General features: G+C 37.9%; 5 protein-coding genes across 6 annotated transcripts; 2 read left to right on the top strand and 3 right to left on the bottom strand.

Moving 5' to 3' along the window:
• Window positions 1–12,121: 12,121 nt before the first annotated feature.
• LOC100246511 (UPF0664 stress-induced protein C29B12.11c) lies at window positions 12,122–31,181 on the top strand. The gene is made up of 5 exons (XM_003631321.4): window positions 12,122–12,515; window positions 15,076–15,187; window positions 30,305–30,376; window positions 30,463–30,674; window positions 30,754–31,181. Exons 1-5 carry the CDS (start codon window positions 12,406–12,408, stop codon window positions 30,854–30,856), a joined length of 609 nt encoding a protein of 202 aa, XP_003631369.1. The 5' UTR covers window positions 12,122–12,405; the 3' UTR covers window positions 30,857–31,181.
• A 926-nt stretch (window positions 31,182–32,107) lies between these two features.
• Window positions 32,108–51,067, bottom strand: LOC100254602 (probable glycosyltransferase At5g03795). The gene is made up of 2 exons (XM_002268840.5): window positions 49,786–51,067; window positions 32,108–32,868 (listed from the first exon to the last, which is right to left on the bottom strand). Exons 1-2 carry the CDS (start codon window positions 50,646–50,648, stop codon window positions 32,382–32,384), a joined length of 1,350 nt encoding a protein of 449 aa, XP_002268876.2. The 5' UTR covers window positions 50,649–51,067; the 3' UTR covers window positions 32,108–32,381.
• An 82-nt stretch (window positions 51,068–51,149) lies between these two features.
• Window positions 51,150–60,353, top strand: LOC100255874 (uncharacterized). The gene is made up of 10 exons (XM_010659488.3): window positions 51,150–51,658; window positions 53,636–53,705; window positions 54,081–54,205; window positions 54,687–54,795; window positions 54,864–54,927; window positions 55,021–55,076; window positions 56,274–56,381; window positions 57,876–58,025; window positions 59,495–59,665; window positions 59,774–60,353. Exons 1-10 carry the CDS (start codon window positions 51,417–51,419, stop codon window positions 60,005–60,007), a joined length of 1,329 nt encoding a protein of 442 aa, XP_010657790.1. The 5' UTR covers window positions 51,150–51,416; the 3' UTR covers window positions 60,008–60,353.
• Window positions 60,354–60,886: 533 nt separating this feature from the next.
• Window positions 60,887–72,719, bottom strand: LOC100260946 (DNA repair RAD52-like protein 2, chloroplastic). Its single transcript, XM_002269021.5, has 4 exons — window positions 72,039–72,719; window positions 71,866–71,903; window positions 70,156–70,247; window positions 60,887–61,264 (listed from the first exon to the last, which is right to left on the bottom strand). The coding sequence occupies exons 1-4, from the start codon at window positions 72,401–72,403 to the stop codon at window positions 61,130–61,132; spliced, it is 630 nt and encodes a 209-aa protein (XP_002269057.2). The 5' UTR covers window positions 72,404–72,719; the 3' UTR covers window positions 60,887–61,129.
• An 886-nt stretch (window positions 72,720–73,605) lies between these two features.
• On the bottom strand, window positions 73,606–92,868 carry LOC100266149 (hsp70 nucleotide exchange factor FES1). 2 transcript variants are annotated; one of them, XM_002268974.5, is made up of 8 exons: window positions 92,333–92,868; window positions 80,791–80,882; window positions 77,962–78,112; window positions 75,033–75,160; window positions 74,697–74,855; window positions 74,431–74,616; window positions 74,041–74,247; window positions 73,606–73,965 (listed from the first exon to the last, which is right to left on the bottom strand). In XM_002268974.5, the coding sequence occupies exons 1-8, from the start codon at window positions 92,574–92,576 to the stop codon at window positions 73,945–73,947; spliced, it is 1,188 nt and encodes a 395-aa protein (XP_002269010.2). In that variant the 5' UTR covers window positions 92,577–92,868; the 3' UTR covers window positions 73,606–73,944. The 2 variants fall into 2 exon arrangements, with proteins under 2 accessions (XP_002269010.2, XP_010657763.1); XM_010659461.3 differs by having other exon boundaries at window positions 73,606–73,974; window positions 92,333–92,856.
• Between the last annotated feature and the right edge of the window lie 17,323 nt (window positions 92,869–110,191).

Here is a 110,191-nt window from a genome sequence, read left to right as displayed (position 1 = left end):
ACCCTAAACCCTAAACCCTAAACCCTAAACCCTAAACCCTAAACCCTAAACCCTAAACCCTAAACCCTAAACCCTAAACCCTAAACCCTAAACCCTAAACCCTAAACCCTAAACCCTAAACCCTAAACCCTAAACCCTAAACCCTAAACCCTAAACCCTAAACCCTAAACCCTAAACCCTAAACCCTAAACCCTAAACCCTAAACCCTAAACCCTAAACCCTAAACCCTAAACCCTAAACCCTAAACCCTAAACCCTAAACCCTAAACCCTAAACCCTAAACCCTAAACCCTAAACCCTAAACCCTAAACCCTAAACCCTAAACCCTAAACCCTAAACCCTAAACCCTAAACCCTAAACCCTAAACCCTAAACCCTAAACCCTAAACCCTAAACCCTAAACCCTAAACCCTAAACCCTAAACCCTAAACCCTAAACCCTAAACCCTAAACCCTAAACCCTAAACCCTAAACCCTAAACCCTAAACCCTAAACCCTAAACCCTAAACCCTAAACCCTAAACCCTAAACCCTAAACCCTAAACCCTAAACCCTAAACCCTAAACCCTAAACCCTAAACCCTAAACCCTAAACCCTAAACCCTAAACCCTAAACCCTAAACCCTAAACCCTAAACCCTAAACCCTAAACCCTAAACCCTAAACCCTAAACCCTAAACCCTAAACCCTAAACCCTAAACCCTAAACCCTAAACCCTAAACCCTAAACCCTAAACCCTAAACCCTAAACCCTAAACCCTAAACCCTAAACCCTAAACCCTAAACCCTAAACCCTAAACCCTAAACCCTAAACCCTAAACCCTAAACCCTAAACCCTAAACCCTAAACCCTAAACCCTAAACCCTAAACCCTAAACCCTAAACCCTAAACCCTAAACCCTAAACCCTAAACCCTAAACCCTAAACCCTAAACCCTAAACCCTAAACCCTAAACCCTAAACCCTAAACCCTAAACCCTAAACCCTAAACCCTAAACCCTAAACCCTAAACCCTAAACCCTAAACCCTAAACCCTAAACCCTAAACCCTAAACCCTAAACCCTAAACCCTAAACCCTAAACCCTAAAACCCTAAACCCTAAACCCTAAACCCCTAAACCCTTAACCCTTAACCCTAAACCCTAAACCCTAAACCCCAAACCCCAAACCCCAAACCCTAAAACCCCAAACCCTTAAACCCTAAACCCTTAAACCCTAAACCCTAAACCCTAAACCCCAAACCCCAAACCCCAAACCCCAAACCCCAAACCCCAAACCCTAAACCCCAAACCCTAAACCCCAAACCCTAAACCCCAAACCCTAAACCCCAAACCCTAAACCCTAAACCCTAAACCCCAAACCCTAAACCCCAAACCCCAAACCCCAAACCCTACACCCTACACCCTACACCCTACACCCTACACCCTAGACCCTAGACCCTAGACCCTAGACCCCAGACCCTAGACCCTAGACCCCAGACCCCAGACTCCAGACCCCAGACCCCAGACCCCAGACTCCAGACCCCAGACCCCAGACCCCAAACCCTAAACCCCAAACCCCAAACCCCAAACCCTAAACCCCAAACCCCAAACCCCAAACCCCAAACCCTAAACTCTAAACCCTAAAACCCAAAACCCTAAACCCTAACCCCTAAACCCTAAACCCTAAAACCCAAAACCCCTAAACCCTAAACCCTAAACCCAAAACCCTAAACCCCAAAACCCAAAACCCAAAACCATAAACTCTAAACCGTAAACCCAAAACCCTAAGCCCGAAAACCCTAAACCCTAAACCCTAAACCCTAAACCTGAAACCCGAAACCCGAAACCCTAAACCCTAAACCCTAAACCCGAAACCCGAGACCCGAAACCCGAAACCCGAAGCCCTAAACCCTAAACCCGAACCCGAACCCGAACCCGACCCCGAACCCCGAACCCCGAACCCCGATCCCCGAACCCCGAACCCCAAACCCCAAACCCCAAACGCCAAACCCCAAACCCTAAACCCTAAACCCTAAACCTTAAACCCCAAACCCGAAACCCTAAACCCCAAACCCCAAACCCCAAACCCTAAACCCTGAACCCTTCTTATATGTTTTCTACATATACTTTACTTTCATGAGCAAGTTTTTTTTATAGTACTGCTTTAGGTTGGATACATTCCAAGGGCAAAGCAGGGGTACGTCGATTAGTGTTTGGAGATGATATGTCCCTAAGTCCCCAGCCTTAGTCACAACCTTGGGTACTTCCCTATTAGCCTGAAGCTTTTCGGCTCCTACTTCAGCCGTGTTCTCAAAGACTCTTTTGAGGACTAGTGATAGGAAAATACGTGGTCGGGTCTTTTTGTCGTAATGAGCAGTGGCCCTCTAGCGATAGGAAATCATCTGGATAGTCGCATTCCCTCATACCTCATCTGTCCAATCCAACGACCTTTTGAGTTCTTCATTGTCGTATCTTTGACCTTGCACGACCATTTTGGCAATGGGAATGTCTATCTCAGTTGGAATAACAACTTTCATCCTATAGGCAATGGTAAAAGGGGTAGCTCTTGTTGGCCGTCTAGATATTGTTTGGTACGCCCATAGAACTCCGAGTAGTTCCTCTATTCATTTTTTTTTTTTTGGCTCCTTCCAATCTTTTCTTTAGTGTAGTCAATAGGTCTTGTTTGTTGACTCCACTTGCTCGTTTTTATGAGGATAGCGGGGCATTGAATATAGGTTCTTAATGTTTAACTCCGAGCAGAATGTTTTGAAAGTGATACTGTCAAATTATGGTTCATTGTCTGCTACAATCGGTTGTGGGACTCTGAATTGGCATATGATGTTTTTCCAAACGAATTTGGAAACGTCCTTATCCTTGATGTTAGCATAAGCTTTTGCCTCTACCCATTTGCTGAAATAGTCAGTTGCTACAAGAAAAAACTTCTTTTATACTGCTACAATGGGTAAGGGGTCGACTATGTTCATCCCCCATTGTGCAAACGACCAAGGACTTGTGACCGGATTGAGAACTTCAGAAGGCACACAGGGGATGGGAGTGTACCTCTAACACCGGTCACATCTCTTAACATAATTTTCAGCATTTTGCTTCATGGTGGGCCAATAGTACCCTTGCGTGTGAGCACGATGTACTAAGGTTCGTCCGCCTGGATGATTGTCGCACAAGCATTTATAGAGTTCGGTTATGATGTACTTAACTTTCGAATCACTCAAGCATCTTAGGTATGGTCCTCCAAATGATCGTTTGTAAAGACTATCATCAATTATGGTGAAGCGGGTGGCCTGTATGCAGACTTTGTGCGCATGTTTCTCGTCCTCTATTTGGTCTCTTGTCTAGAGGTGTTTCACAATGTCATACATCCAGTCGAGGTCCGCCTTAGTAGCACTACATACTGGCTCTAACGTGATTGAGGATTAGGCTTGGAGGTAAACGAGAAGCATTACTTTCTCTCTTATAGGGAGAGTGGCATCTATTCTGCCTATGCGTCAACTTTCAAATTCTTTGTCTAGGGCACCCATACAACCGTCCATTCATTTAGCTTTTTCAAGCGGTCTTCTGCCATTGTGAGATAGCAAGTCATGCGTTCATCATTTACTTCATTTTCTTTCTGAATTTTCCCAATGATTAATTGAGAGTCACTGCATATTTCTAACTTGGTTGCAGCCAAAGTAAGGGCAAGGTCTAGCCCAGCCAAGATAGTTTTATACTCTACTTCATTGTTAGAGGCAGAAAAAATGAGTTGGATAGCCTGCTTTATCAGTTATCCGTTTAGTGATTGTAGGATCAGACCTACTCTGAAATTGGAAACTCTGGACGCTCCGTCCACATGAAGTGTCTCACATTCCTCCCAAGGGACTCAACTGGATGTGATGGTTTTTTGGGAAGTTCGACTATGAAGTCAACCATGACTTGTCCTTTCAATGCTAATCTTGGCTAGTATTTGATTTCGTACTCACTCAACTCGATGACCCATTTCAACATTCATCCAAATAGATCTGATTTGTGCAGGGGACTTCAAAGCAATTGATTTGTGAGTACAGTCACTTGGCGAGCCTAAAAGTACAGGCAAAGTTTTTGGGTGGTGTTTTTCAGGTCTAAGGTCGTCTGCTCCATTTTGGAGTACCGAGTCTCTGCGTTTACCATTGCTTTGCTTACGTAGTAGACGGGTCTTTGCTCTTTGTCCCGTATGTGCCGAAATAGAACAACACTGACCTCACAATCAGACACTGATAGATACATGTAGAGTTGTTCACCAAACTAGGGGTTGCTTAAAATGGGTGGCTCAATGAGGTAGCACTTGACTTTCTCAAACGCCTGCTTGCACTCATCCGTCCAACCAAACATGTTTGCCTCCCTGAGCATGAGGAAGAAAGACTTCAACTTATCTGTGAAATGAGCTATGAAACGCCCCAAAGCAGCTAGGCAACCCATGAGGCGTTGTAACCCTTTTTTTATACTCGGGGCAGGTATTTTAAGGACGACTCTTATTTGATCCGAATTAACTTCGATTCCTCTTTGGGTTACCATAAATTCTAGAAACTTTCTCGTGCTAACACCAAAAGTGCACTTAGCCGAATTAAGCTTCATGTTGTACGTCTGCATCAGGCGGAATGTTTCTTTTAGGCGTTGGGCGTGTTTGCCTTTGGTTCTGATTTTCACGACAATGTCGTCAATGTAGACTTCCACGGTTCGGCCGATCAACGGCTTGAATATCTTTGTCATTAATCTTTGAAGTAGCATTAGCATTCTTGAGCCCAAACGACATGACTTTGTAGCTATACAGACCATGTGGCATCATGAAAGCTGTCTTTTTTTCATCCGGTTGGAACATGGGGATCTGGTGGTATCCAGATAAAGCGACTATGAAGAAGAACATTCCATGCCCGACGGTGGCATCGACTATTTGATCTATCTGGGATAAGGGAAAACTATCATTCGGGCAGGCATCATTCAAGTTGGTGTAATCAACACAAACTTGTCATTTACCACCCTTCTTTGGAACTACCACCACATTTTTCAACCAATCTGAATGCTCGACTTCCCTAATAAACCTGGCTACCAACAACTTGTCAATCTCAACCTAGATGATCATCTGCCTATTTGGATGGAAGCATCGAACCTTCTAGTAGACATGACGCAAGGAAGGTATGACGTTGAGCCGATGAGAGGCCATAGATGGATGGATCCCTGGTATGTCAGAATGAGTCCAAGCGAAAACATCTTTGTTCTATTGAAGCACGCTTTCAAGCAGTTCCAATTCATCCAACACGGGAAAGGAGCTAACATAGGTAACTTGGTATGTGTCATGTGAGAGACACAATGGTTGGAGTGGATCGGCTGCAAGTGGATCCTTCTCTGTCAGGTTCAGTAATTGCTATTACTCATTTGCATTTGATGGTTCGGACGTGCCTCGTCGTCGGCTGGGTGTTCGAAACCCAACGCCACTTGATAGCATTGGGACGCGACTAACTAATTGCCAAGAAGGTCAATTTGTCCTTTTTCAGTGAGGTAGCTCACCATCTTATGGTACGTAAAGGGAATGACTTTCATTCTATGAAGACATGCACATCTCATGATGGCGTTGAAAGAGGATAAATCCTCTATCACTGAGAATTGCATGTTAAGGGTGACTGGGCCAGCCCAAACAGGTAATACAACATCGCCTTGAGAAGTCGTCGTGGCTCCATTAAACTCGGATAGTAACCGTCCTGGGTTTTCTGGGGCAAATGGTGGGAAGCCCATTTGCTTGTAGGCCAACATTCGTAAGAGATCAGTTGAGCTGCCCGAGTGGATTAGAATCATTTTTCACATCGAACCCACTTATTCTTTGGGTTAAGATCAAGGCATCTTCATGTGGCTGCAATACCCACTTAGCATTTATCGGAGGAAAGGTAACTGTATCCTCGACAGGGCGCATACTTCCTTTTGGCAAGTTGTGTTGAACGGAACTAATTTATTCTCCTACGGAGGCCGTAGGGAGTAATTTTTGCCTTTTTTGTTTGGAGTTATATTTCTCGTCAATGGGGCCTCCGTGAATGTAGTTGATGACTGCTCTGGGAGCTATTAAAGTTGTGGAGGCTTGGACGATTAGATCTCGAGTTGTCCCCCATTGCTTGCCAGTTGTGTGGACATATTGTTTCAAGTGCTCGACCCTGATTAGTCTTTCCACTAAGTAGTGGAGACTTCTGCACTGTTCGGTGTTATGGCCATGATCTTTATGATAGACGCACCTTTTGCTCTGATCCCGTTTAGCCGGATCCATCTTGATCAACTCTGACCACCTGAAATCAAATAAATCACGAATCATTGGGAGGAGTTTCTCGTATGAGATACTGAGAGGGGTTAGACTAGCTTGATTCAGTTGTTGTTGGTCGTCCCGCCCCTTCTTAGCTTGCCTCAATTGGTTTGAGGGCTTAGAGCTTCATGCATGGTCGTTCTTGGTTGAACGATTGGTGAATAGGACCTGCAAAATAGCCATGCGGACGTCGTCTTCGAGCATAGAGTACTTGTTTTCTCATCTGAATAGGCCATCCACCATTGCTAACGGCTTTTTCACGAGAGACTCAAAGAACGGTGTGCCTAGATAGATGCTTCGCTTGAAGATCTGTAGGATGGCATCCATGTTGTAGGACTCCACTTGGAGCACTGCTTGCCCGAACCGTTTTATGAAGTCTTTGAGGGGCTCGTTTTCCTGCATCTTGATGTTCTGCATGGTGCTTATGTTCTGCTTGTAGTGAGCTGAACATAGGCAGTGTCCCACAAAAGCTTCCGATAGATCCTGAAAATTGTTCACAGAATTCTTTAGGAGGCAATGGAACCACGAGAAAGCCTGGCCATGTAGGCTTGTTGGAAAGAATTTGCATAACAGTGCATCATTCCTTATGTCAAGGGTCATGAGTTGCCTATAGTGCATGATGTGATCGAACGGATCGCTTGTTCCATTGTATGTCGTGAAATTTGGTACTATGAACCCCCTTGAAGGCTCATAGTTAATAATGTGAGGACCGAACGGTGTGGAGAGCATGTCATCCAATCTTCGGGTGGAGCCTGATCAACTGGGTCCTAGCTTGCCTCTATTTTGGCGGATGAGAAAGCCACTCCAACATGATTGCTACGGTGGAAGGACCCAAATGGGCCTCTAGGGATTCTGCTATGCATGGTTTTCCCCCTACGCTAAGTGTCTGAGGTCCCAGTCAGGCTCGCATCGCATCAGATAGTCGTGACCTCTTGTCGCGTCTTCTCTTTGCTGATACCCGGGTAGAGTTGGAGTTTTAGTCCAACTACACCTGGCAGGTTGGTGAAAGCTCCTCCTCAGACTTCGTTGTGTGACTACCAGAAGGGAACTCTGCATTCCCAGGGAAAGACGCCTCATCAGTATGCCTTGAGATTGTTCACTGGCTTCGAGGTTGTCAACTTTAAGAGGGGCCCGTTGATGACATTTGGCCACGCAACTCTTCATTCTCTTCCTTGAGCCACCTTATTTGGCGGATCAGTGACTGCATCTGTCAGTCATTCTCACGTTGGCATCTTTCCCTACTCTCTCACCAATCAATGTAGCCCTTGCTACCCATAGCTGATGATCGACTTATAGAGGGTGTTGACATCCTTAGTCGTTCCCACAGACGACACCAATGTTGATTTTGAGCCAACTTAAGTCAAGTCTGTCCAGTTTTATGGAAGTCAAACAACTTTCCTCCCTTCTTTGTGCCTCTTAGAGGGTCCACCTACCAATAATGAAACTAGTGTACTCATTTCCTGCACAAAAGGATGTCTAGATGGGTGGTTTGAGCACGCCCCTCCGAAGCTTAAGTTAGCCAAGAATAACTCAAGCTGCTTAGTGGGAGAGAGTGATAAGGCGTATGTGTGCGTACCTCGTTTTTGCTTTTTGGAAGATTTATATAGTGTTGATGAGAATGCCATTGTAGTACTGACTAGGCACTTTGACTTTCTTCGAAAATGATGATTGTCATCCAGGCGATTGGGCAATCATCACAGTCTTGGGTGGCTAGTAGGTGTCATAAGCTAACATGCCATGAGCTTGGACTGTGTAGTTGTCTATCCTCTCAGATTGTTGATGGATTGGAGATATGTGCAGCAATTAATTGACATGGACTTGAAGGCTAGAAGAGGTCCCATTGATCATTTACATGTTAGGCGTGAATGATCACGCATGCCAATGGGTCTTGAAGACTTGACTAGACAGTCCTACCTGTTTGGGGGGTCCAGCCCCCTTTGTCGTTTAGCCCTATAGGGGAAAAAGGTCTTCTTATGCCTGGTGCCAGACATAATTGGTCATGATCTAGATGGAATGATCTAGATGGGTTGCATACCTATGCTAGCCGGTCAAGGTGTCAGAGTTGGAAAAGGGACACGTGAAGGAGAACCCCCCACAAATTTGAAGGACCACGGATTTCTCATTGATCATGTGTTTTGTTTGCAAATGAACTAGGACTAGTTTAAATTGTTCTTGATTAGCACATTGGGGAAATCTAAGGCCTGGTAAAACAATTTTTTTTTTCATATTTTCTATAAACAAGGATGTGTTGGGAATTGTCTTTTAAAACCACGTTGTAAAGAATCAAAAAAAAAAAATAACAAAAACTCATTTATATAAATAAATTGCATTTTCTTTTGAAATACTTTTTCTATTTTGATTTTTTTTAAATATTGTAAAAATTATATTTTTAATTCTAGTATTATTAAAAATAAAAAATACTTTTGTAATTACAAAGTATAAATAAATTAAAAAATTAGTAGTTTTTAGTAAAATATGAATGCTAATGTTATAAAATATGTAAATAAGCCAAGTTTTTCATTAAATACACATATTTAGTATATAATTAGGACAAAGTATTTTGGACTAGTTTTGATACAATCTTCTATTAAATGGGGCCAATTCTTTGAATTTCAAACTATTCTTAAAAATTAGATTGATTAGAGAATTTAAAACATTAAGTCTCGCTTGACTTGGTTTCACTTAATTTAGAATCCACTTGCTAAGTGATAAATTATGAAAGAGTATAGTTGTGTGAAAAATGAGAAATAATAGAGTCATGACTTAGATCTATTAATGTTTTTGGTATTGATTAGAGTTTATTTTGGAGTTTCAAATTATTTTAGCAAACTCATTAATACATCTAATTGATTGTCTATAAAAATAAAAATAAAATCTAATTGATTATGTTTCACTTGATTTCAAGTCCATTTGTCTAGTAACAAAATTCATAAAAGCTTAGTTATATGCAAATGAGAAACAATAGGGTTTTAGTATGTGAATATTAGGTTGTAATTTTATTTTATTTTTATTTTTTTTAGCTCCAAATTATGTTTTAAATTTTATAGTAATTCAAAACATTAAGTCTTATTTGATTTGGAGTCTATTTGTCTAGTTAGAAAATTTGAAAAGGTATGGTTCTACACAAAAGAGAAACAATAGAATTATTTTAAACCAATTTTTTTTTCCTTAGATTTCTAAATTAATTAGGCAGGTATTTGAATTTTAAATTATTTAAAAAAATTACTAGACTCATTAATGAATCCAACACAAAGTCCTACTTGATTTGGAGCTTATTTGCTAAATGAAAAAAAAAAATTAAATATAGATGTGCATAAAGAAGAAACTACAAAAGTCATTCAAGATGAGTTTTGGTTCATAACTTTTAAATATTAATTAGATTGGTTTTGAGTTATATGAGTGTTTTCTATTAATTAAATAGATTTTTTTTAAAAAAAATCGATGAAAACTTCTACTTGTTTTCTTTGTAGACTTTTTTTTTTTTTTTTTTTTACTTCACTTTGTTCTCCTACTTGTTTTCTGCAGACTATTTTTTATTTCACTTTGTTTTTCAAAGTTGTTTTTAAATCACACCATCAAACAAAGCCTTATTATACTTATTGTTTCTGCTTTCTTTGTCATTTTTTTCCCCTTTGTTTTTGGTGTCCAATGAATCAGCACTACATGCTACTCCTACTGATGCAAATGATGTGGACAAAAGTCTGGTTGCAACGCTGTTTGTGAACTATGCATTCATATTACATGTAAGTTTGATTGTTATATTCATGAATATTTGAACATATTAGTGTCTAATTTTTCGAGAGATTTACTTAAAGATGTACCAAATTTACTTAATGATGTACCTAGGGTTCCAAAGTCCATTCCAAGATGGAGAACGACTTTCAATGACTTCCCTAAGGTCCTTAAAGGATCAAACGGACCACAAGAAGGGATATAGAGGTCTTGGTAGCCCAATGATTGAATATACCAAATTTTCTTAAAGATGGGCCTAGGTTTCAAAAATCCATTTTGGAGTGAAGAATAACCTCTAGTAACTTCCCAAGGATCTCTAAAGGATAAATGGACCTTGGGAAGAGAGATAGGGGTCTCGGTAGCCTAAGGATTGGAGCACCAAATTTTCTTAAGGATGTACCAAATTTTCTTTAAAATATACCAAATTTAGTTAAAGATGTACTTAGGGTTCCAAAGTTCATTTCAAGATGGGAAAGGACTTTCAATGACACTTCCCTAGGGTCCTTAAAGGATCAAATGGACCATGAGAAGGGATATAGGGGTCCCGATAGCCTAATGATCAGATATACCAAATTTTCTTAAAAATGTGCCTAAATTTCAAAAATTCGTTTTAGGGTGAGAAATAACCTTCAATCACTTCCTAAGGATCCCTAAAGAAACAAATGGACTTTGAGAACAAAGATAAGGGTCTCGGTAGCCCAATGATTGGATGTACCAAATTTTCTTAAGGATGTGTCAAATTTATTTAAAGATATATCTAGGATTCCAAAGTCCATTCCGAGGTGGGGAACAACTTGTAATCACTTCCTAAGAGTCCCCAAAAGCTTAAATGGACCATGGGAAGAGATATAGGGGTCCCAGTAGCTTAAGAATCGGATATACCAAAATTTCTTAAGGTTATACCTAAGATTCCAAACTCCGTTCTGAGATGGAAAATGACCTTCAATCCCTTACCAATATGGATCATGAAAAGGGAGATAAAGGTTTTGATTCCCTTAAGATTGGATATATCTATTTTTGTTAAGGATGTACCTAGGGTTTTAACATTCATTTCGGGATGGGGAAGGATTTCCAATCACTTATCGAGGGTCCCCAAAGGAATGTATAGACCATGATAAGAGAGATATGAGTCCACATTCCCTTAGGAATGAATGCACCTATTTTTCTTACATATATACCTTTTTTTTATTTATGAAATTAATATAAAAGGTTAACTATAATTTTTTTATGAAATATATATATATATATATATAAAAGCATCATCATTTACTGTGATTTTGATATGATAAATTTAAAATAAAAATAAAAAATAAAAATAATAAAATAGTATTACAAATGTATTTTTATTTTTACGTTTAATAGGATTTAAAAAATAAATAAATCTTTTATTTAGCATTAATATAAAAAATGTTATATCATAAACATCTAAATAATAAAATATAATTTTTAAATTTAAACCTTGATTTATCAAATGTATTACTCTAATTAATATTTAAAATCAATAAGTATATTATTTGTGGGATAATATTTTCATTTTGTCTATTATATATTTATGTTTTTATTTAATTTTTTATATTAACTATTTATTATATATTATCATTTTAAAGTTAATATATCCAAAAAATAATTAAAATCAATAAATATAGGGAGATTAGAGAGTGAAAAAAAAATAAAATTAAAGAAGTTTTATGAGATAATACATTAACATATTTAAAAGAAATGTTAAAAATACAGGATATGGTGGAAAAAGAGAAAAATAAAATAAAAGAAAAATGTAAAATGTTGAAACGTGGCAAGAGGTGAGATGAGTTAGGAGTTTATGTGAGAAAAATTTAAAAAAAAAAATGTGATCGGTATACTTTGACAGTAGCATTTAATGTGATAATTGTAGTTACCCTCAACAACTTTGAGAACAATTTTAGAACAAATTCATAAATATTATTTGAGTGCATGAAGTAATAATTTTTTTTTTTTCATTTTACATTAAAACTGAAGAAGTAAAAGTAAAATTCTAAAAATTATATATATATATTTTTAATCGGTGGGTATGGGTGCATGATTATCCCTATTATTTATTCATATTTTCGCCGAAGTTTGGTCGTACGGAATTCGTATTGCTCCAACATACACGTGTACATGGAAAGTTGATAGAGCATTCCTCTCGGTGGTGGTGTCACCAAATCAGCATAGTTTATCGGGGAGGCATCCAGAGAGTCTAGAAGAATGTGGAAAGCGGGGTGAAGTTACTATTGGGGACACGTCTATAACCGGGCTTGCTTCTTTTTGAATGTACTAATTACAATAATAAGTAATAACCATCCTAGCGATCCGCGAAGACATAGAAACCCTATTACTTGGAACTTGGAAGGCAAAAGGGTACGCAGATCACATGGCTCTCAACCCTCAGCTTTTTCCTAATGGGATGCCCGTTCCTTTTATGAATGAAATTTCCGTCCTTGCCAGAGATGGCGTCGAATTTGAGGTAGATAAGATTCCCGGGTAAGCCCCCTCCTTTTTGTTGTCGTTCTAGGTTTTTATTTAATTTCCGATTTTCATCTGTACTTGTCTCTAGTCTATCAGACAAGAAAATTCTGATTTTGTGGCCCATTAAGAAGATAATTCATGTTTGGAATGCATGCGATGCTTTCCGTTTATATTAAATATGAATTCATGTTCTGCTATTTCATTCCCTATTCTCTTATTTCGACTCACTCCTGCCCTTTTAAGGCATTGCAAATTTAGTAGGTGTTATTAAATTTTTTATAATTTGGAACGAATTTAACGCTGCCATGATCCCTTGGTATTTTCTGGGATAATGAAATCAAATTGTACTTGAATTTCTTACTAGCATGACTTCTCCAATGGATTTTCTTGGTTCTTGGGTAGGAAGACTATCTTATTGTTTGGGTGTCGACTGCTTGACCCAGGCCAAGACTTCAGATTGCAAAAAACTCTTCTAATTTTCTAAGATCTTTGGTTTGGTTATGTTTTTTGGAGAATCAAGTGAAGCAAATATCTTGCTCCTCTCTCTTGTCGCCGGATTGACTTGGTTATTGGGTTTAAAAAATAAACTGTTGGAACATATGAACATGATTATTCAGTAAACTGGGAACCTTTTGATGTGTCACCTCAAAATTCATGACTGTTTTTGGATCTATACTTTGTGTACTAGGCAGAGGTCAATGTTCTGCAACACAATGGTGCAGGAACCCAAGTGGGAGTGAATGCATCAGTGGTGGGGGGTGGAAGATTGGGGTGCACAAGCTTGATTGCTATAAATAGGGTTGGAAGATTGCTGGGATTTAGAGGTAGGCAGGGGCAGGAGTTGGTGGTGGTGGTGTTTTTTTTTTTTTAGGCTTCCTTGTTGGTTTGCCAATGTTGGGGAGTAAAGAGTATTGCTTATGTGGAAGTAGCAAAGGGTGGTCAATTTTTCATTAAGCCTATGTCAAGGCTTTAAGCTATAGATGTATCTCTACTTTGCCAGCTGCTTCTGTACTAGAATTCATGGGTTTCCTTTTTTTTTTTTTCAGGGTATTTAGGTTCTATCATAAAGTATTGAATAGCTAGAGTGCCAGGTTTATTAAGAAAAGCTACCTTATGCTTAGCTTGGTCAACTTGGAGAGAGCATAATGGCAGGATCCTGGATGGGATGGAGATTTTCGAGCTGAAGTTGAAGGGATCTGGTCTCAAATCTTTATTTGTTTGGTTGGCAGACTCCTTAAGAGAGCCGATATGGCTTTCTTGGATTCATCAACAATCTATGAAGGCTGCCATTTTTCTTGAGTTGAAGAATGAGAGAAGGAGGAAATAATTGTTATTTATCATACTAAAGTCATTGTGGAATTTCTTATGCAAGCCTATCAAAAATAAAAAATAAAAAATCAACAATCTATGAAGGCTTTGATTCCTTCAACCTTCAAGTTTTTGTTGTTTCATGTTTTGATATGTTCTTTGGTTTTTTTCCTTCTTTCTTCTCTCCTAAACAATGCTGCTGGTTTTATTTTTTTATTTTGTTTTGGGCATAGCCGTAATGATGAGGTAAGGGAATAGAGGGTCTCCTTATCTTAAACCTCTAGAGCTCTAAAAAAATCTCCAGGGGTGGGTTCCCATTCACCAAAACAAAGAAAAGCATCATATTGTCTGATAAAAAAAAAAAAAGTAAAGAAAAGCATCGTATTGATGCACCGATTGATCCATTCTACTAGACCTACCCATTTAGAGCCAAAACCTTTTTTTTCCAAGATTGCTAGTAAAAAACATTAATTAATGTGATTGTATCCTTTCTTAATGTCCAACTTACAAATGACTCTAGAATTATCTTTTAGCCTTGAGTCAATGGCTTCACTAGTTATGAGAACTATATCTAAAATTTGCGCCCTTCGCACAAAAACATGTTGGAAATTTGAGACCACTTTGCCTATCACCTTTTTTAGTTTGTTGGCTAGAACCTTTTCTAGGAGCTTGTATAACCCTCCAACGGAACTAATAGGTCTAAAGTCTTTTATATCTTTTCTCACCTTTTTTTGGAAGTTAGGCAATGAAAGTGGCATTTAAACTTCGCTTGAAGGTCCCATGATCATAGAACTCCCTGAAAAACCCCATCAACTCCCCCTTCTTGAAATCCCAACAAAATTTCTAAAAAGGTAGGGAAAAGTCGTACAAACCCAAAGCTTGGTCCCCACCAAGACTAGATAAAGCTAAAAAGACCTCCTCCTTGGAGAAAGGAAGCTCCAATATCCCTAAATCAGCGTTGCTCAAGGAGGCAAAAGTCATGCCATTTATACTCAATTTCTACTACCTCAACTTAGTCAAAATCCTATGGAAGGTATCTACCACTTACTCCTTAATGGCAGCTTCCTTAGATAACATTACTCCATTCACTGTTGTTTTGTCTAAGAAGTTTCTTCCGCGAGCATTGGCCATTTTGTTAAAAAAAAAAAAAACTTAGTGTTATCAAGAGTCTCAATCAACTCAAGTGATATGTGCATGATGAGATGACTTTTATGATTCATTTTCTTTGTATCATTCTAACTTTTTCTTGCATATATTTTGGTTTCAGAGCTCATGGTGGAAACTTTAAAGCGAAGGGAACAATCTACTTGTCAAATATACGAATGGTCTTTGTTGCAAATAAGCCTGTTGGAAACATTACTGCTTTTGATATGCCATTGGTAGGAACAAGTTACCCTTGTTAGTTGTTTCTTACCTATCTACATTTCATTGCCTTGTTCTTTGAACCTTTGCAAGTTACTTTCTCCTTAATTACTTTTGTTAGCTTGTTGCATATTTTGGGGTGGTTTTTGTTGCCTCTTACCATATGCATTTTTCCTTTTAGTTGCTTATTTTCTCTTACTTGCACTCTGTAGTCAGCTTGATCAATGTGACTTAAGTAAGTTGGTTAGCACTAAACATCCTTGGCCAAATGCCTTCAATACCACTTATTGTACCAGAATTTCTCTTTTTTTTGGTATGGTGGGTTTACTGAATTTTGAGTATGAATGATAATAAGTAAAGTAAAATATTATAATATCAACAAACTCTTACTCTCCTCTCCAATTTGTGATTCAAATCTTCTAGAGTATCAGTAGGTTTGCTTCCTTGTATACCTATTTCCTTAATTGGATCAAGGGAAGGAATTAAACGGCAAATCCATAAATCTAATTTGGGGTGAGGGGCAGCAAAGAGTAATGAATTTATTCCCCTAGGAGGGGGAGGATAGAAGTAAGGTTGAAGATATTTGGCCTTGTGAAAAGCTCATTTTACCTTTCTAAAGGAGGCCAAGGCTACATCCTAACTAAGGCTACAACTTGGATGGGTTGGAAAGGTTAGAAGGTTAACACAATAATCTTGCATATCAATATGTCGTACCTGTGCCAAAGCCGACCCAAGGGTGGGTTAGGCATTCCCCATGGTCAATTCAGGTTCCCAAAGGTTCTTATAGGTTATTAAACAAAACAATAATTCTAAAGCTTAAATATAAACCATATTATGAAATAAGAGATTAAAAGAAATATTTTAAAGTTATAAAATAAATCATTAGTTATTAATTTAACATAAATGATTATTCACCTACTCAAACTTCAACTATCAAAAATACTTTAACAATTAAAAAATTTATGAGATCATTAATTATTAATCTAATATAATTATAAATTAAGAAATGTTAAAGAGTTCTTTCTTATCATTTTTATATTTTTTATATTTTAATAAGTAGTAATAAAACAATATGTAATATAATTATAAATAAATAAATGAATAATATGTAGTGTTCGGGTTTTAGTGGGTTGCTAGACTTTCAACTCATGCCAACCCTAATATTTTCAGGTTGGTATTTTTCTAACCCAAACTTGACACTAACCCTTTTAAGCCTTGTCCTCTCCTACCTAAGCATCGGGTTAGGCACGGGTTAGGTGACTTCTTCTCTCCCAATTTTTAAGGATCATGTTCCCTCTTTAAGCCTAAGTCAACTCCACTTCTAGGGAGGATGGAAGGTAAGGTAGTAGAAAAAGGATGTGGGTTTTCTTGTTGGATTAGTTTTGGAGAATTGTTCAAGTTTCTATTGGAAGGGGTTGAGGATTGGATTTAGGATTGTTGTTGAAGGGAGGAAGGTAAGTTGTTCAGAAGGATTGCAAAGAAGGCAAAAGGTGATAAAAGATGGAGTTGGATAGTAATGAAGTTGAGTGTCTTGTTGTGCTCAATTTTCATGAATGAGCAAAGGAGTTATTTTCTTATAATACTAGAAGGTAAAAAAATCTTGAAGGGATAGTCAATTTTAGCTAAAATTTTAAGTAGACTAGTTCATCCTTGAAAACTTTGCTTGATGGTGGAGGGATAACGAAAGGTAAGACACCTTCCAGATTTGAAAATGGTTAAAGGTGGAAGGCTTCAAAGATCTTATCAAGAACTGGTGGGAGGGGTACAATGTTCAAGGGTCCTTTAGTCACATTTTGGCAGTTAAGCCTAAAGCCTTGAAACAAGATCTTAAAGTCTGAAATGAGGTTTTTGGTAATGTGTCCACTGAAAAACTTAAGGCCTTGGCATAGTTAGGGCTGTGGGATGCAAAGGAAAAGGAAAGGGCCCTTATTATTGAGGAGAATGAGGTTAGAAGAGAGGTGGTGGACGAGTTCAAGAAATGGGTAGGGATGGAGGAAATCTCTTAGAGACGAAAGTCAAGAGAGTTGTGGCTAAAAAAATGGGACAATAACACTAGATTTTTTCATAAAACGGCTAATGCTCGAAAAAAAAGGAATTTTATGGGCAAGTTAAGGGTAAATGATGAGTTGCTAGTAGAGGAAAACATCAAAGGAGGTGTGACAAACGCTTTTCAAAGGGTTCTAGCAGAGGCGGGGGAGTAGAGGCCAAGTATATATGGGTTAGTTTTTTATTCCTTACAACTAGTTGATTTAGAAGCTTTGGAGATCCCCTACTCTAAATAGAAGGTCCTTGCAACTTTATCCAACTTAAGTGAAGATAAGGCCTTGGGCCCAAATGGTTTTTCCTTGGCGTTTTGGCAATGCTGTTAGGATTTTGTGAAACATGAGGTCATGGGTGTTTTTAGAGAATTGTATGGCTTGGGATCTTTTGAGAGGAGTTTAAATGCTTAGGGGCCGGGGGAAGGGGGGGAGGGGAGGGGAAGCAGAAGGCTTATAGGACTTTAGACGTATTAGCTTGGTAGGAGGGTTATACAAGTTTATGGCTTTGACCATGTAAATTGAGTTTTGTCCTTGCAGTTTTGGAGAAAATGGGGTTTGGCTTCAAGTGGATAGGATAGATCAGATGGTGTATATTTACAACTCGCTTCTCTGTTTTGGTAAATGGTTCCTCTTCAAGTTTTTTTTGAAGCTTCAGAGATTTGAGATAAGGAGATCCTTTGTCTCCTTATTTGTTCATTTTGGCAATGGAGACTCTCTCTTACTTGCTCTCTAGGGCTAAGGAATGTGGTTTTACTAAGGAATGTGGTTTTATTAATGGTTTTCTAGTTGGAAGGAGGCATGATGCGGGAGTGGAGGTTTCCCATTTGGTTTTTGTAGATGATGTCCTCATCCTTTGTGATGCAAGTTAGGAAAATCTAGAGCATTTGAGTTAGATTTTCATGCGAATCAAGGCATGTTCAAGACTAAAGATTAATTTGGAGAAAAGTGAGTTGATTTCAGTTGGGGATGTCCCGAATTTGGAGGAGCTTGCTGAGGTTCTAGGTTGCAAAGTAGGTGTTCTTCCAACCACCTACCTATGTCTTCCTTTGGGCACTCCTTATAAGTCCTTTAGGGTTTGGGAAGGGGTGGAAGAGAGGTTTCAGAAAAGGTTTGCTTTGTGAAAGAGGCAACATCTCTCAAAAGACGAAAGACAAACTCTGATTAAGAGCACCTAATCTAGCTTATCGATTTACTACATGTCTCTTTTTGTTATCCCTAAGAGAGTGGCGACTAGATCAGACAATATTTAAAGGGATTTTTTTGGGGGAGGGGGAGCTTTGGTTAACAAGCCCCATTTGTTGAGTTGATCGGTTGTTTGATTGGAAAAAGTGAAAGGGGGATTGGGTTTTAAAAACCTTTTGTCTTTTAATAAGGCTTTTTTGGGAAAGTAGTCTTGGAGATTTGCGATTGAAAGAGATCTTCTTTGGAAATAGATAATTGTCAACAAATTTGAGCAAGAGGATGGGGATTGGTGCACAAAAGGTGTGAGAGAAAGGTATGATGTGGGGGTATGGAAGGTAATTAGAAATGGTTGGGAGGCTTTCAAAGTTAAAACACGCTTCAAGGTTGGTTCTAGGAACAAGGTGAAGTTCTGGAAGGATAGATGGTGTAGGGATTTGCCTTTAAGGGATGCTTTCTTGGATTTTTTTTCTATAGCTTCCTCTAAAGATGCTTGGGTGGTTGATGTTTGGGATGGTGGTAGTTGGAACCCTAGGTTTATTAGACGGTTGAATAATTGGGAGTTGGAGGAAATAGATTTCTTCTTTGGGAGGTTGCATGATCACTCTCTTTCTTTGGATTTTGATGATATATAGGTGTGGGGGGGAACAAAGAATGATGAATTTTCAGTTAAGTCCTTCTATTACTCCTTAGCTAGTAAAAAAAGTGGAACTTTTTCCTCATGGTATAGTTTGGAACTCTTGGGCTTCTATTAGAGCTAGCTTCTTTGCTTGGGAAGCAACTTGGGCCAAAATTTTGACTTAGGATTAACTTAGAAAGAGGGGTTGGAAGATGACTAATAGATGCTACATGTGCAAAGAAGAAGAAACAAGTGATCATATTCTACTTCATTGTTCGAAAGCTCGTATTTTGTGGCTGTTAATTTTTCTTATCTGATGTAAAATGGGTGATGCACTCTTCAGTGAAAGGGTTACGCTTAAGTTAGGGAGGCTCTTGTGTTGGAAAAAAAAGGAAAAAGGTTTAGAAAGTTGCTCCTTTATGTCTTTTTTGGTCCATTTAGATGGAGAGAAATAGGAGAGCCTTTGACAATTGTGAAAGTTTGGAACAAACATTTAAAAGCTCCTTTTTGTATCCTTTTTTGGATTAGGTTAGATTATATATTTGGAATGGTTCTATGTCAATGTTAGATTTTGTGGATTGGTTAGGTTCTTCGTAGGGTGCGGTTGTTGATTTTTGTGCATTCGTGCCTTTTTGCTTCTTAGTTGCTTTATATATGTTGTGTATACTTTTTATTTTTCAATATAATTGCTTTTACTTATAAAAAAGAAAAAGAAAAAGAAACATGAGTGAGAACAATAAGATTGCCTCTTCATTTCTTGGATAAGGGCTTGTTTAAAACCTTGGGGGATTTGTGTGAGGCTTTCATGACTATGGATGAAAACATAATACTATGCCGTAACATGCAATGAGCATACATTTTGGTGAAAACAAATGGTAGGATAGTGTTAGGCCCACTTTAGATAATATTGGGCAATTCATGCTTTGCAATCTAGTTGTGGTGGGAGACCCCACCATGAGTGATCCAGGTTACTCCAAGAGATGTTAGAAGGGGGTTGAGGATTAGGGAGAGTGAAGAGAGGTCCACACATGTTAATGGGACTGTGGGGCAAATAGGAAGGTAAGAGAAAATGGAAGAAGTTATAGCATGTCCACTTATGACAAAAAAAAAAGGTGCTAATAATGGACAAGTACTATAAAGGAGACCTTTCAAAAAGGCAATAGGGATGAAAGGTTGTTCAAGGGAGAATGAGCCAAGGAGAACTTTGTGAAGCAAAACTCATGAGCCTATGAGACATCAATCTCTTACACAGGAGGAGGCCCAAAGTGGAAGGGGAATGGTGGAATGTATGGAAGTGGGTCTTAATAAGAGTCACATTAATCTTCCTTTACTCCAAGTTATTGTGGGTTGTGCCAAGAATGGGCCTTTGACCATAATTATGGAGGATGGTGGGGGTGGAGAGCCACTTAAGGTGTCATGAGTAGACAACCCAAGGTGGTGTTAGTGATAAGATTCCCTTAATAGGGAAAGGGCCCAAGATAGTAGGTTGGGCTAGCAAGAACAATGGAAGGAGGGAGCTCATGGAATCAAGGAAGGAGGGTACCAAGATAAAAAGGGTGGAACCTAACCCAATGGTAAGGCCTATCTCTCCACTAAAAGTAAAAAAAAAAAGTGAATTGAAGGGAAGAGTTAGGGCTTAGAGTTTGCTTGAGAGGGCGAATTTTGGTTAGGAGGCACTTTCAATAGGAATGAATGGATTTCTAGGTTTTCTTTATTTTTCTACATTTTGTAAATGAGATAGGGTAATCTATACTTCATCTTCTCCTAATGGGGTTGGTTAGCCTTTGTTGGGGTTGATTAAGGTGTTGTAACTTGGTGGTGTTGAATGAGGGATCTAAGAGGGGGATTGACATGATAGGGAGGTAGGGTCATTAATAATAGTATTGCAAGATGGAAACATGGTGGAGTTTTTAGAAAATGCTTGAGACGCCAAAGGGATATGAAGATAAAGGAACCCTAGGGAAGAGAAAGCTATAGAAAGGGGGATGTCTGATGGTTTACTGACAAAGGAGGATTCTTGTTTAATCGGCCAGAAAAGGAGGGATCTAGGAGGGTTTTAGATGGAGATCCTGCAATTGATAGAAGGATGGAAGCCAGAAAAGGAAATTGAAGAAATTTGAGAGAGAAAAAAAATGCTTTTGTTTTTATTTTCCTCTTTACATTCAAACTAATTGTTGCATCGATATTTATACATGAATGGTTGAGGTCATTTGCCTTAGAAAAAAAAAATTAATCCTTGATCTTAAGGAAAAGTCTCATAAAATCAAGAAATAAAATTAGAATAGGAAACAACTGTATGCGGTACAGTTGTACTCCTTAATAAAATGACGATCTATTGCCACATACTTTGTTTGATAATGATGATTGGGTTCTTAGTGATACTTATGGCAGCTTTATTGTCACAAAACATCTTCATAAGATCTTATACTGGAATTTTCAGCTTGTTTAAGAGTCCCTTTAACCACATTCCTTGACAAATTCCATGTGTCATAACTCTAAATTTTGTTTCTGCATTGCTCCAAGCTACAATAGATCATTTCTTGCTTCTCCAAGTAGCTAGATTCCCTCATACATAGGTGCAACATCCTGATATTGATTTTCGATCAATTATGAAGCCAACCCAGTTTGCATTTGAAAAAATTTCAATGTTTTTCTTTTGTATTCTTTTGAAATAGTCCATTTCCTGGAGTCATTTTGAGATATCTTAGAATACGATATACAACTTTTATATGTTTCTTAGTTGGATTGTTCATGAATTAACTAACCACACTAATTGAAAAAGCAATAATTGGTCTTGTGTGAGAGAGATAGATGAGTTTTCCCACAAGTCTTTGATATCTCCTTTTATCCATTGGAGCATTTCCTTTAATTGTTCCTAGTTTAGTAGTGTAATCCATAAGTGTGTCTGTAGGTTTACAACCAAGCATCCTAGTCTCCTTTAGCAAGTCTGAGACATATTACTTACGTTAGGAGACTGTAATACCCATTTTTTATCTAACAATTTTCATCCCAAGAAAATATTTAAGATTCCTTAGGTCTTTAATTTCGAACTTATGGGCAAGAAAACTCTTGAACTTGCCTATTTTTCATCATGATCTCTAGTCAGGATTATGTCATCCACATAAACAATGGTAATGACAATTCTTCTGTTAGTAGTGTGTTTTACAAATAGAGTGTGGTCAGACTAACACTACGAGTAACCAAACCTCTTTATAGCCTTAGTGAAATAGTCAAGCCAAGCTCAAGGAGATTACATGAGACCATATAGAGATTTTTTTAGTTTGCAGACTTTGTTAATGTTTGTCTTAGTCCCAAGATCTGAAGGAATTTTCATGTACACTTCTTCTAAGTCACCATTGAGGAAAGCATTCTTGATGTCTAGTTGATGAAGAAACCAATCTGAGTTAACAATGAACAATAACAAAACACGAATTGTGTTCAATTTGGCAACTGGAGCAAAGGTGTTTTGGTAGTCCATTTTTTAGGACTACATAAATCCCTTAGCAACTAGTCGAGCTTTGTACCCGTCAACACTCCCATTTGCTTTGTACTTGATTGTGAAGATCCACTTACTCCCGATCGGATTCTTTCCTTTTGGAAGTTCAACAAGTTCCTATGTCCCATTCTTCAAGAGCTTGAATCTCTTCCTCAATGACTATATTCCATTCAGGTATTTGTAGGGCTTCTTGGATATTCTTGAGAATCCGAATATCCATAAGACTGGTAACAAAAGCTTGATAACCTAATGACAAACTCTTATAGGAGATAAAGTTATAAATTGGATTATTTGTGCAAGATTTCACTCATTTCCTTTTGGCAATTGGCAAATTGAGCTCATCATCTATTGACTCATTAAGATTAGAATCAATGTTACGTGTGTGTCTCTCTTTTGGGACTGAATTTGGTTCAGTTTCATGTAGTAGCCCGAGATGTGTTCGCTGCTTTATATCTTCTTGAGACTTTTTCTTTTTCCTTGAGTAGACAATGAACTCACTGTTATTAACAATCTGAGATTGGTTTTGCCGAAGAGGAGTACTTGGCATGGCTTCCTCTATCATTTTGAGGATGTGACAGCTTCCAATCTGCTAGTTTCCCATGGATTTTCCAGCACATGTTCTTGGTGTGACCTGGTTTTCGGTAGTGATCACACTAAGGTCCCCCTTTTCTTGGTTGATTGTTGTTAGAAGGATTGGGAGGACCCCGAGCCACTAGGGCTGAACCCTCAGTGACAGGTTGGTTGGTTTGTAACCCCCATACCATTGCAGTTTTATTAAGTTAAAAATTCCTGCTAAATAAAACTAAGGAGGAAACATGTTTACATAGGGCCTTCCTTGATAATATTAATGTTTTTTTTTATAGATAATCACAAATATATTAAAGGGCAAAGACCACAAAGTATATAGGGAGTATACAAAACAGCCTAAAACAAGAACACAAAAAACAAGCACCCTTACCCACCCTTAAGTGGCTGCTATCCACTCCAAAAAGCCTAAGAGCGAAGAGGACCCCTCTCCAATATACAAAAGAATTTTTGAGTTTTTGTATATCTAACACACCTCCCCTAAAAGCTAATCTATTCCTCTCCTTCCATACCGTCCAAAAAATACACAACGGGATGAAATTCCAAATCTTTTTCCTTTTTTTCCCCACAAAAGAGCCCCTCCAGCTGAATAACGCCTCTTTAACTAACTCTGGGAACACCCACTGAACTCCAACAAGGGCAAGGACGGTCTCCCATAGGGCCCTTACCACTATACAATGTAAAAGAATGTGATTTACATTTTTCTCTTCACAACCGTACAAAAAACAGCGGTTAGGGAGCTGTCATCCCCATTTTTAAAGCCTATCCAAGGTGAGAATCTTCCCTCACGCGGCTTCCCAAGCAAAAAAGGCTGCTTTGGTTGGGACCTTGTCCACCCAAACGCATTTAGTCGGAAAGGTGCATGCATTGGTAACAGCCAGCACATTGTAGGCAACCTTAACCCCATATTTGCCATGACCCCCACCTTTCCATAGCACAGCGTCCTTCTTTGAAGATATGCTGAAGTCCCTGAGCATATTAAGCAATCCTCTAATCAAGTCCAACTCCCAATCATTAAAATCTCTATGAAATCTAAGATTCCAACCTCCTTGACCAATGCTTGGGTCCCACATCTCATTAACCGTTGCATTCCTGTGAACTGCCAACTCAAAAAGCTGGGGGAAATTTTGGGACAGCGTCGCGTTGCCACACCACTGGTCAGTCCAAAATTTAACTCTAGTCCCCTTCCCCACCTTAAACTTTATGTTATCCCAGCACCACTTTGCTTCCTTCATAATCTCCTTCCAAACCCCCACTCTATAAGTTCCACAGGCTTCTTTAGTTCTCCACCCAAATTTTTCCTAACCATATTTCACCCTAATCACCATCTTCCAGAGATTATCCTTTTCAACGGAAAATCTCCATAACCATTTACCCAACAACGCTTTGTTCAAGGGATCAATCTTCTGAATGCCAAGGCCACCCTTCTCCTTTTGAGTGCACACTACCTCCCAATTAATTAAGTGGACTTTCCTCTCCAAGCTTTCCCCTCCCCAAAGAAAGTCTCTTTGTAATTTTTCGAGTTTATTTGCAACACTCTTAGGCATTCGAAAGAGGGATATATTGTAAATAGGCAAGCTAGCCAGAGTGCTCTTGATTAAGGTGATACACCCACCCTTCGATATATATTGTCTTTTCCACTGGGCTAATCTTCTCCTCATTCTCTCTTCCACCCCATCCCATATAGAGATAGCTTTGTGGTGGGCTCCAAGAGGCAGCCCCAAGTAAACAGTGGGCAGCAACCCCACTTTGCACCCAAGCTCCACAGCCATTTCCTCAATTTCTTCCACCTCACCAATCGAAATTAAGACGTTTTTATCTAGATTAATTCTGAGACCGGAAGACGCCTCAAACCAAGCCAAAATCCAGCTTAGAGCGGATAGTTGCTCTTTCCTAGCTTCACAAAATATGATTGTATCATCAGCAAAAAGAAGATGTGAAACTATCATCTCCTCTTCCCCTCTCCCCCGAATTCTGCAGCCTGACAAGAAGCCCCCATCAACCGCCCTTCTTATCGGATTGCTTAGCACTTCCATGCCCAACACAAAGAGATACGGAGAGAGAGGATCTCCTTGCCTTAGCCCCTTAGAATTCGAGAAGAAGCTAGCTGGCACCCCATTGATCATGACTGAAAATTTGGCGGTTGAGATGCACCACCAAATCCACTCCATCCACCGCGACCCAAAGCCCATTTTAAACAGAACTTTCATGAGAAAATTCCAATTAATGTTGTCCTAGGCTTTTTCAATGTCCAATTTGTAGATCAACCCTTTCTCATTCCTTTTGTGCCAGAAATCAATCACCTCATTGGCAATAAGTGACGCATCCAAAATCTGTTTGCCCCTCACAAAGGCATTTTGATCCCCAAAAACCACCTTGTCTAACACCTTCTTCAACCTATTCGCCAACACCTTAACCAAAAGCTTGTACAAACTCCCTAACAAACTGATTGGCCGGAAATCTCCCAGGTCTTCAGCCCCTCCTTTCTTAGGGATAAGGACTAAGAAAGTGGAATTGAGGCTTTTGGCAAAAGATCTCTAGTCATAGAATTCTCTAAACAGGTCCATAATCCCCTTCTTCACCAGTTCCCAGCTTGATTTCCAAAAAGCAACTGTGAAGCCATTTGGGCCTCGAGCTTTATCACCATTCATATCCATTAGGGTAGCATAAATTTCCTCTTCAGTAAACGGCATCTCCAAGACTTCAGCTTCACGGGAATTGAGGCGATTAAGGTGCAGCCCCTCAATATCCGCTCTCCAGCCTGGCTCTTCTAATAGCAAATGCTGAAAAGCATTCACTATCCCCTCCCTCACCTCCTGGTCCTCAGTCATCCATACTCCATTAATTTTAATTCTATCCAGAGAATTATTCCTTCGGTGAGCATTTGTCATCCTATGGAAAAAGCCAGTGTTCCTATCCTCTTCTTTAAGCCACAACTCCCTTGACAATTGTCTCCAGTGGGTCTCTTCCATTAAGACCCATTTTTTAAAGGAGTCCTTGGCTTCTTTTTTCAGCTCAGTTTCTCCTTCAGACAAGCTCCTCTCACTTTCCACCCCGTCCCAAAACTCCACTTGTTGAAGAGCTGAGTTCTTATTGGCTTCCAGCCTACCAAACACCTCCCTGTTCCACACTTTGATTTTTTGCTTCAGCTCCTTCATTTTAGTGACTAGCCTGACACTGACCCTCCCTCTCACCTCAACCCCTTGCCACCAACCCCGAAGAAGGTCCGTAAAACCATCAGCTTTAAGCCACATATTTTCAAACCTAAATAGGGAAGGACCCCTCCTTAACCCACCCCCCATCAACAATATAGGAAAATGATATGAGGTAGGTCTGGGCAGCCTACTTTGCACAACCTCATTGAAATGATCAAGCCAATTCTGGGTCACCAGGAACCTATCCAATCTGGCCCAAGCCTGATTATTCCTCCCCCCACTCCATGTAAGCACACCCCCTTGCAATGGAAGGTCAATGAGCTCTAACTCATCCACAACCTGAGCAAACCTTCTCATTGCACTCGTTAGCCTTCCTTGATTACTTCTTTCCCTCTGGGAAAGGATGACATTGAAGTCACCCCCTAGACACCAAGGATCATCCCAAATGCCTCTAATTGCTCCTATCTCCTCCCACATCCACTCCCTTTCAATAAACATCCAAACTAGCCCATCTTCCACGTTCCTTAACCTACAAGAGATTGAGAAATTTCCCACTTCCATTTCAATCACTTCCAAGGTCCTCTTATCCCAGCAGATCAATAAACCTCCCGCAGAACCATGGGCGTCCAGGGTACCCCAATCAAAAAAATCTACCAATGCCCAAGCTTCTCACCAGCCCCTTTGTCATTGCCTGAATTTTGGTCTCCTGGAGACAGAACAAATCCACCCTTTGACTCCTGATCATGACCTTAATCACCTTTTTTTTTTAACTGTCGTTAGCTCTCCGAACATTCCAACTCAAGAGTCTTAGCTTCATTTAACCACCATGATCTAACACCCTCTTACTTGCATTCCACACTTCTGTTTCTTCCCCCCATCGTAGTTTAATTGAGCATTCTAGTCTTTTTAATTCCCTTTTGAACTTAGATTTTTCTAGAAGGTTTTTGTTGTGGACTCTTTCCCTTCTCTTTCGGATATTAACCAAAAAATCCAAAATTTCTTTCTCTAGACCTTCTGTCGAAAACCCCAAAAACTTACTGAATTTGGCCAAATCACTCTCCTCCCAACTATCCTCCTCCCATCCCTTTCCTTCTCGTGGCAAAGATTGAACTAAACACAACTCCTTTCCACAGTTGTCCTTGCAGCCATTAATAACCTCTGTCAATTCCCAACGGCTTACATTCTCCTCTTCTAAGGGTCCCGGGGTGAGAAGCATGCATAAAGGGATTTCCCTCTGGTGAGTCACCCTGTCATCCCTAGAAAGGTCGCAATACTCCCCCAATGGAGTCCGACCGAAAAAGAAAGAAGGAGAAGGTGAGACCCAGACACCAACAAACCACTAGGGTTAGGAGCACACCCGTACCTTGACGCTTCCTCAATTAGGGAGTTGTCGGTCCTTGACCTTTCCACGGAATAGAGCTCCTCCTCAATTTGCTTCCACCGGCCATCTTTTTCCCAGAAAGGAAAGCTTTCAGCGTCTGGATCCCTTAGATGACTTGGGCCAGCCCACACTAGTGGCAGGGCCACCCCAGAGCAGCCCACCAAAGATTGGGGGTGGGCCTCGGCAGTCGTCCATCCTAACTGGCCCATGCGACCCAATGGTCTCCAAGGCCTTTAGCCTCCTAGAGCCCTCTAAAGACGAAGGCCCAATAGGATACGACCCAGCCTTAGGAAATGAGACTGGATCAAGCCCAAATCGGAGCTTCGAAAAGCCCCAATAAGGCCAAACTTAATGGGCTCCCCTTGCAGGCCTTCCTGGTCCCCCACTAACAACCCAACAAGGCCTCGAAACCGAGCCCAAAGGAGCCCCGGCCCACCTGTCTGCCCCCTCGTCCCATCAGCAGACTGCAGGTGGGTCTCGATCCTTGCGTCGTCCACCTCTTCCAGCACGCGCTTGCCCGCACGTGCAGAGACGTCACCCTCAACCTCTCCTTCTACTCCGTTGTTCTTTCCCCTCCTCGCTACCGGCAACACTCTCATTATCGGCCTTACCTCCCACCACAGGGTTAACGAATAACACACCCCTTCAACCCTAATTTCTACCATGCTAGGGATCTCCTTGCCAGTTAGCTTCACCAGGATCCTTGCCTATTGCAACTCCTCCAGCCTGTCCGTCTGAGAATCAATCGCTAAAAATCCCCCACACTACTCCCCCACCTTTCTAAGGGTGTCCCGATCCCATAAAGAGATGGGTAACCCCACGATTCTCACGCATGCCTCATTCTTCTTCTCTCCTTCCAACATACACCCCGTCCTAGGGCTCCATTTCTCCAGTCGCAGAAATGTCTTCCCTACCAAAATTCCTCCCAGATTTAGAGCTTTTTCGGCTTCAACTACCATCTCAAACTCCAACAGCACCTTTCCCCTTTCCAACTTAACCAAACCTAAGTTGCCCTTCAACCCCCAAGATCGTGCCATTTGGTTCCCCCAACTTCTCAAGTCATCCCCCTTCATTGACTTTGGATCCCACGAGCCAACAAGGCAATGATCCAACCTCTTTAGGTTTCGGTTGAGGTCCTTGTGGCTTACTTCCACCCTAGCCACTGACCTGCCATTGTGATTTTGCAACTTAACCACTTCCGCAAAACTTTTCCCCAAACTGGGCACCAACGGCATCGCCTTGTCCTTCTGACTCTCCTTCCTCTCTGTAGCAACACCCAAAGCCCTAAGCGTCTCCACCATAGCAACCCAGCCCCCTTTCCCTCCTCTTCCTTTTGGGATAAAGATGTTGAACCTTTTCTTCTCCAGATCCTCAACACCCAGACGGATGAAGCATCCCCCCTTATTTTCATCACGCAACAGTGAGTAGATCCTCCCTCTTTCCCTCCAATTTCTTACCCATTTGCCTGTTCGTGTGTCCTTAATGCACAGAGCCAAACCTTCCACAAAAAGCCCTAGACTATCGAGACCCATCTTAATCCACGAAGACACCCCTCTTTTCCTTTCCACAATAATGACTTGCATTTTGCCCTTCTTCTCTTCTGCCTCGATCTCAAAGGTCTTCGACTCCACCTCGAAGCTGCTCTTCCACTGGCTGTTCCGAGGCTCCAAGCAGCCAATATTTTCTGCACCATCGCTCGCACACAGAACCACTCGCTCTCACTCTCTCTCTCTCTCTCCAGCCCTCTCTCTCTCGCTCTCCTCCATCTTTTCAGTTCTTGCCTTGTGTTCAATTTTTTTTTTTTTTTCTCCTTGATAATATTAATGTTAAGAAAAATGAAGGCTGCAATTACATTCACTCAAGATTGTTAGGCCCCATTAGCCTGGATTTGGCTAAGGATTTATTTTCCTGTCCTGCTCTTTAAAAGGTCATGTTCTCCATTCCTTTAGTAATTATAAATTACAGGTAGCAGAAAGTAGTTTGCTTTCATTAGGACAATAGTGGTTGGTGGTGCAACCAGAGGCCAGAAGCATTGAGCCATCTGAGCCGTAGTTTCATTGAGTTCAAAACTTGCTACATTTAATTTATATGGGGATATGGAAGAGAGTAGCTTGCTTTCATTTGAACAATAGTGGTTGGTGGTGCAACCAATCATTGGCCAGGAGCATTAGTCGATCCAGTCTGATTCAGTTCTATTAAGGTCAAAATTCCTGCTAAATTTAATTTTTAGGAAAACATGATGACTTTACGGGCCTCAGTCATAACAGGGTTGTTCAATCTGCGAAGTATTTTGTTGTAAGTCAAAATCCTCTTTTCACCATGCATAAACTGAACTAACAATTAGGATAAGCACAAAAAATGAAAGCTTCTACAAATACGGATACACCCAAGACATCGAAACTCATTGCCCATGGGTAAAGAAAAACTGTTTCAACATCAAAAATGACAAAAACTAAATGGAATTCCTACTGCTGGCTTTGACAGCAGTTTGAAGTATTTGTTTTTCTGCTTGTAGTCTTCTTTATGTCTCTTTCAATGATTTGCAGCTATGGAGATCATTTTGCCTGTTGCACCATCTGGTGATTGGTTCAGAAGGCTATAGATCTGAACAATAGTTCTCTGCAGGGTTTTATGCATAATTTGATGTTTACATAGTTACTTTAATTGCTTCCTTTTGCAGCTTTATGTCCATGGTGAAAAATTTAACCAACCAATATTCTTTTGCAACAATGTCTCTGGTCTTGTGGAGCCTGTAAGTATACAAGAAGAGGTTTCCAATTGTTTGCAGTACCCATTTTTCTTGGGACTTCCTGATATTCTCAATATCAATAATTACAGGTAGTCCCAGAAAACCAGCATAGGGCGCTTTACTCAACTCACTCTTTCAAGATTTTGTTCAAGGAAGGGGGATGTGGAACTTTTGTCCCACTATTTTTTAACTTGATCACTTCAGTGAGAAGGTACAATGAACTAGCTGGTTCTGGGCCAGAGCTTCAAGTTGATCCTTTACAGGCGGCACAGACTCCAGTTGATGAGATGATGAGACATGCGTAAGTCAGTTGTGGTTGAGTTGATTTCACAAATTAATTACTAAACAAATATTGATAATTGTTGGTGCTCCTCTTTCAGGTATGTTGATCCCAATGATCCTACAAGAATCTTTTTGCAGCAACCAACACCAGAATCTCAGCTGAGGCGACGTACTTATCACCCAGTTGAGGATTCCATATAATTTCTCTTGCATAAAGGATAAAATTGTTTGGTTTTTAAGAAACCACATTTAATGCTATATTTGGGTTGTGTAATAAATTTTTAAGTATGATTCCCGCCTATAAGTGTACTTTTTACTACATCTTTAAACACTTACACAAGTCTACAAAATATGTATACTCAATTGGAAGAATTGTTGCAATCATCGCCCACGATCAGAACTGGCCGACAAAGGGGTTTTGGGGCCTGTTTTATCATGGGCATGAGTGGAATATGTCATGCCACCCTGATGACTTCAAACTCCGTCTTTTCTATGATTTATGACACCTTTCTCTTATACTTGGTTACACCTGATGGCAGCTGAAGTTATCTGGCCAATTTGCTAAGAACTCAAACTCTTGACTAGCCAACAGCATTTGATCTAGCCATGGTTGCACGGACCACAATCTTGCACATGTTTCCTTCTGCTACCCATTCTAATTGGTATTGAGGAGTCCAGAAGCTCACCTCATTTTCCTGTTGAGGAATGTTTTGAGCAAGACGAGATGAAACCACGGGTGATCTTGTATATGGATTCAGCTTTAGATTCTTCCTGTGACGATGCTATGCTTGGTATTTGTTTGTTTGTTTTCTTTTTAATTTAATTCCAAATAGAGCTTAATTTAATTGAAGATTAAATAATTTTAAATAGTATTAAGTATTAAATTGTTTGTTTTTTTAATATTTTATTTTTTGTTTGTTTTTAACAAGCTAAAAATTCATATCTTAATGTATTAAAGAAGATAAATTTTAGATTAATCCTTATTTGACCACAAAATAATTTAACATATTTCTTAAAATTTTTAAATAATCTAAATTATTTTAAAAATTATTGAAGTTGAAGTTGTAGATGAAGAGCAGAAAATGTTGGTGAAATGACAAAGGAGAAAAGTGATTAGGACAGGAGATTCGTTATGATAACAAGGTGAAGTGACAAGGGTTAGGTTTTTTGGTGGGTTTAAAAGTGTTATTTTTCCGAAAGTAAATAATTTGATATTTTATATTTAATAAAAATTATTTAAGAAATAAGTTAGATAAAAGATTTAAAACAAACATCTAAAATCTATAAACAAATTGCTTTTAGCAATAAATTAGAAAAAACAAAAACCCCTTAAGTGTGTTATGGTTTAACACGACCAATGGCTTGTCTTTGTACTACGATAATATAAGCCCATGGTTTGGGTAGAACAATTATCAGCTTATTGTATGCCATAACATTGTATAGGTAGACCAATTATCAGCTCATGAAGTGGAGCATTTCTAGTACGAAAACAGTAGGTCTTAACCCCCACTCTTGCAAATCTACCATGCTCGGTAGTAGCTTTCAAGTACCACATATTTCAGAATACAACCAAGAGAATGTGGCAAACTCAGCTGCATCCTTGTACTTATGTAAACATCATCCATCCTTCAGTTTGGACAGCAGGTTTAACCAAGGGAAATCACACTTGCATGGAGCAGCAGGTCCACAAAGTATCCATTAAACTAATCAAAACCTAAGCATTGAATTAATAAGATAGTCTATGTACACCTCTCCTAAGCCACAATTGGTAGGCAGTCATATGGAAGGAATCATAACCTCTTGGTGTTGTATGCCATGCGAAGTGCCTCCTTACTAAACACAGGTTCTGGTACATGCTTAGGTACTTCTGTTTTGATATTGATAACAATATTTTTTTCAAGGTGGCAATGCTTTTATGGCTGATGATTACTGAGAACTTGCTCCAGTCCAAAACATTTGAGAAAGGAAGATCGTAATAGTTGGAAACTATAACAGGAATGCACCCATAATGTATAGCATCACAGACTCTAGCCGTGTTCACTTCATAACCCTTCACATGGAGACAGTACTTGCTCTTCCTTAACCCTTCCTCATAAGGGAAAGGTGGACTTCCAGAGAATAAATCGATATCAGTATCATTTCCCCATACAGCCATTAGCTCCTGGCGGATGTGAGAGTTTTGCACACGGCCAGCAAAAAAAACAAGTTTATGCCTGCAATTTAATGGAGAGGCAGAAAGTTGGCTATCTTGGCAGGAAATGATAAGGCAGCAGTGCATGCTTTCTGTTTCTGGAGACGATTCAAAATCGTGTATGTTTCCAAAAACATGTTTAATAACAAGTCCTAAAATTTGGTTATTTTTAGAATGGTTAAAATATTGTTTCTGCATTTTTAAGAAAATGCAGGCACCTTAATAACTGAAAAACTCCAAAATGAACATGTTCTTTATTTCTAGTTTGAGTAATCAAACAATCCTGGAAGATCGTTATCTATAGTACCAAACAGGCCTAGTAACATGGTTAGAAAAACTATACCAACAACAACACCAAATTTGTACACATAGAGAAAGCTTGTATAGGAAGATATTGCAGTACAGTTGAAACCCATGTGACTGTGCACTAGTTACTCTCAATCAAATACTGATCATTAAGTTGATTGTTAAAGCTCTTCTTTTCTCTCTCCTTTTGTGTGTGTGTGTGTGTGTGAATTTAGTAAGTTCATTTTTTGACAGTGTTGGGCAATAAAGAAAATGTGAAACTATTGGACGATAAAGAAAATGTGAAACTATGTTAAACCACCACTTTCAAATTCTATTTATATCTCTAGCAAGCTAGATGACTCTTATCATGTAATGACTCCCACCCAACCATGTAGATATTGTCCGCTTTGGGTTCAAAGAAGCTCTCACAGCTTTAAAACATGTCTACATGGTTAAAAGGAGTCCATTCTTATAAAATACTAGAAACTTTTTCCCCTATCTGATGTGGAATATCACAATCACCCTCTCATACAGACACAACATCCTCATTGTGTCCCACAGGATTATGGGACCAAACAACCCCCCACATCAGGGTCGATGATCGGCTCTGATGCCATTTGTAAAGACCCACACCCAACCGTATAGATATTATCCAATAAAGTCATAGCATAAAATACTTCCATTCCATTGTGCCCTAATATGTAAGAACATTATTTGAACTTCACAAAAACACAATATCACAAACTAATATCTAAAACAGTCAAATATTCCAAACAGAATTTCCTGTTGCAGTTTCTAATCCAAATGGTCACATCAGTAACTGAAAGAGCATAGAAATAAATAATTTTAGTTACACATACTAGATACTAATTCAATGAAGCAGTGGCTCGCATCATAAAATTTCATTACAATTTGAATTACACATTATCAATATGAACTTATTGAAAAGTTCATTTCAAATTGGAGGTCCTCCATCCAGGAAATTCAATTCAAATCATTGATTTCAAGAGTTGTAATTCAAATATTAACATGGCTCAATGACAGGGGAATCACTTTGAAATCATGTGAAATTTCAAAATATTATTCCAGCCCCATTTCTATCTATGCCCAACATGAGACTAGCTGAACATGTACCATATTGTTAGGGTTTAAAAAACAAAAAAAAAAAAAAAAATCATCAATATTGCATAAAATCTGCAAAGAGTTGCAGAGGCAAACAAAAGAAAATTGTGTCCATTGGCAACAGCTACATAGTGCTAAACCTACTATTCTCAAACAAATTCAAACATAGACCAAACTACTCAAGGCTGAAATTGGAAAACCAGAGAATTGAATAAATTCAAAACTACATTAGTAAATTCATGAATGTTTTCCTCATTGCCCTCTGTTTGGCACCTTAAAAATGGTGGAAATTTAAAGAAAACAAAAGTTTATGTCTAATGTCACTGTTGCTCTTCTTTTCAATTTATGAAAACACCAACTCCTGCAAGCAAATTGTCGTACTATTAAGCAACTACAACCGGAGTTATTCGACTTTTAGGGCTCTAGCCACATGAAAATTTTCAATATACAGGATTTAGTTTATTTCATTGTTCCTACACAATTGGGTGCTAGTCATTACAAATAGTATTTGTTGAGAGAGAGAGAGAGAGAGAGGAGAAAAACCTTATTCTCATTCATTGTAATCTCTACTTACAATTGAGAGATATATATATACAAGGCTAGGAGTCCTAACTACCATACATGTGACCTATATTAACAAGGAAAGATAGTATACTATACATACATTATATTCAACACTCCCCCTCAAGCTGGAGCATATACGTCATATGCACCAAACTTGTTACAAATATATTTAATCCTAGGACCTCTGAGAGATTTAGTGAAGATGTCTGCTAGTTGATCATTTGAATTGACAAAACTTGTAGCAACACATCCTGATGCGATCTTCTCTCTAATGAAATGACAGTCAACTTCAATATGCTTGGTCCTTTCATGAAAGACTAGATTGGATGCAATATGTAATGCGGCCTGGTTATCACAGATGAGTTTCATCTGTTTATCCTTTCCAAATCTCAATTCCTGAAGAAGATGTCTCAACCATATGAGTTCACATGTTGCCAAAGCCATAGCTCGATACTCGGCTTCAGCGCTAAATCTGGCCACTACATCTTGTTTCTTACTCTTCCAAGATATTAGATTACCTCCAATAAAAACACAGTACCCTGAAGTGGAACGTCTATCTGTGGGTGAGCCAGCCCAATCTGCATCTGTGTAACCAACAACTTGAGTATGACCTCTGTTCTCATACAATACACCTTGGCCTGGTGTACTTTTGATATATCGAAGGATACGGATTATGGCATCCCAATGGCTATCACATGGTGACTGTAGGAATTGACTAACAACACTCACAGGAAAAGAAATGTTTGGACGAGTAATGGTGAGATAGTTCAATTTACCTACGAGCCGTCGATATCTCCCGGGGTCTCCTAAAGGCTCCCCCTGTCCTGGTACAAGTTTGACATTCGGATCCATAGGTGTGTCTACCGGTTTACAGTCTAACATACCGGTTTCTTCCAGGATGTCTAAAGCATACTTCCTTTGGGAAAAGACCACACCAGAACTGGATTGAGCTATCTCAATTCCCAAGAAATACTTGAGTTTCCCCAAGTCTTTGGTCTGAAAGTGGGTAAAAAGATGTTGCTTTAGTTTCTGAATACCATCCTGATCACTGCCTGTAATGACGATGTCGTCCACATAAACAACCAGATAAATACACTGCCCCAAGGAGTTATGATGATAAAAAACTAAATGGTCTGCTGTACTGCGAAGCATGCCAAACTCTTGAACAACAGAACTAAAACGGTTAAACCATGCTCGAGGAGATTGTTTCAAGCCATATAGAGAACGGCGTAACCTGCACACTAAACCAGACTCCCCTTGAGCAACAAAACCAGGAGGTTGCTCCATATAAACTTCCTCGGCAAGATCACCATGAAGGAAGACATTTTTAATATCCAACTGATAAAGAAGCCAAGAACACATAGCAGCCATGGAGAGAAGCAAGCGGACAGAAGCAATCTTGGCAACAGGGGAGAATGTGTCACCATAATCAGAACCATAAACTTGAGTATAACCTTTAGCAACTAAACGGGCCTTAAGGCGATCAACCTGACCATCAGGACCAACCTTAACTGCATAGACCCAACGACAACCAACTGTAGATTTACCAGAGGGTAAAACAACAAGATCCCAAGTGCCATTAGAGTGCAGAGCAGCCATTTCATCCACCATTGCCTGTCGCCAGCCTGGATGGGAAAGAGCTTCATGGGTGCTCTTTGGAAGAGAAACAGAGGATATAGCAGAAACAAAAGCAGAATAGGGTGAAGATAATCGATGATAACTCAAAAAATTGTAAATAGGATGAGGATTATGAGTAGAGCGAGTACCTTTCCGAACAGCAATAGGTAAGTCATTAGGAGAAGGCAGAGTCGGGGCAGGTGAAGCCGAAGGGATAGGAAGTGAGTCAGCAGGTGCCTCAGGAAAAGGGAGAGGAGCAACGACACGAGGGCGACGATGATAAACCTGAAGTGGTCGAGGGGGCATAGCATCAGGTGGGGAGACAATGGGAATGGGCAAGACTTCAGAAACAGGAAGAGACTCAGAAGTGGTGGAAAAGAATGGTGAGTCCTCAAAGAAGGTGACATCAGCGGAGATAAAGTACCGATGAGTCTCAAGGGAATAACAACGATAACCCTTCTGAAGTCTGGAATATCCCAAGAAGAGGCACTTCATGGCTTTGGCGGAAAGCTTGTCCTGTCCAGGAGTGAGAATATGAACAAAGCAAGTACAACCAAAGACACGAGGAGGAAGGAAATAAAGTGGTTGGTCAGGGAAAAGAAGGGAGTGAGGAATCTGATCGTGTAAGACAGAGGAGGGCATACGATTAATCAAATAACAAGCGGTAAGAACAGCGTCCCCCCAAAAGCGAAAAGGAACATGACTATGGAGGAGGAGAGTACGAGCTGTCTCAACAAGATGTCGATTCTTGCGTTCAGCTACCCCATTTTGTTGAGGAGTATGAGCACAAGAAGACTGATGAAGAATCCCATGATGAGACATAAACGAAGTAAATTGGGCTGAAAAATATTCCCTGGCATTGTCACTGTGTAACACACGAATAGAAATATTGAACTGGGTTTGGATTTCAGTATAAAATTTCTGGAAAATAGAGAATAACTCAGCTCGATTTTTCATTAAAAATAACCAAGTACATCGAGAATAGTCATCAATGAAAGTGACAAAATACTGAAATCCTAAAGTAGACGCAGTCCGACAAGGACCCCAAACATCAGTGTGGACAAGCTCAAAAGAAGACTTTGCCCGATTATTCAAACGCTTTGGGAACGAGACACGAGTATGTTTCCCAAGCTGACATGACTCACACGGAAGCGACGACAAAGTTGAAAAACGAGGAACCATCTTCTGGAACTTGGAGAGACTAGGGTGGCCCAGACGATTGTGAATGAGGAGAGGAGCATCAGTGGAAATGCAAACTGCAGGAGATGAATCTGAGGTGAGGTGATAGAGGCCTTGAGACTCACGTCCTATGCCAATCGTCTTCCCCGTACTCCGGTCTTGCAAGGTCACAAATTTATCAGAAAAGGTAATAGAGCAATTAAGAGTACGAGTGATTTTGTTGATGGAAATAAGATTAAAAGGACATTCAGGAGTATAAAGGACAGAAGTGAGAGGTAGAGAAGGCAGAGGAAGGGCCAAACCAATACCTTTAGCCACAGTTTGAGAACCATTAGCTAAGGTAACAGTAGGTAAATCAGAGGTAGTAGTAATAGAGGAGAAAAGATCCTTATTACCAGATAGGTGATCAGATGCTCCAGAATCTAGAATCCAGGGTCCAAGAGAAGATGTGTGGGTAAGGCAGGCAAAGGCATTACCAGGCTGGGCAACAGAGGCAATAGAAGCCTGAGATGTCTGAGATGCGGAGGAGCTCGGAGGCTGAGGCAGCGGAGAATCAGAGGACTGGGCCATATGGGCAGTGCGAGGAGGTCTTCCATGTAACTGATAGCAACGATCGCGAGTGTGGCCAAGTTTATTGCAATAGGTGCAATGAGGACGTTGGCCTCTACCTTGGGTACCACTGCGTCCTCCTCGAGAGGTAGTTTGAGAAACTAACACAAAAGAATCTGAAGCGCTATCAGATGGCAAAGTCTGAGTGGACGAGATACGGAGGAGGCGAGCAAACACATCATCCAAGGACGGAACTGATGAACTACCAAGAATCTGATCACGAATAGGCTCAAGATCCGGACGGAGGCCAATAAGAGTAGGGACCATGAAGAACTTGTCAAGCTGTGTTTGTTGAGCCCCAACATCAGGAGTAAGAGGCATCACAGTCAAGAACTGCTCCTTAAGAGAGGCAATCTGACCAATATAAGTAGATAGATCCAAGTCCTGTTGGCTGAGATGGACAATAGCAGAACATTGTTAGGAGCCTAGGAGTGGGTAGGTTCCTTGATTGGGGAGCTGTAGACTCAAGGGGTGCAGCCGGAGGTATAGTGGTGATTTGGGACAACAGGATATTGGAGTTGGTGGACATGCAAAAAGGATTGTTTTCCATTTCTTGCACTTTTAAGAGCTGCGAGGATGGTTTTATATGGACGTTTACAGGGGTCTATGGGCCAACTGTAAGGAGGAAGAGGGAGAGCTTTTGGGAAGAGCTGGGGGCCATTAAGGGGCTTTGGAATGGGCCGTGGTGCGTTGTAGGGGACTTTAATGCCATTCTGAGACCGGAAGAAAGCAGCAGAGGAGGGAGTTTGAACTCAATTATGAGAAGGTTCGCAGAAGTAATAGAAGAGTTGGAGTTAAAAGATCTGCCCATGGTGGGGAGCCCTTTTACTTGGACCGGAGGAACGGATAACCAGTCTTTTTCAAGGTTGGATCGTTTTTTGGTGAATGAGGAGTGGGATAGCCATTTTGGAGATGCGAGGCAGTTTCTTCTTCCAAGACCTGTATCCGATCACTTTCCGATTCTTATGGATGTTGGGGGTATGAGAAGAGGCCCTACCCCATTTAGATTCGAGAATATGTGGCTGAAAGCGGAAGGTGTAAAGGATCTTTTGAAGCTATGGTGGGAGGAAGGCAGTTTCAGCGGATCCGCAAGTTTTATATTGGCTGAAAAACTAAAATTTATGAAGGTTAAGCTGAAGGAGTGGAACAGAAACAGTTTTGGAAGGGTTGAATATAGAAAGAATATGGCTTTGGAGCAGATGGAGTATTGGGATGCAAAGGAGAAAACCAGCAGGCTGTCATTGGAAGAGCTAGAAGCAAGAAATGAAGCGAAGGAAGAATATAAGAAATGGGTCCTACTTGAAGAAATCACGTGGAGGCAAAAATCTAGGGTAGTGTGGCTGAAAGAGGAAGATAGAAATACCGGCTTTTTCCACAAAATGGCCAACGCACATAGGAGGAGGAACAATGTGGACAGAATTAAGGTTAACGGAGATTGGCTTACGGAGGAGAATGATATTAGGGAAGGGATTGCCAATGCGTTTAAGACACTGTTGTCTAACCCGGGGGATTGGAGGCCTTCTGTTTCTGGGCTGCAGTTTGAGATGTTGGAGCAGTTGGATGCTAATGCATTGGAGACTCCTTTTTTGGAGGAGGAGGTATTTGATGCTCTAGTGGGGTGCAATGGGGACAAAGCCCCGGGGCCAGATGGATTCTCTATGGCTTTTTGGCTCTTTGCTTGGGAGTTCGTAAAGGCTGATGTGATGGGCTTCTTTAAGGAATTTTACGAAAATGGCAAATTTGTTAAAAGCCTAAATGCTACATTCTTGGTCTTAATTCCAAAAAAAGTAGGGGCTGAAGCTTTAGGGGATTATAGGCCTATAAGCTTGGTGGGAAGCTTGTACAAGTGGTTGGCCAAGGTTTTAGCCAATAGGCTAAAAAAAATGGTTGGAAAGGTGGTCTCCAAAGCTCAAGGGGCGTTTGTGGAAGGGAGACAAATCCTAGATGCAGTGTTGATAGCTAATGAAGCCATTGATTCAACCCTTAAGAATAATGAGAGCGGCATTTTATGCAAATTGGATATAGAGAAGGCGTATGATAAAGTGGATTGGAATTTTATTCTCACAATCATGGAGAAAATGGGGTTTGGGGAGAAATGGATTAGATGGATTCAGTGGTGCATATCCACTGCAAGTTTCTCAGTGATGATCAATGGAACCCCTACGGGTTTTTTTCAAAGCTCCAGGGGTTTGAGGCAGGGTGATCCCCTTTCTCCCTACCTATTTGTCATTGCTATGGAGGTCTTTAGTGTGTTCATTAAAAGGGCAGTAGAGGGAGATTTTCTATTTGGCTGTAGGGTGAAAGGTCGAAGCGAAGAAGGGGTCCTAATTTCCCATTTGTTGTTTGTTGATGACACACTGGTGTTTTGCAAACCTTCACAAGACCAGTTGACTTATCTCAGTTGGCTTCTTATGTGGTTTGAGGCGGTTTCAGGATTGAGGATAAACTTGGAAAAAAGTGAACTAATTCCAGTAGGGAGGGTGGAGAGTATGGATGATCTTGCTGGAGATTTTGGCTGTAGTCTAGGTAGTCTTCCAACCACCTATCTGGGAATGCCCCTGGGTGCGCCTTTTAAGTCGGTTACAGTTTGGGATGGTGTGGAAGAGCGCTTTCGAAGAAGGCTATCTATGTGGAAGAGACAATATTTATCCAAGGGAGGAAGGGCGACTCTCATTCGTAGTACACTTTCGAATTTACCCATCTACTTAATGTCTTTATTGTGTCTACCAAGTTCAGTTAGAAAGAGATTAGAGAAAATCCAAAGGGATTTTCTATGGGGTGGGGGCAATCTGGATCATAAGCCTCATTTAGTAAGATGGGAGTTGGTGTGTATAAGTAAGGCGAAAGGAGGTTTGGGGGTCAAAAGCCTTTCCCTCCTTAATAAGACTCTTCTTGCAAAGTGGAATTGGCGTTTCGCAAATGAAAGAGAGGCCTTGTGGAATAAAGTGATTAGAGGCAAGTATGGAGAAGCTAGAGGGGGATGGTGCTCGCGGGAAGTGAGAGAGGCTCATGGGTTGGGTTTGTGGAAAGGAATTAGGATGGGCTGGAAGTTGGTGAGTGATAAGCTGGCTTTCATAGTTGGTAATGGGAGAAGGGTGAGCTTTTGGAGGGATAGATGGTGTGGGGAGTCTCCTCTATGTATGACCTTTCCCTCTATTTTTGCTTTGACGGTTGAGAAGGAAGCGTGGGTGGCAGATATTTGGGATCCCTTGCTTGAGGGGGGAAGGGGGGGTTGGAACCCCTGTTTTTTAAGAGCCTTCAATGACTGGGAGATTGAGGAGGCGGAAAGATTTATGGAGAGGATTCAGAGTAAAAGAGTTTTTGAGGATGTGGAGGATACGGTATTATGGACTTAAACCAAAAGCGGCAAATTCTCGGTCAAGTCCCTATTCATAGCTCTTGAGGCGGGTGGTTCATCTTTGTTTCCTTCAAGCTTCATTTGGAACGTGAATGTGCAGCCCAAGATAAGCTTCTTCGCATGGGAGGCTACGTGGGGAAAAGCCTTAACATTGGATTTAGTCCAGAAAAGAGGATGGGCCTTGGCGAACAGATGTTTTGTGTCTTGAGAAAGAGGAGAACATAAACCACCTTCTTCTTCATTGTTCCAAGACGAGGGTGTTATGGGATCTCATTTTTGCTCTATTTAGGGTGTCGTGGGTTATGCCTTTGTCAGTTAGAGATACCCTCCTAAGTTGGAATGGTTATTTTCTGGGCAAAAATCGCAGGAAGGTATGGAGAGCTGCCCCTCTTCACATTTTTTGGACGGTCTGGAAGGAGAGGAATAGTTTGGCTTTCAAGGATAAATCGTTGTCAATTCAGAGATTGAAACAATCTCTTATTCTTACCTTATGGGCTGAGGCTAAGTTGTTCATAGACGATTGCCCTCTTTCTATAGCTAACTTTATTGATTGGTTGGGGTATAGGTAGGCTGTGGTAATCGGTCTTCTTTTTTGTTCTTTAGCCTTTGATGGCGGGTGTATAGGTTTGTATACTTTGAGTCGCTATTTTAGCGCCTTTTTAATGGATATTCATTTACTTATCAAAAAAAAAAAAAAATAGCAGAAGCCACCTTATAAAGACGCTGGATATCATTCGTGTATAATCCTTTGGCCTGAGTCCAAAATTTAAAACAAGTTTTATAGGCCTGAAGATGAAGAAGAATCCAGGGATCAACCGATTGCCATAATACACTACACAACTGTGCATCTATCTTCCTCCACTGTACGCGGTCAACCTCAGGGATATCTGCCTCCTGGGTAACCAAGTGATCCTCATATCCTTGACCCATAAACCAAAGTTCAACAGAGGCAGACCAGGAGAGATAATTATCACTGCCAACCAATTTCTCTGAGGTAATCAGAGGAGATCCAGAGAGAACAGACATAAAGATCTGATTTTTTGTGGTCATATTCACGTATTTGGATCGAAGAGAGCCCTAAGATGGGTTCAGATTTCGGCGGAGAGAGAAAAACAGTGAAACCACGGCTGTGAGAGGTGCAATCAATGGAGAAAAAAAAGGTCGTGACGTGCCTGGAGAGGAAGAGAAGCAGCACCCAAGCCTCGGGGATGGAGGGGGAGCCCTGTCGGAGGTGGCCGGAATGGCACGAAAGCCAAAAACAGGGAAAAAATGGAGATGCAGGGCTCAGGGAGGACTGCCGGAGGGCTAGAAGGCCAAGACGGCGCCGGACGAGCCTGGAGAGGTGTCAGAAGTGGCCGGAAAGTGAGCCACGCGCCGTCACGCGCCGGCGCGTGGGTGACAGTCCGGAGGAGAAGGGCGGCGCGTGGGGGCGCGTGAGATGCCGGTTGCCGGTGGGGTTTCCACTGGCATGTAGATCAGCCTCCGGCGGTTCGGAATATGTGGTCTTTGCCCGGAAAAAAGGTCGCCGGAAAAGGTTGCCGGCGTGGTGGAGATCCGACGGCGATGAGGTTGTCCGGGGTGGTTCGGAAAGAGAGTGAGGGGACCGGAGTGAAAACACGGTCACTGGACGGTTCGCCGGAATTGAGTACACGGCTAAACCGAAAAAAAATTAGGTTTTCTCCTTTGGCTCTGATACCATGTTGAGAGAGAGAGAGAGAGAGAGGAGAAAAACCTTATTCTCATTCATTGTAATCTCTACTTACAATTGAGAGATATATATATACAAGGCTAGGAGTCCTAACTACCATACATGTGACCTATATTAACAAGGAAAGATAGTATACTATACATACATTATATTCAACAGTATCAAAGTTGATTCCCGACCCCGATATAGGGGTTTGTTTGGGGCCTCCATCCCATGGGACACAACGAGGACGTTGTGTCTGCATGAGAAGGAAGTGTGATATCTCACATCAAATAGGGGAGAGAGTTCTTAACACTATATAAGTATGGTCTCCTCTTAACCATGTAGACGCAATTTAAAGCCATGAGGGTCCCTTTGCGTCCAAAGCAGACAATATCTACATGGGTAGATGTTGGTCCTTACACACTATTGTTGAAGATTTGGTTTTTACTATATTTGCATTAAGTGTCAAAAAGCATCTATTAGGAGGTGAACGTGGGACTTGTTTGTGGTTAAGTGCAACATGCTCTTACAAATTCCGCATTCAAAAGATAATATGTCAGACCTAGATTGAACTCAACTGGGGCTTTATCAACATTCTTGTCCTTGTTTTAACTCTACTACTGGAGCACTTCAAACATGTCATCCCATGATTTTTAACTCCTTTATGATTTTCCATGTAAAATTCTTACGTCCTATGTATTTTGGTTCTACATGCATTTGAACTGTGATTATTTGCATATTTAATTTTGGAATGCAACCCTAAAACTTTTGTGGCTCTCGAATAAGGCTTTCGGTAAATTTGCATGAAGTGTTAAAAAGCATCTATAAGGATGCAAAGATGGAATTTGTATGGGGCCAAAGCGTGGACATGCACTCAAAAGATAGTGTCACAGAGCCAGATTGAGCATGACTAGGCTTTTTTTTTTTTTTTATGGGTAAAATGCAAGAATATATTAAAAACCCTAGAAAATGGTGCAACAATGTACACACATAGTATATAAAATGTGCCATGACAGAAACTCAAAGAGAACAAGGAAAACCATTCAACCCTAACACCCCTTGAAAAAACAATTTTACCTTGTTGTCTCTCAAGCCCCCCTACTTACCGTCCCAAAAACTGAGGATCGATTTGGCTGCAATTTTCAAGAACTGTTTTCTATTTTTGAAAACAAAAAACACTAAAAACATGTTTAGGGAAGGAGGTGTGTTCTTGTTTTTTATGTTTCCCGTGTTCTCAAAAACCATTTTTTTGAGAACAATAAAAAAACGTTTTCATTGTTTTTTCACTATTCAAAGAACAAATTGTTCTCCGTGTTTTTTGTTCCTTCTTTTTGTGTTTCCCTAGCTATTTTTTGTGTTTCCACGAAGGTGAGCTCCACCCAACCACCACACCCGCACCCACACCCCCACCCCTAAGCCCTTTCTTCTTCCTTAAATTATTGAAATTAATATACTTACATATGGTTACAAAGTCATCATTTGTTTAAAAAAATTATAACTGATGTAAAAATTTAAAAAGGGAATAATTTTTTAAATTTAAATGAATTGTGCATATAAAAATTATTTATATATTTATAATACCAAGTTAATTGAAGAAAACACTTTATTAATTAAAAAAAAAACTTGCAAACATGTTTTTTGTTTTATTTGTTCTAAAAAAAAAAAATTAACTCAACCAAACATGTTTTTTTTTTTCGAGAACAAAAATTGTTTTCCAAAATTTAGTTTCCAAACACAATTTTATTTTTTCTAAAAACACCAAAAACTATTCTCAAAAATTGTTTTCCATAACAATTTTCAAAAACAGCAACCAAACAGGCCCTAACTCATCTTGAACTCCTCACTAAGCAATAGTTTGATCCCCATTGCTCTCTCCCTTACCCCTAGTTAACATGAAAGATCTATTGTAATTAAGCGAGCACTTCAACTTCTAGATCTCTCTATTCAAATAGGACCATGCATTTGGTTCCTCTTCCCCCTTAACGTCCTACCACCAAACCCTCTTCATGTATCCATTTTCCTCAATAAGGAGATCATCTCATTTTTAAAACCCACCAACAGCATCCCCACAAAGCCATTGAAACTAGTTAGCTTATTAAAGAGGCCATCTGAAAGATGCACCTCCTCCATTGAACAACTGCCAGACTTCACCTTAGAAGAGTCCTACTCCCCTAAATTGACTACGTCTTTACAAAAAGGGTCTTCCTTGATGTTCTGTGGAACCTCTAGCAAGGAACCATCCTTTAGCAACATTTTAAGCAAACAATTTCCTTCTCCCCACCAAGAAGCCCCTCTTTCAACTGAGCTTTCTTTTCCCAAACACAATCTTCTACTATAGGTTGGTTCAAAGCTCTACCTCCATCAACTGGCAACCCAACCATTGAAACCATAAAAAAAGAAAAAATGGACAACCCTCCCCCCAAAACAAAGTCTCTCATGCCTCCAAACCTAGCTACTTCTACTAAAAGAGCGTCATGAGCTCCCGAAAACCTTCCTTCGAACCCACTCCCATATAAGGGGGTTTACACAAACCTCCTTGTTGCTGCCTTTTTGTCTTTTGAGCTGAGAGTATTGGAGACCTTTCTTAAGTTTGCCAAAAACGAGAGCCCTACGTCCATCCTTGGCCCACCCACCTAAGTACTTTTCAAATATAGGCTTCAACTTAATTTCCTAACAATCCTTTTGCAATCCCTTTAGAAGGTTGGCTTGTCACACATGAGCTTCCTTTGACCTAGAGAGCTTGGAAAACAGATGGGTCAAGCACTTCAAACCACGAGCCCCCTACCTTATCTTCAGAACCTAAAAGGTCCAATGGCCTCATCAAGGCATACTGAGGGCACGATTCCCACTGTAGCCTGGTCGACACTACAACCACCACACCTAGAGAACACAATCACCATTGTTGCATGTGCAGGGAGGCTTGACGCCTCAAGTGACACGTGTAAACCCCCTTCTACATGACTCTCTTCTTCCCTTCCCACTCTCCCACCCATGCGTGTAAAATCTTCACCATCATCCCCCCATCTTAGGAATTTTACACCTCTCCTTGGAGACCACCGTCAACAACCATGGTGTAAACTCCCACCATAACTAGATTTCAAAGACATCTACCCTTAACCACTACATGCAACTTTCTTAGAACCTTCTTCCTGTTTGATTTCACAACGATCCTAGCCCATTGCAAAAGTTGCCTCTCACTCGTCTCCTCATCTATTGCTATAAAACCTCCACATGCTTGGCATGCATCACCAAGCCTCTTGAAGAACTCTTCTCCCCACAAATGCAAAGGTAACCCTAACACTCACCCAAACCTCTTTGACGCAATCCTCAACCCTGAAACAACCTATATCAGGCCTCCACAAATCCAGTTGCAAAGCTTTCCCCTCAAAATGACTATTTCCCAAAAGCCAAACCCTTTTTGCTTCACAAGCATTATCAAACTTGAAAAACATAAAAGAACCCCTTAACAAGGATAGGTGAAAATTACCTTGCACTCTCCAAGGATGCCTAGCCCAAGCTTTCAAGGAATCCAAATCCTAAACCTAGTCTAAAACATCACCCCATCTTCCCACCAAGCACTTTTTAAGGAGCTTTGAGTTTTTCAATGCCTCCTCCGACACACCTTGAACCCAAATTTCCTCACCAAACTTTTGCTTTCCTTTGTTCACCACTTCTGCATAGGACTCAACCATTGGGAATGCTCTTCTTCCTCCATTGTCCATCAAGAGACAAGCAGCCTCCTTGGGTGATTCCAACTACTTATGCTCAAGAACAACACCAATGCCCCTTAGCTTTAAGGCAAGGGTCTTACATCTACAAAGAACCTTTTCTCCTCTGCAGACAACACAGACCACAGCAGGAATCTCCTTTCTTGTTGCTATGAAGGTCCAACTTGTAGCCCCTTCCACCATCATTCCACTCCATATTATACACCAAAATTTTATGGAGAGCATCATATAGAAGAGAACAAAACCAAATTAGTCCCTAAATTGACCTGAAAACATTAGCAAAATCCGGAAGGGGCCAGTTCACAATTCCCAAGGGAACCCTTAAAAAATATAAAAGAGACTTGTTTTTTTCTAGTGTAAAATTCTTTTGCCCTATTTATTTTCTACACTTATGCATGTTTTGATTATTTGCACATTTGACTTTTTAGGTAGCTCATGATAGTTAAGTTACAACTAATTCATAATTTAAAATTAGATATATCCACCTTCTATGCATATCTACACCATTCATAAGAAGCTATAGGTGGCATGAATTGAATACAAGATAAAGGAGAGTAGTTTTAAATGGTCAACCCATTTGTCCAACATAAAACAGTGAATGTGTTTTTCCAGGTTATTGTTTGCCTCAAATGACCAACTCAATTTCCTCTACTTTGTTGGGACTCCACTCTTATCAACTATCCTTTTATATGATAAAATGATGTAAATGTCATCAACTATGTTTCTTATTCCAATGCCCAAATTGATGATCAACCAACAACATTATTGTCAATGGTTGATCTTCATTCATATCAGCTATCTTTTCTGGGCTATCAACCAAGTGCAATCAAGTAACTATCATTTTATGCATATATTGGTATGAATTTTATCAACTATATTCTTAAATCTGATGATCAACCAACCCAATTATTACCAGTGTTGATTGTCAATCTTATCAACTAACTTCTTAGGACTATCAGCCAAATGCAATCAGAATTGACCTTCATTGCTACTGAGTTTTATTCCATGTCTGGAGGTCGTCCTGAAATGCTTTCTCACTAGGATGCCAGATATCCTTCACTATCCACCTTTCTCCATTCTTAAATGTTCCCACCCTAAGGTGATTGATAGATAGGCATTCCCTTTCTTGTAAGTTGCTTGATGGGCAATTATTCTCATTTTCACCAATCTTTTAGTTTTTAGGCAATATTGTCAAGTGGCCAGTTCCTAGTGGAAAGAAAGGAATTTCAGTTTTTGAGGGTGTAGAGCACTTGGGCATGGAGCTTATAGACTTTTTTCCTCAAAGCTATATTTGCTTGGTCTTGCAACCCTGTTAGGCATCATGATGTATCTTTTAGATTATATTGATTGTTTAGGTGTACGTTAGCCTTGTTAGCGATCCATTTTTGTTGACTTTAGCTGTTTCTATAGTTCTCTGCTTCTTTGATGCTCTCATACACTTGGTCTATAATAGGGTTGCACCACATTTTCAATAGGATCCCATTAACATATTTATCTAATTTGCCAATCCAAAAAAATTGGCCAGTTGCTACCTTAAGAATTGGTCACAGGCTGTTATCTTCATTTTCCACCCAATTGAATGATGTTGGTCTATATGAGTTTACCTTCTTCCCTGGTTGAGTGATTCCCATTGCAACACTAGCAACTCCTTTTTACTTCATTCCCCTTAGATACATGCCTTGCATATGGTTCACATAGTTGCAATGGTCATCAATTATTTCATCAGTTCCCCATATTGCTGCATTGTCTAAATAACTTCGCCTTTTTTTTTTTTTTTTTGAATTGGAAAGGATAGTCTTAATTTGAACAAGGCCATTTTATTCCTTAAAAATCAGAGGTACATGAGGTCGATCCTAAGTTTTATGCTATCTTAGTGCCCTCAGTTCTTTGGAAGTAAAAGATTAGCTGAAAGAAGATACTTCTGCTTCTTTCAAACTATTTAGGATTTTGAGCCTCTACTCTAGTGCATTAGAGAAATCAAATATCAGATGTTATTAGATGGTGGAGCGAAGGCTTATTTTGATCAATCCTTACTTGTCACTAAAAAGAAGCATGGTATTTTTGAGATGTCAGATTGAACAGGAGCTATTGCTGTTTGAAGTTAAACTGATTAAGCACATAGCAAAAGGGACCTAATAATTTATTTTGAAGGGAAACTCATCCAATGTGATTTCCTCTAGTGATAGGGAATGCAGTTCATCTAATTTTGTCCTTCAATGTATGCTCTAATGGGTGCTTGATCAACCAACTAGGAGAAACTTAGCCAAAAAGAGGATCCAAGTTAGTTGAAATTTTATGGTTAATCATCACAAGCATCTTGTGGTCTTATCTCAATATACGATGCTTTAATTAGAGCTTTCCAGAGTAAAGCAAAATTAACATTCCCATTCAACATCAAAACTAATGGAAGCCTAAAACGAGTAGAAATTTTGTAAGTCAAGGAGAGTTATATAAGCATATTTGCCACAACTTTTGAGCCTATGCATACAATTCCTGTTGGAGAACGTACATTTTGAAGTTCCCAAATAAAAAATTAGCATACAAGTTCCATTTGCACATAAAAATTCCAGTCACATTGAACATGTCATGAAAGGGGAAATATTAGATTACATCCTCAAGTTTTTATAAGCAAGATAAATGGCCAAGTTTAGACAGAAGAATTTTGCATTTATTAGTATTAATCCATCAGCTTTGTAACCAACTAGAGCAAGCATCCATCCAACACAACGATTATATCTAGTAAACGAAAAAAACAACTAAAAATAGAGTTGTGTGAGGTCGTACCTTAATTCTGGGGGATTCAATAGTTTCTCAGGAGGCCGAGGCCAAACCTGTGGCAGCCCCACGTCTTTGTGGCTAATATACAGCCTTTGGAAGTAGCTGGAGGAGCAAGTAACCTGAATGGCATTGTTATGCAAGTCATGATGCTTGGAGGCTGCCTCACGACCAACGGAATGACAGCAGATGTAGAAATGGTCAGTGCCTCTAGAGGCATTCCAAAATTTGTACTCCCAACTGATTCTAGTGGTGTATTGGGTGACAAAATCGGAAATGGATGCCTCGGAATGCACGCGAGGATCATTACGCAGAGTATTGACGGAAAAGGGCAAGAAAAAGAAATGAGCATCTTGTGGATGGGGCGTAAGGAGGGAACTACGGAGAAGAGCCACCTTAAACATGTGCTCACTGAAGTAATTTGCTAGTTTGGGATGGAAAGGGTTTGGGTTGGGAAGGAAAACCCGAGCGAAGGGAGAAGATGACTGGTTCATGGATGCATCAGGATAGACGAAGATCTTTAATTTGTGCAGCATTTCCTGAAAATCAGAGGCAAAAAGTTGCCAATTGTGGTAAGGAGAACCTAAGAGGTTCCCTGAGCTGAGGGAATCATTCCGGTCCTGGACAGATTCTGCAGAAGAATGATGGGCATTGTTATTATTCAAACTCTCGTTAAATTCAAGGGATGGAACTTGCTGCTGCCGCGGTTTTGAGAAACCACACAGAAAGACAGCTAACCATGATGAAACCGTGAGCGTCAAGAGGAGAAGCAGCACAAGAAGCAGCGGGGGCCGCACTAACAGTAACCGCCGATGAGGGAGAATGAGGTGCTGCTGCGGCTTCTCTGAGAAACAAGTATGAGGCCGACGCATTTCTAAATTCTAATCATGGGTGGTGCCTAGTGGGGTGGGGGGGTGGTGTGGGATAAATTACTCATAAATGTATGAAATGGGAGTACAAGGGGTTCCTCTCCCACTTAAAACTGGCGCTGGAAGTGCTAGCAAGCAGTAACCCAAGACAAAATCCGTCTCCGCTGTCAACCCATCCATATACAGTGCGCGGAAGGATTCTATGGCTTTTTCCGATGGATTATCATTCTAAACTGCTATTAATATATCATGGGATTATGCTTCTCTTCATCTCTTTGGGGGGTTTATATAACGAACTTTAGGATTAAAGCTATTTGTAGAAAAATAGAATTGGACGAAAGTGACGAGCGAGTTAACTCAGCTTCTTAATGTGATTACAATTTATAGATGGGTTGAGATGGTCATAGACTCGAAAGGTCACCAAAATTTCTATTCCCACCTCTCCTTTCAACCAGCAACAACGCCCTCCGATTTAGAGTGGCACTGCAGTGAATTAAATAACATAACAGTTTACCCGCAAATTTTCAAGACAAAGAAACCGGCTTTATTAATAAAAGCCAACCCCAAAAAAAAAAAAGACAAAACCCAAAACTTAAAGGCTGACCCAACACTCCCAATGGATTAGAATGACGAAGGAATGGCGTGGTGCCCAAGACCAAGCGGACTTTAATCCTAGGACGGGAAGTAGCGTGTGGGAGCCCCCAAAGAAAGCCCTCCTGCTCCTCGCTCCTCACTGGACAATTCTAATCGAGAAAGCTTCTTCGCAGGGGGATGGGCAGTTGGTTATGGACACCGCTTCCGCACCTTGCTCCCCGATACCAGCCGCATCTAAATCCTCTTCACAATCGCACCAGCTTTTCTGATTTTCATCACCGCTTTCACTCGGTCAGCAATCGCCCTGCTGGTTGGACACCTATTTCTCTATTCCAAAACAGAATTTATTGCAACTCTGACGATAGCGGCAAGAAACAATCAGAGACAACAGGCATTCAAGTTTACAGTCAAATTGAAAGGTTTGTGCAAAATCATCTTCTTTCACAACTTTCAAATCCAAACTCCTAGTTTAAATAAGGAATAGCTAGCTAGTCATCAGATTGCGTTCCAACAACAAAATTCACTCTACAGTCCGCTAGTGGGTGATATGGTATTCCAATAATCCATTTCATCATACGCCTTATGAATGACCTCCAACTCAAATTTCTCCTTCTCGTCAATCACCTGCACAAAGGCCTGATACCATCCATGTCCAGTTTGGCTAAAAGATGGAGGGGTTTCTCTGCTAAAATTATCTTAACTTGGTCCTTCCATGCTCCAATTTTGTTGTAATTAAACAGCTGTGGATTTTGATCTTATCCACAATCTCCTTAGGACTTCACGGACTTGTCATCCGTCTCTCAGTGGATTAAGGCTTCCTTCCTTATAGGAGCCCTTCATCTCAACTGTGGTCCAGCACTCCGGACTGGTCCAAAGCATTTGGTTCCAGCTTTGGCAAGAAGCTGTGGTAACAAGGCTTCTTGAACACTTTAAGCAAGCAAGTCAGGGAAGAGTGATGTCTTACTTTCCTGGAAGAATGTTATATCTATCATCCGTAGCCAATTGAATAAGAACCTATCAGCTCAGCAACGTGCTTACTTGCCAAACACGTCTACCGTGTAGATCCTTTTTCCTGTTTATGTCTAATTAAACCATTTCCTCCTGACATTGCAGTAATAGTTTGCTCATCAAAGCACGATTGCCATCTCTCTAGGCTTTAAACCTAAAACCCTTTTATTTTAAAGCAAATCTACTCACAGTCTTAATTTAGAATTAGGTCCTCTAATTTCAACAGCTAAAACTGTATTGTCAACAATTTAGATCACTGCTTCTCCTCCTGAATATGCCTATTAAGAGTTCATCCACAATGAATGTGAAAGAGAGATAAGGGCTCAATGCCCTCCATTTTTGTACTTCCAGATGTTTTTCTGCTAGTTATTACTTCATTTTACACGTCTTTTCTAAAAATTTCAATTTTATCTCCCCAAGATCCTATCACGTTTTTTTTTCTAAAGGAAGAAAATAGCATCCAAGATTGATTTCTTAAAATCAAATTGCTTTGCTTTTCTGATACTCATCATTTCTTATTCACTCTCTTTCCCGAGGTCTCATATTATGAATCATAAGTTGATGCCACAGTAGATGGCACAACAGTGAATATCACTTATGTTCTCATGAAAGGCTGCCATAGTGTTTTTACTTAATTCATCACACTTTTTCTTAATCTTCAAGAGCTTGTTGAACAATTACAAGTCAACCAGGATTACTTTTAAATATCCTCACAGTTTCAAGCCCAAGTCATGGCTAAGCAATCTTTCCCATTTTCACCTTCTTTAACTCTTTTTTCACTTCGGATGCTCTTCTTTAGAAAAGTGATTATCTCCATCCTCTAAAGTTACTAAGTTTCCAGAAGTATTTATGATAGATATGCAAATGAATAATTTAGGAAAAACTGATCTGTTTCCGGGTCGAGTTTACTGATTCTGCACCTTTTGAGATTGTGTCTTTGGTGTACTAAGCTTCTGTAGTGTCTGACTTCAACCTGATTTCAACAGTCATATGGGATGTGGCTTTTGTTATTATACAAATGTTCACAATATTGTTAAATTTATTGATTATTTATGCAACATGTAAAGATATCTTTTAATAAATACATTCTATGATTGGTACATTTGGACACTTCCACATGAACAATTAATGTGGTTCCTAATATGGTTTAAATTTGGATAATTTGAGAAATTGAGAATTTGGCAATGGATATAATCACTCAAGAGCAAAGGTATCGTATGTTTTCACTTTTAATTATTTTGCTTTTTGGTTGAAAGCCTGTTTTATTTATCTATCCACAAGTTAGGATTTGAAGCAGTTGATCTGTTAGATGGAATACCCCTTCTATATAAATCTTGCTGGAAGTGAAAATCAGAAATAATGATGCTTTCCTTATTCTTTTTTTGCAGATTGCTTACTGAGACTGTTAAGCAATCTCAAGATGCTTGGGGTGGTTCAAGTGACTGGAGTGAAGTTGAGGTATCCTCTGATGTAGTTTTGGAAAATAGATACACAGTCTAGTTTGTGTACGTGTTGTAATCAATCAAATGTTTTTTATTGGCATTATAGATGTTTCTTGTCAAATTCTATTTATCCTTTTTCAAATGGATTCTCATCAATTTTATTTGGACTGTTTTGTTGCTGTTCTAATAAGTTCTTTCAATATTTCTACTCACAAAGAGTTCACTCTTGGTGAATTCAACTAAATAATTAGTAGAGTGCTCCTAAAACAAAAGATCTGGCATTATTATGGTAGGCAGCAATGATATGAGTGGCTTCTTTTTTTTTAAAAAAAAAATGGATATCTATCTTCTATTACTCTATTAATCAGGTTTTTTTATTTTACCATCTCAGGGAGCATGGGTTCTGAAACCAAAAAACTCAAAGCCACGGTCAGTTGTACACTTTGTTGGTGGTATATTTGTTGGAGCTGCCCCTCAGCTTACCTACCGTTTGTTTCTTGAGCGCCTCTCTGAAAGGTGGGAGGCACTATACTTGCTCATCAACAATTAAGCACTCATGTGTGTGGTTGGTAAATTTCTTTGACAAAGTCCATGAGGAGCTGCTGTGGAGTAGATGCTTCTCTTTATTTAAATTTCTAATACATTTAGTTCACCACTAGCAATCTACTGCAGAGTTCCATCTTTTGTTGGCAAAAATTTTGATAGTGAGCTGAAATCTTCTGCTTAAGTTTATTTCTTTCAGCTCTAGTTCATTATGGCTATTTGTTCTAGGTTAAAAGTTATTTACCAACTTTATAGTGGGCTGAAATATTCTGCTTGAGCATATTTCTTTAGATCTGGTTCATTATGCCTCTCCTTTTGGGTTAGAAGTTGGATTTGGTATTTTAATGATCCATTCTTGTCTGTCTGTCAACAACCTACAGCTGGTGGATTCTAGTAGAACTGTCCCTTACTGGGAATCAAGGAAATGAATGACTAATCCTCTTCTTTAATCCAGGGGCATTCTGGTGATTGCCACACCATATGCTAGTGGATTTGATCACTTCTTCATAGCAGATGAAGTGCAGTTCAAATTTGATAGGTGTCTTCGATTTCTACAAGAAACAGTAAGTTTACTTTATAAACTGCAGGACGTGTATTTTTTGTCTATAACTAAAGATGCTTCATTACACAGGTACAGGATCTTCCTACTTTTGGCATTGGGCATTCTCTGGGATCTGTTATCCACCTTCTGATTGGTAATCCAAGCTGTTCCTACATTGTATTGCTTGTTGGGAGCAACAGATTTGGTTTGCCTCAAGTCATTTGATTGTTTGTATACCGTTGATCAGGATCAAGGTATGCTGTGCAAAGAAGTGGAAATGTATTAATGGCATTCAATAACAAGGTACCCAGCTACTGGAAATCTTATGTTTTTTTGTTTGGATATATAACACTTAAGCAACTCAAACTTTTGACTGTAAATTAGGCTTTGTATAGATGGACAATTAACCTTCCTGTTTAGAGTTTCAGCTGGAAGTATTTGGAGGATGCATTAGCTTCTTGGATATGGTTGAATGCACATGGTTAACCTCTAAAATTCAAAGAAAGCTGAAATTTTATTTGGAGGTGTATTTTGGTGATTTTATATGGAGGTTGACATCAACACTAATGAATTTTGACACTCATGTGAATGCCAAAACAGTGTCCATAAGGAAATCTGAATTAGGAATCAGATTCTTATATATATCACTTTCTATGCTCTATAAAACAGAAGGATTTGGGAATGAATGCTCCAGTCTTTCCCACAAAAAAATGCCCTTAGCTTTATCTGTTAATTCCAATAGGAGCTTATCAGAGCCTGTTTTTTGTGCGAGTATTTCTTGGAGCTTGGCATCAATACTTTCTTGTGATGGAAATGTTTTCCTTAGATTAATGTAATCACAATAGTTCATTAATGATTGTGTACTTGGCAACCTTAGGTGCTTTGGACTAAAGTGTCCCCCTGAAATGGTTTAATTGCAACAGGAACCACAATATGATGGGTCTCTTTCATATCTAAGGACCCATAAGAGGTGTTCATAGGTCCATTATTGAGTGCATATGTAGGGTTTCACTGTTGAATTTCCATATCCTATCATTCCATGAACATAAATGCCCACAACAGGTAACACTGACATTTCCTTTATATGTTTGATTTATATTGGCTAGCAATTTGTCTGAACTTGTTTTCTCCCCTTTTAACTCTCCTGGGGGACGCTTAGTCTTTCTTTATTTTTATTTGCTCTCCAAAAGGAGACAATTTTATTGGGCTATATTGCGAGTGTATTTGGACCATAAGAGATGTTTTATCTTATTTATTCTTTCACTTGTATTATTGTGAGTTTACTTGGACCATAAGAAATGTTTTATCCTATTACATTACTGTTTTTGTAACTATTCTTTGTTGCAAGGCTACACATCCATCCTTTTCAGTTTGCCTTTTGAAAGCCATGTATGCCCTAAGCTAATAACAGTTATTTGGTTTATATCTTTCTTACCTTTTGTTGCAATTGGAAGTGTTTTGAGATTAACTTGGTTTTATCTTATATTTCTAATTTTGCAGGAGGCAAGCCTAGCTATTCCACTATTCTCACCTGTTCTTGTCCCAATGGCCCAAAGTATTGGACCACTTCTATCGCAAATTGCATCATCACCTACAGTTCGCCTTGGGGTGAGAATCTAGGTCCCTGCATCTTATTGAGATTGTTGCAGATCATTCCTTTTAAATTATTTGGTCAAGCCACTTGAAGCATGCATTTTGTCAATTATTATTTCTATAACTATGATACATATAATGATGATTAATTATAATTACATGTTAAAAAAATTAAAAGAAAAGAAAAAGAAAAGGGAAATGGTAGGATGAAAGAATAAATAGTCCTCTCTAATTGAAACAAGTTGATTGATCTGTTGTATATATTCCTTCAGTTGTTGAAAAGCTTTCATGTATTCGTCTATCCATTCCAACTTCCCATTTCATATTAGCTTGAAGAAGGGAAGACATTGATTGGTGCATTACCATATGAAGCAGTTTATGTTGCAATCTGACCTGTCAACCTTTGCACGTCTTTCATGCTTCTAAAGGGAAGCATCTCTATCAAATTCCATTTCTGCCCTGGATTCACCTTAATTACTCATTAAGTTACCAGGTAGCCAGGGAATTTGCCTCTGACAACACTGGAAATGCACTTCTCAAGGCTAAGCTTCATATATAATTCCTTTAGAATATCAAAAGCTTGTAATTCTTGGTAGTTCTGGGCATGGATCCTATTCTTCCCCAACATATAATCTATGTCAACCTCAATAGTTGGTCTGCATTTGGTTTACCAGCCATTAGTAAGTGATGCCTATGTTTTCTAGAACCAAGGCATGACTATGTGGCAATATAGCCTCTTTCAATGATAATAGCAGTCTCTTTGGACATTTGAGTACATTGGCATTTGTTATATCTAACGGAAGCATCCAAGAATGAGAGCTGTGGATACTTGGTTGTGGAGTGAATCAATCAGTCTATTTGTGGTAGTGGAATGTTGTTGCCAAGGCTCACCTTGTTCAGGTCCATGTAATTCATCGAATTTGCCACTTTTGATTTCTCTCAGCACCAATACTATATCTGCCATCCAGATCAGAAACTTGACTTCTTTTATGAATCCAGCTACTATAAGTCAAATCAACTTCTTGACTTGAAATTCAGCTACATTCTGGTTCAATTTTTGATCTGCTAGACTTGCTGGCGTCTGGGTTTAACATGGAGTTGTCCCGTGATAAGGAAAGGGTCTAGCTGGACTATACTGCATGCATGCAAACACATTTTGATTAGTTTTCAAAGGGGGGAAACTAGATATGAGAAAAATAATGACATCTGATCTGGACTATCCTCTCTGATGGGGCTTCTAATATGATAACAGACTCCACCTCCTTGGAGGTATAGAAGGACTCTCTCTCTCTCGATCCCAGTTTACTTTTGCATTTGTTATTTGTTTTGAACCATCACATCAGAGTCATATGCTCTTGTCCTCAAATTCTTAAGGTGAGATGCTGTAACATTGTTTCTTTTTTTTGACATATCCCAGATGCTGGAGTTCATGCACCATACGTACCTAATACTCTCTTTCAATGAATTACTAAAACAGGTAACTGATTTCTTTCTTATGAACACTTTCAGGCAGAGATGACTTTGAAGCAATTAGAGAACCTTAGCCCTCCCATAATGAAGCAAGTTATTCCTCTGGTGGAGCAACTTCCTCCATTGTACATGGACTTGGTCAAGGGAAGAGAAGATTTTGCTCCAAAACCTGAAGAAACTCGTCGGCTAGTATGTAAAACCTCTAGCTATTGTTTGATTTATTTAATTCCCTCAGTACACATGGATATGGTTTTTTTCCCTTCATCACTACATGCTTTTCTTTTCATTTACAATTTTAATGCTTTGCTGGAATGAGCTAATAATATATGGACAATTTAAGTTATTTTGTCGAGTTGTAGAACTTGATTGCCAATATGATTTATCTGAATTCAACTCAAGAACTGTATCACCCTCCCCACCCTGTGGCATGAGTGCATGTCTTGGTACAAACAAATTAGATGTGATGGCAACAAGTTTTGGAGTTGGATACAACATGATGCACCTAAAACCTCCTTCATGAAGAGCCATGCAGCTGATGAGTTCCTCAGTTTTAAAATTTCTAATTTGATGTTTTGTACTCACCCTAATGTCATTGATTGCCCTAAAATTATGATGCAACAGCAAGGAAGGAAAAAATGTAGAAATCCACAAGAGAATTCTAAAATAATGTTTGTTTTTATTGCATGAATAATAACAGAAAGAAACATATAAAGGTGGATTGCTATTTCATCAAGAAGCAAAATTTTGGTCTCTTGTATTCCTTTTCCACCCACCAACTGCAGAGCAACTTGCTGATGTCTTCACCTAAGGTTTGGTAGAACAATTTGCTGATGTCTTAGCCAAAGAGTGACAAGTAGGAGTTTTCATGGTATTCTATGTGCAGTGGCAGTTTTGTACGTCTCTCCGTCCCTCCCTCCTCTCTTCCTCTTGTAAAACCTATTCTTTTCTCTTCCTCCCTCCCTTTCCCTTCAGTTCCCTTGCTTCTTATTATATTAATTTAAGAGAAATGTAATATGTCTCTCTCTCTCTCTCTCTCTCTTGCCCCATCTCTCTCTTTCGCTTATTTCACTTCTTATTCTATTTAATTTCAGAAAAATGTAAGACCTGTTATGAAACCTATTCCATTTGTTTCCTTGCATATGTTCTTATATGGGCGCATTGCGTACAGTGACTCACTTGATCAACATAGACAATGCAAAGGGATGCACTTAGTTTAACATGGAGCATAATTTTCAATGTTCATCTCCTGCTAAAGACGTAAGCTAGCATAGAGCATTACCTTTCACAATGTGTCACATCTATGCTGCTTAATATATCAATGCTTCCTGTCTGGGTTTGAATTTTCATTTAAACCAGTTTTTGGCGATCAGCCTTTAGAATCCAATGAAAGAAAAGTTGATCCAAGTTAATGTTAATTGGTTTAGTGGATTTCTGTATTTCCAGTTTTCATTGAGAGATAGATAGTGCCAGACAATTAATGCTTTCTCATCCTTGCCAGGACATGTTTCTTAATTGATTAAATTGTCAACTTTGATAAATAACCAGGCCAGTACATAATTAGTATTATAAACTGTAACTCACTTTCATACCATGCAATTTTGTTTCTAAAAACATTTTCATTTAAGTTCTCCATTAATTGGTACCTGGTAATTCTTCAGATAAAATCATACTATGGAGTTTCCAGGAATCTTCTGATAAAGTTCAAAGATGATACAATTGATGAAACTTCAACACTAGCACAGGTTCTTGCTTCAGATTCTGCCATTAGTTCACTGCTGGATATGTCAATTCGTTTGCTCCCTGGGGATCATGGTCTTCCATTGCAACAGGTAAATTTTGTGCCTAAATTTTTTTAAATATTTCTCTGATGTCTGCAGATATGTTTCTGAATCTCTGAGCAAAAGAGATGCAATCTGAAATAAATTTCCTTCATGCAGGCTCTCCCAGATGTTCCCCCAGCAATGGCTGATGCAGTAAATCGTGGAGGTGAGTTTTTGGCTAACCTGACCATTGGGACTCCTTGGGAAACAGTTGCCAAAGAAGTAGGCAACACATTAGGTGTAGACTCAAAGATCCTTAGGGCAGAAAATTCAAAGGACCTGGACATGCTTGTGGATGTGATCACATCTTGGTTGGCTTCAAACACAGGTCCGAAACTTCTGAGGCATTGATAGTTTGGAAAAATTCAACTGGCTTTTCATCCATGCAAAGATTAGTCTGATACATTATGGACACAAGACTGCTGTGATGTGGCTGTCTATATGTTCATGGTTTACAATACATTTTAAGGTCTGTCCAATTGCAGTGCTTCAGCAAATATAGATTTCTGCAATTTGCAGGTAGTGTACATTTATCTTTCTGTTAAAGACAATGTTGTAAGAGAAACAGGCACACAGGTATTAACATCAAAATAGAGTTGCTATATTCTTGTAGAAACATGGCCATCCTTGCCTAATGGTCAGAGTTATTTCACTTTATAAGGGGTCCATGGAAATGTGATTATTCCGTTTTGGTTTACACAGAAAGCTAAATAGGTTTGATCTGCCTGAGAATGAGGATGTGAAATGAAATCAATTTCTGTGGACTAGACTTATTCTAAGACTGGTTTCCCCTCGCATCCTGGCTCTCTTTTATGTCATGCCTTCTGGATAGAGGCTCATGGAAAATATTGAATCAGCCTCCAAAATGCACATTCTCAAAGAGCATCACTAGAGATTATACAGTTACTTCTCCTAAGAAAAAATTGTGCCGTTAGCCATGGTGATAGGGAGTGGAAGCATATGATCATATGAGAAACCCAAAAGAAGTGGTACAAGATAGCTTTCTTCAGAAAAGAAGCGTGCAATTTATGTGAAAGTGGTCAAACAAGAGCATTCTTACTCTTTTGCACATGCCACTCTGTTTCATCTACCAATATGCCCATTTCTTTAGGTGAGGCACCAGTTTGATTTTTTAGCAATCAAATGGCTGCTAGGCCAGTCTGCATCATGATCAATATCAATTCACTTCTTTAGAGGGGAAACAGGTGAATGCAGTTTTGCTTCATCACGTTCATTAGCAACCTCTCAATTTATATAAACGCAATATGCCTTTAAGCTATTAAAAAGATACAGCACCACAATGGCAATATTTGGCTTTCCATGATCCCAACCCAGAAAAGCTGAAAATACTCAGATGACCACTTCCCATCTATTACGTATTTACATTAACTGAAAGAGAAAATTGTAACTATAATCCAATTTCTCGACAAAGTAAAAAACAGGAAACTCAAGCACTGTTCCAGCCTTCCACATCTATTCCTCGTGATACAGGTACAAGCCAAGGCCAAACCTTGCACATGCTCGGCAGAAAGCTATCTCCTCTGCAGCAGCCACTGGATCTACATGTCCATCAGTTGGTAATACTGTTCCAGTTGATTCACGGTGTGCCTGCATCAAATATGTTGGAACAAAATTTACAGGTTAGGACTATTAGAAGCATAGATGTTTTATTCCCATTCAGATTAAGAGGCGATTTGGATATTTGTAGGCTAAGTTTGGTTCTCGAAAAAATTGAGGGAAAATGTGAGGGAAAGAAAATTGAGAGGAAAAGTAGAATGAAAAAAACAGTTAAAAGAAAATAAAAAATAGATTTAAAGTCAATAAATTATTTTTATATACTTCTTCAAACTAATTTCAGTTATTTTCTTCCATTGTATAAAGAATAAATAATTTTGAAATGCATTCATTTCTAACTAATTTTAATTATATTTTATTTTCTTTGTATTTTCTATAATGAAACCAAACATGACAACAATTCTCCTTAATGTTTATTTCTTTCCTTGAGACTTTCCGTGAACCAAACACAGCCATAATGAAATGCCAAACAAAGAATGACAAATTTTCTTCTTTCATGATTATTCCGATCTTCATGTCACAACTCACTCCCCATATTAATCTGAAAAGTTGAACAAATATAACTCCATTGCAAGAGACTAGTTGACTTCAATTTCCCAATTTCATGCTGACTCACTACAGTTACAGATCATCCAGTAATTTTAAGGCATTCCCTACCCAGAAATGTCATGAAAAATGAAGTTTCTATTAACTTCAAATCCAACAGCCCTGAACATTATGTGTTTGTGCATCATCCATGTAATAACTTGCTTTGAATCGAGGAACTTGTGTCCAAAACAACACTTGTAACTACTGCTCCTTTTCCAAAACCCAAAACTACAGTTCCACCTACTTCTCGTATTTTCTTCAATAAATTTGAGCATATGTACTTACCATATTCTCCAGGTCATAGTCTCCTAATGATTGAATAAATTGATGCTAAAATATATATATATATATAAAGCTGTCTCTACTCAAATTTTAATCATAAACATGATTGCAGACACATATTGATTGAGAAAACCTAACTAAAATAATGAGAGATCTCATCCTCTTTTTGATAGGAAACAAAACCTTCAGTTATAGTGCAAAAAGCACAAGAAAAAACAGCTACCCTTCAAACCCAAAAAAAAAATGGAAAAAGGAAAGAAAGAATAAGAACATGGGAAAAACTGTAACCAGGGAATCTAAGGGATCCTAAAAGAAGTAGCTCGAGAGGCCAAAATATCCCTAATAAAACTTCCTGTGGTGAGACTCCACCCTTAACTAACTCATCCATCACCTGATTGACCTGCTCCAGAAATCCAAGTGAAAAAAATACCAGAAGCCTCCATTTTTTGGGCAAATAAGAAACGGCAACTAACAAAGGGGGGGCAGAACCTAGTTCAAAGGAAGTATACAAGGCATGCTAAGGCAAAAGAAAAAGGGAAAAAACAATAAAATACAACACATGCCTACCTACCACATCCAAAGCTAACAAAAAAAAAATTTCAAACATTATTGCACAGCGATGTCATCTTCGTCAAACCTGTTAGTAAAGGTAAAAGTATCTATGCTTCTATGACTAAACCCTATGATACCTGGACTTCCTAACTTCACCCAACATGACATGTGTGACTTCTATTTTTCTTTTTTCATGTATGGCTGGTGATTTGAATTGGTTATTTTATTTATTATTTTCAACTTCTTTAGTAGATATCACATTTTTTTTTTAAAAAGAAAGAGTTTGCAAAACTGTGAATTTTTATAAGAACATACATGGATTAAAAAAAAGGATAAGGATATGGATAAAAGATAAAAGATAAAAGATAGGGAGTTCTTATCAAAGATACATTTGCTTTTTAATTGATTTTTATGTTTTATTTTTTCCTTTTATCATGTTGTATCCAAGTATCCACACTAGTTAATGAGATCCTTTTGGCTAAGTCCTTGTATACTAATATTTGTGATGTGAAGGATCAAACACCTAGACACAAAATCATCCCCGAAACTAGAACCCATGCAACATTTTTTTTTTGATGAACAAAGAGAAATATATTAAGAAAAAAGAGGCACTTCAAGGAAGCACCCCAGCGTATACAGGAGGTATACAAAAGAGAGGGAAAAAACCTTTAACCAGGGCCTAACCAATCAACAAAATCTACAACAGAGGGGGGACCAAAACCAAAAAAACCCCTAGTCCACGCCTACATATTACAAAGTAAAACCGATTTACACCCATGAATCAATTGCTCTTCATTTTCGAACGCCCTACTGTTTCTTTCCTTCCAAACAATCCAAAAAAGGCACAAGGGAGCTGAAAGCCACACTTTCTTCCTTTCCTTTCCCACACAAGGCCCTAACCACCCCAATAACGTCTCTCTAATTGAAGAGGGGAGCACCCACGAAACCCCAAAAAGGGAAAAAAGTAAGCTCCATAAACTTCTAGCCAACCCACAATGCAGGAGAATGTGATCAATAGACTCTTCCTCTGTCAGACACAAATAACATCTATTAGTCAAGGAGAACCCTCTTTTCTGAATACGATCCAAGGTTAAGGTCTTTTTCCACGTAGCCTCCCAAGCAAAAAAACTCACCCTCGGAGGCACCAAAGAATTCCAAATAACGCTTGCAGGAAATTCTTCACGTCTTTCCGGTTCCAACGCCTTGTAAAGAGACTTAACTGAAAATCTTCCATCCTTTGCCTTAGTCCAATTTACTTGATCTTCCACATCACTATAAACCCTCCTCCCTTGCAACCTTAAAAGAAGGCACTCCACCTCGATCACTTCCCAATCATTAATCCACCTAGAGAACCTAGGAGCCCACACTCCCCCTCCAGAATGGCTCCACACATCCGCCACCCAAGCCTCCTTATCCAAGGATATAGCAAATAAGGAAGGAAAAGAAGTACACAACAGATCATCTCCACACCACTTGTCCTTCCAAAATCTAACCCTCCTACCATTTCCCATAGAATAAACCAAATTGTCACCTAACACATCCCAACCTCTCCTAATCGCTTTCCACAAACCAACCCCATAACTACCTCTCACAACACAGGACCTCCAACCACCCTCTTCTTCCCCATACTTTGCACTTATAACTTGCCTCCATAAAGCTTCTCTTTCCACCGCAAAACGCCAACTCCACTTACATAGGAGAGCCTTATTTAGCAACGCCAAGTTCCTCGCACCCAATCCACCCTTTCGTTTATCTGAGCAAACAATAAACCATTCCACTAAATGAGGCTTCCTTTCCAAGGCCCCACCACCCCAAAGAAAGTCCCTTTGGATCCGCTACAATCTCAAACTCACGCTCCTTGGCATCTGAAACAGGGACATACAGTAGATAGGCATGCTGGACAAAGTGCTCCGGATCAAGGTCATTCTGCCCCCCTTATAGATATACTGCCTTTTCCAAAGAGAAAGCCTCTTCCTCAACCTTTCCTCAACTCCGTCCCAAGTTGCCACCTCCTTGAAACGAGCCCCCAAAGGAAGACCCAAATAAGAAGGGAGCTTGCTAACCTTGCAACCAAACTCAAGGGCCACCTCCTCTACATTCTCCACTCTTCCCACTACGATAATCTCACTTTTGTCCAAGTTCACCTTCAACCCTGACATGGCTTCGAACCACATAAGAAGCCAACTCAAGTAGGACACCTGATCAATGGAAGGCTCACAAAAAACTAAAGTGTCATCTGCGAACAGCAAATGAGTGATCTCCACTCCCACACCTCCTCTACCACTGAGCTGCCATCCCAGCAAACCCCCCCCCCCCCCTCCTTTGCTCTTTTCAACAAGCAACTAAGGGCCTCCATGACAATCACGAACAGATAGGGGGATAGGGGATCCCCGTGTCTCAAACCCCTAAAACTTTGGAAGAATCCTGAGGAAATTCCATTAATAAGGACGGAGAAACTAACAGTCCCAATACACCACTGAATCCAGCTGATCCACTTGGCTCCAAAACCCATCATTTCCATCAACCAAAGAAGAAAACTCCAATTCACATGGTCATATGCCTTCTCAATATCCAGCTTACAAAGGATGTCACATCCCCCACTTTTCTGCATCGAATGAATCGCCTCATTCGCAATCAACGAGGCATCCAGGATTTGTCTTCCCTCCACAAATGCATTTTGGGACTTGGACACTAACTTACCCATCACCTTTTTAAGCCTATTAGCTAACACCTTTGCTAACAACTTATAAAGACTTCCCACCAAGCTTATAGGCCTAAAGTCCTTGAGGTCTTCAGCTCCTCCTTTCTTAGGAGTTAAAACCATAAAAGAGGCATTAATGCTCTTGACGAACTTGCCCTGATCATGAAAGTCCTAGAAGAACCCCATTGGTTCCTCCTTCAGAAAGCCCCAACTGAATTGCCAAAACGCCATTGTGAAACCATCAGGACCAGGAGCTTTATGCCTATTGAGATCCGAGAGAGCACCAAACACCTCTTCCTCGGAAAAAGGAGCCTCTAACAAAGCTGCATCTTCCCCTTCCAGAACCCTAACCTGCAGCCCATTGCATCTGGGCCTCCACTCATCTGTTTCCGACAACAGAGAGTGGAAAGCCTGAACCACACCCTCCTTGATGTCACGTTCTTCTAATACCCACGCCCCATTTATCTTGATCTTCACCAGGGAGTTGACCCTCTTATGAGCATTGGCCATTTTATGAAAATAGCCAGTGTTTTTGTCACCCTCCCTCAGCCATAACTCTCTAGACTTTTGCCTCCATGATGTCTCTTCCATTATCACCCACGTCTTATACTCCTCCAAAGCCTGCTTTCTAGAGTTTGCTCTTCAGCAGTCAACACCCTATCCCCTTCTATTGAATCCCAAAACATCATCTGCTTTAAAGCTGATTCTTTTCTAGCAGTCACATTACCAAACACTTCTCAATTCCAAATCTTCAAGCAGGTCTTAAGCGCTTTCAGCTTTTCAGACAACGTGAAACTGAAGGAACCTCTGAATTGGAAGCCCACCCACCAATTCCTTAGCAAATCCTTAAAACCTTCTTCCTTCAGCCACATATTCTCAAACCTGAAGGGGGAAGGCCCCTTCCTCGTTCCTCCACAGTCCAACAAAATTGGGCAGTGGTCAGAAACAATTCTGGGTAAAAGACTTTGAACTACCCCACTGAAATAACACTCCCAATCCTCTGAAACTATAAATCTGTCCAACCTTGACTGAATCTGGTTGTTCAACCCACCCCTCCACGTGAAAGACCCCCCCTGCAAAGGAAGATCCCTTAATTCCAAATCCTCAATGATCTCTGAAAATCTTCTCATTGCTGAAGACAGTCTTGAAATACTGTTCCTTTCTCCCAAAAATCTAATAACATTAAAATCACCTCCTAAGCACCACGGGTCCTGCCACAATCCCCTGATTGTCCCCAACTCCTCCCAGAAATCTTCCCTAAACCTCCCAACAACAGGGTCATACACCCCTGTAAAGACCCAACAGAAGCCAGCCTCCACATTTTTAAAACAACAGGAAACCGAAAAATTCCCAATTTCCATTTCAATCAGCTCTAAAACTCTAGTATCCCAAAAAACTAACCCCCCCTGCCATATGCATCATAGCCTAAACGAAAACAACCTGGCATGACAAAAGCTTGAAAACAACCTAGCTAGACAAAAGCTCTAATCTAGTTTTCATAATGGACCCCTATACCTGCCTGTGACAGTCCCCAATTGGTTCAGGCAAATACAGGGATGTGTGGTAGAGGCGCACCATTCTGGGTTTGATTCCTGCTTGTTGACTGCCCTGGATTTTATCTGGTGCTGGTTGTTGCGGGCACAATCAGCACTTCGAGGTTTAGGTCCCCATTTAATCCCCTTTGGCTTAGGTCCCCATGAAGAGTTTGAGGGGCTTGACCATGGAAGGTTCTCAGTTGTCCAAAAAAAAAAAAAATTAGTGGATCCCTATCCCCATTTGCCCCAAGTTCCCCAAAGGCCCAAGGGATGTGATTTCCATATTGAGCTCCACCAGGCCTCTCTCCTCTATCCCTGCACACCTTTCCCCAATCTGGCGTAATCAAACTCACTGGCAGGCCTTGGAAATCCATTGTGAGCAATTCCCCCCAACCCTACACACCTTTCTCCAATCTAGCAAAATCCTTTGTGAGCAATTCCTCCCAATGCTACACACCTTTCTCCAATCTAGCATAATCAAACTCAAAGGAATGCATTGGAAATCCTTTGTGAGCAATTCCCCTCAAAAAGAGCAAGGTAGTGCAGGGTGCCTACAGCACCCATACAGTTGTGCACTAGTCCTCAAATATCCAATTGTACCTCTCCAGCCAAATCACTCAGATGAAGGGAAGCATTGCCCCTACCACAGCACTCTGCCCTAGACTCTTTTTCCAGAACATTATAGGTAACCCCAGGAATACCAGCTAGAATAGCCTGTACCATGGTCCCAAAGAAACAAGACAGTGAAGAAAAAGATGATCCACTCCAAAGGATAAGACATAATACTCTGACCAGGCTAAAATAAGTCTTCTAATCTACAGTTGAGCCTTTTACTGGCTACCACCTAAGCAAAGGCTTTAAAATTAAAAGAAGCATTAAAATTCTATATGACAGTAGCCTAAGGACAAAGAACAGGAGAAAAGCTCTTAGGGGAGCCATGAAAAAAGGACTTTTAGGAAAACATGCCGGATGAAACTTAAGTCCAAAATCTCTCAACAGGAAATATGGGAGACGTATGACAATGGCTCAAAAATTGCATGAGAGAAGAGAGATCACTGATTCCTGGTTGATGAAGTTTCAACAGAAGTCAAAGTTCAAGAATGGGTTGTATAAGAATGATAAAAAACAAGAGAAGATCTCATCTCCAATGAAGTGCCATATTATCTTGACTAGAGAATATCCCCACTGTGTAGTTGTCTACAGAATAATGTTTCACCATTCCATTCTATCTAGAGCCATGTTCTAGGTTAAAACTTACCCCAAAATGCATTTTTGCTTTTTCACTCTACTCAACTCACATTCTCTTTGGTCTTCCCCAACCCTAGCAACACCATCAACCAAACCATAGCAGTCTCACCATTGGAACAGCTATTGGCCTATGATATACATGATCCAGCCACATGGCATCTCTACAAACAACAAATGAATTTCATCAAATCCCATATTCAAAACCCTTAGCTTACACATGGCTATAATAAATACTGACAAGCCCTACCACATCCTTCAAAATAAAGGCCTGCTTTAAGAATTCAAGCTTTGGAAATCTTAAAACAACTGAGCAATCTAATTTCAAAATCCACAAAAACCAAATTAAATAAATAAACAAGAGAGAGAGAGAGAAAGAGAGAGAGAAAGCAAGAAGGGGGAGGAGAGATAAAAACAAATCCGGAACATGAGATATTCCTTTGTTTAATCAACCTATACTTTGAGCAACCAAATGAATTGGAATGGTTAATGAAGGATAATCAAGAATGGTATCATTGGAGAGAGAGATTATAGATATGGAACACATTCGTCTCTTTAAATGAGTAGGATGATGATTTTGAAACCAATTCCTTTTTTCATATTTATATGAATGAGATATGATGATTACTTAATTAAGAAGATTGTGGTAATAGAACTTAGAAATGGTGAGGCCTTTCAGCTTTCTTATGAAAGATTTCAATAATCAGAAATCTTCTAAGGCAATGGTGACTGAAATGGTTAACCCACTCTGCAGGCATTGTTTCTTGGGTATCAATTGTTAAAGTGTGGGCCTTTATATCAACAGTCTATCACACACGTAAGAAACAACACTTCATTGATTTAAATTTTAACAAAAAGATGGAAGAGGAATCATCAACCCTAAACAGAACTCAACCCTCATGTTGGGCAGAAGTAACCTCTAGAAGCTCTCATCCCAGTCAACCTTCTGTTGACCAAACTAGTTCCTTTTCTGCTTCCCCAACCAATCAATGACCTGTCTATTATATCCTACATCCAACACCCCTTCATGCTGTTGCTGCAATCCATAATCACAAGTAGCCTCTTTTTACAATCAACCAGTTAGTCCCAACAGTCTCCATTTCATATAGATCTTTGAGCACACTAAAGGACCCAACTTTGACAAGATTCCCATTTCCCCACTGAATAGGAATAAACACAAGTCATCTTCCAGTCAAGGTCTCGAATCAGAAAACATTTTTTTTTTTTGGATAGACAGAAAATTTTATCAGTAAATTGCCAAACAAAAGAAGGGACGCAACCTATGCACATGGGGGATAGACAAGCAAGCGAGAAAAATAACACCCAGATGGCCCTAAAACACTGAGTCCCCTACCAATCTATGAAATCAAACAAGGACAAGGGGCTGACATCTATAGGCTGATGACACCATCAGAACATGATTCAAACAAGAGAAGCTTTTTAAGAGATTGAACACACCCTACCCTTAAAAGGTTTTGCGATTATGTTCTCATCAAAGGAGCACAAGGGTGTATTGCATCATAAACGTGAACAAGAAGTATAGGCACTGGTCAATATAATTCTCATAAGAGTTGGTAGCCTCCAAACCAAATAAAATTATGTACTCCTCTCATATTTAGTAGAGACCTATGATTTTTACATTTGCAAAGGTTTGATTGAAATCTTGTAGGTGGTTTTTCACATATATCTTGTGTCTATTGTGTGATTGGTCATTCTTTCTATGTTTAATATATCTTGGATACCATTGGTCCAATGAATTTAGTTAACTAATAATTGTGGTTTAAGAAAATGCAGTTTGGGGATATAATATTGTTTAAAATTTGGACTGCTTATCCCCTGCACCAATCCACCCACCTAATCAAGAACATAGACTCAACGGGCATTATTATGTCCTACAAAATATATGATAGCCTAAGATGTATTGTGAAATTTAAATGTCTTCAATTTGGCTAAACCATGGGCAAATGCAAAAAAAAACATTTAGATAGGAAAGACCACACTACATAAAAGAAAAGCCACACCTCTCCATCAGAACCTCGTACTGTAACACGATATACCACAGTCACGCTTCCATTGTCAGAGAAGATAACATCACGTATTTCTCCACACCAACCTGCAAAAAAGATGTTAATATCTAATAGATCTAGAAATCTTGTATCCATGACTTATTCATGGGGATTTAAATGATCTTATATAGAATGGGAAACAGTCAAAGATCCCTTATGAAGTACCAACAAATGGTTAAAAACTACACCAACCTGCAAAAAGATGTTAATATCTAATAGATTTAGAAATCTTGTCTCCATAACATATTCATGGTGACTTAAATGATCTTATATAGAATGGGAAACAGTCCAAGATCCCTTATGAAGTACCAACTTAAAAACTACACCAACCTGCAAAAAAGATGTTAATATCTAATAGATCTAGAAATCTCGTATCCATGACTTATTCATGGGGACTTAAATGATCTTTTTTACTTTTTATAATTTAGTTAAGCCCAATAAGTAGGATCATAAAAAAATGAGTATAAAAAGGAAAAATATTGAATAAACAAGAAAAAAGTACCAATATTAAATGAGATTTTATTTATTTTTTAATTTCAGTTCAATTTTAATATTTTATTAGTAATTAATGGTAAATATTATTTTTTTGGTAATAATATTTAGTTACCATTATTCTTAAAATTAAATTTATATTTTCTAGATGGGGCAAATTTTCCATTTTGGTTTTTATTTTCCTAAAAAAATTTAACATGTAGGGAATTTTTTCCAATGGATGGGCATATAATCATGTTCCAAGAGTTTCAGATTTAACAAAGCAAAAATAACAAAGATAAAATTAAATAATAATAAAAAGGTGGCATGATTAATACAGACTTGACATATTTCAAGTTTCACAATCACAACGATTAACTTAGGCCATGCTAATGATGAAGCAACAAGTAAGATCTCAAATGCATATGAATCACAAAAGCATCAAGTTGGGATTCCTATGGTAAAAACAGAAAATGAGATTAAGTTGCTGGAATGCCTAGTCTTCTCACTGGATTCCACGAAACAATAAAACTGAAAATAGCTATTCTCATTGCTAGAATCAAAGACCACTGGTAGTACTAGTGGATCAAGAAGCAAGGATAAGGAAGTATGACTTAAAACTTTTCCAATAGCTTAAGGAAGTTCCATATCTAATTCTACTGTCCTTTTGGATAAAGGAAAAATGCGACTGCCTTAGGTGCTTGGTGTTTGATTACCAACTAGGAGGAAACTCAAAGACTATTGGCATTTATCTCAAGACAAAAAGAAAAACAGGATGTAAATAAGTAAAAATCCATTTGATGCATACCATTAAATAACTCTTTTAAAACATACTTTAAATCTGTATGCTTCAAAATTTATGTGAAAAAAAGAACACAGAAATGAAATTATCTATTGAGCAAAATGTGTGAATGAGAAGGAGTAAATTGTCATGAAATATAAAATTCATAGGTTTGAAAATCAATTTCAAAAGTTTGTTTGTTTACAAATATTTTGTGTGAAAAAGGTGGATATAATTCTTAGCAAAATGATGTATATATATAATTTGTGTGGGAGAATATTCAGAAATTATGCACCAACAGAATTTATTTATGTTGTTATTTGTAGGACGCATTGGCATGCAATGGATAATGAAGGGAAGGAATGGGAAATCAGGAATGAAAAAGCACAGAAGTGAGAGCAGAGGAGTGGCACCTGGGGCATAAAAGCTAAGCATCCGGTTGGCATGGTACCTACACAAATCACCAGATCACCACAAGGTTTCATCAGATCAACCGTATGAACCCCTGGTAATTCCTAATTCAATGCTTGATAGAGAGAGGAAAATAATAAAAGAAAAGGAATAAAGGTATAGATTGGGAAGGAACCAGGGGATGGGGAGGGAATCCTCATGTTTGACGATGTTATCAGGGATCCTCTTGTTGAGGTCTCTGAGAATCTCGACGAGAGGACGAGTGATGCAGGAGGAGGACATGTCCAGTGGCACCACGTAATTCGAATTAGGCACTCCCTTCTTAGCATCGCTGCTGCTGCTACTGCTGCTACTGTTTTTGTTACGGTCCAAGGCATATACACCCACCCAACCTCTGCTACTCTGCATCGGTCGAGCCATGCCTCCTACTCGCAACTCATTTCGAAAGGAGGAGGATGATGAGAAATATAAAGGCCTCAAGCCAGACTCCGCTGCCGGCAACATGGATTTGTTGAGGGAAGTGGTGTTGTGGAATGCCATGTAGTCAGAGGAGGAGGAGGAGGAAGACGACCAAATGGATCGGAGCTTAACAAAAACACGCAACACAAACACCCTGCTGCTGTGTCCGGAGACTCGCTTGGTCTACAAAACATGAAAGGGCATACGTGTAATTGCAATTTCTGTCCACGGGGTAGGTGGGGCCGAGGGGATTGACATGAATCACCAACCCTAAAACCAAACCCTTAGCTGAGTCGCTTCACCAATTGGGCTATTAGAATTACCCGGGACACTTTGACCCGTTGCCGTCAGGGGCACTCTAAGGGGCAATGTGGCCAGTTGGCAGTTGAACCTTCCTCGGCTAGCTCTACATATATATATATATATATATATATTATTTTTCTGGACCTAGGCAAGCAACTTTTCATTTGATTTGTATCCAACATGGACAAATACTGGTAGGTAAATAGACTAAGCTTTGCCTGCCTTCCGCCTCCGGCCTCCACCTAACCAACACATCCCCTCCAGGTTCACCTACCCACTGCTTTATTGGGAGATGCAATGCAACCCTACTGCCATCCATTTGTTTGGCTGGATTGAGCCCACATCATCCAATTCGGAGCCATGTTATTTGTATTAGGGCTTTTTTTTCTCCCTCAATCTTTTAAGTCAACCGAGTGTAACCTCTTTCTTTAACCTATCTAAAGGAAACCACGTAAATAATTCATAGGGCATGTCGTAATTCAATTTTAAAGCTTGATTCCAGCCCCAGCGATAGTGTTAGAATTTCTAAATTTTCATTAACTTTTCTGGGCACAAAAATTCAGCAAAAGGTCATGCAGTGTTATGGAATAGTTTGTAGGCACCAATTATGTAGAGTATCCCTTGATTTTGCAGGGCAGTTCTCTCTCTCATACGTTCACGCCCACAACAACAGCATTCCATCATCAAGAAAAACATCACATCAGCCCTTACAGAAGCATTAAAACCCTAACGAACGACATTTATTTGAGGTAAGAAAAACTTGCAATATAAATATTAAAGGGAAGTTAAAACCAGCCAAGCAAATGCACTTCAGTTTTAGCTTGCCACAAGTAATTTCTGACTCCCATCCTTTTTTTTCTTTCTTCCATTTTGGAGGTGCATCCTTTCTGCTATCAAAAAGTACTTTCAGAAAAGACACTCATACAAAAACACCATATTTTCACTGAAACTGAAATAACAAACAATGAGCAAGACCTAACTTGAGAACCAATATCTAACCTTACTTAATAGTGGATAATATTGCAAAGAACTGATGTCATCATATTAAACCACCTTTCCATGCCCTCTCATTCAAATTATACATATTTCAACATCAAACACTTACACAGCCCAACCTCTTTTCTTTTTGCTAAAGCTGAGCAACTAAAGTTCAAACTTGGGAGTTGAAGCAGAACCTAACCCTTCTCTCTGAGTAAAAACTTCCCTCAAAATAACTTTGATGCACAGATTCCTGACAGATGAAGAGCCACACATGGATAGTAACATTATAGTCCAGATGACTTGCTTACTTATGTTAATGAAAGACCAGATTGATGTCATCATGTTGGAACATGTGTCACCTGCCACTTCTACAGTTTTAGTTAAATGAGAGTAATCAAATTACAATCTGAAACCAAGAAAATTTATGTCCCTACCTTCCCCAGTTTTTTATGGAAAATGAGCTCCACTTCTCTGCAAAGACTTTCTAAATCCATCACATAATCTCTTTGATATTCCTCGTCCATTAATTGCTGCAGTTGCTTCCTCATCCTCTCCAATGCCCCATCCAAATCACAGTAGTCCTTGAAAACTAGTGCTTCAGTTGTCCTGAGTTGCAGGAGATTCTTAACTGCAATGAGGGCCTGCAATATACATCTCATGAGCAACATAACATGAATTCCTACCATCAAACAAACCAAGCCTCCTTTCATGAATCTGTTTTAATGAGCAAAGTGTGTAACTGATGTGTGGGTTATGGGCATTCACTATCAGAGAGATTCAGAGGGCACAAACCTAAAAAAAAAAGTTTATGATTAAATAAATACCTTCTCCTGTAGATCAAGGTCAGATGATGCAGTCAGATCAACCACAGATTTTAAGAAGTGGCGATTGCTAAAAAAAGGTAGCTCAGCTTTATGGGTACTTTCCAGTTGACACTCAGCTAAATCCCCCACAAGAAACACTGTTTTCCTGCGTAGTCTGATATCAATGCTTGGGTTGCTCAGTATGTCCTAAAAGACAAACCATTGATTGCAACTATCAGCCCAAATAAATCTTTTTTAAGTGCTCTATTCATTCTTGGTTACTTCACCTGAAGCATCAAATCTCCAGCTTTGGCATAAAACAATTCCTGAGCAGCTAAATTGTTTCTGATCAAGGCTGAAACAGCATATAATGCTTTTGTTGCTTCTTCCACAAAACTAGAATTTACCATCTTCATTAGCTTTGGCAATGCCCCAAGTTCCAGGACCTGAATATTCAAGTATTATGGATCACATCTCATGAGCATAACTTACTTGGAAGCAAAAGAAACATGCTAGGTTCAAATACAAGAAATCTAGAGTAAAGATGAAACTACAGTTAAAGGCAATGAAACTACATAATTAAAGGTGCATTTATATAGTCACAAAAGAACATCTCTGCCTACCTGCTTCTGGACTACTGGGTTATTTTGACTGGCTTTTCCAAGAATCCATGCAGAAGTTTTCCTTATCTCTGGATCCGGATTATCAAGCTCACGAATTACTACAGTAAGGCCTCCAAGTTTGTTCAAGTCTGACAGACACAAAATTCATTATGTAAGCTGTTTATACAGCAAGAAAAACAAACAAGCTCAATAATCAGAACTCAGAAGATTGTGAAATCAGAAAAGACTTGTCACGCAAATAATTAGAAAAGGGATCCTCTCTAAAACCATTTTTTTGTGAAAAAAAGGAGATAGATTAAGGGATATTTGGTTAAAAGGGGTCAAATAACCCCCGATTTTGTAAAACAGACCTCTTCCCAGGAAAATACTGATGTATAACCCCTTCTAGACGAAAATTCCCCTCTCCTAAAAAACTTTCTTCTTAAACTCATTTTTCTCTTATATTTTCCCTCATTTCATCCTTCTGTTTTAGGAGAGAGAGTCATTCTTCTCTTTCGAAAATGCTGATGTAAGATTTGCATAATAGTAATTTACTATTATGGAAATCTTTGAAGAAAGGGAGTATTAGTTTTTTCATTTCTCAATCTTTCTCTTTGTTCTTGGTTGAGGTTTTTGTGGTTTCATTTTAACCCTACAAATTCAAAGATGAGATCACATCTAAAGTTTGGCTAAATCTCTTATCCAACTTTGTCTTGTCAGATCCTACAATCCGATAGAACCACCATCCAAACTCCAGTACATAGGATCTAAACTTTTTTTTTTTTTTTTTGGGGTCTAGGTCCCTGGATTTCAGTTGGTGTTTTTGGTACAAACCCTTGGATTTCAATTGGTGGTGTTGGGATCTTTTTGAAATTTTTTTATTTTCAACAGGTTTTTTAATGAAAGCCTTGAACCACATTTAAGTCTTGAAGTTAAGTTTTTTGTAAATAAAACCTAACCACAATGGATTATGATGCAACATGAAATGAAAATGTTGCTTAAGTTTGTTTGACCTTGTTATATGCTAAAATGAAGATGAAGTTGTTGTAATAAGAGATAAAGATGAAGTTGTGGTGATGAGAGAGACGAACAAAGCCATGATGTGAGAAAGATCAAGGAAGTTGCAGTAGTGAGAAAGAGATGGACAAAGTCGTAAGAGAAGAAGCAAGGGCAAGAACCAGGGGCCTCAACTGGAGGGACTTCACAGGAAGAGAGAAAGAGAGTTTTACATTAAAAAATGTGAGGGAAATGAGTGAAAAAAGGAAATGAGAGGGAAACTTACAGAGAGAGAGAGAGAGAGCTCTACAGCAGAAATGTGAGGGAAATGAGTGGGAAATGCATTTTGTCAGTGAAACAAAGAGGGGTAAAAATGTCCAAAAGGGGTTATATCTCCTAAGAATGGATATAAGAAGTCATTATTCCAATTTCAAAGTTATCTTGGTCCTTTTGTCCAAATATCCCATATATTAATAGGTGCCAAACAGAGATTTCCTTGATACTCGTTATCCTATTCCATGTGCTATTTCCTAGTTGTCTCCATCCCCAAACCTTCACCTTTTTGTCATCCAATGCTTCCTCACCCAAGAGGAACGAAGCCACTAGTAAAGGGATAAAAGCTCTCAACAGGAATAACACATGAGAAATAATCAACTTGCCTAAAGGAAAACACCAAGGTGGCTGAAATTAGGAATACATTTTGAAATATAAATCAAATTAGACATGAGAAAAACTTGTGACCCATGGATTCACATTGACTATGGAGTTTGGCTAAATAAAACCGAAAATATAACCAACTCAGGAAATTACTAAAATTCAAAGAGAAAATAAGAATATCTTGCTAAAGTCTTTGATCTTCAAATATTAGCATTTTCAAGCTTAACATTCATATCATTCATGCATGTCATCCCTTGTTAATTCTTTCAAAAAATAACAAAATCTGATAAAAACCAGAATAATGTGTCCATACAGCTCCAAAAGAAAAGCAAAACAGGCCACACAAATGAAAAAGGTAAAAACACAATATATGTCCAAAACACAATATATGCCCAAAAAGCGAGCTACAAAACTGAAGGAGATTAAGAATTCCCTACCAAAAGAAAACAACTGCAATGCCCCTTTTTTGACAAAATAATCAACAATTGATTAACTAAACCTGGAGCCCAAGCAAAAGAGAATCCCACATCTCTAGCGATAATTTCATGAAGTTGGCTCATCAGACTTCCATGGACCTCTTTCGTTTTTTGACACCCATGAAATGACAATAGCAAAATCTCCTTCAGTCCAGAGATTGGAGGGAACCAAAGCCTTAAGCTTCAGTCTTCCACATATGTCTTCAACAATCGTTAAAAATGTTTCAACTTTCCACATAGGATCATTATTTCCTTCTCTTTTCCTTTTTATCTTTCATTTTTAACATCAAAGTACATATTAAACAATAAATATCTTTTAAATTCAAATTTGCTTTTTCTTAGAACTATTAAAAATAGTCAAATTGGAAGATTCATCATTGTGCAATGCATATATTGTATCATGAATAGCATATTTATTGCAGGATACATTCCATATGTGAAACAAGTCAACTATATATCTCAATTTATAAGAAAAGCATATTGTATTTTATGCATCATTTCTTATGCAGTAACTAAATAGGCTGCTACAACTATGCTCTTTGATGTATAATTGTCATTACATCTCTAATACAGCGCCATTTGGGAAAGCTTCCTAAATACTAAAGTCATAGCTTATTGGTGAGCAGACATTGATAATTTTGAGAGATCTCCCAATTACACAAACCAACCTATGCAAAAACTTAAAAATAGTCATCTCTCCTTCAAATAATCCAAGTTCACAAGGTAAACTGAAAGAAAATAATAATGCACACTGCTGAAGGACAGAAGAAAAAAAAAACATTGCATTTGAGCTCTTGAAAAAATGCAAAAATGTACAATACCATTTGCATTATCTATTGGCTCAACGAGTATCAAAAGCTCCTGTAGTGCACGATGGTGGTCTTCCATTGGCAGGGAGGAGTTATTCAAGTCAGCTATTGCAATTTGCATCAACTGAGCATCTGATGGCATTTTCAGTTTCTCCATTAGTTCCTGAGTAAACACACAACAGATGTCAGACATCTCAAGCAAGCACAATGAGGTACCAATTTTTATTTTTTTTGATAAATGAGCGCAAATATATTAAGGGGCAGAAAGTCATAAAGCATACAGGAAATATACATAACAGCCTAGAAGCAAAAACATATGAACAAAACACTCACCACCCCTTAAGGAACGGCAAACCATTCCAAAAAACCTAAAAGCGAAGAGGACTCCTCTCTCATATACACCCTAGCCCAACTCCACAAGTTACAAACAAAAGAATTTTTCAACTTCTGTATAGCTAGGGAGCCCCTCCTGAAGGCTAATCTATTCCTTTCCTTCCAAACCGTCTAAAAAATACACAACAGAATGGAATTCCAAATCTTTTTCCTCTTTTTCCCCACAAAAGGGCCCCTCCAACTAAGTAACATCTCTTTGACTGTCTCTGGGAACACCCAATTAGCCCTAAACAAGGCAAGGACAATCTCCCAGAAAACCCTGACTACTATACAGTGTAAAAAAATATGATTTACATTTTCCTCTTCACAACCACACAAAAAACAACGATTTGGAAGATGTCAGCCCCGTCTTTGAAGCCTATCCAAAGTTAAGACCTTCTCCCAAGTAGTCTCCCAAGCAAAAAAAGCAACTTTGGTTGGGACCTTGTCAACCCAAATACTCTTTTTCGGGAAGGTGATGGCACTAGGGACTGTCAGCAGCTTGTAAGCATCTCTAATCCGAAAATAACCGTGACCCCCTCCTTTCCATATCACTGAGTCCTCTTCAGAAGAAATCCTCAAGTCCCTCAGCATATGAAACAACTCTCCTATAGCGTCCAGCTCCCAATCGTTAGAGTTTCTAGAGAATCTTATATTCCAAACTCTTTGGCCAAAGCTAGAATCCCACATCTCATTGACCGAGGCGTTCCTTTGGGCCACCAAGACAAACAACTGGGGAAAAGCTTGGGACAGCGCCTCATTACCGCACCATTGATCAGTCCAAAAATTAACCTTGGTCCCCTCTCCCACCTTGAACTCTATATTATCCCAACACCAATTCGTCTCCTTCAAGATCTCCTTCCAAACCCCCACTCCAAACGTTCCGCGAGCCTTATTAGTTCTCCAACCAAAACCCTCTTAGTCATACTTCACCCCGATCACCTTCTTCCAAAGGATTTCTTTTTCAAAGGCAAATCTCCAAATCCATTTGCCCAACAAGGCCCTATTCAGGAGATCAATCTTCCGAATGCCTAGACCCCCTTTCTCCTTTTGGTTGCACACCACCTCCCAATTGATTAAGTGGATTTTTCTTTCCAAGCTTCCCCCTCCCCAAAGAAAATCCCTTTGTAATTTTTCGAGCCTTTTTGCAACTAGCTTGGGCATTCGAAAGAGAGACAATTGATAAATAGGTATACTGGTCAAAGTGCTCTTCATGAGGGTAATTCTCCCGCCCTTTGACAAATATTGTCTTTTCCAAAGGGCTAGCCTTCTTCTCATTCTTTCTTCCACTCCATCCCACATAGTCGTGGCCTTGTGATTGGCTCCAAGGGGCAGCCCCAAATAAACAGTAGGAAGGGCCCCTACTCTACACCGTAACTCCACAGCCAATTCGTCAATGCACATGATATAATATGAATAAACATTTCTTCTCATAAAATCTATACCAAATGGCACAGGCATAAGCCTCCGTGCAATGGATGATTTGGATAAATCTAAAACAATCTCACATGGAAAACCAATCAGATAAATATCATTTCAATCCATGTTCACGTATTAAGGATTCTTTTAATTTCAAAGAAATTATAGCTTGTGGGAGGGTGAGATAGTTTTACTCATGAGATAAAACTTCAAAACCACATTTTTTTTATTAGAAAGAAAGTGCTTCACTTTGTTAAATAAAAAAGAAGATACAAAGAAGGATGAGACATCTTTCAGAAAACTAAAGAAAATTACCATCAAACTCTACAAAGTCATGTCAATAGGATTAAATCCAAGGCTATAGGAATCAAATATTAATACCCCAAATAAGTCAAATAAGTAAGAGCACAAAAAGGAGAGCAAACTGGTGAAGGATCAACATGAGTTCAATTTTGCACAACCAATTCTCATAAAAGCTTAAGCTTGTAGGATTTGGGCCCATAATGTATATCTTGCACTTTAATGTGTAACACCCTTCCTCGCATGTACCTTCCATTTTTGGGCTTACATGTGGGATTTATAAATTGGGAAAATAAACATGCAGTGATGAAGTTCGAACACTAAACAAGAGGCTATAATACCATATTGGACAACCAATTTTCCTAAAAACTTGAGTTTGTAGGATTTGAACTCATAATGTATATCATGCACCAACATCCAACTATCAGCTTCACAAATTTTTTTTTTTTTTTTTTTTATAGGAAACAACAAAGGAATATATTGATAAAAAGGAAGTACAAGAAAAGGATGAGGAATCCTCCCTCCAAAAAAAAACAAAACTACAAGGAATCAAATATAAGAAAATACAAAGTAAAAACAAGCAGTCACTCTAGTTAGACTAACCCATTGGGATTACACACCGCTAACCAGTCAAGTTGTAACACGTTAAGAGGAATCCCCTTAAAAACCTTAGAACAAAAAGCACAAATTATTCTACGCTTAGTTTTATTTGTTTCAATCTCTGAGCCATAAATCGTAAATAATTTTCACCTTTATTTCCATTTGACGCTTCTTTAGCTCGTTAGGAGAGAAACGTTGGACATCTTGTGCCGTTTCCTTTAATTTTGTTGGATCAGAATGACCTGATTTATCGATAACAAAGACAGAAAGGTTATTAACAGAAGCACACAAATTATTTCAGTTAACAAAACATTGCATAAGAGGTAAAAGCACTTCACATGAGTAATTGGAATCCATTCAATCATTCCCCAACTACTAACGTGAAGTCTTAATCTACTTTCTTGATTTTTGAAGGCAAGATAAATCTCTAAAAACAAGTGCAACATGCAAAAGATACACCTCAATACATGTGAAGTATACAGAGAGGCCCTAAAAAGTTATACAAGAAATGCAAGACTCTAAAATCACATGTAGCTCAAACCATCATCAATATATATGGAAGATAATATTGATGGCCAATTTTAGCACTCTCCAGATGGACCTCTTAATGTGGGACAACCCTAATGTGGTTACCTACTCAAATAAGCTAGGCAAGTTTTTGTTTTCTTCTCTCTCTATTCCGATTGCCTGTTTCTTGTGCCAACAAATGTATACATTGTGTATACTTTGTTGTGCTTTTTTTAAGGTGTTTTATACATATAATACTCTCTCCTTACCAATAAAATAAAATAAAAAAGAAAAATAATAAAAATAAAAGCTAGGCAAGGCTTAACTAGTTTAGGATTCAAGGAAAGAAATCAGGAATTAGGGTTACAGCAGCAAGAAAAAAAATAAAAATAAAAGGAAGAAACACAAAAACAACAAAAAATAAAAAGGGAAACACCTTCAAGGAATCTCACTTAGAAGAGAGGATGGAGTCTCGTCAATCAAAGCAAAGATTGGGAAAAATTTAGTATCATCCAACTAATTATTCTCTAGTAGGACTCGATTAATGTATTAAGACTCTAATCCTTTTTCTAGGGCTCCTATATCTCATAAAAAGTGGAATTAAAAAAAAGGAAAATTATTCAAAAAATAGAAATAGAAATTTTTCAAAATTTTGCTAAAAAGGGAAAATTTTGACTACTACTAATTTGATTTCAAAAAACTAAATAAGAAAAATCACCCAAATATTTTTTTACTAAATCAACTTAGGTTTCTTCATTCTCTTTTCATGATTAAACTTTAAAGGCTCAACCCCGTCAACTCCCCCCACCTCGAAAGGAAACTCAACCTCAAGTCTTTGTGACTTTCCACGATCTTGTAGAATCCTAGCTGATCCTTCCACCCTTACTTTCTTCATCATTCCATGTGAATGAATTATGTATAAGTAATTCTCCTAAGATAAATCTTCCATGTAAAACAGAGAATTGTGAGTTGTTGCTCTTCAATCTGCTATAAGAGTGGTAACATGTGGAGATAAATCATCATGATTAGTTGATAATTGATAGCTGAGTTCCATCCTTCCCATTGTCTTCTTTGCATCATTAAGAAATCTTAAACCTGAACCTTTTGCATCGGCTTCTAATCACACAATTTTGTACCAGCCACTAGCCTCACATGTTGCACTTGTATCAGCCACAACCCTTTTTCTTTGGAAAGTAAGCACTTACTTATTTCTTTGTGCTCTAACAGCTCCTAAACAATCAGAAATTGCAATTACTGCATTGCTCTGTACAACGTCTGTCAAACCTTCTATATGTATTTCTATAATGTACTTACAACTTGAACTTCTTACTAGCAATTCTTGGAAAGATGAATTTTGGGTAGAAATGGATAGGTTGGATTAAATGGTGTATTTCTTCCACAAACTTCTTGATTCTTGTCAATGGCACCCCTTCTAGGTTTTTTCAAAGTTCTTGAGGATTGAGGCAAGGGGATCTCTCTTATCCCTACATATTTGTTATAGCAATGGAAACCATTAGTTGTTTGTTAAAGAAGGGCAATGAAGGTGGTTACCTATCAGGTCTTAGGGTGGGGAGGGAGAGGGGGTGAGAGGGGGTGAGAGGGAATAGATATCTTATCTGTTGTTTGCAGATGATGACCTTGTCTTTTGTAAGGCTTCTCATGAGCAGATGGTTCATTTAAGTTAGTTGCCCTTAGGGTATGAAGTCGTATTGGGTGTGAAAATTAACCTTGATAAGAGCGAGCTGATTAGAGTTAGGAGGGTGAAAATTGGAGTTGTAAAAATGAAATGGGATGTGGGGTAGGCGAGCTTCTAACTTCTTACCTGAGGTTGCCTCTGAGTGCATCTTTCAAGTCGGTGGGGGTTTGGGATGGAGTGGAAAAGCAGTTTCATAATAGGTTGTGGTCAGGGAAAAGACAATATATTTTAAAAAATGGAAAAATTATTTTGATCTGAAATACATAGCCAGTTTATCTATCTATTTCATGTCTTTATTTTTCATCCTGAGAAAAGTTAGAATGAGGCTTGAGAAGATTCAAAGAGATTTCCTGTAGAGAGTCAAGGCTTCAAAGAAAAAACTACATCTAGTGAGGAGGTCGTTTGTTTCCATGGAGAAAAGAAAAGGGGGTTTTGAAGTAAGGAGTCCCTCTTTGCTTAATAAAGTGTTATTGTGTAAGTGGAGTTGGCATTTTGTTTTTTAAAGGGTAGCTTTTTGAAGATAAGTAATAAGTAGAAAATATGGGAGGGAAGAAAGGGGTTAGCGGTCTTGTGATATGAGAGGTGAGTATAGTGTTGGGTTATGGAAAGCTATAAGGAAGGATTGGGATACCTTGAATAGAAGATTATCTTTTATTGTAGTAAATAAGAGGAGGGTGAAGTTTTGGAATGATAGGTGGTGTAGGGAGGAGCCTTTGTATGTCTCTTTTCCATCTTTGTACGCTTTAGCCTTATCAAAAGAGGCTAGGGTAGCAAGTTTATGGGATCAGTTAGGGGAATGGGGTAATAATTGGAATCTCTATTTTTCTAGGAATCTTAACAATTGGGAACTTGATAATGTAGAGTAATATTTGTTAGACCACAAGTAAAGATAGCGAACAAAGAAAAGAATAGGGTAATGTGGACAGATTCAAGGAATGAAATCTAGAGAAGAGGATAGGGCAATGTGGATGGATTCAAGGAATGAAATCTTGACAGTAAAGTCTCTTTATGTTGCCTTAAAGTTGAGGAAGTGCCAATAGCACGCAAAGCACATGCAGAACAAGCACAGAAAAATAGAAAAAAAGTGTGTAGACCAGTGTTTTTGATAAACAATCGCCCGACCCTAGTCACTGTGACCCTCTTCATGAGGAAGGACCCCTTCTCCAGAAGTTACGGGACTATTTTGTCAAGTTCTTTAGAGAGAGTTGTCTCACACCCCTAAGTATTCTCTACCCACCCACCTATGTCGGTTCGAGTATAGGTACCCTTTTGTTAAAGGTCGTTCGAACTTTTCTTGGTAGTATGGCATGGGTTACTTCAGCACCATAATGCTTGGTACTTAAACATTAGATAAAAGTATTTTCTCCACCCCTTCTTACCCTGAAAAAGTAGGATCACCTTGCGTTCTTAAACTGATAACCATCTTTCGGCTCACCTAGCCTCCTCTGTCCCTCGGGACCAACAAGGGGTAGTACAGGAATATTCACTTGTTATCCATTGATTACGCCTTTAAGCATTAGCGTAGGCCCTAACTCACCCTCTGTGGACAAACCTTACGAAGGAACCCTTAGGTTTTCAAGGCATTAGATTCTCACCAATGTTTACATTACTCAAGCCAACATTCTCATTTCCACTTCTTCCCACAGCTTCAATAGATTGATTAGCCTCGTTCATCTTCAGCATAAGAGTGCTCGATCAATGAGTTATTATGCACTCTTTCAAGGGTGGCTACTCCTAGGCAAACCTCCTGGTTGTCTCTGCACTCTTTACCTTCTTTATCACTAAGCAATCATCTAGGAGCCTTAGCTAGTGATCCACGCTATTTCCCTTTCAAAGATGAAGCTTATCCTCTATCATCTCACCAGCCAACCTTGACCTTTAAGGGCCTTAGCTGGTGCTCATTGTATACTTCATGTGTACCTTAATGCGCTATTTCTTAGGTGCATGTTTATAATATCTCATTATTACTAATAAAAAAGTACCAATAACTTGAAGCCCCACTTGCTTTAGGAATCTTCAAACTGTACAATCACGTCTAAAAAACAATTGAAAACATCTATGAATTAATTAGTAACAACAAGCCCCTCACCATCCAAGTGATTTCTTGCAATCCCAAATGCAAAGGATCTTAAAGAAGCTTCTCATTGTTAGTTCCAACAACAGTACTAATCATCCCCAGTTTCCTATTTGCAATTCCAATACCCTAAACTCAAGACCTCTTACCCCACAATCTGCTTCCATTAGTTACAATAAACATGCCAACTTGATCAACTTATCAACTAGAAACCCTGAACATCATCTCCCTCATAATCTCTAGCATTAAAATATGCCCACCTTGGGCTTCTAAGTAGACCACTAATGCTCAAGCAAACAAGACCAACAATTGAAGTATAAACTAGAGGTGTATATTCCTCAATGTTGGCAATAGAAACGCATGTCATGACTCACATAAATGCGCTTATTGCATTTGTCAATCTAAAGCTCATGACTAACCACTCATATAATTTATCCTTGTTAGGACTAAGCAAGAGACCAAATATTTCTTAAGTAAAGATTTTATCAAATAACTTGTCAACTTTTCTTCTACAATTTGTGTACTTCATAAGATTCATAAGGTAGATGAGTAAATTAGGCAACGAATAATTTGGAACTAGTTGTAGGTTGCACCTAGTTAGCTCTTCATTAAGCAATTCATCAAGGATCATGTCAATAGAATTAACAAGCAGTTTTTGAAATTCTTTTTGCCCTTCTACGAGCTATTTTGACACGGTCTCCAACTTTGAATTGCTTTTTGACGAGAGTATGTAATAGTTCTTTTGTCTCTAACGTGCTACATCATTTTCTCATAAGCTACATCAAGCTTGTCTGCCTACCTAATCCTTTTGTTATAGTCAAAGATCTCTTATGATAGTGTAGTCACATATTCTATCACATCCTTTCTATTTAAGGCATCAACAACTATGTTGCGTCTCCCTGGCCTATGCAACCATTCAAATTTGAAGTCGGCTAACAACTCTTACCACATTTCCTGCTTGGGACTCAATTTCTTCTAAGTTGTGATGATGATAGCCACATTATCTACTATGAACATTGTAAAGATACTCCCCAAAAGATAATGTCTCCACTACAACAAGTAGTATATAATAACAATCATCTCCTTCTCATGGGTGGAATACATTTACTCTGCATCATTAAGCTTCCTACTTTTGAATGCCATTGGATGCCCTTCTTGCAACAAGACCCCTCCTAAGGTCCTATCCGATGCTTCTATATGGACCTTAAAGAAGAGATCCAAGTCTAGAAGATGTAACACTTGCTCTATCAAAATAGCCCGTTTCAATTTCTCAAAAAAAATTTAACACTTCATACCCTAATCCCATTTGGTATCCTTCTTCAGTAGATTGGAAAGAGGTGACTATTTTGGATTAGCCCCTTTATGAATTTTCTATAATAATTTGTCAACCCTAAGAAGGATCTTAATTTTGTCACTTTACTAGGAGCAATCCAATCCCGATGGCCTAGACTTTGGCTTCATCCATCTTAATCAAGCCTTCACTAATCTTATACCCTAAGAAGGTGATTTACCCTTATGCAAACTCGCATTTTTCCTTCTTTACATAAAGCCTATGTTACCTTAGTCTCTAGAACACTAGTCTCAACCGTCTTGCATGCTCCTGCAATGTTTAAATGTAGATGATAATGTCATCCAGATAAACAATAATAAAAAAGTCAAGATACTCAAATAATACATCTATCATTAAGTTGCAGAATGTTGTTGGGGCACCCAAATGGCATTGCAAGGAGTTCAGATGACCCATAGCTGGTTAAACATGTTGTTTTCCCCTCATCCCTCTTTGCAATCCACACCTACCAATATCCTAACCTCAAGTCCAGTTTGGAGAAGTATGTCACCCTAGCCATCCTATCAAATAGCTCTAATGCCAAAGGGATCGAATACTTGTTCTTGATCATAACCTAATTCAAGGCTCTATAATCAACACATATCCGCAATGTCGTAAGGCTTCATCTACAAAAAGACAAGAGCACCATAGGGACCCTTATAAGAATGGATCAAGCCTACATCCAGCAACTCCTTCATTTATGTCCTTAGTTATAGTAGTTCAAAAGGAGATATACAATACGGGACTTGCCCAAGAGGCTTAGTTCCGTACAACATCTTGATCTTATGGTCTATGGGTTGCAAGGCAACTCCTTAGGCAGTTCTTCAAGCATCACATCTCTGAATTCCTTTAGAATTTCAATCATTATGGGACTTCCAGTGATTTGCCTCATTTTATCTCAATCAAGGCTGCAACATATGTGTTTTGCCCCTGCCTTAGAGCTTTCTTTATTTAGATGGCAAACAACATTTCAAATTGGTCTTTCCCATCAATCTTTCCCCTAAGAGCATGTACGAAACAAGGTTGAATCTCTTCTAATATCATCAACCTGCCAAGGTGTGGGAGCAATGCTAACAAGGCCTCAAGGAAGAAGTCAATTCTCAAAAACAGGTTAAAGTCATCTAAGGGCACACAAAGCAAGCTATAGGTGCCCTTCTAATTTCCCACTAGGCTTTGCTATCCACTACCTCGATTCTCTTTATGTCTTTTTCTAGTTTTAACCCAAGCTTTGTTACTTTCCTACTAGCCACAAAGTTGTGGGTTACCCCACTATCCATCACTGCTTTCACACATTCGCCATTCATACATGTGCTAGAAGTGCATTAGCCCCTTTTGGATATAGAGGCCTCATCGTGAATCACATTTAAGAGTCAAAAAAGATTGACCCAGAAAGGCCCATTTGAGTCAAAATCTCCATTGCTATCCACATTCACAAGGGTTGAGAGCTTCTCCCTTTTTGGGCAATCTTCGGCACAATGGGGGCCATTGCAAATAAAATAACTTGTTGTTCTGGTTGTCAGCCACACTAACTTAGTGGTCTTCTTAACTTGCTTTGATGCTACAAAGGACAACTTCAATTTCTTCCAACTTGACGTCTTGGAAATTTTCCCTTTTGCCTTAGATTTCTTTATTCCCTCGAACTTAGATGCACAAACTTTCTTATAGTCCACCAAGCAGTCTATTGTCGCCATTACAGCAGGAAGGTCACACACCCCTTGCCCCTGAAGTTTGGTCTAAGTACATCCTTGCAACCTAGACATGACATTGAATAACTTATCTTTCTTTGACATATTCATGATATCCAACATCAAGGAATTGAATTCCTTGACATATTCCTGCACAACCCCCGTGAGCCTCAACCATGTGATACCGGTGAGGAGGAACTAATATTTCAATTCCTTCTTGAGAGTCTCCTAGGTGGTGACCTGGGGCTTTCCTGATTTTGCATCATCCTCCACCCTAGTTCGCCACCAAAGAATGGCATCACCAGTAAAATACTACTCCATATCCCATAGAAAATTCTCCAACTCCTTAGCATTCTAATTGCCATTGAAGCCCATTGGATTTGAAACACAAATTATGGAATGGGCTTCAAAACCAAAGGGAGTTCCTTACAACACTGTCTTCTTGAGGATTGCTATGTCTTTTTCAAAAGGCTGGATGGTAGTCTTAAAGTCATCCATCAAGGCTTTGATGTCTGCCTTCAAACCAATCACCTTGTCATTAATGAATTTGTAATGAGCCTCCAACAAATTTTGTTGCACATGAATCTCTCCCACAGTGTGTTCTGCCCATGACACCACAGTGCCATCATCACTTGGTCATTCTCCTAACAATTCTTCCAACCGAGAAATCCTATCTCTCAAGGATTTGTTGCACTTCCCCTGGCCATTTTCTTATAATGCTCTAATATCACTTGTCACACCCAGCCAATCAGCTACAAATTTTTTTGTTAAGTGTGTGGTGCTAAGTCTCAATCATAGCCAATCTTAAACCAATAGCCACAACAAAAGCAAAGTAACAAGGCAACCAACCAAATATGGGAACCTTCCCAACTTGTATTACTCAATTACAAGATTACAAAACTTTCTTAAGTGTCCCAATGCTTATAAAATTCCCGCAAGTCAAAGAACAAACAACCCCACAATAGTGTTATTGTAATCTAATAACTCTCTCTTTTGTCTTGCAATGATGAAGCCCTTTATATAAGATTGCAACATCTTTAAATTTTGAATTCAAACAACAATTTGGGGTGGTGATGATGCAACTGCCATAACCACCCAACTAAACACACCTTTGTAGCCAAAGATGTCTCTTCATGCGTCTTCATAGCCCATAAAACCATGTATCTAAAGTTCCTTCTGTTAATCCAATGCTTGCCACCCAAGGTGGCTTTGGCCAACGAGTGCCATGTAACCACACCTACAACTCAACCAAACAGACCCTTCTCTAATCAAATCAATCCAAGATCATGTCTAGCCCATTGTTGAAAGTCGACCCATGTCAATATGGTCTTTAGCCCCCTAGGCATGTGAGTCAGGCCCATATCATACGCCTTAATGTAGCCTGTATATGATAATCAGCTTGCATCAGTGTCTTGCCTTAACCATAGCAGAAGTCTAGCACATCTTTGATGCATTAATGTGATTTACCCCACACATCGGTGCCCACCCTTATGCCATGTTTATGTGCCCATAGCACGTTAAGGTTCTCTCTTTCCCAAGGCCCTCATGGATGCAAGGTGTCTGCCCATGAGGCCCTTAGCGATGCAATGTCCAAGTGAGAGGGTGTTGTGTGCAACACGTTGCTATGTTGTGTGCAGCACCTCATGCCAACCCAAGTGTTACCCCCTTCAGCAACACTTTGCCTACTCATGATGCCTTCATAGTCCCCATTTTCATCTTGCCTCTTTCATGGGTTCCTTCGTTTGTGTAATGTGGTTGTCCATGAGGCCCTTAGAAACACAGTGTCTGAGTCAGGGAGTTAACACCTACCACCATGTATGTGGAACAATTCTCTATTCACATGATTTTATAAGTTTTACACCACCACGTGTGTGCTCTTCATTAAACCTCCAATTTACCCTTTATTAGGCCAAAGGTCACGCTAAGCATGCATATATACCCCTTTGCTAAATGACAACATAGTTTAGATGCATGCTTTTATCATCATATACTAAAAAGCTTCTTGTACCACTTTTAGAAAAGGGACAATTGTATCTAAGCCCGTAAATAGAGAAACCCCTTTGTTGATGCGGATAAAAAAGTGAGGTGTTACTCCTCTCCATGCAAGAGGAAATGGAGGAGAATCCTTCCTTAGGTAGGAAGGTTAACCCTACAAATGCCCTTTGTACCTAAGCCTGTAAATAGAGAAGGGTATCAAAGTGACCTCCCTTATAATGATGGTGGCATTGCCCCATGGACAAAATGTATGTTAACTTGATACCACCCCCCAACCCACCCAAAAAAACCAAAAACCAAAAAAAAAAAAAAAAGGAAGAAATGATAGTGTCAATATCCACTTGTATGAATTCCCAACTATTAAAGCCCAATTTCCAAGCTCCTCCTTTATACAAGATGGAGCACATTTCCTTAAAGGCATTACTAGCCAAGGGATTCATTGTGATGCAAACATCATTTCTTTTTAATGTCTTAATTGATGGAACAAACTTGAAGTGCAAATTTTGGAAAAAAAGTTCAGCTCATTATTACAATTTACAAGCAAAAGAATGAAAGATGCAAATTGAGAATAAAGTAAATTTGATCACTTATAAAAATAAAAAAACAGAATAGACGAAATATGTTTGCTAAATAGTAATGCTCATAATTATAATATATTAAGCAAAGCTTTAGCAAAAATACACCAAAAAATATGGAAATACAATTGCAGACTAACCATCAAAGCCAACTAAGTGCAGCGATTTTTTATTACCTCTATTTTGGCATCTCATAAACAAAGAGAAATTAAAGAATCCATAGAAATACAAATAGATGAGTGAAGATGACAGGTGCTTTGAGATTGAAAAGTTATATGTATTGACAACAAGATGGAAAATACTTCCAATGATAAGAGCCTTCTCTAAACCTATGGGAGAGGTTTAGTCACTAAGGCAAAAGTTCTAGCACTTCTAGATGGTCTATTGCAAATGACAGCTACAATTCTAGCACTTTTAGAGGGTCTATTCCAAACAAAAGCTTTAGGCCTCTCCAGTCTCTAAGTAGAAGGAGATTCTGCTATTATTCTATCAAGAGTGACTATAAAGAGGATCATGGAAGTTTGACAGATAGCTACGCTAAATTGTTCATTTCATCTGGTTCCTCGGTTAGTCAATCAACCTATATATGAGTTAGCCAAAAAGCATAAAGCAAGTAGTTTCAACTCTTTTGTAGGAGACCTTTGCTATCAAGATCTATAAAAAGGATTCTCCATCCTTCTTTAAGCTTACTATTACAATACAATTAAATAGCTATAGAAGTACATGAGCATACAAAAGAAAAAAACAAAGCTAAAAGATAAAAGAACCATCTGTCCATATGAATACAAAGAAAGAGTGTCCAATCAATCTAGTTGAAACCTATAGAGCTTCTTAAAAGCTGAAGATTGAGAACCACACAAAAAATGGGAACAAGTCAAAACTATAATATATCGGTTTCCTAGTTACTAAATAAAAATCAAGAGCCCATAGAAAACAACTATAAGAGATGTCATATTCTATGGTGTTGGATGGTTAGAAATTAAAAAGGATACTTGGTGGTCGAACTGTATGCAAGTATGATAGACCTTTATCCAAATCCCTAAATCTAGATGTTGTAAGGTAACACCTGGTCGATTTGAAGACGTAAACAGGTGAATGGTCAAAACTGACATGTTGTTTGATTATGCACCAAAATAGGCATGTCAGGCATTCCTTTCACCCAAAATCTTTTACACCTTGTAGTTTTGGGTGTTAAATTCCATCTGGGAGTCCAAGTCAAAGAAAAGTAAAGGTTTTGCAAGCATAGATTCCGATCCATAATTGCTTGAAAGATGCACTTCTCACATAGTTGTTTTTGTGGTTTAAGGGTTTTATGAGTTTTGAGGGCCTTTTCTTTGTAGGATTCATCAATTGGCAGGACCTTAACGTTTAACCTAAGACACATGTTCCTTGCGTATTTCCTCCTCTACATTATGACTACGCACCATTTCTTTATTAGGCATCCTTTAATATAATTCTCATTTGCCTACTAGAAGAAAAAGGAATTTATTTCTTGAAAAATCTATTGATACAGAAAAAGTGAATTGGAGTTGCTAAAAGAACAGAAGTTAATATTCAAAATATAAATTGCATGTGAGAAAAAGGGGACCTAAACAAGCGAAAATTTTTCTTATGACTCGTTGGTGGAGTATAAAGATTAGAATCCTAATATTGCCCGCACTTTACTTTGTTCTTCTAGTTTCATCCCCTGACTTGAATTGTTAAGGATTCCTGTCCAATAATCACCAAAGGCATACTCCAAGGAGGAGCAGATTCAGCGATACGAATTCAATTTGCAATTTTCAAGTAATGGAATGAGTAATTGTAAAAAGAAAAAAAGAAAGCACCATCTACCTATGGCCCACTGCAACATTCCATCGAGTGAAGAAAATCCTCCGTCAAGGTCGGCGTTGTCGTTGACACCCACGGTGGATTCCTGGGCTTCTGACTTCCTCATCAGATCCCCCTCCTCTTTTGCCGTCGACCAGAACAGCCCTCCCGAAGATGACTTATTGACGCGGTCTGCCTGGGCCATCACCGCCCCCACGAACGCTAAAAGCAATAGCCAAAGAGCAAGGCCCGATGCACTCCGCCCCATCACCTTCTGAAGAACAAAAGCAAAGGCGGTGACGCTGCTTCCTATATATTGATTATTTGATTGGAAATGCCTGTATGGTCGCTGCTTGATTGACCCAGGAAACTACCAGGTCACAGCGTTGGGACCAGGAAAACTCATCCCTTCGATTTATTGCCGCTGATGTTGATGCCGATCACTGATCAAGTGGTTTAGGAACGCCTTTTTAATTTTCTTGGGAAACCCGGCTGAGATTTAGGGGTACCCCTTCGTTACCAAGAAACATGTAGTCGGTATCATATTTAACTTAATTATTCCTTTTTAATTTAAGATCATGTAGTCGTTTCAATATTATCTTGCACTTTTTTTCTTAAAAGTTAAGAGGATATTTATTTTTTTAATTTCTTGTTGAAAATAATTTATTTTTATATTTTAAGTTGTTTATTTTTTTACTTTTTCAAGATTTATTATAAATTTTTTACTTAATTAAAAAACTTAAAATATTTGATTTTTTTCTTTACATTTTAATACTTAATATAAATAAAATATTACAAAAAAAAACAACTAAATACTTCATACTATTAAACATTAAAATTCTATTTAAAGTTAAATAAAATAAATAAATACCACCTAGCCTAAACTTTTTATTACAATTTGAAAAAATATATAAAATTTATGTATAGATTGATGATTGGAATAAAAATAAAATTTATGGATATAGAAAATTCTTTTCAAACCCTCCTACCCTCCCACCAAAATTAACATACAATTTCAAAATGCATTGGTTTGGGAGTAAAACTTAATAGGGTAATCATCTAACCATAAATCAACTAACCACATTATGACACTTCAGAACTTTGCTTTTTATTTTTTTAATTTTAGTGTAAAATAAAAAAAAAATATTGCATATTCATTCATTCAAATAGTACTTTTAAATTCGTTCCACAATTACCCTCAAATTAAAAGACAAAGTACACACCAATTTAATACCACTTATTGACAAATATATATGTCATTTATTTTTATTATTTATCTTATATCAATATATCTCACTTACCATTTGTCACATTCCCACCTCTTTTTTTTCCTCACATTCCATTATAATATGTTATCACCATTTATAGTTTTTTATTATTATTCTTCTCTTTTTTCTTTATATTATTTTTAATATGCTCATATATTTTCTCATAAAACTTCTTTAATTTAAATTTTTTTTTTACTCTCTAATTTCTCCATATTTATTGATTTTAATTATTTTTTGACATATTAAACTTAAAATGATAATATATAATAAACAGTTAATATAACAAATTAAATAAAAACAAAAATCTATAATAGAAAAAAATGAAAATATTATTTCACAAATAATATACTTGATGATTTTAAATATTAAATATAATAACACATTTAATAAATTAAGGTTTAAAATTAAATATTTTATTTTATTATTTAGAGGTTTATAATATAAGATTTTTTATATTAATACTAAACAAAAGATTTATTTATTTTGTAAATTATATCACATGTAAAAGTAAAAATATCCATAATACTATTTTATTATTTACATAATTTTTTTCCTTTTATCATTTTTCCTATGATTTTAATTTGATTGTGGATCTAACTTTTTGTTTGGTTAAAATCTTTAATTTTTAATTAAAATAAAATATAAAAAGAAAATATATTTTTCATTAAAAAAAAATTGAATTTAACCTTTTATATTAATTTCATAAAAAAATAGGTACATTCTTAAAAAAAAAAATATGTACATTCTTAAAAAAAAATAGGTAAATTCATGCTTAAGGAAATCAGAACCACTATCATACTTATTATGATGTATAATCTTTGGGACCCTCGATAAGTAATTGGAGGTCCTCGTGAACCCCAAAACGAACTTTAGAATCTTAGGTATATCCATTTTTAAATGAACCAAGACCCTATCTCCATTCTCATTGTTCATATATTCATTTGGGAACTCTCAAGAAGGAATTGGAGGTTGTTCCCCACCCTAAAATAGACATTGGAACCCAAGGTACATCCTAAAGATAATTTGGTACATATTTTACAAAATTTGGTACATCTTTCACATAATTTAACACATCCTTCAAACAATTTGGTACATTCAATCCATGAACTACTAGGACCTCTATATTATTACCCATGGTTTGTTTATTTCTTTAAGGTTCTTTAGGAAGTAATTAGAGATCGTTCCCTACTCTAAAACGAACTTTGGAACCCAAGGTACATCCTTAAGGAAATTTGGTACATCGTTAAAAAATTTTGGTACATCCAATCATCGAGGCTATCGAGACCTTTATCTATCTTCCCATGATCCATATTATCCTTTGAGGACCCTCAGGTAGTGATTGGAGGTCATTCCCCACATCAAAACAAACTTTGGCACTCTTGGTATATAATTTACAAAATCTGATACATCATTTACAAAATTTGGTACATCCTTCACAAAATTTGATACATTCTTAAAAACATTTGGTACATCCAATCCTTGAGCTATCGAAACCTCTATCTTATTATCCACGGTCCGTTTATTTTTTTAGGGATTTTTGGGAAGTGATTGGAGGTCGTTTCCTACTTCGAAATGAACTTTGGAACCCTAGGTACATCATTGAGAAAATTTGATACATCCAATCCTTGAGCTAACGGGACACCTATCTCCTTTCCCATGGTCTATTTCTTCATTTGAAGACCCTTGGGAAGTCATTAGAGGTTGTTTCCCACCTTGGAACGAACTTTGGCAACCTTTGTACATCCTTAAAAAAAATTGGTATTTCCAATCCTTGAGCTACGAGGACCCCTATCTTATTACCAATGGTCTGATTATTCCTTTAAGGATATTTGGAAAGTGATTGGAGGTTGTTCCCTACTCCGAAACAGACTTTGGAACTCTAGGTACATCATTAAGAAAATTTGATACATCCAATCCTTAAGCTAATGAGACACCTACCTCTCTTTCCATGGTTCATTTCTTCATTTGGAGACTATTGGGAAGTGATTGGAGATTGTTCCCCACCTTAGAACGGACTTTGGCAACCTTGGTACATTCTTAAAAAAATTTGGTACTTCCAATCCTTGAGCTACTAGAACCCCTATCTTATTACCCATGGCTCGGTTATTCCTTTAAGGATATTTGGAAAGTGATTAGAGGTTGTTCCCTACTCCGAAACAGACTTTGGAACCCTTGGTACATCCTTAAGAAAATTTGATACATTCAATATTTGAGTTAACAGGACACCTATCTTCCTTCCCCTGGTCCATTTATTCATTTGGACAATCTTAGGAAATGATTGGAGGTAGTTTCCCATTTCAGAACAGACTTTGACCCCTTTGGTACATCATTTATAAAATTTGGTACATCCTTCACAAAATTTGGTACATCCAATCCTTGAGGTACTAGGACCCTTATCTTATTACCCATGGTTTGTTTATTCTTTTAGGGATCTTTGGAAAGTGATTGGAGGTCGTTCCCTACTTTGAAACCCTAGGTACATCTTTTAAAAAATTTGATACATCCAATCCTTGAGTTAACGGGACACCTATCTTTCTTCTCATATTCCATTTCTTCCTTTAGAGACCCTCGAGAAATGATTGGAGGTTGTTCCCCACCTCGGAACGAACTTTGGCACATTTGGTACATCCTTCACAAAATTTGGTACATCCTTAAAAAAATTTGATACATCCAATCCTTGAGTTACCAGGACCCCTATCTTATTACACATGGTCCGTTTATTCCTTTAGGAATCTATGGAAAGTGATTGGGACTCGTTCCCTACTCCGAAACGAACTTTGGAACCTTAGGTACATCCTTGAGAAAATTTGATACATCCAATCCTTAAGCTAATTGGACACCTATCTCTTTTCCTATGGTCCATTTCTTCATTTAGAGACCCTTGGGAAGTGATTGAAGGTCGTTCCCCACCTCAAAACAGACTTCGGCAACTTTGGTACATCATTTACAAAATTTGGTACATCCTTCACAAAATTTGTACATCCTTAAAAAAAATTGGTACATCCAATCCTTGAGTTACCAACACCTCCATTTTATTACTCATGGTCCGTTCATTTCTTTAGGGATCTTTGGAAAGTGATTGGAGGTCGTTCCCTACTCCGAAATGGACTTTGAAACCCTAGGTACATCATTGAGAAATTTTGATACATCCAATCCTTGAGCTAACGAGACACTTATCTCTCTTCCCATGGTCCATTTCTTCATTTGGAAACTCTTCCCACCTCAAAACAAACTTTGGCAATCTTGGTACATTCTTTACAAAATTTGGTACATCATTTACAAAATTTGGTACATCCAATCCTTTAGCTACCGAGACCCCTATCTTATTACCCATACTTTAGTTATTCCTTTAGAGATCTTTGGAAAGTGATTGAATGTCACTCCCTACTCTAAAATAGACTTTGGAATCCTAGGTACATCATTAAGAAAATTTGATACATCCAATCCTTGAGCTAACGAGACACATATCTTCCTTCCCATGGTCCATTTATTCCTTTGGATAGCCTTAAAAAGTTATTGAAGGTCGTTCCCCACTTCAGAATAGACTTTGGCTCCCTTGGTACATTCTTTACAAAATTTGGCACATCTTTTTGTAGACTCTCAATTTTGTCTTTTTAGCACATGTCTTTAAGTTCACTTCCAGTGCTCCACAGTAGTTTCTTGGTGGCCCATTACTAGTCATACTACTTACCTTTTTTTGTAACCACCTTGGAAACTCTGATTGAGAGATTTATCTAACCCCATTGTGACCCTTGGCAACCCTAATCTAGACTTAGACACTATCCTAAACATCCTATGCACCTTCTAGCCTACACACACTCACCTAGATTCGCTTAAATACCTTTTCGATTACCCTAGGCACTTTTCAGATCACCCTAGATCACTTATGCATTTTTTTAGGCTCATCTAGGTTCACCTAAGCCTAGTTAGATTCACCTAGACACCTTACAGCTTGCACACATTCACCTTAAGTCACTTAAGCACTTTTTTAGAATAGCTCACTTGGACACTTCTTTTGGCATAGTTCACTTGGGCACATTCTTGATTTTATTTTTTCGAGATCAGATGACTATTGGCTTGACTATATATTACATGAAACGAATTATATTTATTTTATTATTATTATTATTATTTTATATATTTTTGAGGGTTTGAGTTTGATATTTAAATTATTATAATTTGTTGCATTAATTTAATTTCTTGATTTTTTTTTTGCATACGTCTAATATTTATTTTTATACATTTATCAATTTATTTGTTTATTTACTTGCTTATTTATTCATTCTTTAATTCCATGAGTTGACATCTCGGATTTTTGTGGCTATGTGATTTGATTTTCTATTTGATTTTATTCTATTTCCAATTACATGATTTCTTATTTCAACATGAGACTTGGAGCCATCAAGGAGAGAAGATCACAACCAAATAGAAAAACTTGGAAGGAATCCGAGTTGCATATAGAAAGTGGGTAGATCAAGGCTTTAAGAAGGAACCCGGGCTGCATATAGAAAGTAGGCAGATCATGGCTTTGAGAAGGAATCTGGGCTGCCACTTGGAGGATACACAACACACACTCCATATGAAGGGGCAAAATATGGCAGTCGCAGGATGAATGAGTAGAAGGATAACCCATGGAATAATTTTCATTCATACATAGGAGAGCACCACGTACCCACATAGAGGGATAATGCTGCCAATCTACAATCTCCATGGGCTGCAGCTTGATTCTCCAAACACAACAGCCACACATTCTAAAAGCAATAAGCACCATTTAATCTCCACCACCCATATTCAAGAATGATAGGCACCATGGGATTTCTTTTTCTTCATCACATATGGAATGGCTGGTGACTTGGAGAGCACAAAAGGCACGCACAACTTGCTTGTAGGGGACACGCATAAGATGGATTTTTTAAATCTTCATGCATAATAGGCATAAAAAACCATGGCTGCCACTTTCCGAAAATAATCACCATGTAGCCGCACGATTTTAAGGATTTTTTTTCGAGAGGACACGTACAAATTTTGGAGAGTTGCAGAAAACTTCGAACGAGGATTGGGCTACCACTTGGACGCATCAAGAAAGGATTTTTTCTTTCACTTCACAAGTTAGTTTTCAATATAGCATTTTTATTTAGCCTAGATTTTTTTAAATTTTAATTCAATAGTTTGATTAATTCTTTGTGATAAAGTTTATATTATTTTCTTCTTAAATCCCAAATTAGTTTAGTTTTAATTTATTTTTTAGTTTAAGCGTGTTAGTGATTTTAATTCATTAGTTTAAATAATCATGTCAAATAAATTTTGTGTTTTTAATTCAAATTAGTTTAGTTTTAATTTATTTTTTAGTTTAAGTGTGTTAGTGATCTTAATTCATTAGTTTAAATAATCATGTCAAATAAAGTTTGTGTTTTTAATTCCAATTAGTTTTATTTTAATTTGTTTTTAGTTTAAGTGCATCTGTTGATCTTGATTCTTTAGTTCAAATAATCGTGTCAAATAAGGTTTGTGTTTTTTTTATTCTTGTTAGTTTAATCTTAATTTGTTTTTAGTTTAAACACATTTACTTATCTTAATTCATTAGTTTAAATAATCGTGTCAAATAAAGTTTGTATTTTTAATCCTAGTTGGCTTGGTTTTAATATGTTTTTAGCTTAAATGTATTTGTTGATTTTAATTCATCAATTTAAATAATCTTATTAGATAGAGCTTAATTTAAATTTAGTTTAATTTTAATTTATTCTACAATTTGAATGCGTTTATGATTTTAATTCAATTATTTGATTAATCTTCTTAGATGAATTCCATATTTCTAATTCCGATTTTAGTTTAGTTTTAATTTGCTGATTTATTTATTTGTTTTAGTTTAAATATATTTGCAATTCCAATTGGATAGTTTAACCAACCTTATTAGATAATGTTGATGTTTTTAATTCTAATTTAATCTAGTATTAATTATTCTTTTAGTTCGAATGTGTTTATGCGATTTTGATTTCGTTAATTTTGATTTTAATCCATTTATATCCAATTTTGTAGTTGATTATAATTTTAGTTAATTAATTTAGTTAATCGTGTATTATTATTTTCATCTTCTAAGTATGATAATTTTAATTTTGATCCATCAATATTCAATTTTTATTGTTTTTAGAGTTTTGGTCAATTAATTTAGTTAATCACATATTATTATTTTCATATTTTGAGTATGACATATTTTGGTTTTGATCTATTAATATTTAGTTCGAGTTTTTAGGAATTTTGGATAGTCAATCTAGTTAATTGCATGTTATTGTTTTCATATTTTCAAGATTGCTAAACTTCGGTTTTTGATTTATCATATTTTGTCAGAGTGTTAATTTATTTTAATCGATCTCATGCTATCATCTCTATATGTTAAGTTTGTTGGCTTTAATCCTTGATTGGTTTTTATCCTAATTTATGTGTTTCTTGACATCTAAATGTTAGTCTTGGACAATATTTTTGTTAGTTTGTTTGATTAGGAAGTCATTAGTTTGATGCCTTAGTAATTGTTGGTCAAATCCTTTTTTTTTTAAGGCCACTAGAAACCCATAAAGGTTGGCCCTACTCTCATCAGTTTAATTGACATGATTTTCAAAATTTTTATTTTGTGATCTTCGTTTCCTTTTGTTTTGATTAGTATTTTGTTTTCTATGTTTTGTTATTTTAAAAATTAATTTCTTTTATTTTAAAACAAAATTCTTTTCTCGAAAGATCCCTTTAAAAATTTAATTTAAAAACTCATTTAAAGTCCTCATGATCAATTTTTTTAAAAAAAAAATAATATGCAACCATATCTTGATTGGTTTGCATCTTTCTTGGTTTTTAATGAAAATTTTGGTTTCAAACAAAACATGAATCAAAACTTGTGGTCCCAAATAAATGGGATAATTCTAGGCTAAATTCGTGCATATCAATTGGGGAATTGATGAAACCCCTACATAAGAAAATCTTTTCAAAACTTAGTTTTGCTACCACCCTTACTATTTGTTATTATTATATCTATCTATTTTTTTAAGAATTGTATACAAGATGTGTGTGATACTTGATTATTTCGTATATTCTGAATCATTTTTGTTATGCTAATTAGACATGCATGCTAGGATTTCTTATTTTATTATTCATTATCTAACTTCCCATGTCTTGAGGAAGCATATTATGAATTATCTATGCTATCCAGGTACGTCTCCTAACACCCACTTTCTGAATTCTGTAAATATGATTGTCATTATGAACTATGCCTATATTTGATAGTGCTTGGGTGTCATGATATTTGTTACATTGTTCGATCATTTATGATAAAGTGCATATTAGGTGATATACTATTTAAACTAACCTTTGATGTTTTATGATAGCGCTTAAGAAGCGGTCCGGGTACACATCCTAACTCTCATTTATTGTGATTTGATCTTGTTTGGCATGCTATGTTTTTGGAATCATCTTAGTCAACCAAGGTATCCTCAATTAATCAATTAATTGTCATATTTCCCACAATTTAGTCAGTAGAGACCTTTATAAGGCTTAGAGAGGTGTTACCTCCTAAAGGTACCTTCCCAATAAGTAACCTGGTCCTCGAATTCAGACTCGGGTTTTTCAAAGACATGTTTTTTCCAAAAATTATGGAGTCACTTTTTTTAGGGTTTTATTTCTTATTTTATTTTCCCTTTAAAATAAAATAAAATAAGTGGCGACTTCGACTTTTTCAACAATTAATTTTTCACAAATAAAAGCAAGTCTCGCCGATTGAGTGGGGACACACGTGAAAAATGCAGGTCGACACCTTTATAAAATTTGATTCATCCTTCATAAGATTTGTTGCATCCTTAAAAAAATTTAGTACATCCAATCCTTGACCTACTAAGACCCCTATCTTATTACCCATGGTCTGTTTATTCTTGTAGTGATCTTTGGAAAGTGATTGGATGTACTAAATTTTCTTAAGAATATACATAGGATTCCAAAGCTTGTTTCGGACTAACGAACGAGCTCCAATCACTTCCCAAATATCCTTAAAGAAATAAACGAACCATAGGTAATAAGATAGGGGTCCCGGTAACTCAATGATTGGATGTACCAAATTTTGTGAATGATGTACCAAGGAGGCCAAAGTCTGTTCCAAAGTGGGGAATGACCTCTAATCACTTCCTAAGGCCGTCTAAATGAATAAATGGATGATAGGAAGAAAGATAGGTGTCTCGTTAGCTCAAGGATTGGATGTCTCAAATTTTTTTAATGATGTACCTAGGGTTCCAAAGTCTATTTCGGAGTAGGGAACAACCTTCAATCACTTTCCAAAGATCCTTAAAGGAATAAATAAAGCATAGGTAATAAAATGGAGGTCCCGGTAGCTCAAGGATTGGATGTACCAAATTTTGTGAAGGATGTACCAAATTTTGTAAATGATGTACCAATGTTGGAAAAGTCCATTTCGAGGTGGGGAATGAACTCTAATCACTTCCCGAGGGTCTCCAAATGAAGAAATGGACCATGGAAAGGGAGATAAGTGTCTTGTTAGCTAAAAGATTGGATGTATCAAATTTTCTCAAGGATGTACTTAGGGTTCCAAAGTCCATTTTGGAGTAGGGAACGACCTCCAATCACTTTCCAAAGATCCCTAAAGGAATGAACGGACCATGGGTAATAAGATAAGGGTCCCAATAGATCAAAGATTGGATGTACCATTTTTTTTTTTTAAGGATATACCAAATTTTGTGAAGGATGTATAAATTTTGTAAATGATGTACCAAATTTTGTAAAGTATGTTCCAAGGTTGCCAAAGTCCTTTTTGAGGTGGAGAACAACCTCCAATCACTTCCCAAGGGTCTCTAAAGAAATAAATAGACCATAGGAAGTGAGACAAATGTCCAATTAGCTCAAGGATTGGATATATCAAATTTTCTCAAGGATGTACGTAGGGTTCCAAAGTCCATTTCGGAATAAGGAACAACTTTCAATCACTTTCCATAGATCCCTAAAGGAATAAACGGACCATGGGTAAGAAGGTGGGGGTCTTGGTAGCTCAAGGATTGGATGTACCAAATTTTGTAAATGGTGTACCAATGGTGCCAAAGTCCGGGGTGGGAAACAACCTCCAATCATTTCTCGAGGGTCTCCAAAGGAAGAAATTGACCATGGGAAGAGAGATAGATGTCTCGTTAGGTCAAGAATTTGATGTATCAAATGTTTTTAAGGATGTACCTAAGGTTCCAAAGTTCATTTCAGAGTAGGGAATGACCTCCAATCACTTTCCAAAGATCCTTAAAGGAATAAACGGACCATGGGTAATAAGATAAGGGTGTCGATAGCTCAAGGATTGAATATACCAAATTTTTTTAAGAATGTATGAAATTTTGTAATGTATGTACCAAGGTTGCCAAATTTATTTCTAAGGTGGGGAACAACTTCCAATCACTTCCCGAGGATCTCCAAAGGAAGAAATGGACCATGGAAAGGGACACAAGTGTCCAATTAGCTCAATGATGGGATGTATTAAATTTTATAAAAAAAAAATGTACCTAAGGTTCTAAAGTCCGTTTCAGAATAGCAAACAACCTTCAATCACTTTCCAAAGATCCCTAAAGGAATAAACGGACCATGGGTAAGAAGATAAGGGTCCTGGTAACTCAAGGATTGGATGCATCAAAATTTTTTTAAGGATGTAACAAATTTTGTGAAGAATGTACCAAATTTTGTGAAGAATGTACCAAATTTTGTAAAAGAAACACCAAGGATGCTAAAGTTTGTTCCAATGTGGGGAATGACCTCTACTCACTTCCTGAAGGTCTCCAAATGAAGAAATGGACCATGAGAAGGGAGATAGGTGTCCTGTTAGCTTAATGATTGGATGTATCGAATTTCTCAAGGATATACCTAGGGTTCCAAAGTCCGTTTTGGAGTAGGGAATCACCTCTAATCACTTTCCAAAGATCCCTAAATGAATAAAAAAACCATGGGTAATAAGATGGGGGTCCCGATAGCTCAAGGATTGGATGTACCAAATTTTTTTAAGGATGTATCAAATTGTTTCAAAGATGTACAAAATTTTGTAAATGATGTACTAAGAGAGCCAAAGTCCATTCCGAGGTGGGAAACAACTTCCATTCACTTCCTGAGGGTCTCTAAATGAAAAAATGAACCATGAAAAGGGAGACAAGTGTCCAACTAGATCAAGGATTAGGTGTATCAAATTTTCTCAAGGATGTACCTAGGGTTCCAAAGTCCGTTTTAGAGTAAGGAACGATTTTCAATCACTTTCCAAAGATCCCTAAAGGAATAAACGGACAATGGGTAATAAGATAAGGGTCCTGGTAGCTCAAGGATTGAATGTACCAAATTTTATGAATGATGTACCAAATTTTGTAAATGATGTACCAAGGGTGCCAAAGTCCATTTTGAGGTGGAGAACGACTTTCAATCACTTCCCGAGGGTTTCCAAAGGAAAAAATGGAGCATGAGAAGAGGATAGGTGTCCTATTAGCTCAAGGATTGGATGTGTCAAATTTTCTCATGGATGTACCTAAGGTTTCAAAATTCATTTCGAAGTAGTGAACAACCTCCAATCACTTTCCAAAGATCCCTAAAGAAATAAACATACCATGGGTAATAAGATAGGGTTCCTAGTAGCTCAAGGATTGTATGTAACAAATTTTTTTAAGGATGTACCGAGAGGGTCAAAGTCTGTTTTGAAGTAAGGAACGACCTTGAATCACTTCCTAAGGTTGTCCAAATGAATAAAATGGACCATGGGAAGGAAGATAGGTGTCCCATTAGCTCAAGGATTAGATATATCAAATTTTTTTAAGGATGCACCTACGGTTCCAAAGTCTGTTTCGGAGTAGGGAACGATCTCTATTCACTTTCCAAATATCCCTAAAGGAATGAATGGACCATAGGTAATAAGATAGGGGTCTTGGTACCTCAAGGATTGGATGTACCAAATTTTTTTAAAGATGTACCAAATTTATTGAATGATGTGCCAAATTTTGTAAATGATGTACCACAGTTGCCAAAGTTTGTTCCGAGGTGGGGAATGACATCCAATCATTTCCCGAGGGTCTCCAAATGAAGAAATGAACCATGAGAATGGAGATAGATGTCTCGTTAGCTCAAAGATTGGATGTATCAAATTTTCTGAAAGATGTACCTAGGGTTCCAAAGTCCGTTTCGAAGTAAGGAATGACCTCTAGTCACTTTCCAAATATCCCTATAAGAATGAACGGACCATGGGTAATAAATAAGGGTCTCGATAGCTTAAGGAATAAATGTACCAAATTTTGTAAAGGATGTACCAAGGTTGCCAAATCCGTTCCGAGGTAGGAAACAACCTCCAATCACTTCCTAAAGGTCTCCAAATGAAGAAATGGACCATGGGAAGAGAGATAGGTGTCCAATTAACTCAAGGATGGGATGTAGCAAATTTTCTTAAGTATGCACCTAGGGTTTCAAAGTCCATTTCGGAGTTGGGAATGACCTTCAATCGCTTTCCAAAGATCCCTATAGGAATAAATGGACCATGGGTAATAAAATAGGGGTCCTGATAGCTCAAGGATTGGATGTTCTATTTTTATTTTTTTAAGGATGTACCAAATTTTGTGAAAGATGTATAAAAATTTATAAAAGATGTATCAAGTTTTGTAAATGATGTACCAAGGAAGCCAAAGTCCATTCCGAAGTGGGGAACGACTTCCAATCACTTCCTAAAGTTGTCTAAAGGAATAAATGGACCATGAGAAGGAAGATAGGTGTCTCGTTAGTTCAAGGATTTGATGTATCAAATTTTCTTAAGAATATACCTAGGGTTCCAAAGTTTGTTTCAGAGTAGGGAATGACCTCTAATAACTTTCCAAAGATCCCTAAAGAAATGAACGAACCATGGGTAATAAGATAGGGTCCTAGTAGCTCAAGGATTGGATATACCAAAATTTTTTAAGGATATACCAAATTTTGTAAATAATGTATCAAAGTTTCTAAAGTCTGTTCTAAGGTGGGGAACAACCTCCAATCACGTCCCGATGGTCTCCAAATGAAGAAATGGACCATGGGAAGGGAGATAGGTGTCTCGTTAGCTCAAAGATTGGATGTATCAAGTTTTCTTAAGGATGTACTTAGGGTTCCAAAATCCGTTTCGAAGTAGGGAACAATCTCCAATCACTTCCCAAAGATCTCTAAAGAAATAAACGGACCATGCGTAATAAGATAAAGGTTTCAATAGCTCAAGGATTAGATGTACCAAATATTTTTAAGGATGTATCAAATTTTGTAAATGATGTACCAAAAGCCCCAAAGTTCGTTCTAAGGTGGGGAATGACCTCCAATCACTACCTAAGGGTTCTCAAAGGATAATATGGACCATGAGAAAATAGATAGGGGTCTCGATAACCCGAGGATTGAATGTACCAAAATATCTTAACAATGTACCAAATTTCCTTAATGATGTACCTAGGGTTCCAAAGTTTGTTTTAGAGTAAGGAACGACCTCTAATTACTTCTTAAAGATCCCTAAAGAAATAAACAAACCATGGGTAAGCATATAGAGGTTCCGGTAGCTCATGGATTGGATTTACCAAATTGTTTTAAGAATGTGCCAAATTTTGTGAAAAATGTACCAAATTTTGTAAATGATGTACCAAATTGTCTTTAAGATGTACTTTGGGTTCCAATGTTCGTTACAGGGTAGGGAACAACCTGCAATTTTTTCTCGAGGGTCCCCAAAGGAATATATGAACCATAAGAATGGAGATAGGAACTTGGTTCCTCTAAAAATGGATATACCTAGAATTCCAAAGTTCGTTTTGGGATGGGCGAGGACCTCCAATTACTTATTGAGTGTCCCAAATGAATATTTACATCATGATAGGTATGACAGTAGTTTTGGTTCCCCTAAGCATGAATTTAAAGGATGTACCTATTTTTTATTAAATTAATATAAAAGGTTAAATACAAATTTTTATGAAAATATATTTTCTTTTATATTTTAATTTAATTTCAAATTAAAGATTTTAACCAAATAAAAAGTTAGATCCACAATCAAAGTAAAATCATAAGAAAAATGATAAAAACGCCATCACTTATTGTGATTTTGATATGATAAATTTAAAATGAAAAATAAAAGAAAAATAATGTAAATAATAAAATAGTATTACAAATATATTTTTACTTTTACATGTGATAGAATTTACAAAATAAATAAATATTTTGTTTAGTATTAATATAAAAAATCTTATATCATAGACCTCTAAATAATAAAATATAATTTTTAAATTTAAACCTTAATTTATCAAATGTATTATTATAATTAATATTTAAAATCATCAAGTATATTATTTGTGGAATAATATTTTCATTTTTGTCCATTATATGTATATATATATATATATATTATTTAATTTGTTATATTAACTATTTATTATATATTATCATTTTAAGTTTAATATGTCAAAATAATAATAATTAAAATCAATAAATATGGAGAAATTAGAGAGTAAAAAAAATTAAAATTAAAGAAGTTTTATGAGAAAATACATGAGCATATTAAAATGAATATACAGGAAAAAAAAATATAGTAATAAAAACTATAATATGTGACAATGGATTATGTTGGAAGAAATGAGAGGAGAAAAAAAGGAAAAAAATTGAAAAAAAAAAATGGGCACGTGGCAAGTGAAATATATTGATGTGAGATAAATAATAAAAATAAATGACACATGTACTTATCAAAAGGTGTATTAAATTAGTGTGTACTTTATCATTTATTTTTTAAGGTAATTTTGGAACAAATTTGAAAGCACTATTGGAGTGCATAAATAGACAATATTTTTTTTTCTCATTTTACACTAAAATTATAAAGCAAAAAGTAAAGTTCTAAAATCTCATATTTTTTTTTATAATTAATGTATGGTTGCATGATTTTCCCAACTTAATACTCATTACTTAGTGATTTAAGTAAACTTTAGATTAAATTATAATTAAGTTATTCACTTAAAACTTATTACTTAATTTTTATTTAAAGTATTAAGGTTATTTGATAAAATTAATTTAAAACTTATTCTAAATCATTAAATTGACATATTTATTCTTATAAATTATAATTAAGGAAAATAAAATCGAGTAACAATGAAGATTGTCAAGTAGCAAAAGAGATTGTAAAGATAATTATGATAAATAAGGATAAAAAAAAGTAAAACAAATATATAAACTTAAGAATAATTTATTTATTTTATTTATTACTTAAAATTATTTTTTTACTTTAAATCATATCATTAAATTATTTTATCAAGCATACTTAATTTATTTAATAACTTAAATTAAATTATTAAGACACTAGTTAGTTTATCAAACACCCACCTGTATCCATCTAAATAAAAAAACCAACCATGTTTTTGCGTTAATAAATGTGGAGGAAAATTCGTCCCAAAGAGTCACTTATATCAACTTGCGGTGTTTAAATACGTAACAATGAATATAGTATATGTTACATTTCTAAATCATGTGGTTTTAAATATACGAACATAACCTACAAGTATTTTTCTATACTTTAAAAGGAAGAATATAATTTCAAATCACTAGAATATCATTTCTTAATTTGTAAAATACCAAACCTATCCTTCAAACGTCTCTCCCTAATCCCGTTGCCACTGTAATACCATCACTCGCACAATTGTCTCCTTAATGCATAGTAGGTGCTCTCGTGATTATTTCTAAACAATCTCCCATGCTTGGATCGTATTTACTTTTTCAAAATATAATCTGTTATGTGAATAGCTTAAACTCGTTTACAGTATATATGCTTAAGTTTATATCTTTAATAAATTTTTAATTAAAATTTATTTTTAAAAATAAAATGGGTAACTTTATTATCACTCATCTTCCTTAAATGGATTTCATCAAAATTGAATAATATTTTAAATATAATATGCCGGAGTTAATTATTAGTCTTTCTCAAAACATAATTAATTATTGCGTGCATGAACTGTTATATGTCCTGGGTGCAAATGGTATCAGAGCCATTTTCTGTATCTTCATTTGTATCAATTGGGGTGCAATGTATATCAGAACTTGAAGGGTGATATCTAACTATATACACTTGATTGTTATATTCTTGCTTTAATATGCCTCCATAACCTAAATTAGATGCATCTGATTCTACAATGAGCAATGCATTTGGATGAGGGATGCTGATGCATGGTAAATGTTTGACTTTTTGTTTAATTTCTTTGACCAAACTAGTATGATGCTCAGTCCATGCAAGTGCATTTTTTCTAAGTCTTTTGTATAAGGGTTCACAAATGATTCTTAAATATTTGAAGTAATCAGAAACATAATTTAAACATCCTATAGATCTTTGCAATTGTTTTTTATCTTTTATTTCATCAGGAAATTTGTCAGCAAATTCTATTGACCTTTGAATCGGTTGATTTTGGCAAGTTCAAATTAAAGATGAAGATAGGTACAAAACTGCTTTTATTGTCCCTTTTGGTCATTATGAATGGAATGTCATGTCTTTTGGTCTCAAAAATGCCCTTTCTGAATTTCAAAATATTATGAATGATATTTTCAATCCTCATTTTCAATTCATAATTGTATACATTGATGATGTCTTAGTATTTTCTGATTCATTAGAAAAACATTTTGTTCATCTAAAAAAGTTTTTCAATATCATTAAAGCCAATGGAATGGCTTGTTCTACTCCAAAAATGAAATTATTTCAAACAAGAATCTTTTGTACATCTGTATCTTTGTAAATTTTCTCCCTTGTGATTATCCAATAAAAAAAAAAAAAAAGAAGAGAAAAGTATGTAAAGTCTGAAGGTGTGAAAAGTTTGTAAAAAAAAAAAAAAAAGCCCACATCAAAAGTCATGAATAGTAGTGAATAGTAGAATTTGTCTACTTTCTACTACTTTACAAGCAACGTGGAGAATGGGAAAGGAAAGAGAAGTTTTCTCTTTTCAAGTCTCTGACAAAGAAAAGAAAAATTATTCTCCATCTGCAGACTTCATTTCCCCAGCTGTCTCTACATGTGATAAATTTCAACAATTTTGAAGATTCAATAGAATTTCAAGTCCGGAGCTTTGCCTATAAATAGAGCTTCAAAGTTCTTTATCAGGCAGAGTTTGGCAAGGGTTCAAGAGTTCTGCAAGAGATAGCTTCCAAAGCATAAAAAATTAGAGAGTGCAAAAATTTTGAGAGTTCAAAAATTTTTTTCTTTGAGTTCGAGTCATCCCTCTGCTGTCAACAACTTGTATTCATTAGCTCTTTGTATTAAGGTATATTTTCAATAAACAATATTTTCAGACTCAAATATTTGTGTTATTATGCTTAAATTTCTACAATAAATTAGACAGTATTAGACATCTCAAAACTACGATATTAGGAAACACCATATTTTTCCCTTTTATATATCTTTTAACTAAAAAAGAAATACATCAAGTCCAAAGTGATTCAATAAATAAAAGAATAAATTTAATTCAAAGAAAACAATCTCATATAAATTATCTATCTAAATAAATTCAATATAAAAAAATAAAAGAACAACTTGTAGAAGAAAAGGTTCAAAAGAGAATAAAAGAGATTTAAGATATTTTTCAAAAAGAAATTTGTTCTG

The sequence above is a fragment of the Vitis vinifera genome, chromosome 1 (genome assembly GCF_030704535.1).
Source record: "Vitis vinifera cultivar Pinot Noir 40024 chromosome 1, ASM3070453v1".
Classification (NCBI taxonomy): Eukaryota; Viridiplantae; Streptophyta; class Magnoliopsida; order Vitales; family Vitaceae; genus Vitis; species Vitis vinifera.
The sequence above is the reverse complement of the archived record's forward strand: the minus strand, read 5'-3'. Positions and strand labels throughout refer to the sequence as shown.

Bases quoted from the DNA above. Each gene is read 5' to 3' on its own strand.
- LOC100266149 (XM_010659461.3), bottom strand. From the start codon at position 92,576: ATGGGGCGGAGTGCATCGGGCCTTGCTCTTTGGCTATTGCTTTTAGCG. The intron at 75,161-77,961 runs GTATTGTACATT...TGTGTCTGTCAG, and splicing joins GCCAATAGATAATGCAAATG to ACTTGAACAAACTTGGAGGC. The intron at 74,856-75,032 runs GTAGGCAGAGAT...TTGAATATTCAG, and splicing joins ACCCAGTAGTCCAGAAGCAG to GTCCTGGAACTTGGGGCATT.
- LOC100255874 (XM_010659488.3), top strand. From the start codon at position 51,417: ATGGGCAGTTGGTTATGGACACCGCTTCCGCACCTTGCTCCCCGATAC. The intron at 56,382-57,875 runs GTGAGAATCTAG...GAACACTTTCAG, and splicing joins CACCTACAGTTCGCCTTGGG to GCAGAGATGACTTTGAAGCA. The intron at 58,026-59,494 runs GTATGTAAAACC...GTAATTCTTCAG, and splicing joins CTGAAGAAACTCGTCGGCTA to ATAAAATCATACTATGGAGT.
- LOC100260946 (XM_002269021.5), bottom strand. From the start codon at position 72,403: ATGGCATTCCACAACACCACTTCCCTCAACAAATCCATGTTGCCGGCA. The intron at 70,248-71,865 runs GTGCCACTCCTC...TCTTTTTTGCAG, and splicing joins GCTTAGCTTTTATGCCCCAG to GTTGGTGTGGAGAAATACGT. The intron at 61,265-70,155 runs GTGTGGCTTTTC...TATTTGATGCAG, and splicing joins TACGAGGTTCTGATGGAGAG to GCACACCGTGAATCAACTGG.
- LOC100254602 (XM_002268840.5), bottom strand. From the start codon at position 50,648: ATGCGTCGGCCTCATACTTGTTTCTCAGAGAAGCCGCAGCAGCACCTC. The intron at 32,869-49,785 runs GTACGACCTCAC...ATTAAATTGCAG, and splicing joins TTGAATCCCCCAGAATTAAG to GCATAAACTTGTTTTTTTTG.
- LOC100246511 (XM_003631321.4), top strand. From the start codon at position 12,406: ATGGCTCTCAACCCTCAGCTTTTTCCTAATGGGATGCCCGTTCCTTTT. The intron at 15,188-30,304 runs GTAGGAACAAGT...TTCCTTTTGCAG, and splicing joins CTGCTTTTGATATGCCATTG to CTTTATGTCCATGGTGAAAA. The intron at 30,675-30,753 runs GTAAGTCAGTTG...CTCCTCTTTCAG, and splicing joins GATGAGATGATGAGACATGC to GTATGTTGATCCCAATGATC.